A 119,327-nucleotide genomic window follows, 5' to 3' on the forward strand; every position below is an offset into this window, starting at 1 on the left:
GACATCAGTTTGCCTTTGTGTCTCTGTGCCTTCTGGCAATAAAAGAATTGCTGAGGCTGATAACTGTCACAGTAATAATAATATTTCTAATTTCTAACTCAGCACTACCACATAACAAATTATGTTGGTTTCATGGCAAGGAAGTTGCAAAACAAAATGTTTCTGAATGTGGTTTTACATTACTCAGAGAATTGATCTGTTGGGGCAGCAGGCTTTATCCTGAGGACAAATTCGTTTGTAATCCCCTGAAGTATTCTACCATGTGACTTCCAGAGATAAAAGAGCCTCCTTTAGAGTATATTTCCACAATCCACACTGAGTGATGCTAAGTACGGTGGTATCTCTACCAGTAGATTAACTTTTAATTATTGCAATTTCTCTCATGAAAGAGACTGCAAGGTATCACACATTCTCTACAGCTCTCTACATGCTCATTCTACAGGCAGAGGGCATTTTATGTTAATTTACTGATTTCTTTAAGACGGGAGTTCCAGTAGCGAGTGACAGTAAATAGAAAAATAAAGCAAAAATCAATATATTATCATCTGAGAAAATCTGACAGCAGCTTCTTTAATATAGCCCTCTTCCCAACACTGTAATAATTCACTTCTTTCAATAAGAAAATTCTTTCATGCTGTTCAAACCCCATTTTAGCCTAGTTATTATGATATTTCTTTGGATATTGACATTAACATTGTTGTTACACATACTGGACTGTTTGCTTGAAGCTTCACTAGCACACAGTATGAATTCCAGAAACCTTCCAGTGTAAATGAGCACAAAACTCAAGAGCAAAGTGGAGCAGAAAGATAACTTGCATCTGATGGATTTCTACCATCTGCTACACTGCGCTATCTTGCTAAACACCTGTGGATGATATTAGCAAAACCTGTCTAGTTACACAGCACTAAAATGTTTTTGTCTCTGTGCAATTTGCATGTGTCCAAAGCACATCAAGAGAACATAAATCCAAAATACACCATTAGCAGTGATCATTAGTAGAGCTGCATATACAGGAACTTCTGAAAACTATTTCTGTAGATGAGACCTCTCAAATTCTTGTCTACGATATACACTTGTAAAACAAAATAACTTCTTTTGCTGTTTTTCATAATGCAATAATATTTTGTAAGGATGTCCACCAGGAAAGGTCAGAAAAAGGACAAGAAGTGATAAAATTAAACTATTCATTGCAAATGTGAAATACTATTTTACACACTTTGCAAACCCATCCTTTTTTTGTTAACCTTTCAGGAACATAGTGGATATGAACATAATTTCTTTGTGCTATTTGCAATATGACGCCTATTAAAGATAATTGCATGTGATAGCAAAGGTGTGAATGTCTTAACAAAGTATTACGTATCATGGCTTGAAGATATTTTCATTTGGATTAGAAGTCCCTAATAAGACTTCATATAGATTTTTAATGGTCTCCAAGATCAGCAAAATCATTTCTTAAATATGAAGGTGAAAAAATTAGTGGTTTATAGTGTAAATTCTAGCAACGGTTTGCAAGTCTTTGCTCATTACTATCATATTTTAAGAATTTGCTATAAAACTTAATGTTCTGCAGTGGACTTGGTTCTGTTTAAAAATCTAATAAGTGGTTGCAATTATCTATACGTCTTATGGTAGAAACAGTCACATAGCAGAGGGAAAGCAATACAAAGACAAACCTTTATGGAACTTTGTCTTCTTTATTCCTTCAAAAATATGTATTTATTTATTTTCTCTATTATGTTGCACACATCAGCTGCCCATTAGCCAGTTAATCAGTTGGCATCCTTTTTGAATGTGCCTCTTCATTAAGTAGTGCATTAAAGTGTTTCACACTCAGATTGCCCAGGTGACTCTTTGTAGCACAGATTGGCTCATTCAACAAATTCAGCGGAAAGAGGGTTATGAGGAAGTGTGAGAGAGGAGTTCCAGTGCTTAGTACCATGTCACATACTGCAGGTCGCTCTGTTCTTCAGTCTGTTGCGAGTTCAGTGTTTGATGGAGAAATCTTCACTGTGACAGCTTGGAATAAATCATCAGAATTATTTTTAAAGATTGTTGAATCTCTGGGAATTAGTCCAGGCTTGTTCCTGGATAACTCTAGGCAGATAATGCTGCAGAGAACCCATGTCCCCTTTCCTGTCAAATTGCCCAAGGGTGCCTTGCCCAGCTAATGCCTGCTATCCCAACGCAATCTATCTATCCCAATTTTTGAAAGCTCATCAGTGGTGAGCAGCATGCAGCAACGGGGGTTCACTGTCAGGCGATTTGGAGGGAGGCTGCATGAAAGAGCCTGCGGGGGGGTGGGGGTGGTGATTTTTGCCATAAGGAAGCAACCCCACCCAAGCTTGACTGCTGCTACTTGAAGGAGGCCAGGAAATCAAGTGTCCATGAAACCACTGTACAACAGGTCAATCTTTTCTGCACAAAGCACCCACTGGGCACCCTGTTCCTCCTGACACTGCTGCCAGGCTGCCTCTTGACACATGCATGTAGTGGACAACAGTGGGGGGGGAGGAAGAAGACATGGGACAGTTGTACCTGGTGTGTCTCCATCCCCAGTGCTGTAACACCCCTATGAGACCGCTGCCCAGCGGTAAAGGCAGAGGAACAGATGCCACAGGAATCTCTTTGCCCTGATGACTCCGTACAGCTCTTAGCTGTGTGCTTGCTGCAGCAATGTTCTGCACATGGCTTCCTTGCCAGCAGCCCTCTTAAAGCTCCAGCAGGCATTTCTTATACAGCAGGACTGTCACAGCCATGTCAGCATCAACCAGAAGCAAAGGAGTGTGACTGTCATTAACCAGTATTTTCTCAGGCCTTAGCCTTAGCTTACACTTTTGTCAGAGATTGGGAACACCATTTACTGCTATTTCCTTCCTTCCAAGTCCTCATCCTTATCCTCTGTCTCTAAAGAAGAAGGAAGCTTCTAATGTCTTGAAAAAAAAAGGATTTTTGCAGAGCTGTATAGGTAGTCTTTGCTGGACCTTGAAATTGGTGTGGTGGCTTTCACAGCCCTTCTGTAATAATTAAGATTTTGGAGCCAAGAACCAATCTGTTGTTAATGTTGTGGATTCAAAATATCAATATAAAGATAAACTGAAGAGCTGAATTCAAAGGCAAGACAGCCTTAAAATTTACAATAAATATCTCCGCTCACTCATGCTAACACAGATACAAGCATCAGCTAGAAACTGTAGTAAGTTCATTAACTGGGAACTCTGCAGTAGGAGTTACAAATTGTCACTCCCTCCTCCCTTCCTCCCAAATCCAGGTAGACGCAAGCAACCTATGGGGACTGCACCCTCAAATGTCCCTAAAATGAGAGCACCATTACCTGGGAAAGGATATGCCCAGCCAAGTCAGAGGATGCTGTAAAACCACACTACAGCCACTGTTAGCAAAGGTTCTACACAAATCAAGTATGCTTCTCTTGGGGAGGAAGGAAATGAAGGAGAGATAAAAACATTGCCTGTCTTTGGGTAACATTCAGCAAGGACTTAGGGGCACCTTAGCGATAAAAAGAGGAGCGTTTCCTACAGAACCACTCACAATGGAGCTACACAGCTGGAAACCTGTATTTCTTTCTGCCTCTGAACACACAGGAGCTCTAAATCTCATGTCTTCTGCAAAACAGCTCAGAGCCAGAGGAGCAATCTCAGCTGCTCCAATCTGCAGGAAGAATGAAAAGCTGCCAGGAAAACCACCTGATACCCACTGACACACAGAGGTGCTATTATTTACTGCTCAGTGAGACCAGCAAATGATTATACTCAGCAAAGAAAAATGTTTTAGGTCTAAGTAATTATTTTACCCATGACCTTAAAATATCCCTGTTGGTAGGAGTTTTCCTTGCAGAGGGCAGTCACTGTAATAGGATCAGGCAGTATGTTTCTTCATGCCAAGTCACTGAATGTTAAAATAATTTGTCTTTTGCCGCAGGCCACTGCTTGACACACACATGCCACAGTCTAATGTCTTGTCTGTTTTGACATCAAAGTGTCTTCCTTCTGCCATTGCCAACAAGAAGAAAGGCAAACAATGGCAGCAACTACTTTTCTTTCCGAGGGATTTCTAATTAAATAAGTGTCCTCAAATAGCTTTATGGGACTAATGTGGGGGTGGGGAAACCTTTAATAATAAAATGTATTAAATCCATAAACCTTGTTTTCTCTACCCCCCCCCTACAATTTTTTTATTTACTTCAGAGTTGCATTATTTTAGTCTCCATAGAGATTTATGGCAACATTATATGACATTTCCTGGGCTTTTACAGTCTAACACCTTTTACAGCTCCCTCTTAATGCCATGGGTCATAAAAGACAGAGTTCATTTCATTTTACAAAGGGGAAGGGGGAAGATGTTCTGTGCAGATCCACCAGTTGCAGAAAGACTTTTACATGCTGAGATGTACCATCATTAATAGAATTATTGAGTCTTTTAGCAGCAGCAACTCTGCCTGTTTTGAGGGATGGGTGATGTTTACAGCACACCCCAGAGTCCTGATTTCCCAGTTCAAACCAGCAATGCAGCAAAGGTGTGCTCCATGGTGGAACTGAGGTGTAGCTGGAGCACACTTCCAAGTTTCGTGGGGTTGTCTTCGGTTTTCCCATTTAGATGTAGTCAGTGCTATTCACTGATGTGTCCTCACAGAGAGATCAGGCTTTTCAAAAGAAGTCTCAGATAAAAATGCTCCCTTCTTGTCCATCCCATTTTGGGGATGGGAAATCAGCGGTAGAAAACTGGAGGTGCCAGCCAAACCATCACAAGATTCTTCCTTCAAATGAAAGGGGTCCTTCCGATGGCAAGTGGCGTTATAATTATAGACTAGAAAAGAGCAAGATCAGCAGCTGCTGCTGCTGCTGCTGCTTGCGTTTGTTCCCTCTGTAACTGACAGGACAGGGTACTTGGCAAAAACAGACTTCCAGAAGTGGAAAGACATTTAACCCCTGTTCTTGTCAGTCCATTCCTCCTGGGGCTCGGCAGCAGCAACCCCTTGCTTCAGGTTAAAAGAAGAACAAGGTGACTACTGCAGACCTGAAGGGGACTTTGGGGTGCCTGAGGAAGAGGAAGGGTCCAGGATTTGCCTTCAGGCTTGGACTGCCAAATCAAAATAGCAGGTTAGTGGGATACAATGTTAGCTTAATATGCTTTTATAGTTAGCTTAACTTGAATCTCTCTCACTCACTTTCTCTACTACCTCATGAACTAAGAAAAAAAGTGACACAATAACAAGGGGTAGGTCTGAGCAGAGCCACTATTTAGACATTCTCTAATGTGTCTTTCATGGTCAGTTAGGACACTGATAGCTGTTATTTTTTCCTGTGGTTTCTCTCTGAATCCCAATGCATCCTGAAATTCTCAGCCAGGCAAAAATCCCATTTACAGGTGGGCTCAGTATTAGTAGGGGCTGGGGGAAATGTTTTATTTTTAGGTGTTTATGCCTAATGGCTTCTGCTGATCTTAGCAAAAGTGGTGTAATATATAACTCACATTTCAGCCTGTGCTTGAGAAAGTTTCGGACAGGGAACAAACACCAAACAAAAGGAAAAGCAGCATCATAGATATGAGCCAAAGTCCGCAAATCCAGCAGAAAGCCTTGCTCTGTACCTGCTAATGAAGTTAAGAGCAACACAATTAATATAAAAATCTTTCATGACACCAGTGCCTGTGGTATCTAATCTAACACTCTGTCCTTCTGTGGCCTGGCCAAAATAGTGCCCAGGCAGGAATGTGCTGGGGGGGCATTGTCATGCTTTGCTCTTCCTATCTGTCTCAGTTTTAGCTTTTTCATTTCCTGTGCCCATGACTAATGTTGGAAAGCCTCTCAGTCAACATGCTGCTCACGAAGCAAGGTCTTGGGACCACTGTGCAAGAACCAGACTCGGGGCAAGGCTTTATGCCAAAAGTTCCCGGGAAGCAGGGGGGGAGCTGCACTCAAGTTGTTCCCAGAGGAAAAAAGCACAAGTGCAGATTTAAGTCTGTTTGCTATGTTGTGAAATCTAGTCAGACAGACACATGGCTGTCTCTCATAGCTTCATATAGTCATATAGTCTAAATCACCTAATCTGACCTAATGTATATTTTAGGACATTGAATTATATTACCCTGAAGTCCCTATATGAACCCAATCATGTATATTCAATTAAGCATTTGCTTAGCAGGAAGCAAAACCACGGTGCATCACAGGCAAAGCAGGGCAAGGAAACCAAGGTACTGAATGCTGAAACTGCTGTAGCAGTCCCACTTTTCTTTGCCCCATTTCAGAGGTGGAAAGAAAAAGCTGCAGATGACCAGTGCTTCTCAAGCTAATGTGAAGAGTTTCTATTCAGAGCCAAGGACATCGAGTAAACTGCTAAGAGAGATGGCTGGAATCTGATTAAGTGAAATATAGTTGTTTGAATCAAGCAGGCAAATAGTACTTCATGAAGAAAACTCTCCCAGTCTAATGGGATGGGGAAATATTCTTAATTCTGAATCCTATTGTCATTACAGATCTGCAGTTGTGGCCAAAACCCATCCACTAGGCCTTGCAAGACAGGATTTGCTGCAGGTCTGTAGAGGAGGTGGACCCATTTTGTTCAGTTCAGCTCCTGACCAGTTTCTGGCACCATCCAGTCATGGATGCCTGGGAGGATGACTCCTTTCTGAACCCCATGTCCAGAAACTGATCCATGACCTGATCTAGTGCTAGGTGCATCTGTCCATGGCAAGGGGCTGGAACTAGATTATCTTTAAGATCCCTTCCTACCCAGAGTGTTCTATGATTCTATGGTTTTGACACCAATCACTGCCTTCCTGCAGAGCTGCAGAGGCTATGAAGGTGCTGCAAAGCAATTTTTTTCCCTCCATGGCCCACAACAAAAGGGACTGGACAGAAAGTTTCACAGGTGCCCAGATACCAGGGGAGACCAGCAGAGCCACTCAACCTCAACCCTGTATGTCCCAGCTATGTGAATTCTTCCTGAAGGTCATCTTTTGTCCAACTACCTGCTCTCATCTTAAAGATCCTAAACCACAGCATGTCTATCTAGTCCCATGTTTCAACAGTTTGTTGCCCGCACAGTTAGCAATTTGTGTTTTACTTCAGACTGCATTTGTCTAACTTTATCTTCTAATCATTGCACTGTGTTACCCTGGGGGTCTGGATTCCTGCCAGGCTATAAGCCCTCACATTATCAGATATCATTTTTAGATCTAAGCCCCTACACGTGGGTAGTCCCACCGGAGGTTTCCATTACAGATTAGGTATTAGTGGGGAGGTAGAGACACATTTCTTGATGTTTTGGGTTGAATACGTGTACTCCCCAGCATTAATGGGCAAAGGGCAACGACTAAAGCCTCCTATACTTTTAAGAGAGCTCAGTGTATCATTAAGAGTATTTTTTTACCCCATTCCTCCACTATAGCCCAGTCACAGATTTCTCTCATTGTTTATAAAGCCCCATTTCTGCTGGGAAATGGAAATCTCTGCTTCCATTTTCTTAAGTGTTTCATCCTGACCACTGCTTTTTAGCAGACAGAACTGCATTTCTGCATGCCAGTCAGCTTGACTCCTGAATTGAACTTTATGGAGTTCAACAACAAGAACAAAAATTTCAAAGGCCTCTTCCGAGTCTCAGAAAAAAGGAAAACTATCATTTGGATGCTAAAGAATAAAACCCATGCATCTTAAAAAAACCCAGTAACACCAAAAAAATCTCCAAGCCCATGCTGGCAAACCTTGAGCAGCCATCCTGCAGAGGAGAAGAGGCAGTCTGTCAGCAGTAGAAGGCTTATGTGTCTTTTTCCTGCTAATTCCCTTGGTGACTAAAAGAAAAAGTGGCACTTTTACAGCTGAATTTTAATGGCTTACTTCATGCTCTGCATCAAAGACACAGCCATGTTGCATGGAATTCCACCAAGCCACCTGTTAACTAGGTGTTCAGATTATTTTTTCTGAGAGTAAATGACCTACAGTGGAATCAAGAGAATATAGACAAGAGTCTTATTTATGATACACAACTAACTTGAGGTTTTGTCTTGTCTTAGTTACTCCCTACCTTGAGGCTTTGTCTTGTCTTAGTTACTCCCTTTCTTCCATGCTGTACAAAATTGGTTTCATCCACATTTGGACTTTGTTGGGGGCATTTTTGTAAGCGCATGAAAGTTCCTGTAGTACCTCCCTGCACCGGGTAAGTAAGTAACAAACCCAGCATAAAATATTTACTTGTATACTTTTAGTGCTTTAATTACACTGTGTCACATGCTTCCTACCAGGACAAACCTACGGCTTTTTTTGCATGATATTTTGAGTATGTGAGTACTGAGGAGTACATCTAGCTGTCAGGCTGAGAAATAACAGGGTTCCCCACCTGATCTCAGCTGCTGTCGCAACCACTAATGAAGGAGGCAGTCTCCAAATCTCATTTAGTTTTAGATGAGCATAATTACCAAAGCTAGCTAAAAATACTGGCTGGGGAGGAAGGTGTATTTGTGGAATTCAGCTTTCCTTCTCTGTTGAGAAGCCAAGAAGTTTGGAAAAGAATTTCAAGCAAATTTATTTCCTTTTCTTTCCTCACACCAGACTGGAGAAAACTGAGAGTAAGCAGATACTTCAGAGGTGTAACATGTCCCTGCCACTGCTCCCCAGGCAGATGGCCACATTCAGTGCTAGCTGTTGCTTTTGAGTGGTCTTTGAGGTAAAACCCAAAACCAGCCTTGCATCAGTCAATCTGCAGGTCTCAAAGGGGCTTGTAACTGCACGACTATAATTTTTCTCTGTCTATCTATATATATAAATACATACAGCATGTATTTATGTATACCTATGCCATTATATGCATATATGTGTGTATATCTATGTGTCTACCTATACAAGGGTGCATTCAGGTTAGAATATGATGTCTAAAATATTGTTGGTTTCCTGCTTTTCTTCTACTGTTTCTAGGCTCAGCCTGCCAAGACGATGACAGTCACTTATTCCAGCAAAGTAGCAAATGCCACTTTCTTTGGATTTCACAGATTACTCCTAAAGTGGAAAGGCAGCATCTACAAATTGCTGTACAGAGAATTTATTGTTTTTGCTACTCTTTACACAGCGATAAGTGTATTATACAGGTACACTCTTTCCAATTCACATCTCATTAAATGTTATACTGAAGTTTCATACTTCATAGTGTTAGGCTGATGAATGATGGGGGGAGGTTATAACATAGTTATTGTCTTTTCCTTGGACCTTTTCTAATGCGCTCTCCTTTCCATGTTTACTTTAATGTTCCAGAGAAAGCATGTAGGATATAAATAAAATACTTTCTATCATATTCAGCTGATTCTACTTTCAGCCCACTGTTGAGCAAGCATCCTACTGAAGTTAGGCTAAATAAACATCCATGGCTAGCCTATGTTATACAGCTTTTATCATTCTGACTTGGAGCTGGCAGCAGTGAGCGTGCCTCTCTGCTTTGGATGATAAGTATAGACTTTTTACTCCAATTGCAGAACTGTGTCTTCAGTTGCTCAGTGGTAATTTCTTTAACAAACCTGAAAGGTAATAATCTGAGAGCCAGGTTATGTAGTCAGGAGAAGAGAAGTTTTGCTTAACGCTAGGGTGACATGCAAACTTTATTTCTAAGCTTGCAGAAGGCCAAGCAAGACTTCATGGAAACCAGAGGTGGCTGTTAGCTCTGTGTCACCCAGCACCTGGAAGAGTCACATTAGGAGAGCTGCTTCTTCCACCAAGGTGTGAATTAAACACCTGTATGACAGATGCAGTTGCATCAGTTAGTGAAGTGAAACTTCAATTGATGAAGTACACCACACAGAAGTATAAAAATAATGATTCAGCTCTTACCTTGATCTCTAATTAGACCTCAGTGTTTGCTCAAGCGAAGTGAAGCAAGGAGAAAATGAGCTTCAGTTTCTCTGTGATTAATCACTAATTTTGCAAAATGTTCTATACCTGTAAACTCAGCATTAATACATAAAGAAACACAGGAGTCTCAAATGCATTAAAATTAAAATTGGCAATTAAAGACCATGGTAAATACACCATCAAAAGCTTCTATATGTGCTCCAGGTTCTATTGCACAATTATAAGCAAAACCTAACAAATATTTGTCATGTGTTCCTTTTATATAAAATCGAAGAATAAGTGTAATACTAATCTATACAAATTAAAACAAATGCTCTATTTAGGCTTGTTGTATTTCATTAGATATCCTTTTTCCCATGGGCAGAAGCGACCATACTCCACTCATTATCTATCATTTGGTGAATATTGTCCTCACTGAAAAATAAATACAGTAGTTGTGTTTTTAATCTTGTGGAAGAGAAATATTTAGTAGGAGTAAGAATAAAAAAAATACTGCAAAAACATAACATTTCCAAATAAGAGCAGTTGGGGATTAGTAACCTTTTGCAATTCAACCAGACCTGACCATTTTTAGTAAGTAGCCCTCTGGAAAAGGAGGGTAAGCTCTACTTACAGACTTACAGATTTGCTATCATCGTTGGTCCCTTTGAGACAGCAAACTAATTCTCCAGGTGTAGTGATCCTAATTAGTACTGCCAGTCAAATTAGCCATGAGAAAGCTGCAAAAAAAAACAGGGAATAATACTGTCTTCTTCTTCAGCTTCTGTATTACATGCCAAAAGTGTTAAGGACTTTACCTTTAAGAATTCACTTGAAGACATTAGCCAAGGTTGCTCCTGATTGCACATACCTGATTATTTATACCTATTTGCACTTTGTAGCTAGTGCCAGAATATTATGAAAGGACAGATACATTTTATTCTTGCTGCAGATTTTTTCTTACAGGTAGCCAAAAACGGTTCTTTGAAAAGTTATCAATTTACTGTGACAAATATGCTGAACAAATCCCGGTAACTTTTGTGCTTGGTAAGTACCGGTTACATGTGAAATCAATCTCCAGCACTGTCCCTGTTCAGGCATTTTGTGAATGTCTGTGCATGGAAGCACTTCAGAGCTGAGGGGCCTATGGGAGGTTAGAGGTTCACAATGAAATCATCAGCTTCAAGCAGATCTCCTTAAATTCAAGTCGCTTGTGTCAAATCAACATTTATACTCATGTTCAAATTATACCAACAAAAGAGTAAAGTTATTTATTTATTATATATATTATTATATATTTTTATATATATATTTATTTATTATACCAACAAAAGAGTAAAGTTACTATATTTAGTGCCCACTAACACTGATACATTGTGCTCCATCTTTCAAATCACTAAATCCACTTAAGGTTTACTCAGAAGAGGAAATTTGGAAGTTAATGAGTATGAGAATCTCAGCTGGAATGGGCCATTAAGTTGCAGTGTCTATTAAATAATGAGAGTTGATTGCATCATGGGTTTTGACGTGATATACTGCATTTATTCTGGGAAATGTAGCAGCTTAGTGATATGAATAACACTCTGTAAACCAAATCAAAGTGACCTAAACAGAAATCCTGACAGGCACTGCACTTTTTTTCCCCTTCTAACTCCCAGGTTTCTACGTTACTTTGGTGGTGAATCGCTGGTGGAACCAGTTTGTGAACTTGCCATGGCCAGATCGTCTGATGTTCCTCATCTCTAGCTGTGTCCAGGGCAGAGATGAATATGGGCGCTTGTTAAGGAGGACTCTCATGCGCTATGTGAATTTAACATCTCTGCTGATATTTCGCTCTGTGAGCACAGCTGTGTACAAAAGGTTCCCTACCGTGGACCACGTGGTTGGAGCAGGTATTGGTGTCCTTCTCCCCTGGATTTCTTTCCTTTAGTTCAGAGGTGGGGGCACAAGGAGGGAAGGAGGCAGACTCATTTTTTCTTTCCTCTTTGGCCCCATGTGTGCCTCATACTAACTCATGTCTTTCATAGTTGGACTAATGGATCCATAGAATCACAGAATGGTTTGAGCTGGTTCCAACCCCCTGCCATGGGCAGGGACACCTTCCACTAGACCAGCTTGCTCAAAGCCCCATCCAACTTTGCCTTGAATACTTCAAGGTCTTAAAGGTCTTTAAGATCTAGTGTTCTTAAAGGTCTTTTCCAACCTATGGTTCTATGTCAAAGCGACTACATTTTTGTCAGTGGATTAAATGATGTGCCCTTAAGTGTGTGTCTTTAATGCTCTTGAAGTCTTCATCTAGTGACACTATAGAAATCAAATGAGTTGGAGACTTTCGTGTGGATCTGTTTTCTGACATCATGGAGGCAATAGGCCTGCCCCAAACACACAGGTATATGGAACATGTACAACCTTCTCCAAAACATGCAAAATAATGTAGCTGCAATGCATTATGGTGCAGTAGGAAAGGTGACTTTACACATGGCATTGCCTCGATGCACAGGATACAACTTGTCTCGTGTATCAGAGACTGATCTCTATAGGTGCTTCACAAGTACAGCTTTATCTCTATTTATTTTAAGTAGATTGCACTTTGAGTAGATTTCCCATTTTAAGTATTACTTAGAAGAAAAAAAAAAAAAAAACAGAAAATCCAAAATAACCCTGAGGGCTTTTTCTTTACATTTAAAATCTCACTTTAAATACAATTTTTCAGGGGTAAATATAATAGGTATTAATAAGTATGTCTTTATTTTTGATTTGTTTTGATAACATGGAGGTGTGATGCTGGGAAAGAGAGCTCAGTCGTGTAAGACTGCTTGCCTGTGAAGGTCTGACTGCTGAGTATTTAAAGGCAAGGTGTGATGCCATGCCTTCTGATTCACATGGTCAGGGATAGAATGCCACTGCAGAGATATTGGGATATATTCTAAATAGGAGAAGTCATACCTTTTTTGCTGTCTTGCATTTCTCACTTAAAATTATTCATTTGGCAGAGATTAGTAAGCAAAGTTGTAGCAAGTTAAAATATGCAGTGTGTACATACATATCCACATTTGACATATGTGCGAGAAGCTTTGGATATTAACAAAAATGCAGGCAGAATGCGCTGATCTTACTGGAAAAAAAAATAAGAGTCTTTTACTATCCAAAATTTATGTTGGATTCAGTTGGATTTTGAAGTTCTCTTCCTTGTGCTCTTCAACAAAACTGTTTACCTGGGCCTGTGAAAGGTCAGGGAAGCTTCTGTCACTCTCCCCAGCAATCTGCTTCTAGTACACACTGGAAAATTACAACATTTCCAGCAGGCTAATCCAGCTCTGCCTCCCTATTGCTAAAGACAATCTGTTCCACAAGAGACAAAATGTCGCAGTGTTGTACAAGAATTGTAGATTGGAAAGCAAGTTTTTGTTGTTGGGGTTTCTTATGAACAATGAAGAATATTCTATAAATGGTATAAATAAGTACTGACAGTGTAGTCAGCTCCTTGGATTTCAGTGCTTGTTCTATAGTTTTTAATACATATTGTGCCACATAATTTTTGCAGTACTGAGCACTTAAGGGTATATTTTGCTTCGTTAACATCCAGTGATTAAGACAGTACTCTGCAATTATCCACTCCCTAGCTCCCTGTGGCATTACATGTGAGACTGCATGGGAGTGCAGCATTTAGTATGAACATGACCAGCAGAATCTGTCATCATTGCAACAACCTGCGCAGGTTTTGCATTTCGCTATGAAACAGAACTGCCACAGTGTAACTATTGCTACACATTCCTCTCTTCAGTAAGTGAACTGCTTAAATGCATAGATTTTAAATCTGAGAACAATACCATGATAATGGAGTCTGACTCATCCATAACACAAGGCATAAACGCTTACTAGCAACATCCTTTGTCATGTTGCAGTTTCTGATTGAGCTATAATACCTTCTAGGAATATGACCAGCCCTGATCTAAAATTCAGCCGGGTATACTGGAGACTACACTGCATCCTGGGTGAACTGACACTCACAGTGGTGAACTCCCTGCTGAAAAGTGGGATTTTATTCCAGTCTGAACTTGCACAGGGTCATCTTCTAATCACCAGATTCTGGAACGGGTTTGAGTTGTTATTTTTTTAACTAGGTTAAAACATCATTTTTCTCTCAATTGCTACCTGTTAACAGAGTGCATAAAGGATTGAATAAACTTAGGAACTTCACCATCTATAGTCTCTTCTTACAAGACACTGAAGACAGTGTCTTGTAGGGAGAATCTTCTAAGTCTTTTCTGAACTTTTTTTCATTTGTTAGCATTCTTCATGGAGCTGTAAGCAGTAGATGCATGTGGATTCATGACATTATGATGCTGAGTGCACGTATGCCATAAGCGTCAAATGCCTAGCAGCAGTTCTAAGCATACCAATACTGTTGGCTGCAAAGTACGAGAGGGAAGTTGGATGCCCAAGAACACAAGTCTTAAAAAACATGAGTAATGAGTCAGGAGATGAGCAGAGCAGCCTAAAACAGCTGCTAGGAAATGCCTAAGAGAAACATGAGGTGTGAGCTCAGTGACATGAATACCTACAAAAGGCTGAAGTATGGAGTTCCAAACCCTCTGGTGGAAGGAAGTACCTAAATTAACTCTTTCTCACGTAACACAGAAGCAGGTAGTTAAACTTCTATCTACCTGTTGCAGTAACAGCACATGGTTCTGAACTGCATATTGTTTGTATTGCCATAACTTACTCTGCTTTCATGAGGCCCCACCTGGAAGTACTGTGCAGTTCTGGTGTTTTCAACATGAGAAGCTGTGGAACCAAGTCCAGAGGAGGGCCACAAGGATGATCAGGGACTGGAGCACCTCCCGTATGAAGATAGGCTGAGAAAGTTGGGGCTGTTCAGCCTGGAGAAGAGAAGGCTGCATGGAGACCTCATAGCACCTTCCAGTATCTGAAGGGGCCCTATAAGGATGCTGAGGAGGGACTCTTCATTAGGGACTGTAGTGATAGGACAAGGGGTAACGGGTTAAAACTTAAACAGGGGAAGTTTAGCTTGGATATAAGGAAGAAATTCTTTACTGTTAGGGTGATGAGGCACTGGAATGGGTTGCCCAGGAAGGTTGTGAATGCTCCATCCCTGGCAACGTTCAAGGCCAGGTTGCACAGAGCCTTGGGTAGCATGGTTTAGTGTGAGGTGTCCCTGCCCATGGCTGGGGGGCCAGAACTTGATGATCTTAAGGTCCTTTCCAACCCTAACTATTCTATGATTCTAAGAACAAGGCTTTGTTGAACTTTTCTGACCAAAAAGATGCCCAGGTAACAGTGGAGAGCTGAACTGATCCTTGTACCTTCGCTGTTCTTCAGGCTGTGTTCTTCCAAATGATGACTTCCCAGAGCCTCTGAAGTGACTTGCATCCAGTGTTTACTCCAGACTGTCAATTTTCCGATATTTTGTCTGTCTCTTTCAGTCTGATAGAAATATCTTTTCCTGTCCCATAATGAGCAGGCTGACCAGCCAAAAATCAAAGGCAGTCTGAAAAACTGTCTTTAGGAGTCATGACTAGCAGGTCTGTTTGTCTGGTTGCCTGATTATTTCTGTGCACTTGATTATGAGAGCTGGCTGTAAACTTACCAAATTCTGTGATACTGCAGGAGTACTGTGTCTTGTTGCTGAACTTTTATTCTTCCATGGAATTTTCTGTCCCGTCCTTGTGTTCCTTCTCAGTAGCAATATTTCACACCTCCTGTGCTGACTTGTCGCAAATGTACAACAGTGGCATTTTTCTCAACAGCAGAATATCTATGAAGATTGCTGTGTTTCATAAATCTCCTTTTACCTTGTTCACATTTTTATACAAAACAACTGGGTTTCTGTATTTTTTCTCTGCTTCATGCATCTTTAGCAATGTCAGCAACAATGAGCCAGTTTAGCAATTGTTAGCAACAATTCTTAGTTACGAGTAGGAGACAAGAAAAAAATCCTGTCTACTCTCAACTCCCCTATTGAATTTTCAGCACTCGGGCTTCTAATTGATTGGCTGAGCCACTTTTTTTGAGGCTGTTATGTACTAACTTTGTCTGCTTTTGGAGCTGATGTCAACAAAACAGAAGAAGCCTTATACGCACCCAGGGAGGTGTCACACACCTGAGCAAAAAGCTAAGATTCTCCAAACCTGAAGATTACTCCAATCACAGAAAATACAGGATTTGGACATAAGAAAATGTGAATGCACCCTTACGTATTTTCTGAGGTGGTTTTTCTCACAGGCTGGCTGGAAGGAGAGCAGCAGTGCAGTGCTTTCTTACCCAAGAGGGTAGAGGTAGAGCTGCTCCCCTGCCAGTCCCAGGCAGCGACCTGCTCTGATGCAGGTGCTGTCCCTCACAGCCCTGGCTCCCCTGCGCTCTGACCTTGGGCTTGCTTGCAGCAGGGGGAAGCAGGACTTCACAAGGCCAAGGGAACTCTTCAGGAAACATAATACCTTTCCAGCACCCCAGCGAGGCAAACTGCCAGGCAGAGAGCAGCTTCAGCCAGCAGCCTCACAGCATGTCATCTGGCCCGGTGTCCCACTAGCAGCAGGATTCCTGTGCATGGTTCCCTTTCCCTCTCTTTGCACGCCTTCATAACCCCAAAGAAAACATGAAACACAATCTGGCAGGGAAGTGTTTTGCCGGCAGAAGGCGCAGTCTCTGTGGAGCTCTGTTTCATGCATGTGCTTGTATCCTTTGTTGCTTGCTCGCTGCTTTGCAGATTTACCAAAAAATCATCAGTATCAGAAGGTCACCTAAGTGCCCTTACAGCATATGTGGAGGTGTGTCTAATGCCCTCATTGCTGAAAAGTAACAGGTAATTATTGCAAAAGCAGTTGTTTCAGGCAAGATCTATCCTAGCAAAAACCTCAAATAAAGAAAAAAGGAAGAGACCACTTAGTCAGAATTATAAATAGCATTTAGGATAGTTCTGTGCAAATATCACATAAACAGACTCAAACACATTAAAAATTTAGACAATCAGTAGGACTGAAAGCACAGAATAAATGAAGTCTTTGGATTTGTTTTTTGTTGGCTAAACAGGTTTTATGACAAGATATGAACGAAAAATCTTTGATGACCTGAAGTCTCCCCACCTGAAATACTGGGTTCCATTTGTCTGGTTTGGGAATTTGGCTTCAAAGGCACGAAAAGAGGGGAGAATTCGAGACAGTGTAGATCTGCAGACACTGTTGAACGTAAGTAGAAAAAGTAAATCTACAGAAAACTGATCTGAAATTGCTATGCGGTAGCTTTTCACTTCCATAATTTGATTTACTGTGCACAGCTCTCCAGTGTCGTCTAAGCGATCTTACTCAGGATTTATACTGCTTGTCTCTGTGTACCTCTGTACTCTCAAGTACACACAGCAGCAGTTTGCTGGGATTGTATTTATATGACTAAGAAGGTATTAACTAAAGCACCAAATTGATGAGTAAAAATTGATTGTAACATCACTGTGAATTCATACTTGTTCCATTGCTGCAGGGTAAAAAAAAAAAAAAAAAAAGAAAAAGAGAGTAATGTGACATTTGGAAGATTTTAATATCAATTGCAGGAAGACAATCTCCCTGAATATTTCATTAAGTGGTCAGACATCCTTTTTATGATATAATATATTCTCTTTCATGTATCACTTGACTGTAGATAAGATAAAAATGAAAGATAATTTGTGAAGAAATCCGTAATATACTAAGCATTCCAACTCCATAAGCCAAATGAATATTCAAATGTGACAGTGGGGTGCTGGATGTAATTATGATAACAATTTCTGTATACCAAACTTTTGTATCTCCTTGTCCTTTCATATGTGCAAAAATGACTTGTAACAAGGTATCTATAATTTAGAATTGAACCCCATGCTATTTTAGTTTTTTGGGGGCTACTTTTTCTTTTATTCTTTGTTTCTTTTTTTTCTTTTTAGGAGATGAATAAGTACCGGTCTTGGTGTAGTCTTTTGTTTGGTTATGACTGGGTTGGAATTCCACTGGTCTATACCCAGGTACTGAGCTCTAACCCTTTACAAAATTCCAAACACCATCTCTATAAAAGGGGAGTTTGGTGAAAAATATCCATAGACTCAACCAGATTCTCCGAGCTGTTGAACACTCCTTGACTCCCACAGGATCACAAAGGCCTGGCTGACTTTTAAGTCATATTTAACAGTCACATTTAATGCAGAGATGTTTTGAAGACCTTTCAGAACCTGGGGGAGAGGAGGGAAGCACTGAAAGGTTTTTATGTTTCCTGGGTCTTCTCCCTGGCCATAATTGTGACCCCTCTATTCATAATACCTTCCTACAGATTTGTAAATTATATGCAAAAGGCAGTCAGAAGCCTTTGCATATGTGTTGCTTTATGCATCATTACATGATTTCAATGAAGTTTTCTTCTTTGCAGGTTGTTACTCTCGCAGTCTATACTTTTTTCTTTGCCTGCCTGATAGGGCGCCAATTTTTGGATACTGACCAAGGGTATCAGGGACATGACTTAGATCTTTACATTCCGATCTTCACACTGTTACAGTTCTTCTTCTACGCAGGATGGCTCAAGGTAAACTAGCTTTATGGAAAAGTCATGGGCTGAAAGGGACTGAATCATGCTTTCTTTTGATCAAAGCCAGCCTTTAGTATCTGCTGTTAACCTAATCAGATGCAAGCAATTAAAGGTCTCCAGTTCCAGAGGGCTATCAAACAGTAGCAGCTGATATTGGCTACAACCCTACCTCATAAAAATGTTCACTATAAAGAAGAGTTATATATAGAATTGGATGCTACCCATTGACGTCTGCTCAGTTAACATATCACCATCAATCTCATAGTTGAGTAATTAAGGCATACCTCATGGCAGTTCTTGCTTCTGCAGTGGCTATCAAGGTAGAAAGGAGAAAAGTTTCAAATAAAAAGCAAATTGGTACATTAGGGTCTATGTGCATTAAGATTTCCTTTTGGGATTATTAATCATGGCTGGAAACTTAGAGCTAACTTTTCTGTTAGAATATAAATTGAGCAAAATTGGCTAATTTTATAGCCCCCTTTCCAACTCCAAAATGCAGAGTAGAGAAAGCAGCACACCAAGCTGTTAATTGCAGGGAAAAGTAAAGTGTCTGCAGAGCAAGCTCCTCTAGTCCTGTGTCTTAGGAACTCATGGGGAAAGGGGTGTGCCACACAGGGACCAGCCTTGAGGGGAGCATGAGAGAGAGCAAGGGAAGCTGCTGTGGTGGGGAAAGCACATTGCTCTAGGCAGTGTTGTCCAGAGATTTGCTGATTACAAAACTCTTAAGCTGTTCCTCTTGACCATCCTGCTGGTGCTTTTGAAGGATGAATGGTTTCCCCTTCATCAGCACCCAAGGCTGTTAGTAGCATCTCTTCCAGGTTGGCTCAGGGCTACCAGCCAAATCCTGGCTATAGCAGGTATGAGATGCCATTGTAACTGAAGAACCTTCTGCCTAAGGAAATGAAAGGGAGGAGAAGCAGTTTTTAAAAGCAGATTTAATACCGGCAGTGCTCCCTTGGTCCAGAGGTTTGCTGAAACCTGCAGAGGCCCTGAGTCAGGATATTTCTGTCTTGAAGGTTACAGCCAGTTTCCTGCTGAGTGTGTTGAGCTTTGGCTGCCAGGCTGCAGAAAGAGCCTCAAGCTATTGACTTCCAGTAACTTTGCTATTTCTCAGAAGTTATGGCTAAAATGAGCTCTTGCCTTGGCCTCAGGCCTGGTTTGTTATACCTACAATACAGGGGTAAAGTTTCCCAGACACTCCATTATCATTACAGGTGTAGACAGACTGTCCAAATACAGGGCTTAGTTGTCCAGCACCGCACTCCTTTCCAGCAAGTAAAGTCGTGTCTCACATACCGGGACCAGCTCAGCCAAACAAAAGGCCATCAATGCTGTTCCCTCTGTCCCAGCCCTGCTTAATTCTTTTAGCTCATGTGACAGGTTTTGCAGTGGATTTTTGGTTGGTGATTCCCTGCAAAAGCAGCATGTGTTCTAGGTCATTCTTATTGCATTACTTCCATAGCTATACCCAAAATTTAATGCCATGGGGCAGGCCAATAGTGTGACCAGAGGTGTCCCCTGTCTTGTTTTCATTCCTCCTGATTTTGGGGTGTTTCTGTTGTGTTAGTCTGCTTGGCACTTCATTTGATGTCTTCCACTGCTGGCCTGGGAAGTCGTGACCTAGGAGAGTCAGCAGGTGCTTACCCACTGGTACAACATAGAAGCACATGGGAATAAATAGGCAGGGAGTGACTCCCTTACTATTATCAGTTATTTAGATCATAGTCATCCATCGTGAGGCTCATGAGCAGGGCTGTTTAATCATACAGTTTATTTACCTGTACCCAAGTTAAACTGAGGACTTGGCCTGGCCCTGGTGGCCATCAAGAAGGCTTGAGAGGGTCAGCAAGAATGTGATTGGCTTCAAAACTGAGGCTTAAAAAGACAAACAGAAGGAGAAGAGCATGAAGGGGAGATGATATTTAACCTCAGTGTACCAAGGAACTGAGAAATAGAGAAGCAGTCTGAATTTCCTAAATCTTTTTCAGTTTTTCTTACATCATCTTTTTTTTTCTCCCCCAGCAGCTAGAAGTTTTCTCCCCACAATCTACTTTGATGAGCATAGAGTGGGGGCAGTGTCTGTTGTTTTTCCATATATTTAATCCTTGTGGAGTGAGGGGAACAGGACAGGATAAGGCTATGGGCAGCCAGAGAGGTTTCCTTTCCCATCCTAGTTCCCAGACTAGGGCACATCACTACAAAGGTGCTGGAGCTCACTGTTTGGTAGTGCCTTCCACAGGATGGGCTTCTCCCTTGCAGTTTTAAACACTTCAAGTGCAGAAACACAAAACAGCAAGTTGAATGACAGAACAAGCTCAGATTCTCTCTTGCCTTTAGCTAGCATGATGCACAGCATTCACTTGAGTCAAGTCTTCCGGTGGGCTGCTTTTCCTGGAATGCTTCAGAGGTATGCCATCAGCATCACCCACGATAAAGAAGCAGGGGCTGCGGACTGAGCTCAAGAGACAAGCTGTGGTCCTTCCAGCAGACTGCAGCTGCAGGGCTCAGGAATACTGACCGAATGGGCTGGTGGAGCATTGTATAGCATAATGCAGTAACAGAGCCTCTAGCTGCCAAGACATTCATTTAAATCAGCCAAAGTCAACAGTAAGGAGAGGTAATGACTATCTTATGTGACAATTGCGTGGCCCAGACATGTCTCAATTCCCAGCAGGCCGGCACTGACAGTTATGATTGACAGCACCAATGAGACACAGAGGTATGAATCTATAGGGAAAGCAAGCTGTTCCTTCGCTAGGCTAGCAAAACCATCATACGGGAGCTCAAGATATGATTGGAAGTGACAGGCAGGGAGAGAGAAAAATCCAATCTTATTTTCTCTGTGGCAGCAGTCCTGACATGGCATGCCAACCTCTATTCACTGTCTCATTTTCCTTTCAGGTTGCTGAACAACTTATTAATCCATTTGGAGAAGACGATGATGATTTTGAAACTAACTGGTGCATCGATAGGAATTTACAGGTTGCTGTTGTTATTTCTACTTCCAGCTTTACTGTACTATAGGTTATCGTTACATTTAATCCTATTCCTTATACTGAGGCACAAACTAAGGACAACAAGTGTCAGCATAACAAATTCTTTCCCTGAAGGAGTACCTATGGCTGTGATCCACAGATTTTGTTTTGACAAGTTAATGCATCTTGATTTTAGTATTTGGCATTTATGATGCCTGACTAGACAAGTAAACAGCTGACCTCAAACTATAAGCTCACTTTATGCCTGGAAAAACATGTAATGTAGGTCAATCCTGCAAATCCAAAAGCCATCTCCTCCCACATAGATAAGGACACGTTTTGCTAATCTGAATGTCTAGAGATTACAGTATTGTATATGAACCTGCCTTTAAAAAAATGGCAGTGAAGATCCCAAAAAGACCAAGCAGGGCCATGAACTAATAAGCAGGGCTTATACCATGATTTATGTTGTGACAGCAGCATCTGTGGTGGGCACAGAAGCCAGCATCTTCAGTGGCAGGAGGTGTGAGATTGCCAGGGTACAGACTTACTGCAGCTACCCCTGATTTCCAAACGGCTCCTGTCGTCAGCCTCTGTATGTCTGAATGAGCCCAAAGACATGAAGAGTGTCACATGCTGCTCCCCTTGCAGGTAGAGTCAAGCATAGGTTTGAGCTGCTGTTGGACCCCACATCTGCTGGGGACCATTAAGACTGCAGAGCAGAGCCCAGATGTTAGGGGAAGCAAGGGCAGGGCAACTAAATCAGCATATTAAGCAAAACAAGCAATGCAGGTACGGAGAGGAGTGGGAAAAGCCTTCACGCTGCCAGAGATGATCTCCAGCTTAACACTGCTTCAGGCTACTTATTCTATGGTGCCTCAGAGCCCTTTGTATAAAATGTATTGGAATGTCCTAGAACAGGATGGCCACGTGCTTGGTTCTGAACATCTTAAATGTGGGCAAAGCCTATCAGAAAGCCTCTCTACTTCTGGGCATTTTAGGGAGCACAGATTTCCTATAGCATGCGGAGGATCACATGTCCATTTATCTACATCATGCATGAGGACTTCAATCTGACACAAATAACTTTGCAGCACAGAAGACTCAAGTTACAACAACACTTATGCTTTCAGGAGTATAGGAGGATATAGGGGGCATATTTTTTACTACCGAGTCTCTTCCCAGTATGCAGGCCAGTACACAGAGATTACTTTCAGGTGTTTCTGAAAGAAATGTTGACCTGGGGAGTCCAGAGCAGATTATGTCTTATACTGTACTGTGCTGAAACTGACATGATTTATACCAAAAAAATCTAAGGTCTCACTTCTAGCAGTGGATGAGATGCACATGAACTTACCAAGGATGGAGAAAGATATTTACTGGAACGACTCCTCTGCCCGGCCACCTTACACAAAAGCAGCTGCTGATTACTGTATTCCTTCATTTCTTGGATCGACTATTGAAATGGGGTGAGTGGCAATAAGGGTTCTTAATGGCATCAGAAATATCACCACCCCTACAGCCCATGTTGATTGATGGACAGCAGGGCTGCGGGCTGTGACAATACCTTGAGCGAGGAAGGTGGAAATGATGTTAGGAGGGAGTGGACAGGCTGGTGTTCAGGTGGTGATGTCTCCATGTGCTCGTAGGTCCATATGCTCATAGGAATTTGGCACCCATAGCTTAAATTGTGTAATTACTAAATAGAATATGTTTGCAGGGAAAGTGTTGATAGTCGCTGAGCACAGGATGGCACCTGAAGACAGTAACTGACTTTTCTTAATAATTATTTACTACAGCTTCTCCATACATCCCCCAGTTAACAAAATAGCTATTCCTGTGCTTGTTAAGGTAGCTGATGATGGCTGAAATCAGTTCAGATTTTTGTGAAGATAAACAAGAAATTATTGTGAATGCACAACTTTTCATTGACTAATAATCTAGGCATGGAAGTTGGAGCAGCCAGATTTTGTGAAGGAATGGAGTTATTTGTAGAAACTGACACAAGAACCATTGTTATAAAGAAACATACAGACAAGAGAGGACTGCCTGGTGCTGTCAGAATCTGTATGAGAAATCAGTGATAGGCTAGTTAGCTTAGAAGCTGTTGAGTTTAAACATTGTGACATACTTTAATATAGAACAGGTCAGTAGGTGTAAATACCACCATGCCTGAACAAATACAAGGGCAAGTAGATGTTTTAATCTGAAAATTTTTTAAAAACTTTATAGTAGCCATTTGTTAACTTTAAAACTTATTTCAAGAAGTTTTCCATTTCTTCAAAATTTTCCAGCCTTTCTCAAAATTAAATCTGCTTGATTTTTGCTTTGAAAAGGTAAAGAAGAAAAACTCATAGAATATATTTTACTGCAATTGCAAGGGGAGAAAAGGTGGCAGAGCAGAAACATTATTAAGTCTGCAAGCACTTTTTTAATAAGAAGCACTTTGGACAAAAAATGAAACGGGGTGAATGAAAAATGGCTCCATGTTAGCCCCTGTGAAATGCAAACAGCTCTGATGTGTTGAATTTCTTACCAATTATTTTCGCCTCTAAACTGTTTCTCTGTTCATCTCTCTAAAAAAGTTGGTAGTTCTTGTGCACAGTTCAAAGAACAGGTCTAAAGATTCATCCAAGTTCAAAGGACATAAATAAAACTTGAGCCAAAGTCTTTCCCAGCCCCCTCAAGCCAACATCTGGCACAGGTTGCCCAGAGAAGCTGTGGCTGCCCCATCCCTGGCAGTGTTCAAGGCCAGGTTGGATGGGGCTTTAAGCAACCTGCTCTAGTGTAAAGTGTCCCTGCCTTTGGCAGAGGGGTTGGAACTGGATGACCTTTATAGGTCCCTTCCAACCCAAACACTTCCATGACTCTAAGAGCTTCATAAATGCTGGATGAAGTTCCTCTGTCCCTCTGGGTTGGTGTTGCCTCCCTGTTCTCCTTGCCTCAGGTCTGGCCTGAGCCCCTTTGCCATCTGCACACAGAACAGGTAACTGTGAGAGTTTGACTTGTCCTCTGGGGCACACTGGGTCAGTAATGTGTACTGAATTGCCTGGCAGATGCAGCAATAGTTGTTCTCAAGAACCACGAAGGCTGGGCAGGAGAAGAGTACCAGGTACAGGCGGGACTTTCAGACACACTGTCGTGCCCCAGAAGTAAGTGGGATTTGGCCGTCTGAGTAATTCCAGCATCTTTTGAAACCATCACATTGTTGCTTCCAGGAGCAGCCTTTTCACTCTTGTTATTTTTGCCTGAAGAATTCTCCTGAAAATTATCTACAGCACCAAGCAGGGTTTCTTTTTCCCCTCTCCCTCATGTTATTCATAAGCCTAACCACGCGGAGCTGCCACAGAGGGCTGCAGCTCAAATATGAAGTAGTGCCAGATGCCCAGCTGGATGCCCTCCCAGCCTCATCCTCAGGAGAACAGACACTTGGATGTGGAGAGCTTTCCATGTGATCTGGCTCGTCTAAAGGCAGGGCACTATTTCCTGACACCCTCACCCCTTTCATGCCCTTCCTTGGGACACACTAGGGCCTTGGTTCCTACGTCTTCCTGCTGAGACAGAGGGATATGTGTGCATGCAGACCACATACACTTTCTATATATAAGCGACACCTACTAACAGGATTTATTTGGCAGGCTGGCTGACACTGAATTCCTCTACGGGGAAGAGTGGCCCTGGGAAGAGGAGAAACACCGAAGGCAACGTTCAGTGCTGAGAAGAGTCAAGAGATTCCTCAGTGTCCACGAGGGCCCTTCACCTCCAGCTCAGAGGCGCTACAGTCGGCAGACAAGCGAGAACTCGGTGTTCTTCCCAGCAGATGAAAAGGGGCACATCAGGCGCCTGCAGGAAATGCACACAAGGGGGAGATACTCCACCTCGAGCTTCAAGAAGAAACACGAAGGACTTGACAGAAATAACAGACTTCACAGTAGCCGAGACCTAGGACCCATAACTGAAACCTCAAGGAACGAGACACCATTTGGCGACAGCGACACTTCATCTGAGACAAACAAACCAGTTCCTGAGGTCATCATCTCTGAAGCTGAGGAGGAAGCGCTTGATGTGCTGGGCAAACCAGATCCGCAAACACAGGGCAACGCAAGCATGCCAGAAGAGAAGCTCCAAAGGAGCCTAACTGAGACAAATGTGAGTCTTCTGGACGACCCTTTTTTCCCCCCAGAAGTCACTACATACCTTCCAGGCTCTGAGGTGCATCAGTCACTTCCTACTGTGATAGGGAAGCCCAAACATGAACCCTACGTTAGTAATTTAGCCGGTTTCATAACAGATCAGGAGAGAAACATTCAGCGATGGAGTTTACCGAGCTTCCATAGTCAAAATACAACGTCAAATGCTGACACTTTAACAGATTCTGAGACATCTTCACAACAAAGGACCCCCAGTGATGGAAAAAAGCTTACTTCTGCTGCTGCTCCAGAGACATTTGAGATGCAGCACTTGTGGGAAAACCTGGATAGTAAAGAAACAGCTATAGTGGAATTTTCTAATGAGAAAAGTGAAAGAAAACTTTGACCGTGCTTGCTCTGGGTTTGACTGAACTTCTTGTCCTCTCGCGCAAGTGGTTCTCACATGGGTTTGCTGAAAGTGTGAAGGGCAGAACACAACACTCAGACAAATCCTGAACACGAGGAATTGGGCACCTAAAGAGAATGCACTATGGTGACATGCTTTAAGCCACTTGGTTGAAATCTGTGATCCTGTAGGTAAAACTGTAGGGAGCCTCAGGAGTGAACGCAAGCTAGCTAGCGCACATGGCAGCGAGCTGTGCAGGCTCACCCACTGAGTTTATCAGGAAAGCAGAGGTGGCTCTTCTGTCCACTTTGGATCCACACTGAACGATGCGACCTTTGGCCGCTCCTTCAGATTAAGGTCCGTGACATCTCTGTAAGACCTACCAATAGTTTCGGTTTCCACTCAAATGGCTAGGAGGGGAGGTGTGGGCTCAATTCCTTACCCAGCCTGGAGAGATTCAGCTCACCATCTCTGTCTGCAGGAATGCTTGAAAAATCAGTCTCACCACATGTGTAGGGCAAAAGCCCCCCTCTCCTACTGAAGCTGTGCCACTGCAGAGTGGGAAATAAAAGGATTAAATGTTTAACTTCATTAAGAAAAATGGAAGAGGCAAAGCTGCTGATGAACTGGGCATGGGGGTCTGAGCCTTGACCTCTGCTCCTTGGAGCATGTATATGTTGTACCTGGTGGCTGTTTATTGTAAAATGCTGCTCCCAGGTGGCCTCCCTGGTGATGCCAGGACTGTGGCTCTCTCTCAAGAGGTGATGGAGCTGCAGGAGCAACTGAGCTTAGGGCTCCACTCTTGCAGAGATCCTCAGCTGGAAGGCTTCAGATATCCCAGGTAGACAAGTAAATGGCCCAGGACCACTAGCAAAAATTGGTCTCTGCTTCCTTCCCCTCCTTGTCTGCTCCCACACTTGTCCAGATGTGTCACACACATCCTCCATTAACTCAGACCGGAGCCAGCATTAGGTGGCTCCTGCTGCTCCAGGGGCGGCTAAGCTGCCTCCCTGAACCTCCTGGTAGCAACCTGGCCTTTCAGCTGCCACTTCTACAAGAAGTCTCAAAGCAGGCCCTGAAAGCAGCGGCAGCTCTTTGGTTTCAGCTCTCATTCACATCTACACAGACTCAGTCTGGAGCGTGAGTCCAGCATTCCCCCATGAGCGAGCATCCAAGTAGATGGTCTCATTAGACAAGGGAGAGTCCAGGTAGCTCAGTGACTGGGAGGAACAGAGGGAGGGGAGACAAGGGAATGATGGGGCTGCAGCAGCCAACAAGTGGCATGGGCTGTGTGGATAGCCTGTCCACCCAGCAGTCTTGCTCAGAAAGTTGCACTTCAGCCAACAAACTATGGTTTCTATCAGGGTAACTGGTAGCACCAGTGGCTCCTGAGAGTCTTCAGGACCCCCTGAAGCTGGGAAAGGAATGAACAGATTTGCTTGCTCCTGCTCCTATGTCCAGCTGCTTAAGTGAGGAGCCCTTCCAGTAAGGCTGTCACATAGCACACGACTCTGCTATTCCATCTGGGTAGGTTTGGGAGGGGAAAAAATCAACCACTCTCCTCACTTCTACTTCTTCCAGCTTTGTTTCAGTCTGGGAACTGTTGGTGTGCATTAGACATGCTCTGAGCAGTGTCTCCCTTTCAAATCCTTCAAAGACACTAGACAAAAGCACATGTATCAGTTTAGGAAGCAGAGGACACTACTTAGCCCCAGGAAGATGTGTTTAAACTCAGATTATGGGAATTTCAGGTGTGCAGAAAAGCCAAGCACAGATTTCACAGGCACTTACGGAGGCACTTCTCCATGCTATTGGATGAGGTGGTGCCAGTGTCTGACAGCAGCTGAGTACTGAGAATCAGTCACAGTTTTGCAGTAAGGCATTCTGGTGCAACCTCACCCTTGCCACCCGCAACAAGTCCTCAGGCAAATCGAATTGTTATGGTCAGTTTTGACCAACAGAATGAGAGCCTTGACAAAGTGAAATGATACTGAAATAAACAGCACCTTAACCTAGCAGTCTGATTCTTTGGGTGGCTGTTACTAGGTAATGGTAGCTTCTGGCAGCATCCTTTAGCTTTTCAGCCATCAGAGCCCCGGTCTGCTGACTCTCCCGAGGGAAGAGGACTCTATCAGCCTGTGGCAGTGGTGGAAACACATAGCTTTCCCTTCCCTACATTAGCAGAGAAAAAAAAGGCATTGTTCCCACATTCACTCTTTCTTCCCTATTCTCTATTTTTTTCTTTGAACCAAAGCAACACTTTTCAATTCAACATTTTCTTAGTTTAATTGCATCTGCAACTGTCATGGAACTTCACTTACCAATCAGCTTAACTTTAAGAAACAGTAAAGTTTAGGTATAAATGATACATTTTACACGTGTCACACAGCTAGACACAAAGTTAAAGCAAATGCTGCTCTCCTTGAAACACTCCTCTATAGAGCTTTGTTAAATTCAGGAGAGCAATACAGGTTTCGGAGGAGTTTGGCCATTCTCCTCCCAGCTGTGCAGGTACAGGAAGGGTTTTCAGTCATTATGGAGGAAGTCTGCCCTGTTGTCTAGCTGTGTCCTCACAGTACGTAAGCTTGAGGAGCTGTGCTTCTCTCTGTAAGGGGATTTCAGCCAGAAAACAGATAACTGTAAACTGCCCAGTACAAACCTGCACTGAGGGTCCACTCCCACTACATCTCCTTACTCTCTTCTCACCTCAGCTTCCACCAGGGCTTAAGATGTTGGAGCAAAGTGCTTATCCTCCCCAGCCCAGACATCAGCGTATTTCATGAGGCAGTGCTAAACCTGAAGATGCCGTCTCAGCTTCACATCATCCAGCTCTGCTTATCTTCCATCACCTTCTTCTCAGCCTAGCCGCTACCTAGGACACACACTGCTGCTTTCCACCAAGGCCATTATGCATCTTATAAGGAACGATTTTGCTACCTCTGCCGGCACTCCCTGGCCCATCAACTATGTTTGTTCTTCAGTGGAGGGTAAGGGTAGCCACACCGTAGCTATTAGGAAGATAAAAGCTTCAGTTAAGTCCCATAGAGATGCCTGTTAGACATGTAGACACATTAAATTAGGAATGACTGCTCTGTGAAGTCCCACAAATGTAATCTGCACTACACAAATAGCACTGTGCACGTAATGGGCCAGCTCCAGATTAGCTGCAATATTCTGTTTGTTGCTTGCAAAGAAGCTAGTGTTGGGATGACTTCCCAGAAGAAATTTTGTCTCCTCATTTAGTCTGCTATCCCACTTTTGCAAACATCCGCAGGCTCTGATTTTGGGGTTCTGTGCTCTGTTACTCACATCTCCCAGTACGCTATTCTCCTCAGCATGGTAAATGGACTATTTTAGCAATTTACAGTTCATGTTTGCTTATATAAAATATGTCAAATTATTGCATGAATAAAAGCATGTTGAGAAACACAATTGTCTTGGCTGTATTGAACTGTCAAGAAGCACTTCTTGCAAAGGTGTGACTTATCATGCAAGTCAGCTTGATGCCTACCAGGAATAGTGAGGCAAACCTACAGAATCTGGCAAGGCTGGAGAAGACTGAGGATAGAACAGGGCCAGGATAGACAAGTCAGAGCAGCAGCTTGCTCCCATCAGATAGTGTTAATCTTGAGCAGGATAAGATATATCAGGGCAAAGAGAGGGCTGGTCCCTGCACACACTGCCGAATTTTGCACCTATGGCTTGGATGTGTGAATGCTCTGTTCTGGGATCTGTAGAGCTGAGTTGTTGGTGTAGGGGCCGACTGGCTGCAGGGGCATGTCCCATCATCTTTAAATTCCGCCATCATAAATAACAGATCTCTGACTGCAAGCTCATGTTTGAGGAATATATACCTATTTTAGAGAAACTGAAAGGTACCAATGTGTTAAGTCTGCTGCATAGTAGGGGAAACAAAAATAACCCCCTGCTGTTAATTGACTGAGAAGGCTTTATGGATGTTTGTTGCGGTTTACAACTATACAAACAACATTTTCTAGACCAGTAAGTTATCTCATGGTCACTCTACTCTTTAAGAGTGACATGGACAAAGGCGAAACAAGGCAAGGCTGGCCTGAAATACATGGTAACTTCATACAGCTCCATCTTGCCTGCAGAGAGACAAGTGGCAGCAGGTCCCCACTGCTACAGGTTGACAGCCTGGATGCCAAATGCGTAACACAATGTGGCTGCAAAAAGGGTCGTGAAAACATGCACCAGAGAGAGGGAGTATTTCATCCTGGAAGGCAGGATCAGTATTTCAGAGATACCTACAAGCAAGCCATCTTGCTTTAATAATACTTACTGAGTCTTACAGCTAAAGCCTTCAAATCTAAGGGGCTGTGACCCCAAAGCTGCCAAGGCCAGTAATGGATGTTGTGTTGGGTCTGCGCTAAGCACATCCAGACAGGCAGCAGCAACAAGTCCCCTGGGGCCACCAGCCCCTGCCCCAGCTATGCCACAGTGCGGCCAGTCTCCAGCTCCCCACAGCCCTGCATATGGGAGGTGCCTGCTGCATAGGGCTGGAGCTGCAGGCGTTTATCAGCTTTAGTGAGACACAAGCAGCCCCAATGACCCAACACATCAAATCTCTCCCCTCCAGGCTGCAGAGCAACCTGTATTTTCAATTTCTGTTGCATGCCTTCTTCCCCCTTGCCCTGTAAGACAACACAAAATGAAACTGAAACAGCACTAAGACCAAAGCAGATTTTGTTTGGTTAAGTTTTATTCACATGTACAGGGGCAGTATCTCTTCTAACAATCCACATACTCCTACGGGTGTAATTTTGGTAAATCTTCTTTTGCCAAATGAGCACAGCTACCTATGGCTGTTTCACACCTCTGCCAGTGCTGAAGCAGCTGCCACTGGTGACAAGAAGTGGCTGAGCAAGAGACAGTAAATGTCAAGTGCTGGTGCATTGATCCTGTAACTCATCTGAGGTGGGGAGGATGCATCGGTACCCCTTTGTACCTCCCATTGCAAGGGTTGTGGTCTGGGTTTAGTAACGCATATAGATGCTGCTCCCAGCTGCCCACACCGCCAAGGGACAGAGGTGTCAGCTACTAAAAGCAGCATCTGACCTAAGAAATAGGCATTGAATGCTGAGACCCAAAAGAGGAATAGGAAAGTGACAAGTGAGAATGAACCCAAGGGAAAAAGCAAATTTGAGAGATGGCGTAAGGAGGAGGAAATGGTGTGCAAGTAACAGTAGTGGACATTAGTGGTCATACAGACATCAGTCAAATTCCCCTTTATATAAACTGGTTGGAACAAGCCAGTATAAAAAGAATTTCCATGGTACTAAGGAAACAAGGATGGACAAAGGACTAGCCATGGAAAATAATGAGGAAAAGGAAAGCAGTGAGAAACTAGCACACAAGAATAAAAAAGAACACCCAGAGCAGCCCAGACTGGGGTTAGTTTCCCCTGCTCATAACTGCTATCTTGTCAGCCTGGCACTGTTCAGCCTATTTTATCCTTCCTGCTCTTTTGCAGACCTGAGTGCTGAGCTGTTTGCACTTCACCCTGAGAGCTGTGATGTCCGTCAGTTGTTTAGGAAAAATAGTTTCTGAGATGTAAACACACGGAGATTGAACCAAGCTGTGTAATTTGGGACAAGTATCACATCAAAGCCCTTAAAACCTGGTGGGGGACAGCACAACCGCATTTAGGTCCAGAGTTTCAGTTAAAGCCCTTCTTCACGCTTGTGTTGAAGATCATTACATTAACATTTAGGTTAAGGCAGAATAAACGCTATAAGGACTCAGTCGTAATCCTTCCTATGAGCAGCTTTTGCAAATCCCACTCTGTCATTCCCACGGTCAAAAATGCAGTAAAACGCAGACATAAAGACGTCTCCTAAAATCCAGAGCAGACCATTGCGAGTCGGGATGTCAAGAGACTGAAAGCCGCTCATGCAGAAGGTTTGGTCTTCAATAGACTCCTGGAAGAGAAAGCACAAAGTGTCCTTGGGGTAGCCTGCTCCAGGCCCATCTAAAGAAGCAGGAAATACGGAACAGGGAGGCTGCAGATGCGCACCTTTATGATGTACTGCTCTGCTGTCAGCTTGTACTCATGGTGTCCAATCGTGAAGCTTATGTGAGGCAAACTGGACAGTCTTCTGCAGTCTACAAGAAACTGTGTGATGCACGGATTGAGGCGGGATAGGTTTGCCTTTTTTTTTAAGTATTGCCCTTTGAATACAAGACTTTAGCAGCAGGTAATAGCGAATTTGCTACAAGCAGCATCAGGATGACTTATGGCCCAACACTGCCCTCCAGCTTTCTAGCTCCTGCACTGGGTCAAACCAGCCTAGCAGCTCAGACTGCTGCACCAAAGCCCCAAGGAACCCAGTACTGATGAAAATCCTCGTGAGCCTCAGAAGAAATTAGGTGAAGGGAGACTGATGTGCCCCAGGTAGAACTCAGAAGCAAAATTGAGTGTGTGAGCCCCAGTGAATCCATTTCAGCAAGCAAAAGACTTGGACTGGATGGAGGGAACTGCCTCCAGCCTACGTAGGGAGCATTCACCCCACTCCCTCCCCTCACATCGTCATTTTAGGGGAAAAAAGCCAGTGAGGAATACAGTGCTTTGTGCTTACACACTGCTCTGAAGTGGGATTTAAAGATCAGAACTAAACTCTGGCATGGTCATTAATTCCCATAAGTAATACATCCACTTACAGTAATACAGAAGATAATTTCCTGGCCTTTCTTGTTATTTCATGAAACAACGGGTATGTTAAATGGCACTGCAGAATGCTCCAAGCCCCAGAGGGATCTTTGTGGAAACTGTAGTGTTTAAAGTCATTGTTTTAGAGACTTCCTAGAAGGAAGAATCTATTTTTGTTGCTGTTAAATCTGCTTTATGAAAACATACCTCTAAATCTTGTGTATATTTATCAGGTGTCATACCATTAGAACAAATAAATGATGGGATACAGAGGATAAGACTGAAAAAGCCAGTGTGATAGTTTGTAGGAGACAAGAAGCAAGACATTTTCATTTACATTTATTCATTCACATAGCTAGTATGTCCAGAATAAATTAATCCTTGCTGGTAAGAGATATAAGTTCTGGTAAAATCATTGATGGATGCACCCACTTATAGTGGGATAAATTTGAGCCTATATATTTAGCCTATCTGTGCTTGCTGCAAAAAGAGTCATAGAAAGTCTTGCTTTCAGGATGCTTTTTTGCAGAATCTGAGATGCTGGCTGAGTGTTCTTGTGTCAGCACTGGAGTATATAGACTTATACTGCCATGACCTGTTCCTGGTTTATATTATGCTAATATAAGTACATTGGAAATACACAAGTGCCACTCCAGGTCTTCCATTTACAAAAGGAGACAGATTAAAAGTCCACTTATGTCTTTGATCTTTGCAGAGCAACCATAACACTCAATGCTCTTCCAAGAGCAGTCGTGGGTCAGGATCAAGACAGCTAGCTGCAAAGTTGACAGAAGTCATACAGGGCAGCTTTACTTGGTGCACTGGAGCTGTGGTGATGTGGCGATTACCCATGGGAATCAGCCAAGGGCCAGCAATAAGGCATTTGAGTAAAAATAAGCTGCTCTTTCCCTGGCAGCAGGTGGATTTAGCCATCTCAGGCTTGCTAACTGAGTGCTTAGATGTTACAAGGGTTCAGTTACACCATGTGAAAACTGCCAGCAGGGAGATGCAAAGGGCAGCAGAGCGACATCCCAGCCTGGGATGGCAAGGCCATGGGAAAGCCTAAGCTACCTCAAGCAACTTCGGCTCATGCAAGCCCCCCCAAGACTGGTGCAGGGAGTCAGGGTTTGTAGGAGCAGGGTCACAGAGGCCATCAAATGGTACAACAAAGATGTTCTGTCCCACTGGAGGAGGAGGAGGTTCTCCTCAGAGGGCAGGCATGGTTGGGAGAGGGCAGGACTTGTGGCAGAGATGCAAGGGGGATGCAGGAGAGAGCAGAAGGGAAGAGAGGAAAACCAGTGAGGAGACAGAGGAAGAAGAGACAGAGAGGTCTGTCCAAGCACGTGGCCCATCTGCCAGGAGCCAGCGTGGTGAGTGACTCCCAAGAGCCCTGGCACGACACTGCTTGCTCCACTGCAAGCTGACAGTGAGAGGTCTTGTCAGTGAAGCCATTGTATGATGCAATTAAAATATCTTTCCCTTTTCATTTGATGCTGATGGGGCTGGCCATGGCAGCATCACTGGGGAGCCAATGTCTACAGCTGAGGACAGTGAAAATCCTCTGATTTTATGAAAGAGAATGATCTCTGATGTAGACTACAGATGGAGTCCTCAAACAGATTCCCCCATTACTTTCTTACGCGCTGGTACAGATGAGTATGGGAAAGGAAGTGGACATTTGTGAGGAGGGCTGAGGCAGCAAGGCAGATGGGTCAAAACCAGCTTGGTTGTGAGTTCAGTGCTGTCCTGGAAGCAAAGCTTTTGCTGGGACATTTCTGAGCTATTATTTTGGTTATTTTCCCACCCTATAATCTTTTTGCACCAAATACCAGTTTCTCTTCCTGTTTTCTGACTGGTTTCTGGCTCTATAGTTTTTACCTCTCCAGTACGTGATGGACTTGCCCCAATATACTCCTGTAATCGCCTGATTTGTGAAGAGGGGCCCGTGATAAGAGAAGTGCCTGAGTCAACGATGGCTTCACAGCCGTGGGAGCAAAATGCCACCCGGCCCTGGATCTTTATACTGCAAGCGAAAAACAAAGCATCTTTAAGCAAATGGCATGTACACTCTGACTGAAGCAGCACATTATTGCTAGCTAAAGTGCCAGAGTACGGACTAAGGTTAAAACTAGCTGCCAAGCTTTGCCAGTCTTTAAAGACAAGAATGTCTTTAGAAGCCAAGAAGGTAATAAAAGGAAACTGCATGAGGAAGATGTCCTGTCTGTGGACTCACTCTCTCAAGATTCCTACTGCCCTAATCATTTGCTGCCTGCAGATGAATTTGTTCTCACCCACAGGTATGTGTTGTCCTTGATTTACACAGCATGATGGAGGAGGAGCAAAGAGACACTGACTTTTTTGACCAAGGTTAACAGGAAAGATGAGAGCAAGACCCAGAGCTGGATTCTGTTCCTGTGTGCCTTGACCTCTTAACTGAATAGTCTACCAAGAGTCAACTTGACCACTGGTGTATCATACTAAAACATTTTAACATGCTCTGCCAGAAAACAGCCACCCGTATCTCAGCCGATTCAAAGAGCTAATATACCCCTGCCTCATTCTGGTGAAACCCCTCTTCTAAAGGCACAAGGGTAAAACACTGCAGCTGAGTCCTCCTGTATAACCAGGTGTTTCTGCCTGCAGGTTTTACCTGGGGAGGTGAATTCCACCAGATATTTCATACATACTTGTTCACGTGTATTTGCCAATAGCTTTTCTCGGTGACTGGAACCCAGTGGATTGAACCTTTGTAGAGAGAATGGTCTATCCCCCCCAGAATCAACTCACCACCATTCTCAGTGTCGTCTCCTCTGAAAGCAGAAGACAGGTTAACACAGACATGGGAGCGTGCCAGCAGACACTTAAAAAAGCAAAAGACAAACCACAGCCGTTCCTAAATTCAGGTATGGGAACTGAAAGGGATTATTTCTAACCTATAACTGCATATGTCCCATCTCAGAGCCTCCAAACAACCTCTGAGAAGATGTTCTGTAGGCTGCCAAGGACTGAGATAGGCAGCAGGAGCAGGCTGAGCCAGTTGCTGCTTTTGCCTCAGAATAAACAAAACAACAAAAAAAAAACCAATCAAAACCCAAGAAATGGGGAAAATTCCTTTCTTCAGTTGAAGCTTTATAAAGATGCATGGCTGTCAACAGTTAAAACAGATGTATTTCTCTTTTGGCAGTGTCGCTTTAAAGACTGACCTTTTCAGATAGAAAGAGAAGACCGGCTCCTCTACCAGCTGCTGGTTCATGATGCTGTCAAACACAGGCAGAGCATTGCCTACTATCAAGGAGGGGTATCCCAAGCCCAGCACACCATCAAAATGGGCAAGGGCGAAGGTTGTTCCTGGCTCAAACACTGACTCGCCAAAGTCCTGGCCCTTGATGGAGATGTTACTGATCTGTTTGGTACCAAAAAAAGAAAAACAACAATCCCAAAACAGTTGAAAGCAAAGACACCATCAATTAGAATACATTATCCACATTTCAGATCCATATGAATGGATTCATTCCTTTTATAAAGCCTGCACAATATCCTTAGGTGACTTGCATCAATAGAACAGGTGCTCATTTGGCAGGTAGGCTACATCAACTCCTTGTAATGCCTGGATTCTATGGCTGTTTGTTTATAAATCCAAGACAGGACCCAAGGAGACAAGCAGAAATGAAAAACAGAATCTTATGGGTTTGTCCTGGTAGCACAAAGCTGGAACAGCACCTTCACCTCTCAGCACCCAGCTTGCTGGGGCCTCCACCCTGCCCTTGCCTAAACCAGGTAAGGCTTTCCAGGGCAAAGCCAGAATGTGAACTGCCTTAAAACAGCTGACCTGGAGGCTGACACCCATTTGAGGTGGACACTTACCTGCAGCGTGTCTTTGCCAGCAATGCCCAGAAGCTGTCCCGTGCCATACTGCAAGGAGAAGGCTTCCCCACCGTGCTCGTACGAATCTGACAGAAAGGACTTAAATTTCTGGTGCACCCCTACACAAAACAAATGACATTTGTGCACCGAGGGGAGGTAATGGTGATGCACCTGCTCCCCAGTGCAGAACCAGATGAGATGCAAGAGGAAGGTGTTGATGGAGGTGGATGTGCCCTCCAGACAGCCCTATTTTTCTGTACCTTGGAGGTTACTTGGGGTTGTAAAGACAAATTAAAACAAAAATGGGCATTTTCACCAGTATTGGTAGCTCTCAGGTTTATTTTCATGCCCTTTACATTAGGTACCTCATGGTGCAGAAGGACCCATGGCAGTGCAGCCAGTGCCTGCCCTGGCTGTGGGGTGATGTGGAGGGACAGAGGAGCAAGCCAGGGAGGGGACAGTGACCCTCAGGGGTGCTCCAAATCTTCTCTTCCCAAATCCCTGCTGCAGGCAAGCTCCTTGGGAAAGGAGAAGTGTCCAAGGAACCCAAGACACAAAGCAAAAGGGAGAGTAACATTTCTTACTGCATGCTTCGCTGATACAATAAGCAGAAGGGACCCAAAAGTTGGAGGAGCCGGTGTCAAACACGACGGTGAACTTCTGGGGCGGTGTGCCGACACTCACAACTCCATAGTACTGTGCCTGGGGGGCAAACAACACAACCTGCTCTGGGCTGCACTGCTATTCCCGAGAAACAGGCAGACGTGGGAGCATCACACAATGCTTTCTCAGGGGGTTGGGTGCAATTTGAACATGAAGGCATGCACAGGGCACTGCGTGTGGCTCCAGGAGTGGCTGTGTGCAGCAGGTTTCACTCCAGCTGCATGCATAACAGTGCAGGATTTTTAAAGCCTGTTAAGCAAACACTCAGTTGGGTTCCCCCATGAAGTCAACAAGCCCCCTTGCACCAACTTCAGCAGTCAACTCCAAGACAAAACTCTCGCACAACCACACAGGCAGCTCCTTACTGATGTCAGTAAGAAACCAGTGGTGCAGAGACAGCATGACCGGCCTCTGTCAGCGTCAGAGGGCTCCAACCGATGGCACACTGTCACATGTGGCTGAGCTTTTTCCTTTGTAATTATCAGCTATTAGAAAGTCAAAAAATTGCTCTGTTGCACTGACTGTGTCTGATGAACTGAACAAATTCATCCAGTGGAAATGAGTGACCATTCCTGCATACCAGCTGAGGATAATCTGTGAATACGTGAGTGCTGAAGCGAAGAGCTTATCCACATCCCGAATACAAGTGTCTAAGTGCCCCTATCTGGCCCTGGAAGAGCATTTCAGCATTAAGAGGCCTATTTTTAGGAAGAGGCATTTCTGGAATTCAAGCGCAGATAGAAAAGCAATAGCCAGTGCCAAGCCTTTTGTAGCAATGCAAATATTTGAATGTGTATCTTCAAGAGCATACTTGTTAATACACTGAATATAGTTTCTGACCCCAGAGTTTAGGGTCTGGATGAGATAGTCATGAAAAGGCAAGCAAGTGCACCATTTAAGAGAACATACAGTAGGATTTTATTCCTTCCTGTATTAAACAAACCTTTATCAATTAATCTGCAAAGTGAGGCAGTTCTAAGACATGTACATCAAAAAGAAAAAACACAAACACCTTGCGCTGAAACCTCCACTAAAGTGTTCCTGGTGTTAGTTGGATATGCTGGGGAAGGGGGTGTGTTTTGTCCTTCTGAGATTTATCCCCTCTTTGATAAGCTTTAAAGCAGGCTGATATGTTTCAGTCTCCTTTATTCTCCTTTTACAGAAGAATACATCTTACACACATCTCTAGCTCACCTTGACATATTTCATTACAGCTCTCAAGTGTCAGGAAGTTCTTGCTGAATTAATTCAGCCTTCCCTTCCCTGCTCACATGCAGCCTCCACAATGTCTCTGCAACTTAGCTTTTCTTTACATAAGCATAACAGAAGGATCAAATAAAACAGAGAACAGAGACCATCCAAGAGGACAACACGCTAAACCCAGGAAAGACAATCTACAGAATGGCTGACCTGCTGACTTGCCTGTCTGAGATCCAATGGAACTCCTTTTTTACCTTTTTCAATTTAGGTAGTCAGTTCAGTCAGGTTAGTGTGAGAGCCAGGTCAGTCTCCAATATTTAATACACATTAAGCTCAGGAGATAAAAACAGACAAATAAAAACCCTACTTGGGTCTTTGCTATCACTGATTTATGACACCACATGGTCAAATAAATGAGATTTGGGGGATTTTTTTTATACCATGCAAACATCCAAGTTTCTGATAAATAGAATACAGCTAAATGAAGCAATCAAGTTCTGCCACAAAAAAAAAAAAAAGCAGTCCTGAACACAGATTGATACAGGCAAACCTACATTAGTCCGGATTCTCAATCAAGTCCAATCCAGATCTACACAAAAATGAAACTTGTCAGAGAACTACCACTGCTAGACTACATCAGCTTTCTACACAGGTCCCATGCTAACCTGGATCTAGACATGTGATATTTTGCAGACTAGCAGACTATTTTGTATGATCGAATACCTAGTGATATTATGATCTAATAGTGTAGAGCAGCAAGCCACCTCAAGCCCTATATATTCATTGAGAGACTAGATTTGAAATGTGCTGGAAAAAAATAAAGCATCTTCGAGAGAACAACAAATCCTTACGATTGTATTACCAAAACTGTACTTACATTCATGTAATCATACAGCCTTTCTGAAGCAGTTCCAACTGATAAAGCAATATCTGCAGGGAAGCAATGCAGGTACCTCCGGGCAAAAATGTCAGGGTGGTGATTCCTCCAAAACTCCTCTAATTCTCCCTTTTCTTTCAGCTGTTTCTTGATAGATTTGAATCGAATGAGGGGGATTCTACAGAAACAACATAAATGCACAAAAATTCACTGGGTCTCCTTTCTAGAGCTCTCATACACTCTTTTATTGTTAAATTTGCTTATTTTTTGAGACCTCAAGTAGCAACCCTGGAAAGCATCTCAAACGTGCCAGTGATGCTAGATGCATTTTCTTACCGTTCCAGGGCCAGGGTTAACGGGACATAAAGCACAGCCAACAGCATCACCCGCATGGCTCCAAGCAGGTCAGAGTCTAACAACACTCATTTACTCAGAAGTCCCTTTTTTATAGCCCGTTGTCAGCAGAGGGCTGTTCGCCAGGTCAATCAATCACAGGAGGTCAGTGCTTTGGCAGAAAAGTGATTCATTTGCTCTCAGAGTAACCGCTGGATTGTGCAAATAGCAGTGTCCAGGGGAGCTACTAAGACAGATGACCAGGGCACAGTGTAGACCAAATAGACATTTTATTTGTAGACCAAATAAACATTTTATTAACAATCCTTAGTGTCATTTACATAAATACATGGTATGAGCTTGGCTACTGTTAGGATGGGAAAGAGGAGGTGGTCCAGGAACTTGCCTGGTTCCCTCCAAGTAAGCTTCTTTTCAAGGTTATTTTAGTGACAAGCAGCCCAGATGTGTCCAATGCAGAGAAAGAGGACATAACATGTAACCATTTCCCTTTTACATGGAGGTATTTCAGCAGGGCATGTGATAGGGTTATGACAAGTCATCCCTTAACAACTGAAGCTTAATTCCCTATTTATGGGAGAGCTCCAGGCTAAACATAAATATGACTGCCACATGAAAAAATGGGGATCGAAAGTAAAAACCATGACAGGCTGCAACACACAGTAATAAACAGCCAGTGGCTTTGTGCGGGTTTCAGCAAGACACTTGGAAGCGCTTGCTCGGGTTTATTTTCCTGCGAGTTTCCTGAGGTTAGCGGTTCCCACCCCTGCCTGACACTTGGATCCAACTCCAACTGGCGGAAAAGTCACGGTGTCGAAGAGGCTGATCTGACAGAGAGCAACCCCAAACCCATTAACTGCCTGCGAGGAAGCTCAGCGTTGAGACTGTGAGTTACTAGTGAGACATTCTGTATCTTTCCTCTGCATGAGGAAGCGCAGTGAGCAATCACATGCTGCAGCCTGGCATGCAACAAAGCTAAATGTGAATAATCAGCCTGTTTTGTTCAAAGGCCTATGCTAGGATGCCGGGAAAAGAGCAATGACAACTTTTTCCCTGGAATACATCACTTATTTCAGATGAACTGCTCACCACATGAGGGTGAACTGGAATTCAGTACCTTCCCAAAAAAGAGAGCAGATGTTTCGCACAGTGAAGAGTGAATGTCAAGAACATGGAGGAGGCAGGAGTCATCATCTGCTCTAGCAGCAATGCTCCAGTCAAGAAAAAACAGGAAAAAAAACCAAACACACAGTGTTTTGCCTTAAAATAAACTAATTCAGAGCTCTAGTCTTTAGTCCCCTGGATTTTGAGACACACATTCTACTTTTTCAAACTTACCTGCAAAAGCATGAGGGCTACAGAAACTCAGCAAAGGCTGTTGTCCAGAGCTGTGTGCAGAGCTTTGGATCTGAAAAAGCACCAGCAGCTCTAGTCTTAATTTACATAAAAAATACTAAAATCTAAAAATCACAGCTTTTACATTGGTTTCCATTTTACTGCGATTGGTCTTTAATTCCTTAGCCCTGAGCAGCATTCCCTGTTTCTTGCAAACTCAGAGGTTTTACACAAGTTCTCAGCAAGCAATTATATTTTCTGCCCCACAGCTGTCCCAGCCACCGAGCTGCAGGAGTTGGGTGCTGGCAGTGAGGACAGTGAGCAATAGCTGTGGTCATCTGTGAACTTCCAGGGAGCAAAGGCATTTCTCAAGGAGCCTACATGCGCCACCTGATGCGCAGCAGAGCAGATGTCATGCCCCCTGGTAGAGCAGTGTCACTTTGACAAGAGCAAGACAACGTCTGTGCTGAGTACCTTTATCACTTGAACTTTTCCTCAAATGCCACAAATGCTTCTGGGAAGTCATTAATGTTCATATTGGAGGGCATCAGGATAACTGAAGACACGAAATGGCTTTCAAAACACCGCCCTGGGTCTGGTGAGGGGACTGCCTTTGCCTTAGAGCCTCCATTGAGTCGCTGGTTCTCAGAAAGCTCAAGATTATTCATTTATTGCAAATGTAGCCCTTTGTTGTCTCACCACACAAAGGTTATAGTTTCCCCAAATACTCTGATCTCACCGTGTGTTCCAAGCAGACATTCATTTCGCCAACAGAGGTACAAAATGCGGCAACAGAAGGTCATCGTGACTTATTTTGATAAGCTGGAATAATGATTAAACTACAATGCAAAGGATCCCCAAGTTGTTTGCAGCTTAAAAGTTCCAGTAGAAATAATTCAAGTAGAAAAAAAAATGTAAGTACGTGTGCCTATAAACATAAGGTGTACTGCAAAGTTGTTTCTCTCCATATGGATTATTAAGGAAAATATGACTAAACAAAGCAGCTGATACACTTTTACCTAGGCTTTTTTGTTGTCCTGATCGGCAGGGTATCTGATGAGATTTGTCTAAGGGACATGTCTTTGCTATGAATGTTAATTCATTATTATTTATGCCAAATGCATTTGATTTTCAACCCCTCTAGCCTACAGTACCTTACAGGGCAGGGAGCTTTGCATTTAGAAGGTGCCACAGCTCCTCGGAAATGGAAACATATACAAAAACCATGAGGGCCATGGGTCTATTTTCTTATCAGTCAGATGACATTCCAGGGTACCTGCTTGGGAAAGGATGCCCTGTGAACTCTGGGAATGAATGACAGGACCCCCACAGCAGTCCTCTGCCAGGGTGTGTAGTGCTCAAGCAGTAAGGTGGCTTCTCTGAGGTGCTCATTCAGTGTGAAGCAGCTGGTGCTGTTGGGACGCTATGCCCAGCATGTCCCGCCTTCTGTCATGACAGCAAGTATTTTCAGCGCCTCTCTTCCACAGCACAGCCACAGATGACTGCGGCATATCTTTGTTCTCCAGGCTTGATACTCTGCCCAGCTTCTCCATCCAAAACCTACTTCATGGCGTTCACGTTACAGCACTCACTGTTCTCTGTCTTGCAGCAACACTAGTTCCCAGATGTTCTCTCTGTTGTCCTCCCCCAGGAAACCCTCCTTACATTTCATAGCATCATTGCTGCATGGCACAGACACATCTTGCACAGAAAAGACTAGTAAACATCCTACAGCATACATTTGATTGATAGCTAAGAGCTGCTTTACTCTGGAAAACAAGTGCCAGTAGAGAGCTCTCTATTCCCAGATGTGACCAGAGATCAGAGGCCACCTCAACTGTGTGATATTGCCTTTTTCTCAATCTTTTGTTTACTCTGCCTTTTGTTTTTCCAAGAATATGTGACTCTCAGCAATCATGTATTTTGGTTGTGTAGAATGTAACACCCAGAAACCTACTGCAGGTTCTTGGAAGAAAGTATCTTCCCTAAATTACGGTAAGCGTGGAAAATGACAGCAACAAGCTGTAGGTATATCAAAGTAGAGAGCCAGCTGCTGGAAAGGCCATTTCACTTTAAAACAGGAGAAGGCTCACTTGGTGGAGACCTTAGAGCAGCCTTCCAGTACCTGAGGGGGTCCTACAACAAATCTGGAGAGGAACTTTTTACAAGGGCATGTAGTGATAGGACAAGGAGGAATGGCTTTAAACTGAAAGAGCGTGGTTTTAGATTAGACATGAGGAAGAAATTCTTTACTGTGAGGGTGGTGAGATGGTGGAAGAGGTTGCCCACAGAAGCTGTGGTTCTGAGCAACCTGGTCTAGAGGAAGGTGCCCCTGCCCATGGCAGGGGGATTGGAACTGGATGATCTTTAAGGTCCCTTCCAACCCAAACCAGTCTATGATTCTATGAAAACATTCTGTCAGTTTTCATACCCAAAGGTCATAGTAAAGCTATGTCCAACACACAGGTAGGATAATCCCCAGGAAAACTTAAAACAGAAGCAGTTCAAAAAGTCAAAGTATACAGAGGTGCCTGCACATGGGAATTCAAGATTTCCTCCTAGAAATCAGAGGTGCTCCTGACCTGAACAGCAATGAGTCTTGCTGAGAGAAGGAGGGGAACAGTTTACACTGTCACATCTAAATAGTCATAATTCTTAACATTGTATGTATCTCACTCATACCAAGTGAGAATCTGGATGGAATTAAATTCATGGGAGTTTCTTTTCAGGTTTTGGTAGGAACACAGGGACTGCAGTAGCACAGTTGGAAGGTGGCCGGAGGACAGCGTTGGCAGGTTGTGATAGTGAGCATATTAAACAGGGGTTCAGATAAGATGTAAAACATAATGTAATGAGAAAGGCCCTACAAAGTCAAGAGTGCCAGGAGCTATAGTAAACACCATTAAATTAGGAACATAAATAGTAGAACAGCTCAAGATAGCAGTTTGCCAAGTATTTGTGTTAAAGCTTTAAGATAAGCACTGGGTGGCAAGTTACACTCTGAAATTATGCATTTGGCACCTTGCAAAGTAAATCCCTAGAAGTGCCACCCGTCTGGAAAGTCAGTCGAGCCCTGACAGGTATTTTAAACACCAATTCGATTACGTCCGATGTTTCCGCTGAAGGTCTCATGAAAGCTAAACATCTGAGTTTAGAAATCTGGTCTTCTGCGCTGTTTACTCTTCCAAGCTAATCCCTGCAGAGAGCACTGGCTGCACAGACAGCACAGCCAGAGCAAGAAGTTAGGGGCTGGGGCACTGGGGAGATGGGCTGGGGCAAAATCAGTGAGCATTTACAGTGTGCATTGCAGGAAGAGGCAAGAAGGAATGTTGTTGGGGAGGGGCGAGCAGGAGCGTGTGTGAGAGAGGGAGACCCGCACTCTGCATCGTCCTGTCTGTAATCCCCATCACCAAACACTCATTTGGTTATCAGAAATGTTTCAGAGCCCTTGAGATTAACGGCTGGTGCCATGTAAACAGAGCCTTATATTGGGAAGACAGAGTTACTGGCAGGCCAGTGCACAGGCGGGCTCCTGTCCCGTACATACACTCCCAGCCATCCCCAAAGAAAAGTCACAGGATGGGCAACAGTCTGAAAGCCGTAGTTGCTTTTGTGCCCTCCAACGAGTGCCAGAAGTACCTCGTGGAAGACCTAGAAGAGATGCCAGTGGATAAAATGGTGGATCTGAGCGGCAGCCAGCTGAGGCGGCTGCCTCTGCACATTTGCTCTTTTAGGGAACTGGTTAAGCTGTACCTGAGTGACAACAACCTGAACCATCTGCCTCCGGAACTGGAGCAGCTGCAAAACCTGCAGATCCTGGCCCTGGACTTCAACAACTTCAAAGCACTGCCCCTGGTCGTGTGCACGCTGAAGCAGCTGTGCATCCTCTACCTGGGCAACAACAAGCTCTGCAGCCTGCCCCTTGAGCTCCGTCTACTGCAGAATCTCAAGACCCTCTGGATCGAGTCCAACTGCCTGCAGTACCTGCCCGAGGTGGTGTGCGAGTTGACTCTGCTCAAGACCCTGCATGCTGGCTCTAATGCGCTGCGCACGCTCCCCACGCAGCTGCAGTACCTGCAGGAGCTGCGCACCATCTGGCTGTCGGGCAATCTGCTGTCTGAGTTCCCCGCTGTGCTCCTGGACATGCCTTTCCTGGAGGTGATCGACGTGGATCGCAACTCTATCCGGTTCTTCCCCAGCCTGGCTCACCTCCCCGGTCTGAAGTTAGTGATCTATGACCATAACCCCTGCAGGAACGCACCCAAAGTGGCCAAAGGAGTTCGCAGGGTGGGGAGGTGGTCAGAGGAGACTCCTGAACCCCGAAAGCGGTCCGGGGCAGTGGTAGAAATTCCACTCGATGAGAGACCATCGCCACCTCCTGCCATCAAGCCTGAGCTGGAAGTCGAGCCCTGTTGATGCTTCACTCTGGCAAAGGTGGCAGTGCACTCACACCACCACCCAGCCTCTACTTCTTTCTCCCTTGCTTGCTGGCATCCAGGGAGCCCCACACTGCCTTGCTAGTCTTCGGGAGTAGGTGCACCAGCTTGAAGCTAGATGAGAGCAAAACCCTCTTGTACAGTCACCTGTTTTGCACAGCACCCAGCACTCTCTAGAGCAAAGGCTTCATCATCTTCCCCCTCCACCCATGTGGGGACCACTCAGAGGTGGCAGCAAAGATGAGACAGTTCAGATGTCTTCCATGGGTGGACTGTGCAGAGCACGAATGGACTTGCTACTCTTCATCCATGGGCTCACCCTTCTCCCCTCCACCTTGCTGAGGTGTCTGAGCTCAGCTGGATGCCACTGTTCAAGGTGATTGCTTCTGAGTCACTGCAGTAAAGTAAGCACAGCATTTGTCTCAAATGCCTTATCTGAAACACAGGAACAGCTTGAAGGTTTCCCTCCCTGCCGTGTGGGAAGCTGTAGCAGAGCCCTGGCTGTGCTATCAAGGAAACAGTGCGTATGTACCAGCAAGCTCTCCTCTTACCAGTGCAGCCTTCTTCCTGGAAAATTTGCAACCACCCTTGTTTTGTTATTGCCAAGCAGCATTCTAAATGATGGTGAGGAAAGCAACAGGCTTTGCTGCTAGTTTCTGTTACCAACAACATTGCCATTAAGGGTAGCTTTACACACCAAGTTCTCATGCAGTAGCAAAGAAGAAAATCAAAGCCTGACTAAAACAGAAACACCACAAGAGCTGTAAAGGTAAACTTGCATGAATAAAGCCCTGGGCTGGGAGCCTGCTGTTACACACTTGCACCTAACTTGAAGCTGGGGCAAACTTCACTCCGTTGATTTCAGCTGGGTATTTCTGCAGCTGTAACTCAGACAAGTTCAGATCCCCTTCAAAACGCACTGAACTCTTTTTTCATTGTATGTTTTGCTTTCATTGTTTAACACAGAACTCTGGCTCAAAATGACATGTTTAGCTTTTGATTCCACAGCACAGATCACTGAGTTTGGTAGAAGACAGCTTCTAAAGATGGTGGGGAGCCTGTGGCGGCACGTAACAGCCACTTCCCTCTCTGCCTCACTCGAGTGGAACTGTCTCACCAGCGCAGCCTGCAGCAGCGGCAGTTGACTTCCCAGAACAGAATTGAGCCAGTGCCAGTTCGTGACTGCTTAATGTCATTTACATGCTTGAAAAATGATCTGGAAACACATAGCCTCTGCTAGCACTTGCTGTCTTGTTAAATGAAGTCTGAATTTAGATCTGGCTGGCACCCATGTAGCATGTAGTCAAATTAAACAAAGTACACTAACAAACACCTCAGTGAGTTAAAACAGCCTTCTTTGGAATTAATCAAATTCTCTTTCCAAATTCTTTATCTAACCTGTTTCTTCCCAGAGGATTACTCAGCAGGACAAATGTTTTGGGCTTTTTTAACATCCAAGTTCAATGGCTTACTCCCTATGGAACTAATCTGGTATTTTACTTGTCTGAGCAGGTGGGCAAGAAGGTGCTTTCACTTGCTGGTCAGCGGTTGTATTTCAATGTAGCATTCCTAACACATATTGTCGCTTTTGGAGATCTGAAGATGTAAGTTTAAGTTTGGAGGAGTGTTCTGTAAACAGACTCGCTTTTGTTTCAGGAAACCTAATGAGAAAAATGTTTGCATAGATAATTTGAAATCAAGAAAGTACTCTTGCTGCTTTGGCAGCCTTGCCCTGGTGTCTGCCAAGGTACTGCATTATCCTTGCAGGGCCAGAAGGGTCACAGCTGGCTCAGCTCTTGGGGCTCCCACATAGACAGTGAGAGCCTCTACTTTTCCCTGCTTCCAGCTGTTGAGAATGTGCTGCAGGCATGATGGACTTCTTTATGAGTTGAGCATGAAGAAACTAGTCCAATTAAAAAACTTTGCCTTTGCAGGAACCACTGGAATAGGAAAGGGAATATAAAGACAGGCTACAGCAGACATGACAAGGGAAGGGGGGGCAAGGAGCACAATGCAGCCTGCTACACTCGCCACCAACCACCCTCTAATGCAAGGTTTTGTAAAGTTGGCTCGAGTTCAGTATTTCACGGCATGTTTGGTCATCTCTTCCAGACTGCACCTTCCCCTCTGCAGAACTCCCACCTACATAAAATTTCTAGGGTAAAAAGCTGTAAAATCCCTTCAGTTGTAGTTCTGGGCACTAAATTCCTCTTCAGCTTTTTCTCTTCCTTTTATCAGCAAAAAATGAGTAATCCCCCAGTATCACCAGAAAAACACAGCATTTAACTTCAGAACCTATTTCTAGGATCCCAACTCAAGGCCCCTACAGACAGGACTGGTTACCCTTTGTGCTGATGCCTGAAGCATCTGAGGACTGAGGGTGTGGGCTGCAGCTGCCTGAATGGAACTGCCCTTCTTGCTTCTACACAAAGACAACTTTGATGAATATGAATTTTTATTTATTTCCATGTATTTTAAGTGGAACGTGGAGAGGAACAGAAGAAAAGAGGGTTGTATAAAGCCCCTGATTTACTTGAAAGTGAATTCTTCCCCACAACATACAGAAACCGAAATAAGTTAAAGCCAACTGAAGTCAGTTATTTCATGTTATTGATGGAGATTTGCTCTTTTCAAGCTTCTGTTCCACAACCTCACAAGAAACAGATCATTAAAAAAAAGCTACTAGGTGAGATCTGGTCCACACATCCTCACTGTGCTCATCCGGTACTGAAGAAAATTTAACATGGGCGATTGTCCGGTACGCGTTTTCTGGGGAGAAAAAAAAAAAAATCAGAAAATTCCTCACACACAACGATGTCCACCAGTCTCCCAACCTACCCTTATTTTTAAGTTGGTGTTTTGTGTTTAGTGCTTATCTCACAGCACAAAAGGCAGCATCATCTCAAAGCTAATACACCACCTCTGACCACAATAAAAAACCCTGCAATTCACAAAGCAGTGCAGACCACCTGGAAGCAGGCATGCTCAGGATAATCTGCCTAGAAGAGGCATTTCTTCCTGAACTTTTTAACAAATGTGGTTTTGTTTTAGCCACAGATTCCACTTTAGAAGCAGCTAGGCATTTCACCGCAATTCTTGCCAAAAGAAAAAAGCAAAGCAGCATGATCCCTCACATTTTAGTCAGCCACTTCTGCAAATGTTTTACTGCTATCTATGGCATATGAGTAGCTGGTGACCCAAGATAAATTAGCATGCCTGAGCAGTGCCTAGTTAAAGTGCACTGATCGCTCAAAAGGCCTGTTTATACTGCTAACACAAAAAAATCCCCCTCATGTAACATGGACGTTAGCATGTCAGATGTCATTCTTCACTACAAATGGAAGTATTTCTAGAACTGCAGTTTACTCTTCCACAGAAGGTTGCTCTATACCACAACTGACCATGCAGACACTCAGCTCATACCTTGGTGCTGCTTTAATAATGTCATCTACACGAAGAATCATTTCTGCTGCTTCCGCTGCGCTCAGCAAAACTTGTCTCTTAACTTGGAAACTTTCTGTTACTCCCAAGGCTGCCATGTCTCCAATGGTACCCTCTCTCATATCTGGAAGGAGAGACAAATTAAGAGCTTGTTTGTTTGAACTTGTGTTTTTTTTTTTAAGGAAATTACAAGGAAGCTGGCAGTATGGTAACTCACCTGCTCAAATGAATGACATTAATAGTAAGGAAAGTATTAAAGTCTTTTACTTCAAGGGTCCCAATTTAAGCCTAACATGCTGCAATTATATATATAAAAAAAATGGTTTTAAATCAATACCTTTCTTTTTAAGCTTCATGTAACTAGACTCAATGTGAGTGAGCAAAGTCGTCTCTGCAGGTGGAACCCATCCCCTTGAAAAACAAAGCATTTCACTCTATTGTGGAAAGTTTGGTAGAATGATAAACGACTAAGTGCAGCCCATGCTCTGTGCAAAGCAAACAAAAATCAGCATACTTCCAACTGAATGTATCAAAGACAAGTGAGCGAGTTTAATAAGCCTCACTGCCCTACCAAACAGGAGTCCAGTAATAGAAGTAACATGAAGCCCCTTACCAAGTCCGTAAGTAGTCTTCCCTTCACTGTGAGCAGCTCTGAGCTGAGCAACCAAATCTGCACTGTCATAGCCAGCATTGTCAGCTATTATTGTTGGGATCTATGGGGAGAAACACAGGTTGGTTTTAATTCATGCAGGGCCTGATCCCTAGTAAACAGGAAACATACTTTGATATTACTATTTACTGTTCAGTTTCAACAACAGGAAGTTTCAAAAGTATGGCAGATGTGTTACAGTGATCAGAAGATAGAGAAAACAAAAAAAAAAAAAATCAAAATACTTCTCTAAGGATTTTGCTTAAAACCTTGTTATAAGAGAGTATCTGAGAGGGCAGGATCATGTTAGCAGTTTTTTCAGTTCTTTTTACATGGGCAGAATGAAATCTATCTATTTCAGACTACAACTGGAGAAACATGAAATAAAGTTTCATTTTAAGAATATGAGCCTGCTGGTAAGCATTAACCACCTGATCATTCTGTTCACTGTGGAAGTGAAAGGAGTGCGAATTGCAGGCGCTGGCTCAAGAAGTAACACCAAGTCTTACGATGCTTTTTTATTTTCTTGCAGAAATGTTTTCCTATGGTCTTTGGTTTTCCCTAGATTAAATAACAGGAAGGCATTTTTCCTCCCCTCAAATGGATAGCCTGTTAGCACAATAATATTCTATAAACGTTACTTGCAATGCATCTTCTAGGAAGTAAGAGTAGACTCCAATGCAAGTTAGAAACTTCTAGACAGTACTAGAGCATGAATACAATCAATAGTATCAATAGAATGCTCTTTCATAAATCAGCACAAAAAAATCTCAGCTTATTCAGCTGACATTTCTGCTGCACTTTTAACCTTGCAGGTTAAGAGGAGGAAGAACCACTTAAAAGAGGGCTAGCATTAAACATTCAGAATTCTGTAACATGCTGCATTATTAACACACCAATACTTATTTCCTAAGAGAGAAAACAGCAAGTTTTCCCATTTGTTCATCCAAGTTGTGTTGCTAAATTTCACTGTTTTACTTTTAGACAACCAAAACTTTGAAAGAGAAACAACTATCTGATGCCAGAAGTTAGCAAATTTGGTGAAATTTTATGTCTATTAATCCAAGCAATCTGACTGAACAAACTTACCATCCTTAAGGCTTTAGCGAAGGACTCCATTGCAACAGACTCTTTGCCAGGTGTTCTGATGGCAAGTTCTGCAACAGCATTAGCCATCAGCATCTCTGAACAACCTAGTCATTAAAGACACAGATGTTGATGTCTGACTTGAACAGTTATTACAAAATTAATATCAGAGATGAAGAATCTAACATTCACCTCCACCATACACAGTTCTAGTGTCTTTCACGGTCTGGGCAAGAACACAGAGAGCATCATGCAAAGACCTCTCGGCTTCATCTAGAATCTGCTGTGTTGCTCCACGCAAAACTATGGTGCAAGCTTCACCTAAAAAGCACAAATGTAAAAAGATTAAAAAAAAAACAAAACAAAACCAACACACAAAAAAAGAAGCTACTGCAAAGCATTTTTAACAGTTTTGCTATCACTGCAGTCAAGTTCCACCCAGATCAGTTTCGGGGGAAAAAGGAAGCATGATGACATTTCACAGATAGAATGAAATTATGTACACTATGCTATCACATCAGTGGTAAAACACTTACCCATTGCCACTCCAGAGAAATGAATGAGCTTATCTTCTCCAATCATGACTTCCTCAATAAGCTTGCAGCTTCCTAGTTTTACTAGCTCAGGGTGATCAAAGGTTGATGCAATTTCACCACCTACAAATGTAAGATCATGCTAAAGTTAGAACTCATGTTGAAGACGTCTGTTCAGGCAAGATTTAACCCAGGGGGGATGAGGGGTCTGAAAACAAACAACAAACAAAACAGTATTCATAATTGCCCAGGTTTAAATTAGTAATACTGATAAGCCAAATTTTTCCAGTGTCAGCATATGGTACCAGAAATCTTCTACTTCCTTAACAAATTGGTATTTTGTTTCACATCTGAAAAATTACAATAGCTGCAATGCTTTTGAGTTCTGTCTGGGTAAGAGACTAAGCATTAATCTTTGCCAGTATTAAAATGTCAATCTGTTTAAAGTTTTAACAGCATTTATTGATACAGTATTTATAAAATACTAGGTCAAGTTTTTTTATGTTTTTAAACTTGAGCTTGTGCCACTACTCATCTTGCCTGCCTGATGATGGCTGAGAACCACTAGCCACCACTCTCGTGAATTACAAGTGTCATGCAGCGTTGTAGCAGCAATACTGTGCACTATTTGTAAACTTCCATATTGTAAACAAAACTGATATTACAAAGACCAAAATGCCTCTGAATATTGTTCTAGTACTTTTCTCTTCCTATTAAAAAAAACATTTACATGTATTTACTCCCAATCTATGCTCAATTGTTCCACATTGGCTTGCAGCACTGCTGTAGCTGTAGTGTTACAAGGGAAGACAAGATTTGTAGTAGAGAGCTTATGCTTACTAAAAGCCTGTCTATTGTTTTCAGCTGTATTATCTGATCCAGTGTGGTCTAGATATGGTCCGTTTGCTCTGCCTACAAAATTTGCTTTGTACTTGCTCTGGAACATAAGCAACATTCCTCTCAATCAAGCATTTGCCTGTGTCAATGAGTCCTCAAACAGTTACACACAACCGCAACTTCAGCTGTGCTAAACTAAAAAAGCCAGCGTATTTTCCTTTCTCCCTGCAAAGCCAGTTCTTTGTTCTCATGAAGATTTTCACAATAAGCTTTTTAATAACATTCCAGCTAACTATCTCTAACTTCAGCAACAAGAATCAACTGTAGCATTCCAGATGTTTTGTTTTCATTGGTTATTAGAATCACATTTACACTGACCACTACTAAAAATATCCACATTGTTAGTGTTATTTGAGGTCCACCTCAAGATGATAACTCAGGCCCACATTTTTAACAAGGGATGACCATTATTACAATCAAACAATAGATATTTATAACCAGATGGCATTCATTAACTAGTGGATTCATCTTCTTATTCTTTCTATCGCTAAGTTTCACCTTTTCTCTAGAAAACAAGTATTTCAGAAGCTTATCAAGCAGAGACTTAACTGAAAGTATTTTTAAAATATGAAAGAAAATAACTAACTGGCACTACTATCTGGATAAATGAAATTCCACAGTTCACATTATGATCCTTTACTCACAGTTACTATGGAAAAAAAAAGTATGTTTAAATTATTATGCAGGAAGGATTCAGAATCAAAAGACAGTTTATGGGTAAAGTATAACATACTAAATATAGAAACTGAGTTACCTGCTTCTAAAAAAAATACTGACAGTTACATAGGAGTTGATAAATCAACAGAGTAATTTCAAAGTTACTTATGGCCAATTTTGTATTGTATTTAAAGATCTATAAAATAAAGCTTATTTGGAGTACTTTTCATATTCACAAATCTGCTTAATAATAAAAACTACAATTAAGTGATCACAAGTTAACATTTACTAAACAAATAATGCACCCTTTCAAGTTTCATGCAAGATACTCCACAAACCTGTAACAAGAGCCAGACGTTCAACACCAGCAAAGTCCGCATGTTCAATAGCCATGACGCCAGCAGCTCCAAAGAGCTGTTCAGGGTAGTTGTAGATCAACTGCCTACAATTAGAACACAGACACATCCTCCAGTTACCCATGCGACAAAACCAGTGTAACAAAAGGACACCTGATACTCAGTAGCATGGTCATGCAACAGGTTTCTGAAAACTACAAAAGCAGTCAACATTTGAGACACCTACCACACATGGAATGTTACACCACACAAAAGCAAATGCACTGACGGAAAAACACACAAAGCTAAGAAAAAAAAAAAAGGGAAAAAATCAAACCTCAAAGCTTTTTGAAATACCCTTCCCTGAAGACACTGTCACACTAAGCACAAGGACCCATACACTTTAAATACTAAGTCCTTTGATCCAAAGTGCCTGCTGAGCACTTGACTCCCTATTCTAGCAGGGTGCACTAGAACATGTGAAGTAATGTCTTTAATTCCTTCACCAATACAAAAACCAAACAGTTTACAAATCTGGGAACAACAAATGGCCAATCTTGTAACGTACACAAACAGCAGACCACAGAGAAGAGTACATGTTCCCTTATTAATACATATCCGCATCTTAACAAAGCAGCCACCTAAAGTTCAATGGCCAATGCCCACTGAGGAGAGCTACGCCAGATTATTTTTCCATTCCTAATTAAAGGCTGAGTGTTGCAGAAATTCAGCAGGAGCTGTGAGATGTCATCTCCAGCAAGAAAGGTGTTTCTGATCTACCTTCAAAGTGACAAATGACACTGCTGATTACACGCGGAGAAAACACCTTCTACCCCAGAACCATATGGCCTTGGCCTTTATCACACATATCCTCAGGGGTAATTAACTGGCTAACATTTACAGTATCTGATGTGATGCTGATCTATAGTATAAGAAGTCAATTTTATCAGGGAATAAATCTGAAAGTCAAGTCAATCTAACTGCAGCACCACTAGCCTGGTTATAGTGACTGATGCTACCTGAGCTTCCTTAGAGCAACCACCCATGTTCCAAGCATACTGGATAGCATCAGTGGAGCTAAGGATTTTCTGAATACTTCAAAGGATTCTTCCATCAATTTACCAACAGGACTCCTGACTCTAGGACTCTGTATCTCTACCATGTTCAATGGAAAGAGTATTCATTTTGCCTGAAGAAAAATGCAGTGTGTGAAACATGACATAGATGGAGGGGCTGTAAGATTCATCAGTCTGTCAATGGCTCTTACAGATGTTTGACACAGATTTATAAAGTGAGTTATAAGAGGCACCATGTCTTGAAAGAGTAAGTTTTTGCTTCTGTGGAAAACAGTGCCACTTGTACAACTTTGTGACTCTCCCCTTTTTCCAAGAAGGGGCATACCTGTTAATAAAGCAGTTTATGCCATGCTTCAGAATACTCTCAACCTTCTCCTTCATTTTTTCTTTTTCTGCTTGTTCTATTTCTGCCACTTTTGCTGCAGAGTCCACTCTAACACGAGAGCCAAAAATCTAAATAAAAGAAACCAAAGAATTCAGTCTAAAAATAAAGTCAATTTACAAAAACATTGTTTCACAACAGTAGCTGAGTCCCATACCTTAATTTTGTCTGTATCCATACCAGTATTTGCAATTAGAATCTTTGCATTTTCTATTCTTTTTGGCTGATTTACACCAATCTTCTTGTCGAGTAAAAAGCCTGTAGTAACAGAGAGGCCTTGTAAGACTTAAAAAGGAGAGCAATTAATCTAAATTATTATAAATCCCCCTCATATTTAGTATTCAATTTAACAATAACATAGCAATGTTTCCTAGAACAAATTTGACAGCTTAATTTCTCAAGCATGCTTTCAGCCAACACACAGACTTACCCTCATCCAAGTAGGAATCAGCCAAACTTCCACCAAGTTTCTTAATGACGTGGATAGCCTCCAAATTACCAGAACCTTTCAACCTAAGGACAGCTTCTACAGCTAACTTGACAAAGTGATCTTTATGATGAGTAAGTAATTTGGATGAAAGGGTTGTTCCTGCAATGTTCATCAAATCTTCACGGAACTTCACTTCATCACCACTAAAATAAAGGCAGTACAGTTAAAGTGGAAAGTCTGAAAGCTTTAACTATCATTAACCTATCACCATAAGTCTCTCCCCGCTTCCTGTTGCCTGTGTCTACGTGCACCATGTTCCATTTTGAGAAATGATACTCAGAATCCTGCCAGCGTCCCAGAATACAACCTTGCACTTGAAATTTCAATTAGGAAAAACTTTGCATTCAGCTTTAGCAAATCTGTGCTCTCAAAGTGCTGGGTAAAGAAAACAGTCACATTTAAAATCACAGCAGGAAATCTGAAGTAACAGCTCACATTTTTGTTCTAAGGAGCAACTTACTCCTTGTATTTAGTTTCTGCACATCATAACTAATTTTAAATCATTTCATAAAGCAGCTTATAAAAAAAAAAGCAAAAAGCCTTTCTTAACTGTTACAACTTACAAATTCAGCCTTCACACTACTTAAAAGAAAGCAAAGAACTTCGCAGTGGTATATAATTCTTAGTGATGTTTTAGTCTTGACTGGTTTATAAAGACCTACAGCAAATGTACATTACTAACCCATGATCCACAGCTGCTTTCAAAAGTGCCTCTCTTGAAGCTTTTGTGGCTGCTCTCCAGCCTGCAATAATGGTCTGAGGATGAATCTTCTTTGAAATCAGTAATTCTGCCTCCTATTTAAATGAAATAAATAATCATTTTTTTTCCCCCCAAGGTACACTTAGTGTCACTAACTATGAAAGACACTTCCAAGTAATAAGAAAATTCTGAATGGCAGTGAAAACCAGAGAGCTGTAACAATGAAATGAAAGTGACCCTATTGGCAGCTTTATTTCCAATCTAGGCAAATACAATCTGCCCTTGGAATACTGAAGTTTGATTAATGAAAAAAAACCAACCAGACACAGACTTCAGAATAGCTATCTTTGGCTTCATGTTTTAGATCAGTTTCCTGTTCACTTAAAGCTGCAATTTAAAGTGTAGTTGGAAAAACAAACATCTTCTAACTCCCTTTTTGAGAGGAACTTGGCAAGCTGACGGATCATTTCTCTGATGTTTTTGATCACAGCTTCTGGATCTGAGATGATTAGATTTACTGGCACATCTCTGCTAACAATAATTCCTCACTTCTGAAGTCTCTTTCATAGTAATTTCGAATTTAGAGTTTAGCAGTATAAGATTTTATGTAAATATGAAAACCATACAGAATTTAAAGGAACATTATTTAATAATAATTTAAGGAAATGTAATAATTATTTAAATAATAATTTGAAGAAATTAAAAGATAAATTCAAGTCCTGTGCACACAAGAACAGAATTTAACATGCCTTTTTTTTTTTTCCTCTCTCAATGATGCTATGGAAAAGGATTTCAGAGGAGTGAATGTCACAACTAAGCAGTGCTGCACGCTGCTCAGTGCGACATCCAAGAAGTGACCTGTGAGAGATACTTCACTGTTTCACTTATATACTAAAGGAAGAGAAAATAATTTTCTAAAATGTACCAAATTAAAATACTAGTGAATTTGTCAACAGTAATATAAGGAATATAGTTTAAAATATTTTTTATATATATTTGATGACACAATACCTAAATTGGTTTTTTCCCCCTATCAATTTCAATGGCAATGGAGCAAGGTATTCCTATACTTAGGGAGCCCTCTTCATAAACATCAAACACCACACCTCGCACTGACACCACAGGAGCACATTGCCAAATAGAAACACGTATGAAAAACTGTAATACATCACCCTCAGTAATTCAGCTGCCAACACCGTGACAGACGTAGTCCCATCGCCAACTTCATCATCTTGAACCTTTGACATGTCTGAAGGAAGAAATCTCTGCGGTAATTTTTTGATTCAAAATACCACGCTCACCAGTACCAGATTCAGATACAATTACTCTCACTTCACATTTGTTTGAAGAAAAAAGAATCTTATTTTTTGATAGTTTAAAAAGGTCACTCTGTAAGTCACAGAAAAACCTGTGCATATCAAATTCAGCATCCTCCAAATTCCTGCTCTTTATTTGCAACCTAGACACCAGTTCCAGCATGGTGATGGTCAAGAGCTATCCCACTCTCTCCCTATTCCTAAACATAGTCATTAAAAGGAAGCAAGGCCGGACAGAAGTTCTAAGGTATCCATACTGGATCAGAGAATATAATAGCCATGTAGGCTGCATGAACAACTGATACAGAAGGACCCAGCAAACATGAAACCATTAAGAAACTCGACACTGAATTAGTTGTTCAGTGTCCTGCTTGAAACTAAAAGTGGACCACTGGCATGCCAAGACAGTCCTTTACGAAGGTAAACTGTCCAGAGTACAACGTCGATTAAGTGATAAAAAGAGATTTACATCAGGGAGAACCTGAGAGATCCTCTGTACTCCAGTAGATTTCTGTTTCAAACTTTCCCAGTGAAAAAGAAGGACAGTTTTCTTTTGTCTCTCTGACTCCTGGAACAAACCAGGGCTGAGGGAAAATGAGACACCAGAACAGTTTTGCAAGAGCAGCATATACCTCAATTTTACTTCTGCGGAGTTCCACAATTCTTGCCACACCCTGGCCTCCTTACTTCAGGAATTCTGCCTCCCTCCCCTGCCCCTGCTTCAATTTTTCATATTATTTAAGAAAAGTTAATTCTAAGCACAAAAAAACCCTGCAATAACAAAGTTACAAATGAAAAAAATGCCAAGTATTGCAATTACAAGCTGTTAAAAACTCACCAACCAAGACCTTGGCAGCTGGGTTGTCAACTCCAATAGCTTTCAGGATGGTTGCACCATCATTGGTAACTGTTACTGTGCTAGCTCTCCCAGTACTTAGAAGAATCTTGTCCTACAAGACGCAAGATTTAGAATACCACTTCAAAATGTACTGCAACTATTAAAACTAAATTAATAGGTACGACTACTGAGAATTTGCAGCTGACTTACCATGCCTTTAGGCCCCAGAGTGCTCTTGATCAGGTCACCAATAGCAATGGCACCAACAAAGGACGACTGAAATGAAAGCAAATATATCTTAGAGAATGACTTACTTCTACTTTAACGCAAGAATTATATGCTAGCCCATAATTTGCAAGGTGACATCTTAACCCAACCCTTCCACAGCACACTTTCTTTCAGCAGAGCCTGGGGTGAAGTTTCTTGAACTGATACATTTTTGTAACCAGATCAAATATACTGAATTCCCACAGAAACCATAAAAGCCTGTCTCATAGGCAAGAGAAATGCCTCTCAATGAACACCAACCTCCCGAGCTAAAGTTATTTAGTTTCTGAACTATGAGGAGTTTCATGTTAGCATGAACAACACTCCTCTTCTGTTCACAGAAATACAACAAGAAAGAAACAGTAAGAGAAAGATTAAGTTCCACATCACCAAAAACTGAAAGCACATTTAACAGTAGAAAAGACATGGTTTAACTACCCCAGTTTCTTAGAGGCTTAAACTTACAAGCCGAGCCGTTTCTGCCTTTTCTTCATCTGCACCTGCCTTGAAAATGTTCACAGGAGCAAGGGAAAGGGATGCCTAAAGCAGAGTTAACATAAGAATATTCCTTTAGCTTTAATAACACTATGCATTTTAGAAACAAATTCCTGGCACTAACAACCTAAACAATTACTGCAATTATTTATTTCCATACCCCATTTGGTTTTGATAAAGGTATATTCAGGACAAATTCACTTTGACTCTTTCTTTAAATCTACCTTGCAATCTCAATCACATGAAGATTACAAGATCGACTGCAATCTGCTCTTAGAGACTGTACCCCATATTCCTTTGGAAGGCTGTTACCAGAACCTTACTTCATGGTCCTGTTCTGCATGGCTGTCAGACTCAAACCATCCAAAGACAGGCACCACGAGCAGAACTTAAAAGAATCTCGTTAACTAACCATGTCGGGTCTTCAATATTTGTGTTGAGCCCTATCACTTTATTGCATTCCCACGCAAACTAATTACAGCAATAATGAACAGACTCCTTTATAGACCAATGCTTTCAAAGAACTCAGGGCATTAACTGGAGTAGGACCAAATCCGAAAACAAGGGAGTTCGGCGACATTTTACTTTGCTGTGTAGCAAGCTCACCCCTTTTGCTACGCAAAGTGCCCGTTACATCACTGCTTTTGACAACAAAAATGAAAACGCTGCTGCGGTAGGAGGCCCCACACAACGGGAGGGCAGCCCTCGGCCGGCGATCGACAGCGGCCGCTCACGCTCGGGGCCTCTGTGCTGCCTCTCCGGGCTTTCTGAGAGATGCGAGGAAGAAGCAGAGGCTTCCATGGCGGCAGCCGCGCCGCGGGCGCAGGGCACGAGCAGACCCGGAGCCCCTCTCCTGCGGGGTGATGGGAACGGCCGACAGCAGACCGGGACTCGACCCGTATCCCGCCCCCTCCGGCCCGGCCCGGCCGCGCCCTCACGGACCCTCCTCGCCCGCGCTCTAGAACCTTCCATGCCCAACACGCCGCCGCCTCCTCCTCCTCTCACCTCCCTCCCCGCCAGCCGCGCGCGGGGCAGGGCGCGAGGCCGCCCCCACGCGAGCGCCTCAGCCTCCGGGCCGGACAAAGCGCGGGAGAGGGGCGCGGCCGCCGGGCCCTTGCACGCGGGTCTGCGGGGAGTGTGCGCCCGCCGCTCCGCCCCGCTCAGCCCCGCCGCGCAACACCGGGCGGGCCGAACCGCCGCCCCGCCGCGAGCTCACCATGGTGCCGGTGCTGCCGCCGACCGGGACCCCGCCAACAGCCGCTGCCAACAGAGAACCAGCGCGCGGACCCACAACCCCCACGATCTCCTGCCGGAACTGGCGTCAGAGAAGCCACCGCTTCCGGCGGCGCGCGGCAGGCTGGGAGCCGCAGTCGTTCCCCCCCTCAGGAGGAGGAGGCTGGGGCTCGGCCCCCAGTGGCTGTGCAAGGCAAAGCACGGCGCGGGTGTGGCGGGGGGTGGTTCCGGGTGTTTTAAGGACTTACGCGACTTAAAGCCATGCTGCTGCCCTCCCGCGCTAAGGCCGCGTCTTGCGCGGCAGCACCTGTTACGGGCTCGCCTGGCAGTGCCCCGCAGCACCCTTTCTCCGAAGAGCTGCCATCTGGGCACTGTATTTCTGCGCAGAGTTATTTCTGCCCTTCCGAAGGAGGTAGAAGCTTCCCTATTTTAATTTCATCATACTCCCAGTTCTCAAACTGGTCAGAAGTATTTCAAATTAGCAGCTCCTGTCTTCCAGTGAACTTGCCAGACTGTCCGGGATACCTGCTGTTGTATCATGCAGATCACCGATTAAAAGTAGTGAATGGGAGACAACCCCAGCACAGTCCCACTCAATACATTATTTTTATAAGGGTATGTAGTGACAGGACAAGGGGCTTTAAACTGAAAGGCGCAGATTCAGATTCAATATTACAAAGAAGTTCTTCCCTGTGAGGGTGCTGAGGCTCTGGCACAGGCTGCCCAGATAAGCTGTGGATGCCCCATCCCTGGCAGTGTCCAAGGTGAGGCTGGACGCGACTTTGAGCAACCCGGTTGCTGGAACAGCAACCGCTCTCTGGTTTCTCTGGGACCAGTAACTGAGGCGTTGATCACAGCATCTAGTTTCAGGTTTAACTTCACGTCAGGCCAGTCAGTTAAGCCTCTGAGCAGATAGGATTTTGAGGGTGGGAGGAAGGAAGACAGAGACTCTCCACAAAATCCAACTCTTCAGGTGCTCCCAACAGAGAATAAACAGATATATTACTGTTGATTTATGTATAGGAATTTTAACAAGGCCATTTTATAGCATTACTGGAAATCCTAGCCCTAGGCATCTACAGCTGGAAGGTCAGCTCTTTGATGTTTGGCTGCTCAATGCCACCTTATCTTGAGCTGGCTTCAAAATTTTATTTCAGAACAAAGCATCATTAGCTCAAGGACGTGAGACATATGCATATTTTAATTGGAATCACATCAGCTGCATTATGGTTTAGTCATAATATTGCTAGAAATTAAGTTGTCTAACTGCATATATTTTACCTGCTATCACATCAGGAAAGGTGCACAAACATCTCTGGGAAGCTTTTTTCCTCTTCAAAATGAAGATAAAAACAACCAGAGTTTCTGCTGAACTCTGTATCACCTTATTATGAAATGTTAAGTGTCATGAACTGCTAAGCAGCCATTCCCATTAGGAAAGCTGCAAAACTATGAAGATCTTCTTGAGAACTGAGTTTTCAGCTAAGTTTCCTAACCAACATGTTGTTGCTTAAGAGGTTCTGAAAACAAAACATCACTTGATGTTTCTAGGGTTTTGGTCATTTGTTGACTAGAAACCATTAACAATATGCCTTGAAACAGTGACTGGGGAGAAAAGAGGAAATACTGAACTTTGAAAAAAAGTGACAAGGCCTTCTGGACAGGACTTCAACTTTGTATGTTCTCATTACTTTGTTTCTGAATTTAGCAGTACTATCCCAGCGAAGCCCATAGGGGTTTTGTGGTCTCTCAGGCACTTCGTAGCTGAGACAGGAGCACATCTGAATTGCTAGCACATGATTCACCAGCCAGTAGTCAACAGCAACAGTACTACCATAACAACAACAACAACAAAGATATCTAAGTCTACATACATGAGAAAGATGTGACAGAACAGCAGTAGAAGTGAAACAAATGTCGGAGAAAAATTCACAGACTCCACGTTAGCATATTCTAGTTTCTTTTTCAACCACTGAGCAATGAGTGGTATGCAAGTGGAACAAGTTAAACTGAAGTGGAACTGAAGCAATGAGTTAAGGAAAAGCAACAAAAGTGATCCTAACGAAATACAATAAGCAACACTGACACTGGGAAATCCTAAAGTAATCCACAGGCCATTTTCCATAAAAATCAATAGTTTATTGCCATGCTACCTTTTTTCTTTTTTTTCCAAATGAAGTTGGCACTGGTAAAGGGGAAAATGTTGTCATAATACAGATACATGTAAAAATGTGCATTTGGTAAGCTTCCTCAGTAATGACAGCTTCAGACAAGTGAAATTAATTTCTTTTTAAGATAAATGTGGAATGGCATAAAAATACACTCTTTTCTGCATAGTATAATATTACTTTTTTCATAAAAGAAATACGGAATGTTTGTAAAAGCAAATTCACTGAACAGGGCAAGTTAATTGAAATTTTATAAACAATTTGGCAATGGTACTCCCACTGTTTAGACTTTTTTATATAAAAGAAATAAAAATCTAGAAAGCTACCTTTATACAAAGTTGCTATATTTATGCCTTTAAGTAGGAAAAAACATTTTATAATGCAAATTAGGACATACAATAATCTTACAATATCATACAATGTAATGACAAGAAAAGAACATACAACATAAGATTTTGGCCTTTGTAGAAGTGTCTATTTCTGCATTTAATAAATGCATTTGTGGCACGCTGGTGACTATTGTATTCTCACTACTACCAGTCAGCTTTTGTGCGAGCGCAGTATCCAACTGTAATGGCAGGTCTGCAGTTGAGTTTAAAACACAGCCTGTTTGTCAGGAGGTGAAAGGTGATGACATTGCAGCAAAGCGAGATGCGAAAAAGGCAACAGGCCTGCTGGTTCAGACATCTGTATTGCGGGACACCAGACAACACTCTTTCCTTTCATACCAGAGCATTTCTTATACATTCAGTTATTAAGTACCAAAGTGTTACAAGTGAGAACACCTGTGTTTGAGATTTGGCAAAATTTCAGGAAAAATACAAAGTTAGTACCAAACATATAACATATTATATATAAAATGTGGGTGTATGACATACACATTCTAATGCAAAAAAACTGCATTAATATGGAGTTAGATGTGCTGACATCCATTCCTAACTAATACAACCATTACAAAACAGGTGTAATCCTGATCTTTCACGCACTTCAGAATCACTTCCTCTTTCATACATAATAGTTAAAGCAATATATATGCAAGTATGACTAAGAAATCAACATTCACATAATAATCTGAACTCTGACCACAACAAATAGGATTTTTTTTTCAGTACTTGTTATTAAATATATTTATATTTTTACAGTATTTTTAGACCTTTCCTGAAGAACTTGACCAACCAGGTCTTCAGGTGTAACAGAGCTGTTACGTCAGCACAACTTGATCTTGCAGGAGCACGTCCAGTGGCCCTTGAAGTCAATGCAAATCACGTGTTTGGCTTCAAAGGACACTGCATGAGGCCTGACCAAGCTCCAGAAGGATTACCCTGCAAACAAGGAAGATTCCCTGATGACATCAAAGCTCCTACCTCAGACTTCCTTTCCTACTGCCAAAGGGAAGGACTGAAGCAGAGACATGGACTCTGGGCATTCTGGTTGGCAGGTGGTGTTGGGCATGACCACGTACAGCACAGCCCCAGTGTGCGGCAAGGTGAGTTTCACGGCACCTTTTGTACCAAGGCTTCTCGTGGAAGGCAGAAGAGCCGCTCCTCCACACTCACTGCTTGGCAATTAGGTCACCAGGGGTCTCAGATGTGAGCTGTGGCTGTGACACCAAGGCATGAAGTACTTTGCAGACACAGAGGAAGACAGTCCCTGTTCTGAAGGGCTTGAGCCTATTTCTTAATCATCTTTTTTACATAAACTCCTTTGTATATACACATATTCGCTACATAAAGTAGAATTACACCAAAGTAATGGATATAGCAGAAAACATTGTCACAATATATGTATGTAACCACACTAAATAATTATTAAAACTGCAAGAAAATTTTCAAAATGCCCGTTGTAGTATCTAAAAATATAGAAATGTCCAACACTTGTTTCATCAACTTTGAAGGTAACTTCATCTCTCATATTCTATCTGTACACCTACATATTTCAAAACAAAACACCGCGTTAATCTGGAGTAAACACCATGTTTTAATGGCTAATATCCTAATAAGACATCTGAAAGACTTAGTCACATACCTTACAGCATGGTATCACAAGACATAATGTATACATGGTCAGAGTTACAGCTGCTAAGCTGAGGGGTTTTTTCCTCCTTATTCACTTATCTTGTCCTGAAGAGGAAGTAATTCCTAAAGATTGCGAAAAGAACCTTAACTGGTGACTTAACTGGTGACTTTCCCATCTTTTTTGTATATGCTCTACAAGAAGGACATCAGGAACCTTGACTCCATCTTAACGCAGTTTTTTGTGGTGGAATTTCTTCTGACTTTTTTTGGAGTGTATATGAATTTAAAATAAAGACATCATAAATGAACTTACGTTTATATTAAGTAAATACTGTCAAATATAAATGCCTGAATTGCTACCTCAGGGAAAAGATGGGAAAGATCGTACTAAATTCCAAAAATACCTAATTCTATCTATCACTGAAGAACCGAACTTCTTCAGGGGAAATGGGAGAAATTCAGATTTAAGTCCACAATTAGTTCCTACTAAATCAGCTTCATCTTATTTGTAGCCATTAAATAAATTAGTACAGTGTAGAAATGGAATTTCACCACTGATCCCACCTTACATGTAAAATACTGTTTAGAAATAGAGGTCCAAATCAGATACATCATTACACGCTTAAAGAAGTAACTGACATTAATCAGAACTCGCATTTTTGCATCACCAACAGTGAGTAAAGACAATCTGCTCTCTCCTGATCCTGTCTCAATGAGAAGTGGTTAAGTATAAAACAAAAGCAAGGACAGCCAGATTTTGAGTCAATACACACAGTTATAAAACCAGCAAAATCAACTGCTGGTCTGTCACCTACAGAAGAGCAGCCCTTTTTTGACACTGGCTCAGACTCCATACAGTTTGCACCTTTTTGTGGCCCTTTTTACACCCAAATCCTGGTCAGAGGGGTAAAACACACAAATATCCAAACATCTCAGGGAGAAGGGAAATTAAGCAGTTTATGATATGAAAGGTATTTTTGAACACTTAACATTTCTATAAGATTTCTGTAGACTTTTAGTAGGAACGGGATTAGTGCTTTCCCTTGGAAACTTACTTATCCAAGGAAACAAAACCTGTTCTAATGAGAATTAAGGTTTTCAGAATGGTCTGGTTTATATTTTTTTATGGAATCACCAAGAAACACCACAAAATTTTTAAAAACTGGTCCTTCTCTTGACATCAATTTGGGAAAAAAATACTTTCCTGACATAATCAATGGATTAAATTCTCACTAACTGTATTTCTAATACAATCTTTATTATGTACTTTTGGTCACTGTTTCATCTTTGTCAACTCAGTTTTTTCTTTGTTTAAGAGATACTCTAATGTATGTCTTTCCCAAATCACTGCATTAAAGGAATACCTACAGTTAAAGGCTTTCCCTTGTCCAATGTGCTTAAAGGGTAGCGGCCAACTGCATGTTATGGATGGAAATTATAACTGATGGAGATGTTGCCGTTTTTGCAGGATCTAGTTTATGTAAACTTAACATGGCTTGGTTACTACAGAAAATGGTTACATATTTGTAGTTTCTCAGTCTACACACCTGTGGGCCCAAAATAAATATGACCTAAATACTGTGGAGAGATTTCAGCTGAAAACTGAATCCTAGATTACAGACACTAAACCTAACATCACAGCCTTGAAGAGACTGAATTGAAAAACTATTTACTAAGTCTCAAAGGGTAAAGTGCATTGCAACTATATCTACTTCAAGGGGAAGAAAATAAGGACTGCTATAAATGAGCAGCATGGGTAATGGGGACTACCCAGTATGTCTGCAGTGCACACAAAACAAGAAAGCATTATCCCACCTGAAAAATTTAAGAGGGTAAAAAAAATAGTCCTGGCAAATATGTCAGACTTGTTAATATAGTTAAGGTTACAGAAAGTTGAAATTTCTCAATTCTGGGGACCAGAGCTAAGAAAACAACCCCTATAAAGTACTGTGAAACTTGCAACATTAAAAAAAAATACTCTGAGCATCCCTTGTATCTGAGACCAGAATAGACATAGGCCAGCACACGAGAACTAAGGAGGGACGTGGTTGGTGGCTGTAATTGCAACAGGTCACTCAGGATCTACCTGAAGTCTCTGTTCCCCTATTTGTCAACTAAGAATACTGTCTCCCTGCCTCAAGGGTGTGTTTATTCACAGGTCCAATTAATTAGTATTTCTGAAACACCCACACCATACAGATGAGAACCAAGTATTTCTAGGCAGCTGGTTAGATCAAACACACTTGCCTCTAAACACATGCTGAAGCATTAGTTCAGTTCACAAATTAAAGTGAGCTCCAAGCTAAGAGCCAGAATTACACCAGTATCATTAACCTACTACTTATTTTGCAATATCTGGTAATTTCTCTTCCGTATAGACCAAGACTGGTCCATAGCATAGGGTGAGGCAATGGCAAAGATGAGAAGGAGCACTAGCACTGCAGACCTGTAAAATGTTTCACTCCAGACCTTCTTGAGTACCAAGGTCTCCCCACAAGTCAACACGTCTATCACAAGAGCATGCATGGGTTGACCATGAAATTATTAACAAAGTGGTTTTTTTTAAATCTTATTTAAGTTCCTCACAATGATCTCAATGACTCCCATATTTTACTTCTGCAAATTATTTTCTTTGTGCATCTGGTATTTCAGTACCATACAGTCTGTAAAAAACAATGACAGTCAGAGTGTAAAGGTTGCCTGGTATCCGTTAATGGTGTGACAAGACACGTGTTTCAGGTGCTATTAGTGCTGCCACTAGTAAAGTGAGAGAAGACCAAAGAAAAAGTTAACAAAGGAACAGGGAACACACTCCAATTTAAAAGACAGAAAATAATCGTAGTTTGTTTGTTACAAAACTTGAATTCAAATATTGCATGAAGAACCTTAATTATTTTACATATCTCCAAATGGCTTTTCTTGCATGTTTTTCTCACTCACAGTTTAAGGGTTATTTTATATCACACCAGTTCACAGAAGTGTCATTTCCTTTGCAATCACAGGCTCAAGATTAATCTCCTCTGCTGCTAGTACCAAGGTGCACCTGCAATACTGCCAGAATTCTAACATTATTCAGAGTATTAGAAAAACAACAAAACAAAGAACTTCTGCTAAGGGTGCATCTGGCATATTCAACAAACAACATTCTACCTGGATGTACCTGTTACACTAAGCAGCCATCACTGAAACCAAGTTCACCAACTGCAAAAGGAAAAGAAGTATGCTCGTAGATAATACTACCCTCAGATAATTCACTACATATCTTTCTAAATTATACTATCAACTATGGATGCACACTGCTAGGATGTACAATTTTCTATAAAGAACTATCAAGTCCAGTACCCTGCCTCCCGTGTAACCTGTGACTGATGCGTTAGAGGAAGACAATAACTGCATAATAAACCTTTCCAGTTGTGCAATCATGCATGTTGCTGGAGAACTGGGATATCTCTGTCAGGCATAAAAACGTAGAACACTGGACAAAGACAACCATCTGACCTTCAAGAGTCTTTCTTTGTCAAATGCAGAGAGTAAGACAAACACATAATGACCCTGAACAATAATTAAAGCTATGTACAAAATGTTGACCTTCAAAAACAAGACATTACGGAACAGGTAAAAAAGAAACACACAAATGCAAAGGAAGGAAGGCACACTGAACTAAGAAATGACAAGAGAGCCTTAATTCATATAGCAAATATGTTCACAAAGAACCCCAAACAAACTCTAATGAGATTAAAGTTGTCAGGTTTCACAGGGAACTTGATATACCACTGTGAATTCTCTTCTAGCAGAAGGAGCTTAAGGCTGGGTTTAGATGTGTTCATAGCTCTGATCAACTAACTTTGATGTAACCTCTCAAATATCACACAAGTTAAGAAAACTTCAGAATTAGAGGCCTTCTTGTCTATGTGGTCTAATAAAAAAAAAAAACTAACAAAAAAAAACAAACACAAAACAAACAAACAAACAAAAAAGACAAAAAAAGGTGTGGTGTTTATACCCTTTGAGATGAACCAATATATCTTGTGAACGTCAAACTGAGTGAGTTAATGCATTAACATACATTTCATTCTGGAGGAGCCACTTCAATGAGGAATGAACACAAGATATGTATTTTGAAAGATTAGGTTTACCTGCTAGTAATGCACATATCAAAGAGGCTTTAAAAAGTGTTATAAATGTCATTAACGAGTATAGGCACCAGACCAGAATATTTATAAATTCAAAACTGGCATGTCACTCGGAGTCTAATCAATTTAAAGAGGCACTGTGAAAGGTGGTGATGCTGCTATGCAGTAATTACTACTACTGTAGAATGAAATAGTGTTACCTAAATGAATACTTGCTCTACATTAATTCCCTTTAGTTAAACAAGTACATGAAGTAGGCAGAAAAAGTTCTATTAGTCTATAAAAGGCGTTAGTGTTAAGAAATGCAAAATACTTGCATCTTCAATTCTATAAACTTCACAAAAGGTGCAAATGATTTAATGCTTCCCAGGCTCACATAGGCAGGTCAGTACTGTTATGTCTAGTTTTCCTAGAAGTACCATCATCTCGGGGCAGTGCTTTTTGCAAGCTTGACATAGCAGCAGTTCTTTCAATGTCTATCACAGCATACAGCTCTGTGCGCCTGGTTGGAGTTTGCGGAAGTGGAGTGGTGGGGGTTTTTGGAGTCTGAGGGTTGTCGGAGTCACTACCACCTTCCAAGTCAACCTGTATGTAGTTGAGCTGCCTGTGTTCTAAACTTGGACGCCTAATGTCAAAGTTAAAGACTGTTGGGGTACAGTCCCGACGTCGTGTAAATTCTACTTTATGAGCACTTGCTGGTACTGTTACATTCTCTGTATTGACATAATTATGCATTGGATCTAGGTTATTGTGGTAGCCATTTAGAGATGGGGTCTTTGGTCCTAAACTGTCATCTTCATCTCTACTCAGCTTGCGGGCTTCCCAAACAGGAGGCAAGGATGGCAAGTTCTCATAGTTCAACAGCGCAGTTCTCCTCTGAGCAGAGTTGTTAACATTCTGGGTGTCTGAGGTACTGGTTGATGTCAAACGACCTCTCCTGACCCCTGAGGCACTAGGGATTGATAACCTATTTATGTTTTCATACACCAATTTACTACCAGATGGCGTTTCTCTGCGTTCATCACTGTCATACCCAGTGTCCCATTCAGTATTGTTTGTGCTGCTGCCACTAACTTGGTCTCTCCCAAGTTGCTCCAGTTTCTCTCTTTCCATTAATTGTCTTTGAACAGGTGTTGGTCCTAAAACAAACTTGACTCCTTCAGGCTCCAGGAGAACCTGAGCATCTCTGTCATCAGTACACATCTGATCCTCTTTTGCTTTTGCTGTTTCAGTGTTTGAAAGCTTTGATTCCAATGGCGCATGCACACTTGATCGACTTTTTCTTTCCTCTTGTACCCCAGTAGTGTTGACGTAAGTGTGCACCTACAAGGGGAAGAAAAAACAAGTAACTTCAAATGCTATTCATGCCTTTTCTCCCCCTCCAAATTTCTTTCTAAGTCCCTGCTTTTCTAATCAAAATACCAGAAAAGCAAATCTCATGATAGCAGCTGTTTAACAGCAGATGTCATATCTTTCACATGTTGCTGAACTGTGCTGTTTTAGGGTTTTTTTTCCTTGTTGGTTTTGTTGATGTTACTCTAACAAAAGAATAGAACTTACACCTAACACTAATGATTATTTTGATTTCGTATTTTACCTCAATTTTGCTCTAGTTAAAGCTTTTAATGTTCTATTCCAGCTCTGCTCTGGTCAGGGCAAGCTTGAGCTGCTCCAACTTAGCTCATTAGTTCAAACGAACAAATCAGTGAGCTCTGCTGTCCCTCACTATGGCAGTGACCAACAGTTCAACAGTTGCTTTAGATAAATTTATCTTTGTAATTTCAACACTGCAAAGGAAATGTAACTAACACACCCACCCACGCCATCACCCCTAGGATCAAGCCATGCGTACTACTCAAGCAATGAGAAAAGAGGCTGGCTCTACTGGAAAAACAGTCCATTCTTTCTTCAAGAGCCAACAGTCTCCTAAAACCAGAAACTAATGGAGAAAAATACACAATTCCATATGAACCGTGGCACTCAATTAGAAACAAGAAGGAGTTGGCACTGAATGCCACTAAGAAAGGCAGGAATATACCAAGTTCCCACAGTGGATCAACACAAGGCTGAACGGGAATGACTGAAGTAATGGATTCCTTCTCTAAATTTTAATTCTGTGTCTGGATACCCAAACAGCAAAAGCAGTATTTGACAGCAGCAGTCATCTAGCCGTCCCTACTTCTCTGTTAAGCTCTACAAGTTGAAGTGTTATTTACAGCTCACTTGACTCCTACACTCACTGCTTTCTCTTAAACTCATTTCTCTTCAACAGCTCCAACAGCAACACTTGGACTCTTCTGTGGGGGCTCTTAACAAATCCTTCCCACAAGATGTTTCATTGCACTTGGTTCCAGTTACCTTCTCTGATTTCCAGCATTGGTTCTTGTGATACATATATTCCTAAATCCCACCACAAATTTTATTAAACTTGACTAATATTTTCAGCAACAATCTGAATGAGGAGACAGAACACACCCTTCTGGAAGTTTTCAGTCTATCCCAGAATGGTAGAGAGGGATCTCAGCAGAACTGACCTCATAGAAACCTCATGAAGTTCAGCAACAGCAAATGGGAAGTCCAGTGCCTGGCAGGGAACAACAACTATACCACAAGCTTGGCACCAACTTGAAAACAGCCTTGCAGGAGAGCACTGGCAGTCCAGGTGAATGGTAAGTTGAATGTGAATCAGCAGTGTGCCCTTGCAGCAATGAAAACCAAATGTGCATTGCTTTGTGTTAGCAAAAGAACAGCCCAGTAGGTTAAGGAAAGTGATTTTTACTGTCAATCCAGCACTCGTGAGACTGAATCTGGGCTCCCCGGTACAAGACAGACATCACCACACTGGAAAAAGTCCAGTAGAAAGCCATGTTTAGAAAGGCACATGACATACAAGGAGAATTGCAGAGCACCATCCTTGTTCAGTCTTAAGGCCAGAAAACCACCTAACAGCTGTTTTCAACTTCCTAAGAGGTAAAGAAAAAGACAGAGCCAGACCCTTTTTGAAGCTGTTCAGCAAAAGGCTAAGGGGCAATGAGTTACCAGGTGTAACAAGAAAAAAATCCATTGACATATTAGTGAGAAATGCTTTCATAACAAAGGTGGTGAAACACTGGCTCAGAGTGTTGTAGAATCCCCTTGGAGTATTCAAAGCATGACAGGACAAGGCTCTGTGCAGCTGCCTCTAACTTTAAGATTTGATCTAGAGGACTCTAGCGGTCCCTTCTAACCTAAATTATTCCACAATTTCTATTCAGCAAATAGAAAACTTAAATGTAAAGCAGCTTCTTGACCAAGATCTCTCATTAGAAAGTACAACTCAGGTGGTGTAAAAAATATTTACTGAAATTTTTGAGTATATGCCAATACATACTTTCTGTATCTTTATTAATATATAAGATGAGCAACTTAAAGCAGTTACTTTCCTCCACAAGCTATCCTACAAAGTGTCATTTTAAAAAGGCAAAGCAAACACTTTTTTGAGGCAGTTAATATATGGTAGGAATACATTACACCCTATACTGAAAAACACAAATGAAAGCCTAAAGAGCAAGCATTAGAAAAATCTGAACTAATGCAGAACCTAACTTACATAAAAGGAAAAAATACCCACTTGCTCCTCTGCTACAAGTAAAGGATGCGTTGATTCTTCACCAACAGAGGGGAGGCGTGCACTTCCGACAGAAGGATGTCTGCTGGAAGGATGTGATGAAGCATCTCCAAAAGATGGATATCTGGGATAGCCATTAGGTAAACTTTGTGCATTGAACCCAGGAGCTGATTCAATTAGAAAACAAGTAAAGCCATATTAAAATAGAACATTTTACTGTATATGAGTAAGATGCTTTGTATCTTCATTTTCGATTTTCAAAGGAGAAATTAAAATATGTAAACCAATGTTAAACAGTCACAAGGGGAATTGCTGGGGGAGAGGAAAGGAAAAGCAAATTGGAGAGTACAGCATCCCAGTATTTACTGAGAAAAATCTCTGAAGCAACCACTGAAATCCAGGTGTATTACACATCACAGTTCCCCCAGTAAACTCCCTATCCAACTTCTCATTTTACATTAACATGTCTCCTTAACAAACAGTACACATAATAATAAGCTTCTATTTCCCTGAAATCATCAATAACCTGGAATTCCTAGTTTCAAATATCAAGCCATCTGTCTGAGATTACTTAAAATCCTCTGGTATTTTTGAAAGGACTCCACCCATCTATCTACTCACAGCAAAATAAGTATTACAAACCCACTGTAGATGTGATATTACCATTACTTTTTCCCCCCTAATAAAAAGGTTGGAACATTACCCAACATTAACATTTCTCAGAAATGCTGCAAGTAAAATATGGTGACGTATTATAAAGCAACACTGCTTCAGTGTTCATACCCATACACCTATTGAATTGCTTTGTAATGCAACACTGCTTCAGTGAAGCAGTGTTCTTATGAAACAACCAAGTTCCCAAAACTTGTTTCTTAAAGCTGAAGAACTTGAGCATGGCAGTTTTGTTACCAAGACTTAGGATTCCCTAAAAAAATCCTCAGCAAGTACCTCAAGAGAATGCATTACTGGTACTTAGCCTCTTAGCTTTAAATTGGTTTTCTTTTTAATTACTTAAAGATTTAATGAAAATTAAATGCTATTTTCAGCTAAGCACCACATTACATTCAGGTACGTCATCTGATAGTATAACCATACTTACTGGTAGGTGTTCGAGGGGTTCTTGGAGCTTCCAACTCAGTTTGATGATTATTCCTTTCTACTACTGGTTCTTCTACCACATTTATGCTATTATTCTGCATTATCTCTTGCAACATATTAAATAGCTCTTCTGCACGGGCACATTTAAAGGCAAAGATTCCTATAAATACACAAGGAAAAAATCAAAATCCTTTAACTTAAAGAAACATGTCTTACAATGTATGTAACTTTCAAAAAAAACAGAACTGGAATCCATGGAATGAATACCTGCCAAAGAAACAAAATGTTAAGAAACTTTTATTGCACCAAAATACACAAATTACTGTAAAAACCTTAAAAGTGTTTATCTAATAGAAGAGTAAGATTCCCATGCACCAAAAGTTCAGTTAGAACAGAAAACTGGTTCAGATAAGAGCAAACTAAGTTTTGAGTGCTAAATGAGGGGTTTAAACAAAACAAAACACACAAAGCAGGGCAAGGTTTTTTCTTTTTTTTTTTTTTAAGCTGAGAAAAAGGATACCTGTTTGATAAATTAATTAAAAAACCCAAAACACAACTACTAAATGAAACTACTGTGGTGTTACACAGTCATATTTTTTAAATCAGGTTTCTATTAAATTACCATAAAAATAAGATCCCTGTACAACAGCAAAGAAGAATTTAAACATTGGATAAAAGTTTGGTTTCTTTGAAAGGATTAAAATGAAAAGCTAGTAAGACAAACTGTGTGAAACGGACAGTAACAAACCAATTGCTTTAGGCTAAAGGATAGACACAGAAAACAAAGTTAGCAGCAATACCATGTCTTTTGCGTGTGTATTGTGCCACTTTGCCTTTAAACAGCAGGGAGCGCCCCAACTTACCATCACCAGCAAAGTCGCAGCTTTGGATTATTCTTCCATTGAAAGCATGAAGTTAAAGTTGACATGCTTGTTAAACGTGGGTGGGTTGCTCATTTTTTAAAGTGAGTATTACAATCTTAAAACACTCTACTAAAACTACCTACCTAAATAGCTAGTTCTGTAAGTACAGTTATGGTAATACACTGGCAATTACTATCAAAATATATTTATTTAAGGACAGAGAACTGTGACATCAGAACTACCAGAAAGGCTCCACATGGCAGAAGTTCACAAAACCCCAGCTGGGAATATATCAAATGGACTTAGAGGAATGACACTCCACAATTAATATTCAGCTGCTGTGGTGAATAAGCTTCATGCTTGCAACACAGCAGCTGCAGAGCTGCTTCTCTACGCCATTTCTCCAACCCACGATCCAGTTCAAGTATAAACCATGTTTAATTTTTTACATATTTATGAAAATTCACACAAGATACTTAAATCTTAAGGGACAAAAAGTAAAATAAAATTGAAAAAAAAGAAAAAAATCTAGGTTCACAAACTTTAAAAAGCTCCCAGTATGTTTCTGAGAAATTCAGCTGTCTTTACCTATTTGTTTTAAAAAGTGCTTCCAAACTGCTGATTCCTTAAAGTAGGAGGTGAACCAAATTGGCACTGAAACTGCAAGCAAAACCAACCTGATGAAACCTTGATTTTTATTAAATATGTCCACATTAATACAATGTGATCTGTCATTTACGGAACACGGTGACACACAATCTCCCCCAAGTTTTCTACCCTTAATTATCTATTTAGGTGCACTCCCAAAACTTATCAATTAATATAATTTGAGATTAAATGGAAAACACAAACGAGAATATCAAGTAATGCAATCAGTAAAAGTTGCTGGGCAATATTCAGGGTATACTCAAATGAAATTCTTGGTCATCTCACCAAGTGAAGTTTTGCAACTGTGCCCAGTGTAGGTCTCAGGAACAATGCTCCACTGCAAAAAAGGCAGCAGAGAGAACATTTTCTGGCAGATTTCTTTTTTCTCAATACTCACAGACTTTTAATATTACATAAGGAAGGCAAGAAACAAAAGAGGGAGGAAAGGGCTGCTGCTTACACAGGCTGCTTAATCTTCTCTATTAAAAATTAATATAGGAAGCTAGCAGAAAAGTCATTTAGACTTTGGTGGAAAATTGTGCACATTTGCTAACAGGCCATGGGAAAGAACCTTTAAAATAATATTTTCAGTTTAATTTTATCTATTTTACGTATTTAGAAGCAGCAGTAAATTAAATCTGAAAAACTAATTAAAGTGATTTCCTTCAAGACAAAGTTTATCACTTGCTTCAAGGAGCCTGAGAATTTAGGTCAGTATGGAGTGTGCTGTAACATTTGAAAACATCTCCGTTTCTCATTAGGAAATAATCTGAGAATACCCCAACTGTCTGCTCTTACCTCTGCTTGGACAAGGAAGACTGAATGGTAAACTTTGTTTATGATCAAGTTCTTTCATCTTACTGATTTTTTACAGTCAAATTTTAAGAAGGTGCAATTGCTAAATATCATTATTGATAAAAGCACTACTAAATGCTAAAAATCTGTAAGAAAATGAAAACGCAACTTAATTTCACAAGATACGAATACGTAAGAATTCCAACTACACACAGCTACATTCCAGTGGAAAGATGCAAAACGAGGCCAAAACCACTATACCCTTGGGGACTGCTGCAGTGAAGAGAGAAAAGCCTAAATCTTCTCACTGGGAGCCAACCTTGGCAAAGGCAGGCATGATCTGGGAACTGCAAAGGTAACCATCTTTTCCAATTAAAGCCACATAGAAAATAACTAACTGAGCATAACTGGAGATTACACTTCATACAAATAATATGAATTTGAAAATGGCATCACTGATATAAATGGAAGTGGCATTTGTTTTAGGAAGAGGATGAAAGAAACACAAGTGTGTTACTGAAGACAATAACAGAGTCAGGATATCCAGTTCATATCAGTGCTCCAATCTTTTAAAAATCTAAAAATTGAGAATTCTTTGAATTCCAAGGAGATTCCTCCACAGTTCGTTTCACTGCCCTTCTCTGAAGGTCAAGTCAGCCTCTGAGATAGAAGGATTTCCTTGCCAAAAACACCTCCTAAGTTGATGAGAGCTATCCAGACCTACAATGCCAAAAACTGTGTAACTGAAATCCTCATTTTACCGTAAGACCATTCCTCATAAGGTAACACACTTTCTTACCCCAGAAACCACCTTCCCATATAAAACTATAGCCTTTAGAACTCTTGCCAAAGGACAGGCAGATATACTTTTTGTTTGGGGGATGGGGGGAGAAGGAAGGGAAGTGTCATCCAACATCAAATAATTTCCAAAAAGCTTTTAATACCAAAAGATCACATACCTTGTCCAGTTTGACACCTTCGGCCACTTTCAAAAGAGAAAAGATTTGAGTCATAGCCATAGCGACGGAGACAGAGGTAGTGCCATTTTACAGAGTCCCTTTTACGGGTGTACAAAATTAGTTCTGTATCTGTAAGTTCCATTATGCCAGAACCCAGTTCATTACCATCATCATCGACATTAATAACCTATAAAAAAAGAAGTTAAATAGCATTAGGTCAGTACTGTCTGAACACCAATACTACTACTACTAATGTTTCCCTGATAATGCTCCACCTGCTCTGTCATACTGGTTATGATCCTTGAGGTAAAAGTTAAAAACACAAAACACCTCATCAAACCAGTTCCTTTGCTTCCCCCACCCAGAATTAAAAGTAATACATATTTAAAAGCAGTTTGAGTAAGACTACATGACATTACTGTAAAATCCAAGGAGAAATTTAAAACACAAGAGATTTGTAAGTTTAATTTTTTTAAACTGGCTTTATGTACATGTTCTAGTGTTTTCATCCAGATAAGGCATACCTCAGATAATGAAATATTTTTAGAGACCCATTTCTGAAAAAACATTTGATTTGTCATATAACCCCACTTAAAGTTGGGTAAAGGAATGAAAAAGATAAGCAGCTCCAAGATAAAGCTTCCTTCACATACGTGTGTAGCCTTGCACTGTGCTGAATCACCAGACTGGTTTAGACTTTTTTATGCCTTTTCAAAAAAAAACCCCAAATAATTCAAATATCCTATGATTACCTTGTGTGAAAATGTGTACAAAGATTAAAACCCTTTTTTTCTGCTTTTAAACCGGTTTGAGGTCATCTGCATCCTTTAGGCAATCTGGACAATGTCTATTTTCACAGACTCATAGAAATGGTTTGGGTTGGAAGGGAGCTTCAAAGGTCATCTAGTCCAACACCCCTGTATGGACATCTTCAATTAGAAGATTCCTCTGCATTTATTTTATCTCACAATACTGCTTCTAATGGGATTGCGTCTTACTCAATAAAAAGGCTACCAAAAAAATCTTCCCTATGATATTGATGAATGTTACTCCTTAAAGAGAGATTTTCAAGTTGGAATCTAGTCAACTGAAAAGAATTAGGAATAGTTAAATCTGCCACTGAGGCTTATGCCAACTTTCTTCATTTTACAAATTACATGCTTGCATCTCCTCCCCCTGCTGCTAAATCAGTGACCCACACAAACAATAGACAAATTCTATGAGGAGAAAAATAGGAACTAGTAACACAAAGTGATTGATGTCAAATGCATAAAAAGCAAGAAAACAGAAAAATATTTTATCCTTCAGCTTTTTCTACTGATAATATGAAACATTTCCAGAAATCCCATGGCTTTAAAGCTCATTTTGGTGTTGCCCTAAGGCAACTCATGAATAGTTTTTCCACTATGGAAGCATTACATTCCTTTGCCAACTCACAGAGACAGTCTGGAGCACAGAAGCAAATCTGACTTGTGTGACTATGCAAAGGTATGTTTACTTAAAGTCACTGACTTCAGCAGCTTCATATTAAGCATGTTAAACATATGAACAAGTGTGACATAAGCTTATAAATTCCAGGGATACGAGGGACAGAAGCACATTTATAAATAAAATTTCTTAAACGACAAAATAAAAACTTTTTATTATCCTGACAAAAATACTGCCATTAGTAGTGGGCTTCAAAAATTTTCCATTGCTGACTCCACATACAGGTTCACAATCACACTTCTCCAACAGATCTTCCCTTACGCTCACAACTCCCCTCCTAACTTCCATAACCTCACAGAAGCAAAAACATTTACTAGGGCCCTACCAACAAAAGCACAGGACTGCTGCTCTTTCCTGAAGATCAAAACTGTCACAAAAAAGCCTACCCATCTAGAGAATTCCTGTCACTGCTGGTAAGAGAGGATTTCTCAAAGGGGCAGTAGAAACCTGTAGCTATGGACACTTTCAACTCTGCAATGTTTTAACTGTTCAGTAATTCTCACCCTTTTTTTACTTAATTTTTTTAAGAAAAAAATAATTACCTGCTCTGCAAGAAAGCAACAAAATAATTAAGAACGTATCACATCATTTGCTTACCTTAAACTTATTTCGATGGTTATCTGGGACAGTTTCTTTATCTGGACAGCTACAACAGCTACCCATGACTTCTTTAGAAGACCATGTGATCTCTAAAGGCGAAAAAAGACCCAACCAAACATGAGAAGTATCATTTAGTTGAAGAATAATTAGAGTATTATCAATAAAAACCCCAAACAAATTGCTCTTTGAAATGACAATTCTTCATGATGAGTTTTACAGTCATAAGCAATAAAAAAAAAACAAAAACAACATAAATATTAGACATATTTTTAAATAGTTAAATTAGATTTGGCATTTAGGAGTGGCAACACCGAGCGGTTAAAGTCCTACCAATAATTCAACTCTAGGTTACTACAAAACAGACCCATTTGATTTGTCACCTTAATTCCCATGGCAGCAGCTTGGGGAAAACAAAACCCAACAACTTACTGTGTGCAATTCTCATCTCCTGAACCAGGGCCTTTACACAGGGCAACTCTCTGGATTCCAGTTCTAAATGAGCACTCCCCAGCCGAGACTGCTGAGCACAGCCCTAGTGATGCCCATACAAGCCCTGGGCTGTGGGAAGTTACCAGGCAGAGGCAACACAAAGAGCCTGCATGGCAGTCCTGAAAGGCTGCCCTGGCTTCAGCAGCTCCAGGGCTGGCTTGCAAGAGAGAATGGAGGCATTCTAAGCCTGGAGGCAGCCCTGTGCTGGCAGCAGTGCAGCGAGCCTCTGTGCTTCACATTTAAATACTTCCCATATAGCAATGTACATAAAACTATGCAACCAAAGTCAAGGGAAGGAAAAAAACCCACATTCAACACAAATATTTCAAAACTTGAAGGTTTTTTTATTTCAGTTCTATTTGGATTGTGTTACAGAGTCTACTTCATTTGCTATAAAACTCTAAAATATTCAACCAACCTAAAATAAGGAAATAAAAATATTTGGCATTTAAATGTTTTCATTTAAATATTTTTCTATGTGTGGTAGAACTTTCATAAAACAATGATAAAATGTTCATAGAACCAAGTCTCACAACAACCTTCTCCTCCCTCTACCACCTTGCAGAATGGGTGGTAGAGGGTATTAAATGGGTATTTAAGAATGAGAGTCAGACAAAAGAAACCTTGACTATTTACCTCATCTTTATACTGGGTAAGAACTAGAATTTCCACTACAAAAATGAAAAGTGGGGCAAAATCCTGGAAGAGTAAGTCAACACAAGATATGCCATTAGGAATCAAGAAAGAGGAACTGGTTGGTAACTTTGCCTGATTAAAGGGGAAAAAAATCTGATGTCACCTTAATAAGACTGAGACATGCTTTCTAGACAGGCATTTGTATTAGCATGCAGAAGTAGTACCCCAAGTAGCACTTTAGTCTGCTGAGAAGTAAGGTGCAAGAAACACAATGAAGAGCGGATAACTCTTCCACTCTTCTTGACCAGAAAACCCACTCAAAAGAGATACTGCTATCCTAGAGACTGTATAAATCTGCCACTAAAGCCCTGAAGAGGTGAAATGGAGAATTTAACATAAAAGGTAACAATATGGCTTGGATTAATCCCAATAAGAGGCAAAGTGCCAGACACACAGTCAAAATCATGGATTCTCTACTGTCATTTCTGGCTGTAACACCAAAACATGCATTAATTTGATGGAGCTTTTTTCCCTCCGCTCAATATGAAACTGGGGAGTTGATTGCTTGCTTGTACTGTTAGAGAATGAAGCTATGCTACACACAACTGATTTTTGCATAGCAAAGTCCTAAATCTTTTTCATCAGTCAAATCACTCAATTACAGACTATTTTTAACAGTCTTCACACATACATGCCATAGTTAGTTCAGCAAAATTTTTACTTCTGAATTCTGCCTGATTTGTTTAGAGAGGGAGATACAGGTAATAAAACCTACTACTAATTTCCTACCCTGCACTCCACAATGCCTCACTACAGTAATGTTCACGTTGTTGGTCTTGCTAGCCTATTGATGGTACCCTACTCATGCTGAGAATTCACTGCTAAAAAGAGCAACAAGTGACAACAGCTGCAATGCAGATTCACAATGAATATATAAATTTGCAGCAAAAGTTTTCAAGCTCTGGTCCATACAGCAGTCATAGCTGTAGATGCTTCTAGCAGCTTTCAGGCACAGATAACTTGCACTTAATAAAGCTCAGTGTTAGACCTCCCCAAACATTTTGACAAAGTGGAAACAGAACTAGACAGTAGCATGCTGTTTTAGTATCATGACTTTCTCGGCATTCAGCATAAAACAGCTGATAAAATCTGTTGTAGGCAGGTGCTTGCAAACTTAAAACAATTTAAAAAATCCTTAACTGCAAAATAGTTTGGAATAAATCACTAGAGTTGCAAGCAGAAAGCTTGCAATAAACTATATGAAATTGTATGAAGTATGGCCACTGTATCTCAAGAAAGACAAAAAGAAAGGGTAGGGTCTTGATAATTATGTAAGCTTGTTACTTTGTCTCCAATATATTCTGATATTAATACTTCAGAAAATCAAGAACTGCAATGTTGGTTCAAAGAAGAGATGTAAACTAAGGCTACGAGGAATAAATGAAACAGTTAGGGAACCAGCAGAATTAAAAATCACTCACCTAGATTTGGCCATTAATATTCCCAGCCTCTCCTGCAGCATCAGGGCTTCTGTCATACTCAAAGTGTCATGCTGCCTTGTCACAGAACTAATCATTTGACCTAGAACTAGAAGAGTACAGAGAAATGTAATTTTTCTGGGTTTTAAGATACAAGTTAGTAAATAGCAAAAATACGTACTTTAAAATTATTTTGGCAGTATTATGTCAAGTGAGGTATTGCTGGCCAGGATGCATCTTAAGTGGAATTTTAAACAAGAGACTGATCTCTCAGAGCTTCCCCAGCATTTCAGTGCCTAGCTGGGTCTTGGAAGAAAATCACCTGGTGTCCCTTTCTGCATTGTCACCTATAACACTGGGGACTCCACTCATTCCCACTCACTGCTTACCCAATTCAGTGTGTGGAAGTGACAGATATGAAGCTCCCATTATCCTTAGCACATACTGACCCAAACCACAGGACACAAACAGAAGGAACACATACAGCTTCCTCTGCCTAACTCCCTCTTGCTTATCCTACTGAACACACACAAATGCTGACTTGTATGGCTAACACTGCAGCACTGGTAAATGCAAAATAACGCAACTAGCATAGGAGCTCTATCTGGTAGGAAAACCAGTCATGTAGTCACACAGTTCAACAAAACACTAGCTCAGTAGCTATCATAAAGCAAATGAAACAATTGTTTGAAAAGAACTCGAAGAGCCAAACCAAAAATACAATTCTACTGTATGCATCCCCAGTGCACCCACAGATGCAGTAAGGTATGCAATCATGCCTTCCCCTGTCAAGAAAAGCAGAGTAAAACCAGAAACATAGTGCTTGGACTGCTCAGCCTGGAAAAAGGAGCCACAGAGGTTAGAAAAGATGAGTACCGAATCATAGGTGACATGGAGGAGATAAATAAAGCACAAGTACTTTCCAAGTGCAAGCATTAGGAAGCAGCAGTGGACACTATTAAGAGGCAGGGTCAAAAAAAACACAGTAGTTTTGCACATGGTATGTAATTAAACTTTGTGATCCACAACATATTGTGGGAATGAGTTCCAGAAATTTAAAGACTCAGAAAGTAACTGGGGAAACACAAGCTCCATGAAGAGCTTGTAAACTCAAGGATGTCACATCTGGCTCAAAAAGCCTATAAGCTGCAGATATTTAGAAGGGTCTTAGAACACAGACATGCTCCTTCTTACTGTTCCCTTATATTTAATATTGGCTGTCAGAATTCACTATTTACTGTCAGAAACAGGATACCGGAGACACTTGTATTTCACGTTTGATCCAATAAAGCTATCCTAGTTAACACTAAAGGATGACATGGACTCAAGGTAAGTTTGATTGTACTGCAGTAAGACATTAAAAAAAAAGAAATAACCAACTTGTATTTAACTTGAAACTAAACCCTAGATTTCACAACGGTAGAGGGCTAAACTTACTGAACTGCTTGACAGGTATGTTATTTTGCATACACATACTACACATACAGATTCTCTGCTGTGCATAAGTAGTATTTAGTACCAGGAACTTGGAGCAAGTCACATATGCTTCCTATAATTTATTTGCCCTTTAGCCATAAGCCTTCTTGATCTTGGACAAAATCATACACAGTTGTATTGAAGATCTGTCCCTCTGCAACATGCAGAGGGCTCTGGTTCTATGATGGCCTGACCCATCTAGCTGGTATTATTTAACTGTTTTTTGGTCAGGTTACATTTTTGTTGGCTCAACATACCAGACCAGCTCAGCAGAGAGCCTAGCAAGTGCCAGAGCCAGCTGGGGACAGAATCACAGCATTAGCCATCTCTGCCCAGTTTTCAGAAAACTTAGCTGCTGCACTAATGACTGGGATTTACTTAGTTTACCGAATTCCCTGCTAAAAATCTTTAGGATGGGAGAAAGGAAAGAGGGAGCAGAAAGCTTTGCACACACATGCACCTCACTCCAGTGGAATCTTACAGGTAGTCATTAGAAAAATAGTAAAATTAAAACTTTTCACAGGCAAGCTACACTCATGCAGGTGTGTTTGCACAGGTATTTACCCTGATATTTTTCTAGCAGAGTTATAAAGCCTTCACATGGTTTGGCTACCCAAAGCAGAGGAGCCTATTTTCAGTTACCCAAGAATGATACTTCAAGTGATCTAAACAGAGATTTTAATGGATAAAAGAAAGCACACAAATTTACAGCACCTAACTTCTTTTAAACGTAAAGGAATAGCAAAATTCTCCAACCAGTTGTTTCCAATTACAAGTTGGCCATTTACTGTTTGTGATTTTCTTAAATCTTCCCAGATTGCAAAATATTTACCCAAACTTAAACATACAAGGAGTAGACATTTTCACAGCCACAACCCTAAAAGTTAATCTTTTCAGTTATGTCTAAAATGTCAAATTTAGGAGCTGTAATTTCCCGTTCACAAAATATCAGTGGTGGTTGGGTGCAGTCATGCAAGGAGGGGGAAGGGGTGAGTATTTTCTGATTCTCCCCAACACATTCATTACTGCTCTACAAGGTAAAATCCCAGGCAAGACAAACGAGGACCAGCGCTTATCTACACCTTGTTAACAGAGTTAAAGTTAGGAACTGCCATAACTTCAGGAAGATTTATTACTTGGCTCTGTAAAGTGAACCATGTCCTTTTCCCTCAAAGAACTACGCATCGGCAACAAGTTATGCTAATCTGAAAAGTCAAAGAAGACAAAGTATCAATGTAAATACAGTAGATATTTTTTTAAAGTTGTATGCCAAAGCTTGGGGAAATTCGGACACTTGCAATTGTGCAATGTCCCCAGCTTGGGAATCGTCAGAACATACGTGTTTCCTTCATGTAAGAAAAGCCACATGGGCAAGCTGCAGTCATATTCCTCCTTTTGCTCATGATAACTGGCTGACCCATTAAACTCTGCTCACTGTTGCAATGCCAAGGTAAAACCTGGCGTTAAATTAGCTCTGCATGCTCTGGTTGCAGAATCAAAGATTAACTTTGGGGGATATTTCAATTCCCAGCACACAGCTTTTAGAACTCAGGGAAGGAAAACTCCCAAACCATAGCATGGCCCAGAAGAAGTATGGAGAAGCAAAGATGCCTTGTCTGTAAATCCATTTTTTTTGCATGAATTCTTTTCAAATGAAAATGTGATCTTTCAAATCACTAACTACCACAGTGCTAGATCCTCTGTATGTCTTGCTCTTACACATACAGGGAGAGTGCAGAAAACATAACCATAGCACATTAACATAAAGTGTTTTGTACCACAAAAGTGTAGTTTAAAAAAATTTGGGCTTTTTTAAATTGGGGCTTCAGAAATTTTAGTATCTAGAAAGGCCAATGAGTACAATGGAGTAACTGGAGAAAGATGCCTGTGTACAGGTTGTTAGCACTCAGGCTGACAAGCACTTGAGTGTATTCATTCACATATTATCAAGCATCAAAATATCATTTTGATCACAGCTAAGCAACAGAAATACACATTTAGAACATCATTTTTGTCTATAATATTCCAACTTTCCAATTTAGAAGACTACATACACTTTTAAATTTAAAGTGTCATCATCGACCATTTTCGAAGACTGTTTCTCATTTGGCCTAAGCTATGTAGAAAAAAAATAAATAAATCAAATGTACATACATGTATGTAAAAGGACATAATCCCAACTACTAGAACACCAAACTCCTCTGCACTTTTATTTCCTACTCATTTAAAGTATTTACTGAAAAGGTAGAGTAAAAGGAAGTATTACCAAACACTCTACATTTAACATCAATTTCTGTGGAAATAAGTCATTTGGAAACACGAGATACACGTATGAAAAGGCAACTATTATTATTTTAAAAAATAATTATTCTGCTAAACCAGTATTTGAGGGAGTAAGGCAGTTGAAAAATGGCTAGCATCTTTTCTTCCTAATTTCTTAAAACTTAAGACCTTAAAACATCTCATTCCTGCTGAGAATTTCTGACTGGTCACATAGAATCATAGAATAGTTAGGGTTGGAAAGGACCTTAAGATCATCAAGTTCCAGCCCCCCTACCAAGGGCAGGGACACCTCACACTCAACCATATCACCCAAGGCCTCATCCAACCTGGCCTTGAACACTGCCAGGGATGAAGCATTCACAACCTCCCTGGGCAACCTATTCCAGTGCCTCACCACCCTTACAGGAAAGAATTTCCTCCTTATATCCAATCTAAACTTCCCCTGTTTAAGTTTTAACCCATTACCCCTTGTCCTGTCACTACAGTCCCTAATGAAGAGTCCCTCCCCAGCATCCCTATAGGCCCCCTTCAGATACTGGAAGGCTGCTATGAGGTCTCCATGCAGCCTTCTCTTCTCCAGGCTGAACAGCCCCAACTTTCTCAGCCTATCTTCACACAGGAGGTGCTCCAGTCCCCTGTCCCCACATCCTCGTGGCCCTCCTCTGGACTTGTTCCAACAGTTCCATGTCCTTTTTATGTTGAGGACACCAGAACTGCACACAATACTCCAGGTGAGGTCTCACAAGAGCAGAATAGAGGATCACCTCCTTTGACCTGCTGGTCACACTCCTTTTGATGCAGCCCAGGATACAGTTGGCTTTCTGGGCTGCCAGCGCACACTGCCAACTCATTCATTTTCTCATCGACCAGCACCCCCAAGTCCTTCTCCACAGGGCTGCTCTGAATCTCTTCTCTGCCCAACCTGTAGCTGTGCCTGGGATTGCTCCGACCCAGGTGTAGGACCTTGCACTTGGCATGGTTAAACTTCATGAGGTTGGCATCAGCCCACCTCACAAGCGTGTCAAGGTCCCTCTGGATGGCATTCCTTCCCTCCAGCGTATCAACCGAACCACACAGCTTGGTGTCATCGGCAAACTTGCTGAGGGCGCACTCAATCCCACTGTCCGTGTCAGCAACAAAGATGTTAAATAAGACCGGTCCCAACACTGATCCCTGAAGGACACCACTCGTTACTGGTCTCCAGCCGGGCATTGACCCATTGACCACAACTCTTTGTGTGCGGCCATCCAGCCAGTTCTTTATCCACCAAGTGGTCCATCCATCAAATTGATGTCTCTCCAATTTAGAGACAAGGATGTCGTGTGGGACAGTGTCGAACGCTTTGCACAAGTCCAGGTAGATGACATCAACTGCTCTACCCCTGTCCATCAGTTCTGTAGCCCCATCATAGAAGGCCACCAAATTGGACAGGCAGGATTTCCCCTTAGTGAAGCCATGCTGGCTGTCACCAAGCACCTTGTTGTTTTTCATGTGCCGTAGCATGCCTTCCAGGAGAATCTGCTCCAAGATTTTGCCAGTCACAGAGATGAGACTGACTGGTCTGTAATTCCCAGGGTGATCCATTTTCCCCTTCTTGAAAATGGGGGTTATATTTCCCTTTTTCCAGTCATCGGGAACTTCACCTGACTGCCGTGATTTCTCAGATATGATGGCCCAGCGGCTTAGCAACTTCATTCACCAGCTCCTTCAGGAACCGTGGATGGATTTCATCAGGACCCATGGACTTCTGCACATTCAGATTTTTAAGATGGTCTCGAACCAGTTCCTCTCCTACAGTGGGCCCAAGGTCTTCATTCTCACAGTAGACACCAGATTCATCCTGCATTTTAGGTTACTTCAATGCCTTCACTCCACAGACACTGACCTCCTTCCATTTTGCGTATGAGAAACCAAGTCCAAATTTTGGCTGTCTACATTGCATCTGACTTAGACACTAGCAGTAGACATCACAGACAAACTGCTAGACAACTGAACACATTGAAATAGGAAAAATTATCTTTGATACTTTTCTCTCAAAGTTCAACATTCGTGGCCTCCAAGTGTTTGGATGTTTACATTTATATAGGTATTCAGACATGAAGCATCCGCAACAGTATTACTGCAACCATCAGCTGCCAGCACATGCTGCAAGACTAATCACAGACAAAAGACTTGGTGACAGAGGTGACCTATGCAAAACAAGAAATCTAATTTCATTAGAGTTGGATGAATGGCTTCTTATAGGAATGTTACTGATGTCTCAAAACTGATTTCTTTTAAAGCAGAAGTTGTATTTAATCTTTTTTATGGCTTTGATTATATGGAAACAAAACTGCTGTCAAACAGATAAAAACCACTCCACAACTTACTTTTGATCTCTCTTCCTGTCCCTCGTTTTTCCCTTAAGGACCTATTTTTCCTTATAAACTCTTTACAGAATAATACTAAACATAAAATTATTTCAGATGTTATACTTTTCAAGTTTCATCATTCCCACCCTTACATAGCATGGTAAGTATTGCTCGATATTTTATTACAACTGGTGTATTTAAGTTTGTTTAACAGCCAACCTTCACCCTGCAAAAGAACAAGCAGCAACGATGGGATGCAATTTATGAAGCAGCCTCTTCTTCTAGATCCTTCATGAAGAATATTGAGGAAATAATAAGTCAAAGGAAAAACATACTTTAAGCAATACTGCATGAACTGTGGATTAAGTCCTTATTTAAAAATTTACCCCAAACAATGGCAAAGTTTACATTACCTTTACCGGTCTGAAATCTTCTTATGACAGAACCTGAAGCTTACATACTCAGTTCCTTCAAAGACTAGCAACTCCACTCAACTTCTGTTTTGTTTTTCTGTTTGCCCTATGATGAGCCACACAGCATAGAACTGTCCCTCCCTGAAGCTCATTCCAGTACATCTTTCTCCTCTTTTAAACCCTCACAATCGAAAATACTTGAAGAAAGCACAGCCAAATCCCTACAGATGCATTATGGTAAGTCATTTTCTCACCTGAAGGGTTTTTGAGCACTATTGGTGCTAATGGTTATTCTACAGCATGGAATTTCACCTGGATACTGTCACCTTAGATATTAAGTACAAACTGAGAGTGTAAATCTGAGCATTTCAGGTTACACATATTCAATTTCTAAGTAACACATTACACATCCTCTGCTCCTTAACCACAGCTGTCAGTAAAGCAAAGCAGTTTGATTTTTTCGCACATAACAAATTTAGGATGCAAGTGGAAATCCTACAGGCATTTGAGACAGCAAACAGACTAATAAACAGAGAAACCAACTTACCACATAAGAAAAAATGTTACTGAGTAAAATAATGATTGGTTTATTGCCATGTTATTCCTTCCAGAAAATAGGTGAAGAAAGCTGAAATGGTACTGCAGTCAGCCCTTTGAGCTTTTCTGGTAGCCAAATACTGCCTGCTTCATAACTGGCTAATACGACGGATAAAATGGATAACCTATCTATCTGATGTGGCAAATCCTGTGTCTTCAGAGTCATGATGTAATCCATGGTGGCAAATTCTACATGATTTAAGAATCCTGGTATCCTACTTAGGACTTAAAATAGCCCATACTTCGACCTTCTATTTATTTTGGCTAGCTATCTTCACTACCACAAAGCCAAGTTCTTTCAATTGGAAAACAAAACTTAGGTTTCTGGAACACGGGACTCCCACGTACCAGAGCTCACATGCACATAAGAGATGTAGCACCGAAATAAGACATTGCCCTGAACTAGCAATTACTGAGCGTGGTCAGCTCCAAGAACCTCATTCCCCCAACGGTCACAAAAAGGACCTCTTCACTTTATAATTACTTGGGAAAAAAGTAAGAGATTTCTGTACATCAGCAAAGGCTGACTAATTTACTAATGTTTGGAGACTGAACACATGTAAGAAGTGCCAGAGCTGGAATGTTCTCCTGTGGAAACACAGGGCATTAAAGGGATACAAGTGTTCAGCAGAACAGGAAGAAACCCTGAGAAATAGAGCAAAAGGGGCACAAAATGTTCTCCTTGCCTGCCCAAACATGCCACCATCCTTCAAATCAACTCCTCTTCTTCCAGGTATCCTGGAAGGCCCTTGTCTTGCACAGTCTGAGAAATGGTGATGTAGCAATTCCAATTCACCCCCAAACAGCAAATGTATGTTGGGGTGATGGTGTTTTAACAGTAAAACAAGCTGAACTAAGGTCAGACATAATCCTTACCCTTCATCCACTTGGCAATGATTACTAAGAAAATTAATATTGAAGGTACCTAAGTACTACAAGGATGAAAAAGCAGCAGTACTAACAAACCATAACAGAGTTAAAAACAGTGAAGGAGATCCAAGGAGAAACTAAACATGCTGAGAAAGAGTTTGGTGCCGCTGGCTGCAATTATGGAAAACAAACTATGAATGGTAGAGGTGAAGTTGCAGAATCCAGTTTATAACTTTGCTTATGCTAACAGGTGGAGTTTTACCTCAAGATTTTTATTAAATGAGCATGTTGTCAGACTTATGTTTAAAATAAAGTAATAAATGTATGCTCCTTTTCTCTCTTCAGCCCTTTCCAAAGGGGAAAAAACACCCCAAACAACAACAAAAAACAAACCTGGCAAGACTCAAGCTAAACTGAAAAGCCTTCTGGCTCCTGCGAAAACAAAATTACAGCAACCACACACAAGCTCCAGCACACAAGCTTGCCACTTCGGCACACCGCCCTCAGAGCCCGCTTTGAACGCTCGGCGAGGAGGCTGATGCAGGATCACACCAGGAACTCGCCCTCTCAGCAACATTCCTCTGCCGGCACCTCGTGCCGCTGCCAACTGCCTGCTTCTCAGACTCACAGGAGGTTTTCTTTTCTCACTCGTCCCTTTGAACACCCAGATCCTCACAACTCGATCTGTTTTGCTGTATATGTAACAGTACATTTCGATTCAAAGTGAACACCAACTTCCCCCTCCACACCTCACTCTGCCTTAGTGCAATATAATACCCAATACCATTTTAAAAAGCAGAGGAAAAAAAAAAACAAAACATAAAGAAAAGCAAATGAGGAGCCTTGTTGATTTGTTTAAATTGAGGATTGGCAACTGATCTTCAAGAGTCATTATGTAAAATTTCAAAATGGCATGTTAGCATTAATTTAATTCTCTACAGTCTTCCTTAAAAGTGATCATTTTAGCAAAATGCTCAAATTTAGGTAAGCTAGTTAAACATTTGTTGGAACACTTCATCCGTAATTCCTTAAAAACACATGCTCATTCTAACTGAAAGGCTTTTATTTGCCACAATTACAGTAGAACTGAAGATTAAAGACCAACTCAAACAGCTGAGTTAGACAAGCAGAGAAAACTGCAGCAGGCAGTGATGTTGTGCCAACTCTTAAATACTTCATGGCATATAAGACTGATTTATGTGAATCTGATCCTAGACCTCTCCACTTCCCATTAGCATTTAATTCTAAGACTCACAATCCCTTATCCTGAAGTGAAGCAGCCCCATATTTTGGCCTATCTTAATGTGATACAGAAGGTAATCACACATTTCATCCAGGTACTAGGTTGAATAGAACAGTTTATCAATATGTGTGCACATATACATATATATATATACACACACAGCATTAAATGGAAGTTTGAAATCATCACCTCAGCACACTTCAAAACCTCTAGGTCTTTAATGAATATGCATCTTGAACAGAAGCACACACTCTGCTCCACTATCCCCATTAATCCTTCTGAGGATGTGGGACAATGTTCCTTGTTTCTACTCTTTAATCACTCTCCAAAACCCAAGCCTCTTGCTCTAAACTTCCAGAGAAACAAGACTTATATTTTACTTGGTATTATTTTTAAAACAACTTACACATATGCAAATATTTTTCAATTTCTTACTAAAACAACTTCTCCAGATCCACACCACCATATTGTTTTCTGTGAATGACTGCCAGATTAACTACATCCTTTTAAAAGAAACAGCCAGAACATCAAACTCCAAACCATGACATTAGGTTAAACACGCAAGCACTTCTAAATTATTTTATTCTTGGAAATTCCAGATTTCTTTTAAAATGTCCTCTCAAGAACAACATACACGAAAAGCATTATTTTTACACATTAAACAGCAAAAACAGGATTGAAGTTTTAAACATGGGTGTTATGGAAAGGCTTTTTGAATACAGGATCAAGGAGAAAGGCAAGGAGATGGGAAAATAAAGCAGAAGGCTACAAGAAGTAAGTCAAGTAATGGGGCCTAAGAGGAAGAGAGAATGTAGTTTAATTCTCAAAAAGGATGCCTGGCTTGAGTCAGTTTAACTAGTGAGTCAGCTCCCCAATGTTTAACCACAAATGCCTTCTAAACCTTGAAGCCCACAGCTTTTGCCAAGTCTTCAAAGCCAGCAAAGTGCCAAAATTTGTAATTGAGTAAAAGGCATTGAGTTTATATTCTGTAGTATTTTATTCTCTGAAAGACTGTTTATTCAAACATTTCAGGAAAAGTTTTGCGTTATGTTTTTGATATGTCTAATACCCAGTCTTCTAACAGATGAACAGAAACAACACTGAAAAAATCCTGCAAGGTCCTTCTTACCAAAATGTTAAACAGATTCAGGAAGATGTTATCAAAACCAAGACCACGCCAGCATGTTTTACAAAAATAAATAAGAAGATAAATACAGTTTCAGTATCTATTTTCAAGAAGTGCCTTTCTTCCATCTGTCATTTGGTTCCTCTTTCACTATCAGCAAGTTCTTAGCACTTGGATACAAGGAACCTGGCCTTACCTGAACACCTAGCTTTTATTCATGGTTTTTGCTTCTTAGAAAACTGACAATCCCATCCTCCCAAGATATCATTAAATCTGTGTTCTTTTAAAAATTGCTTCCTGTGTTTACCATTTCTCCCTGTTCTGCAAAGAACTCTCTAAGGCACATTTGAAAGACTCCTGAATTTCCTAGTTCTGTTGCCTCCGCAAATGCTTCTTGTCCATTTTTAGTTCCTACTTTAAGGAGAAATTCTAACAATTATTTAACTCTACGTCCCCTGTGACTCCAATTCATTGTATGAAAGGTAAAGATTAACAATGTCTAGTTACTCCTCTAAATCAAGACTATGTAGACTCTTCACCAGCAGCTAATGAGACATCAGATCCACAACCCTAGGGTACCTTTTGTCACCACTGAACTGCATCTGCCAAAAAGCAGATTTAGGTTTGCTTTTTTTTCTCCTTTGCATTTGCAATACAAAAGAGCATAAGCACATTCAGTTAACATGTCTGATTTGTTAAACCATGGTAACCTGACTGTGTAGACACCTGTCTATGCTTTGGGCTACACCAACAGATTAAAATTCTGATTATTAAGATCTGCCCAGCAGATTTAAGTAAAACCCAAGTATAATCATGTTTGTACATCCACTTTCTTTTCACTGCTGAATCTCTTACAGTCAACTTCTATATAATTAAATAACTAAAACATTCTCTTTAGTTTTGAGTACTCTTTTGTTAGTGATTTAACATGCTCCCTGTTAGTCTAGCTGATCCATGACCTGAAAAGTATTTTCCTGTTTGAAATGGAAGTTCCCAAAAACTGTAGTTTGATCTACCTGTACACTGGAGAGCAAAGCTCCATTAAACAACAAATCTTTATTCTTAGTGCTTTACAACTAACACAGCTAAAAGCTTCATTTCCTTCTACTGTATTTCAGTCTTTTTTAAAAGCTCCTTTTTGCGGCTTATAAAATGCTTCTTTCTTGAATACTGCTGAAACACTACAGAAATTTCTGTAGCAACCTGGAGCTCTCAATATAGAGTCCTACAGAGCTTTATTCTGCTGGATGACTATTATACTTCATTAGACAACTGCTGCCCAATGTTATCACCACAGAGCCTTTTCATTTAGCAAAGAATAAACATACCTTTCTGCAGGATCCATAATTAATTGTCCGATTTGTATAGATCTCTTCCTAAATAAAGACCTGTAAAAGTAGCATTAGAAGGCTAGAATAGAATCATAGAATAGTTAGGGTTGGAAAGGACCTTAAGATCATCTAGTTCCAACCCCCCTGCCATGGGCAGGGACACCTCACACTAAAACATGTCACCCAAGGCTCTGTCCAACCCAGCCTTGAACACCACCAGTGATGGAGCATTCACAACTTCCCTGGGCAACCCATTCCAGTGCCTCACCACCTTCACAGTAAAATACTTCCTCCTTATATCCAATCTAAACTTCCCCTGTTTAAGTTTTACCCCTTATTCAACATGAATGGAAACACTGTATTTGTCCATGTATGTGTCAGTGTCTACACACCAGAATAAGCAGTAGAACAAAGATTAAAGCTCAGCTTGTCCTATTAAGGAAGAGCATCTTTGCCACAGCAGTGCTTCCAGTGGCAAGGCTCCTCCTCTGATCAGACCACAGCATGGACCACTTGCCAGTGGAACAGCCTCCAGCCTAACAAAAGGAGAATAGTACTGAGGCTGCATCACACTGCATATACAGTTCTTCTCCCTGTTAGTGCATCCTCAAAAGAGGGTATTGACACATATAAAGAAAAATAAAAATGTAAGAAAAGGAAAAACAATGAATGAACAGCTGTCCCTCCTGAGATTTATGGAAGCTGAAGATTGAGAAAACCACACCACAACACCTGATGACAGTTAAAAGATATTAAAGAAAATAGTTTGGCATCACCAGTCAGTAAGGACCCCAGAGGTTTTTTTTCTTGTCCTGTGCCACTCACAAAAGATCCTGGCTAAACCACTTGGCCACAAGTCTTGCTGCTTGTCAAACAATTAGACACAAGTGCACAACCAAATAAAATGTCACAGAATGTGTCAAGCATTGTAAGAGATCAGAGAAACATATACCACCTTGCCCTTCTATAGGATCTTGCACTGAACTTTGAACCACCCTTCCTAAAAAGATAAACTAATTCTATTTGTAAGTAGTATTGTAAAATAATTGTCCCAGAACCATGGGTTTCATTATAAAATTAGCTTGAGTAACCATTTGCTCTTACTTTTCAAAATAATGGACTGTAACATAAGAATGCAAATATGGCTTGCAAGCCCAGCCACATTTAAAAATTCCTCAATACCGTGAGTTGTGGACCACATGATTTGCTACTACTTACATAATTTCTTTTTTTTCCTTTTTTTCCCTTGGGACACCTTTCTAAATCACTATTACCAACTGTATCTTTACTAACTGTAAGAGTATGGCCGGGGTGAAATGGAGAGAAAAGAATCCAAAAGCCTGATTATTTTTTTTTGTAAGACTGAACTCTTCCAAGACATTAGTGAAGCTTCTTCTTCAAGCATTTTACTGTCCCAAATTTGTAGTTTGAAAGACTGTACGTACAGTGAAGGTGCCCTTTTGAAGAACAGAAGTTTACAATAAAATGAAGCTTCTCTCACCAAAAAAGTCACATTTACTTTTATTTAAACAAGTCCTTCCATAAGATTCCTTCTATTACATATTCCTTCTATTACATATATATTCCTTCTATTAATAAAGTTTGACCAGGTGTCATTTAGAAAATAGTTTCTGTCAAAAGGTTTTCAGGATTAAACTGTTGACTTTGTGTGTCACATGATATTTGTAAGCACTGGTACCTTCAACTACACAGAAAAATCGTATTAACCTTATTGTACTGAAATTATCACTTGTTATTTTAAGTAGCAGATAATCTTTATGGATAAAAAACTGTTCTGAATTCTTGTGTTGATAATACACACATATTCTCTAATCAATAAATATGATGCCTGAGTATGTGCAGCACATGATCTCACACAGCAGTCACATCCAAGACTGGGATTTGTAAGGAAGTATGAAGACTCGGCTCTAATTCCCCATGAATGAGCAAAACAGTGATACAATTCAGTTTAAAAGAAAAAAATTAAATCCTAAATCAAAAGCCTAAGAAGCATGTTGAACTTTCCTGGTGCTGGGATGGTAACATTTCAGCCTCAGACAAACCCCACACACCTCCACCTCTGCTTGGCTATGGGGAATTCTGAGCACTGTACAGTGTCAAATATCACCTGAAATACTGAGCCCTCAAAGACTTCATACAGATTTTTTGTTTCTCTACCAACTGCATTCAGCAGTAATCTCTACATGCGGGTTCACACTGGCTTAATGTTTCTGTTTTATTGTATGAGCCAATCTTTTGTGCTTCAAATTTCTGCAGCTTCTAGATATTATGAATGAGACTGATGTAGTTTAAAATACCATACTAGAACTTCAAACACTCCTGTATACAGAAAACAAGCTGATTTGGTTTATAGCTAGCACGGACAAGCTTGTCCATGCCCATCGATTTTGCTAGCATCTGATGGCTATATTGAAAGCCCATTTTCTCTCATAAAGGATTAATTCTAGAGACTGCTGAAGATGCCAAGACTTTATTACCATTACTAGCCATGACTATGTCAAAGCAGAAACCATAGCACCCTTTGAAAATGGTATCAATTCCACAACAGGGTCTTATCTTTACCTGGGACTAAAGCTTCCAAATTTACCCTTCAGAGCTACACAATTATTTTTTTTGTGATGAACCTCCACAGTGAAAACACATACATTGCGGGGGAAGGCACACACACCAGCCAACATGTATGCTCCTGGGGTATGCTACATTAATTCTCAATATTACATTATATTCTTTCATCAACAACAGATCACACTCTCATTCTGTGCCAGCTATGCTATTTAATGGATATTGAAGTAGTACCACTTGGTAGAATACATTAGCTTAAAAGGTATACAGAGTAGCTCTTCTGTGACATTTTTCATTATTAAACTTGCCTTGCAAACGAGAAACCAAAATAAATGTACTACTGATGCTCTGAAAGTCCTGCAGAACTTCATGAGATGAATTGTAGATTCTGAAGTATTCTTGACATTAAATGCTTTACTGGCTAGAGAAGACAAATTGTCTCTTATGAAAAGTCCCTATCCATATGCCAGCCACCACATCTAAACCAGCATTCCTCAAATCAAAGTCCTCAAGCTCAAGGCATGTTTCCCCACCCCTGCTACTTTTCCCTCCAGTCTGGCAGCACTTTGCAGAAGGCGATGGAGAACTGCAAAGGTGCCAGGGGAGCAGAGGGTAGAGGCGATTGCTGAAACCAGGCAGGGGTAATGCAGTGACAATGTGGAGGGTCTGGCAGGAAGCACAGAGAGCAGGAAGACAACACAGCTGCTTAGAAATGGATGCAGCCACCTTTCAGCATGCCACACTCCTGGTGTATGGAGGCTACACAAGTCAGAGGTACAGCAATGGGCCCTCCTGCTGCTCCTGGCCACAGGTGAAATCTGGCCCTAACCAGTCTCCATGGAGAGCTGCCTCATGGGGCAAGAGCAGCAGAAAATATATTTTTGAAAAGCTACATTTCAGCCAGTTTAGCTTCCTGAGCTGCTTTCCTGCTGGCTTAGTGATGGAGCTGGCACAACTGAGAGAAAGCCTGAATGTGCAGGGGGAGCAAGGCTATAAACAGCTATGTGCTTTGCTCAGCTGGGACTTCAAGCCGCATCCAGATCACACACCTCCATTAGCAGAGCTTGACCAGAGATCATTTTAGTTATGCTCCTGCTCCAGCCAGAATATATATCTCTACTTAAATGTATGCAAAATATCCTTTACTGCTATGGAGAAATAAAATACAAACAAAAATACTAGTAAGAAAACCCTATAATTGAAATGCAGGTATCTCAGCTTCCTACAAACATTTTTTTCAGTTACCCATCACTTCCAAACATCAGGATGTCACCCATAACTTATGTGGACTAAAAATAATCATTATTTCCCTTGCTCAGCTATTTTTCAATCTGGACCAGCTTCCTGATCAGGTTCACCGCATGAACATCCAAGCACATATAAGGGGGGTGGCACTGTCTATACGAACAGCACCACAGAGAAAAATGCTTTTTGAAACTACACCCCCAAATACACCTTTGTAGTTACTCTATTCTGTGCTGCAGTTAAATAATCAATCACACCTTACTGTCAGTGAAAAGTCACAGAAAGCCTCAAAGAAAGGACAGAACACAGAAGAACTCAGATTCAGGCATTTTAACAGAAACATTAAAAAAGTTATGATTCAGGCCCACCTATGGGTCTTGCAGGTTAATTTTAAAGTAGGTGCAATAAGAGAAATTAATACCACCCCAATCCAACAATTTGCTAGGAGAGGACAGACAACTTACATTACAGAGTTTCAACAGCCAGTTTGCTGCTTCAGGGTATTATAAAACTGGCCAAAGATGATACAAAAAAACAATCATTCACAGATTCTACAGCTAGAGCATTTTATGGGTGAAAACTCTGTGGTCTCTAGCAAAACAGCACAATTTCTTTAAAAACATGGCACGTAAAATGTTTTGGCATAAAACCCATTTAAATAACAAGCCCATAAAGCTTGCTGGCACCTACTTAGACAAGAATGGAAAGAAAACAATCCATTCTAATTCACTCAATTCTAAGAACTAGATTTGTGTTTTAAATTTAGTGTTAATTTACATGATTCCACGTTTTAAACTAGACTTCAGGTACACATGACTGCAAGTTAAAAATTAAGTTCAACAATTACTTAAGTTGACTTACTACGACCTTTCTCAATGCTCTATATGAAAATATCTATAGAATTTGTGCTGGAAACAGTGCTGGTAACACAGGGATGTTTTCCCTATTGCTGAGCAGTGCTCACACAAAGTCAAGGCCTTTTCTGCTTCTCATCCTACCCCACCAGAGAGCAAGCTGGGAGTGCACAAGAAGCTGGGAGGGGACACAGCCAGTACAGCTGACCCCAACTGACCCAAGGGACATTCCACACCATATGGCATCATGCTCAGCATATAAAGTTGGGGGAAGAAGCAAGTGACATTTGGAGTGACAGTGATCATCTTCCCAAGTAACCACTAGGTGCGATGGAGCCTGACTCTCCTGAAGATGGCCAAACATGTGCCTGCCCATGGGAAGTGGTGAATGAATTCCTTGGTTTGCTTTGCTTGCACAAAAAGCTTTTGCTTCATCTACTGAACTGCCTTATCTCAACCCAGGAGTTTTCTCACTTTTACTCTCCCGATTCTCTCCCCCACCCTGACATGGGAGCAGTAAGCAAGTGGCTGTGTGGTGTTTGATTTCCCGTGGTTTGATAAACCATGACAGCTAAATATTTTAACAAATATTTTTAAGTAAGGGAAACTGCTTGTTACCATTGTTAATAATCAAATGCCTGTAAAGTAGATAACAGATCTTCTCACTCCCTACAACACATTTCAGCTGCTCAGGAAAGGCCAGGGAATGATACACAAAAAGTGTAAACCAGCTAAACTGAACCACCACTGTCCACAGAGGATTTGTTTTTACTAGTTATCATAACAAAATATAGTAATTTAAAAGAAGTTTCTGAGAGCTATGTCATATATATTTTATTAGCTGAACACTCTGGCACCCAAGACCCCAGCATAATGTTTTATTCTGTGAAGAAATGCAGTACTGACTTTTGAGGTGCTCTTTAGTATTTGAGAGATGTGGGATACTGCCAGCGTGGGTAAAGCCCTTCCCAAATCTTCATTCACAAAGTCAAGCCATCATCATCATCATAGTTTGATAAGTACTTATATAAAAAAAAAAAATTCTCAAATGGACACAAACAAAAAGGTTTACACTTCAACATGAGATAACTCAATAGAACCTTTGAGAATTAAAAAAGTGGGTTTTTTTTTTAAATCATTAAGTACAAACCCCCCCAAATAATTAAGCATATAATAAATACATAGCAATTAATGTCTGTAATAAACTGACAAGAAAACTGGTGGAGCTTTGATGTCTTGAGTAGCTCCAAAAATCAAGGCCAGTAAACATTGTGGAATAAATTATTTAGGTAGAAGTTAACTGCTTTCAGTTTAAGAGTAAATGGGTGAGCTGTAGTTTCTTATCAGAACACAAAGGACTAAGACTAGGTTCCTCCACTCTAGCCTTAAGCAACCTATGACTAAGAATAAATGTTGGCATTAAAAAACCCAAACAAACAAAACCCAGCCATTTTCTCCAACATGTAAAGCTTTTCAAAAGCAGTATTAGAATAAAAACTACATTTGAACTTGGTGTTAAAATATATTCCTGCCGTGGACTACGTTTTAGCGTATCACTGCATTACATACAAGACTGACATAACAGGATTACTGAGTACCTTAAAGCACGGAACAGTGCAAATTAACATGCAATAACCTGTGAACACACAGGTTTGAAAGTAGGTGCATCTTTGGATAGAAAAATCAAAATGTTTGCTATGTAACAACGCTATGAAGTCTTAAGTGTAAACTTTCAGGTTTCATTAATGTTACTTTTGATCTAGAATCTTTGAAAACGAGTTTCACCTATTCCATAAAGGAAAAAAACAACCCTCGCTGTACTGTATAAGAGGAGGTTTTCCAGAAGCAGTCAGTTCAGGTAACAGTTTTATCTGACGATTTATAAAGCATGAGTGCTGGACATGGTGTTCCTCCCTTTTCTGTCTACCTCAAATTTTTTCCCCCATCTTTCCTATAGCATTCCACCTCCTGCCACAGGAACTTCAGCTGGGAAATACCATGAAAATACCAACTGGCCCTTTTGTACCAACTCTGGAGTTTAGTGAATCAGTAGGGTGATGAGTTCCAACCACCATACTACAAATTATCCTTGCCAGGGGACAAGGCCAGTCAGATGAAGCCCAAAAAGCAACCCACGTGACAGGACCAGAAGCAGCTAAGGCGAGGACCTTTGGTTTCCAGAATGTTTGAAAGATTCTCTGAACATCTCCCCGACTGTCTTTCCTATGTTGGCTTGACCTTTTCTGTCCGTTACAATCTTCATCTCACTTCCTTGCTCCTCCTCCTCTCACCACATCTCATCTATCTCCCTCATTCCATTTTCCTTGTTCAGCTCATCCCTAGTTCATATAAAGGAGCCTGCTACCATGATTGCTGCCAATATACAATCAAATAATCCATTTTTTTTGTTATTTTGTATGCCTGTTTCATCCATTTAGACTATAAATCCTAAACAACAGTTGGTAATTCCCACCCTAATATTTATACTGCAGCTACCACAAGAGAGATGTAATTTCAGCTGACCATTACACACACTGTAACAGACATGAAAACTGTAAGTCCAGCCACAGTTCCTTGGAAGGAACACCTCTACCAGTCTAAACTGGCATCCCCATTTTATTGCACAGTTATCTTGTTGCTTTTGTCTGTTCCCATGCAATGAAAATATTCTCTGTCCAAGAACCAGCAATGAGCAGACTCATTTCAACTACATTAAAAGAGTCTTATGCTTATCATACATTTTAAGTGCCTTGCACTTTCTCCCTTAATCTGAGAATATGTTACGAGTTTTTACATGCCATTTATACTTACAGAGGTATTGTTTGATATTGTACTGCTTAATAACCCTTCAAACCCATAGCTGTAGAGACATCAAACACACAGCTGATGAGCACAGGCTTGGAAGGGGGAAAGTGTACAACTGGTCAGTAAATTCCACTTGGAAAAACCTTCTTATGGGCCTTCAGCTATATCTTACTTAGTCATCACACAATGCTAATAGATCCATTTTTATTTTTATGTTTAAAATCTTTGTCTGCAATAGTACAAGGGACAAGGGAAGAAAAAGCAAGGTGAAAGACCTTGAAGTTAAGACATTTTTCAAGACAGGCTGTGCCAAAAGTAGTTTACTTTTACTACAGGAACTGTATTCTTGGAGATAATACAACTAGTGAGCCCAAAGGTACATGCATAGGAGGCTCAATCATGTGAAATTACAATCTTTTCTACAACCATGTCCAGAGCTTTGCTCATATAAATTCAAAGGCAAAAAGGGCACCTGGTCAAAAAGTCTCCCACCATTCCCTTACAATCTAACGGCTATACAAGGGTGCCTATGTGGCAAGGGGAAAAGATGGCTCAGAAGACCATGTACCCATCAAACATTTCAAAAAACTGTTACTACATGTTAAATGCAGTTGAGCATCTATCTGTATGGACTGCACCATAAACAACCAGTGAGAACTTGAATAAACAGTTAAGATGGTGCAACTTATTTCTACCAAATGCACAAATATCTCATGAATCTGCTCAACAAGCTTATAATTTTGGATACTGACATGCTTTGGAAACAGATCTGCAAGTGTGCTTGACTGGTTCAAAGAGCTTTGGCTATTAGTTGGATTAAAACATCCATTAATTACCTAGTTTCAAATACACAGCATTATCCAAGTTAAGTCTCTTAACGCAATAAGTTCCATCTTTACCAAAGCTACACAATAAACAGGCAGAAGGACATGATCATGCGTTACCTACTGGCATGGTAATATAGACACAGACAGGTCCTGAGCATGCTGTTTCTCCTTTCTGAAGCTTTACTACACACAAGAACACACACCCCACACCCCCCCCCCCCCCCCCAGTTACCCAATGTGACTGGTTTTAAGCAGGATGGATTTTACTTGTGGTCTCATAAATAGCAGTTTTTGCACCACCAACTCTGAAAGAGGTGGCAGGTCTTAATTTTATAAAAAGGACTAGTCTCTTTGAGCCTATGCCTCCATCTCCATTGCTATTGCTGCCTGTGCTAGCTAGGTAATGCATGCTACTTGTAAAAATAAAGATGGATCCTCAAAAAGTTGCAATTTATCTATGATGACTAACACAAAGATTATCATTTCACCTTGAGTTAACAGACAAACACTGGCCTCAAAGCACCACCGAAAACAGTCACACAAGTTGACAGAGCAGCATGTGTGCACGTTTTTGCATAGAAATGTACCTATATAACCAATATAATAATATTTTAAATAACATTTTAAACAATATCAAGATAAATAGAAGCTATTAAAGGATGCCATTAATATTTATATGTATTTTCCAAGTCATTCCTTTAAAATCACATCTTCAATTACCAAAAGCTGATTCTTTCAAATTCAAAAATATTTTGGTGTTCTTGCTTATTTAGTTTATCCAGAAAAAGACAGCAGTACGAATAGCAAAACCAGATGTTATTAATAATATCTAATTAACTTCACAACTTTCCTACTGATTCAGTGCAACCCGAGAAACATAGAGTGTTGTCTTCAAACAACCAGGACAGATAGGAAGTCTCTGGGAAGAACAGATTTAAAAATTCCTGTTAACAACGGTGTCTTAAAACTACCCCTCACAGTCAGTAAAGCTACAAGTTAACCTTAAGAACTTAAGTTTCATGTAATAATCTTTCCATCATGCTGAATTTAATAGTGAGGACAAATTGCAAGTCATTTCGCACCTTAAATTTGTTCCACACAGAGAACAGCACTAATCTAGGCAGAATATAACAAAAAGCACAATGATTTTATAAGCAGTAACAAGTATTTATACTGAAAAGAAAATATTAAGGTAAAGGTTAAATAGAATGGATGCTTTTTCTACTTGTATAAGCAGATGCTTATATTAATAAGAGTCACGTTTTATGTCAAAGATTTTAACATTACAGGCAGACCGTTTTCTAAACAGCTAAGGATTGTGAATGCTGTTTTAACCACATACTCAAGATTAAAGCTAAACATCTAAAAGTTTTGACTTTCTCTTAAATATTCTCTTTCACAATTTAAAAAACCACACTACATTAATTGTGTCCCAGCAGCCATATTTATATGTGGTACAGGAATGACTGGGATGTAGGGAGAAAGATATAAAAAGTCCCATTTACAGAAGAAACTCAGTTGTATTCTATTCATATATCATTCCCATTATACATAATATCGATGTACTTTAATTAGAGCATTTTATATTAGTTATGTAAAGGGAATAACTATGATGCCCACACACCTTTTAAAAAGTAAAAAAAAAAAAGCGCCAAACCAGTTAATATTGATACACAATACAGCTGTGTAACACTCACTAAAGGCCCCTCTATATATTGCAGATTAAATACTGGGCTACTCCATAAACTCTTATCCTGCCAAGCCCTGCTTGCTTCCTTGAAAAGTAAATAAATAAATAATTTCTTACTGCTGTTGTGAAATCACGGAGAAATCCAAATGACTCAATACTAATATTTACATATCTGTGTTCCACTCAATTTTTTCTTTTTTTTTATGTGTTGTCACAGAAAAATGCCCAATATAAGTAGTTCTTTTATAAAAATTGTAATTCTCTACTAGAATTATGTCCACTAGCACTGACAGGAGGTAACAAAAACACCTCTTTCAAAACCAAGCCTATGTTTCTGAGATAATACAAATTCAATCTATAACAAAGACATATTTTTTCCTCCTGTGTATAGGAAACATGCCTGGCTATCAGGTAGTGTGACGTTTTATTTTTGTGAATTAAGCAGTCATATTAGATATTTTTAATTAACTGCAGTGCTCTTCTTTCTCAGAATGCTATTATCTGTTACCTTCAGGTGATCTAAAGGTGACTGCATCTGAAAGACATGGTCTTTTCCTGCTCTGGCTATCTTATAATTAGCCAGACAAGCTTCAGTTCAAATCACTGCACTCATCTTCTTGTGCCAACAACAGGAAGGCTGGACCATGAAGCCTAAGGAGAAATCATACTCTTCTATTTTGGAAGCAGGTCATACTTGGACCATTTTAAAGTGGTCACGAAAATACAGCTTCATTGTGATGTAAAGAGATATTACAGTATTCTGCTAAAATAGATCAACTTGTGTATCAGTTGTACAAAAACCTACAGAACACCTAGTCTCTGAAACTGCTTTCTCTGAATGTATTTTATGCAAAGGTAAGTTCATATAAAGCTACATTTAGTTACGTGTGCAAAGTATAATTTCAAGCAAATACTGACATCTGTTTAAAAGCTGGGAAAAAATTTTTATCAAAAGCATAGTACTCCAGTTGCAACATCAAGAATGAGATTAATAAGGCTCATTAAATCTAGATTTACAGAAGCAGCATGTTGGCATTCTACAATTTCTAACTGTGCTATTTCTAACTGCCATTTTTAATGCAGTAAAAGTGTCAACAATTCTGCATAGATACAGCTTCAAAATTTCCTAAACGTTTAGGAGCAGGATTACTGATAATTTAGCCAGTACAGATTTTGTTAAAAAAGTCCACTTACTTTTGAGTTTTCTTTAAAAACAAAAACGTAAAACTTCACCAAAGTGTACAAACAAATACTAAACTCCTGACACTTAAGCTGTTTCACTTGACTGATGGAAATCATTCCCATCGTTTTTCAAAAAGTCAACTATGGATGTCAAGCATCCTTACAAACTCCAGCTCAAGCATTATCCAACTCAGTATTAAATTACAGTTTACATAAACACACAGCATGAAACCTTTGGAAGCTTGTGATTTGCTAAACCTCATTGTTAAAGTGTTCAGCAACAACAGCTACGAACAGCAAGACTTCTGTGCATATGTCCCCCCAGCATAAGAAAATCAACAGCATAAATATTGATTTAGAGCAAGAACATAAACTTTAAGACTTCATATGAAGTAGCACATTCACATCTGATTTCTAATGTGAGATAAATGGCTTGCTTTTACCTTAAAAATAGCATTTAGTAAACTAGAAGGACAGCAGTATGTTTTAAAAACTTATTGCACTATTTAGTATTTCAAGTTAAAAGGATATCTTTGAAATGATAACTATGTATTGTTTGAAAATATTTTGGCACTGGCACATTCTGGAAAGAATAGCCCAAGCTTTAAGTTAATTATCCTTTTACAAGAATTGTGGTTTGAGAAAATACAACAACTTCATAAACATAATAATCTCTCAGCATAATAGCCTTTGGCAACAATGTTCCACAGCAAGTTTGGATAATCCAAGATAAACCACGACTCCCATTCTTTCTCTCTGTACTTTTGCAGTTCATATAAAAAATTCAAAAGCAAACATAAATGGTGTGTCTCAGACTGTACAAGCAAACAAAACACATTCTTCTATGAAAGCAACCCATTACATCCACCAATAATTTAATCAGTCAACAAGAGTATGTTACAGAAACTGCGATTCAATAACAAAATCTGCAAAAAACTACTTTATGTTCTAAAATACAGAAAGGGACCAAAGAAAACTTAGTCACAGGTTCAGAAGCTGTGTGAAATAATCATGATGCTACTTACGGTGCACTCTAATCCCAGATGCTCTGTCCTTTTATCTCAACCCCTTTGTCTACACTGGATGACACCCAAGAAAAAAAAAGAAAAGAAACTTCAAAGCCACTTATCCCTGCCTAATAATACAGTAGATATTTTGAAAGTAATTTAGAATTAAGAAACATGACAATTAGCTACTGCTAAGACAAACACTGTAATTCAAATTCTGTATTTAATGATACTAGAATAAACCAAGTCAAGCACCCAAAATTCAAAATATTCCAAAAACCAAGCTTCTTCCTAACCAATTCCTAGTCCCCTTTCTTTATCAGCTCCCATTAAATTCCCTATGCTCACCCACTGCATTATCTTGCCCAGGTCCCACAACTTCTGTTTGACTCCCTCAGCCTTTAAGGCTGCTCCTCCATATGAAGCACAGGTCCAGTTCTACATCTCAACTGGATGCATCACCTAGAATAGCCTATCATTACACTAGTAATTTGCTTATTCTAAACATGGTATCTAGTCTGATACTGTTGTATGACTTCAAGTAAATTATTTCACACTGAATATTTGAAAGATTATCAACCTAACATCCCTACGCTCCTTCATAAATTCCAACCCATATATGCTGAGAATCTGAATATGCAGATCAATCTCTATGTTATCCCCTAAATTACAGAAGGAGAAAACTGTTGGATTTCATTTAGAAGCCAATACAGCATGCTTAGTAAGTGGCCTGGAAAACAATAAGAGAAGCAAGAGATTATGCAAAGCATATGTATTGATGTTACTTTCCTTGGGAAGGAGAGAAGACCTTTAATTCGCATTATTTCAGTCAGCCTATTTTTTAACATTACAATTGAGAGGACAGCAAACTGTAGTGCAGAAGGGAAAACAAACAGTTGAAAAACTTTTAAATAATACATGATGCAACCACAGCCAGATTATACTCACGTCTCACTGCTGTGGGATCACTCCCCTATTCTGCTGTGCCAGCAACCAAAAAGCCTGTACTATGCTGCAAGGAGGGCTGCTGAAAAATTCTGAAACCTGCCTAACATTATAGACTGATGCAAATTCTTCTACTGCAGCAGTCAGTGACTTTTGCAAGCAGTCCTATTGACCTAGCCTACTTCAGACAGGATCCGGAGCATGTCAACATTCCCTACCCTAACAGCCCTATACAGCAGCAACATGGATCAGTTAGCCCCAGTAGTGTAATTTGTACATTATTCTATCTAAAATGCATTAATTCTTGGCTGATGAGGTGATACCTTTTGTCTGTTATATTCACTGAACTAGGGCCAAACTGGATAGAACAAATTTGTAGAGGTATATTAACCGTAGCCACTTTTGTAACTCTCTGTATGCTGAAGCAATAGCCAAGTTCTTTAATCACATCTAGACTTCCTTGCTAGCCATCAGATAAGCCTAGGGAATAAGGTCCTCAGAACTCAGTCTTCTACTTATGTGATACTGTACATGACTCACTTGAGAATTTCCCTAGAAAACCATCTATAGTTGACACTTTTGAGAAGTTTAATTACATTTGCAAGTGTTTAAAATCTCTGCCAAGTCACTACTATAGTATAGCCTTAGACGCAGCACATACAGTAGCTTATTTAAGAAAAAAGGCACTAAAATGGATGGGTAAATAATGGATAAAATCTGTATGAAAAATTGCAGGGCACCACATAACCCACTGGTACAATTCATTACATTACGCATAGGCATAAGGTGTGCCTGTGAATGCACATAAGGGAACATCTGCAGTTTTCTTAGAAATAAAATGAAGTTCTGGGAAGTAGCAACCACCATCACCAAGGAGCCAGCAGCTAAATTCACTACCCTCACAAGGTGCCAGCCCCCCAACAAAATCCCTACCTTATTCAGAAGACAAACACTGTACCACTCGGGAATCAGCTGCTATATTGCTGCAGTTCACATCATGGCCTCTTAAAGCAAACAAACAAAAAAATACTGTAAGGCATACTGTAAACTGATTTACAAGTAGATTATCATGCATGCATAGATGATTTTGCAAAGCAAACTGTAGAAAAGGTGCCCTGCCTACCCCAAGCTATGCTGTCACTATCTTTGAGTTCAAATAAAAACCTCAAAACCTACTGACATCCATTTTAACTGTTCACCCAAGTGTAAAACAGCTGGGCAAAACTGTGCCATTCAAACAACTTAATAATATGTTTCAAGGAAGTGGGAATGATCTACTCACTGTGCATATGCATCAGCATAAAAAATTCAGGTCTCAGTAATAAGAAGCTTCTATAAAAATATTTATGAACAGCCAAAACACAGTGGAATTTGCTTCTTCTCTGTATCTCAGTTTGGAAAGAAAGTGGTGACGGTATTTTAGCACAAAGCAAGTGAAACTCAAATTCTAGGTTTCTGAGATTTTCACCAAATTTCTGTTGGAACAATAGGTTTACTCCCACCAGTAGCATAAAAGATATATTCACAAATACAGATCTGAAACCCAAAGAAAGTTTAATGGGTTTTATTAGGGTTAGCCTATGACTAACTGGGCAAGTAGCTTTTAACATTAAAAAAAAAAAATTAACATCAAACGTTCTGGTGACAGTTTTAATTACATTTCATTCATGAGGGTTGCATTCTGAAGACAAGATCCCCTTATTCTGTCTAGTTTTTATGTTCATTTTACACAGCCATATGTAACTACAAAATTTTCTACAACTACCCACCTCAAAATAGTCCATTCATAATGAAAGGTAATCAACAATGTGACTTCACTGAGTAGTGTTTGGTATTGGAATTAATTCCTGGAAAGCCTTTACAATGAATGTAAAACAAGATCTCTCTCAGATTCCTAACAGCCCACAACATTTACTATTTGATGTAATATGTAGAATACTTTTACTGTTCACCATACACTGCTAGCCTGTATTATTCTATCATCTCAAGCATTCTCTGTGACATTTCCTTGCTTGTTCTGAAGTAAAAAATATAGAAGGCATTCTGAAGCTACATTTCCTTTATACAGCACACTTGAGAAATAGCATTTCATACAGAACAAATCTAAAATCTAACTACTTAAAAACCGCACTAATACACTATTTCACTTATTCCTCCTTGGCTGACAAGAAAGTTTTATATATTTCATTATACAAGAGTTTACATTCTTTTCAGCTCCTCGGTTATGTCCAATTCTTGACAAGCTGAATGCCAGCATTTCTATAAACTAATGACAGAGCAGAACATAAAGCTGAAAGCACCCAAGTGATGGAAGAGAGCTTAAGATTTTCTTTCTCTAAAAGAATGCACACTAGTAGTCCCTTCCCCATCCTACCCCCACCCAATAATTTTAGCTATTAATCAACAATAAAAGCTATGTTAACTTGCATAACTCCATTAAAAGAAAAAACAAAACCCACACACATTCAGGCCACACACTTTTTTGTGAGGCACTGCATTGGAAAGCAAGATGAAGAAATACAATCTGCTTATTCTAGGCATTTTTACATCTGACAGCAGGATTAGAAAACAGGTCTTATTTCAAATATGTTTATTTTCTTTAAAAAAAATCTAGACCTGTGTGTAATGAGCACTTTAAAATATGCTGAGCACAGCAGCTCATAAAAAACTGTTAGAATTTCAAAATAATTAGCTACTTAATGTGTAACATTGAAACAAATACTTAACTTTCTTTGTTCAACAGCCTAAAACTACATATTTCACGTACAACTTGAAAACTTACACTTATGATAGAACACTTCGTAATAATCCAGTGCACCTTAATGCAGTGCTCACTTTTTAAGTCAGCAATACAGCCAATCAATCTAATAGTACCACTGCAATCAGTCATCTCATCATGAATGCCAGAGCAGTTTGGCATATCACATAACAACTGGTTAACATCACTCTACTTATTAGCATAAAATATCTCATGGTAGTCAACATTTAATCATGCTACTAAGAGCTTTCCCTAGAGTAAATTACTCATCATTAAGTATTTCAGCCTGTCCCCAACACCTCAGCTGAACAGGTTTCCTCCTCTTCAGACATCTTCCTGATGACTACAGAGAAGTCACCCACCTTAAGGAGAGCTTAAACTCCAAACTGAACAGCATATGCTTAAATTAATCCCTACTTTTCCTACATATCTCACTAAGTTCAATGAGAAGTTAAAACACCATGCAAACTCTTACATGAATCAGGACATCAATAAAGAGCCGCTCAAAACTGTACTCCAACTTACTTAGCCATAGGTAAGAGTATAGGAAGCTATCAGAGGTGAGGCGTGAACATAAAATTTCATTTAACTGCTTACTAATTAATTTTTTTTATACACTTGTACCTGTGAGCCTTAACACTTCACAAGTATTTAAACCTGGACACAAATCTTCACAGCTTGCCTTAGGCTGAGCCCCAGAGTAAAATGGAGGTGTTTATGTCCTTGGAGGAAGGAGACAGGGTAGGGGACAGGCTTAAGTATTAGTAAGTGTAATTGATTTCTTTTGACATGAGCAGTGAAAAATTCACAGAAACTAATAACTGATATGGTATTGGCACAAGCAAACCTTCAGAGAGGTAGTTTACTTTTTAATTTCACACTACTGACAATGTTAAACAGCTTTTTACTTTGATATAAAACTATTTAAAAAAACATACAATTTAAAATTATTGACATCCATTTAACAAATACAATCCTGTATTACAGCTGACATAAGAAATACAAACTCTTTAAGAGACATAATTTTAGCAGACATACATGATGTCCCCCACAACTGTGGGACCAGTTTAGAGGGCCTTAACAGAACAAGGAACCCCGAAGCAGAAAGAAATAAATATTTATTAAGCAAACTTAGTGAGACATACAAACTAAAGTCATAGTAAAAGAAAACAGATTTGTGAAGGTCAGATGATCCACATTCACTGTAAGCACAGAAAATCGAAGACAAATAACTTGAACTTTAGATTTTGAAGGGCACTTTGCTGCCCTTTACGAGTAGAAATATTTCAAGATCCAAAGTGGCTATAAGTATCTTAAAATAATAGTCATAATATACACTTAAATCCAAAGAGTCTTACAGAAACTAGAAGCTTATCTAAGTTTCTGTGTATGTTGTACCTCCGAGACAAAACACTCGCTGCTCTAGATCTAAAGAGCCAGAGGACAAGCTGGAGATGCTCTTCCCACCTCTGTTACAATAAAAACTTCTGGACCTTGAGGAGACAGGATGTAAGCACTGGGTAAGGAAGGTTCACCCATCTACCTGTCTACAAAAATAAGGAGGAGGAGGAAGAAAAAAATAAAAAAAAAACAAAAACAACAACAAAAAAACCAACAGTTTGTCTGAAGCCTACATAGTACATTCCCTTTTTCCCTTCCTGTATACTTTCTTTTCTAGTCCAACAATTTTTAGGAATGAAGCACTCTCTGGGGTTGCAGGACTGATCGACTGGCATGTATTACTCAGAATTTCTCTAAATATAGCCACAACAATGTTATAATATTACTAAAAGAATACCACAAAGTTCAAGTTTGGAGAACAATTTATTGGTTAATACTGTATTTAATATTAGCTTGTTCATTACTTTTTAAGATCCAAAATGTCTTAAACAAATGCCTTCTAATAGCAAAGATTAACATAATATTCTTCCTAGCAAAACTGCAAGTGCAGAGGAAGCTCTCAGGAACTGAATACCACCATTCAGAACGTAAACAGTAAATTAAGAAAGAGACACCTATTAGAAAGTAAGTAGGCATTCACATTCACACAGAGCATCCAAGCATTGCTAATTTAATGCTTTTAGGAACCTTAAAGTAAGGGCCAATTATTTAAGAATTTAAGACTACTTCCAGTCTAGCTGCACAAACATGGTACAGACCTATATGAAACATCCAGCTTACGTTAGTATTAACATCTGTACACCTAAGAGAATCAACACCAAAACTACTTTTGCTCTTGTCCTTTAACATTTATGGCAATACAAATTCCTGAGTTACACACACAGTGCACTCTCAAATTCAAGGCATGAAAGTAGATTTTGAGAGACTGAAACACAAGGGCAAGCTGCCAGGACCCAGAAGAGGTTCAGGATGATTTAACTGTGCTATCCTAAAACATTTCTAATGACAGGCACAGCAAGCTATATGTTAATTATTTTAGCTATTATAATTGTTTTACTTTTTCATTGTACTACCAGCCAAAAGCATTCAAAACACAGGCCACAAAAACCTTGTGACCTAAAGTTTCATGAGACATGAAAAAAATATTTAAGAGCCACTTGGCTTTCCTTATTTAAAGGGAAAAAAAAAAAAGTATTACCTCTGTTAATATTAGCTTTCATTCTGCAATAAGTCAAGTACAGGACATGGCACTTAGTACTACTTTTAGTGCCAGTTTACTCAAATTTGTATAGCGTTTAAATAAAAGCTGCAGATTACATCTGATTTGCCTCAGTAAAGAAACCTGCCAAGTGCAGAAAAAAATATTTACTAACTGAAATCACATACGATAATAAAAGTCCACAAAATCTGACACTGTACTCTCACAACAGAGTTTAAAGCATACCACCAGTGCTCTTTGCTTACTCCAGAGTAAGAAGTATAGTCATCGGACAAGTGAACCAGTTTGGAAGATTTACAGCAACATACATTTCACAGGTCTCTGTAAGGAAAGATCCAAAGGTAACAGCATCCCTGTAGTTTTGGTACATCAAAAAGTACTTCATCTGTATAAGCAGAGACAGAACAGGACACTGTAATACCCATGAAGAAAAGCCAGAGGTGCAGTCATTTTCTCTTGTAGTAGCATTAACATATATAACATACAATTATACTCAAGTTTCCTAAATCAAAGTGAAGAATATGACATGAAATGTAAGTAAAGATACGGGGGGAGGAGAAAGGGATCAAATACAGATCTGAATGCCTAAAGTAGCAGGGGGAAAGAATATGATGCAGAAATGAAAGATGATGAGATGCAGGCCTTTGAATTCAAAGACAATGAGCTTTAGATAGCAGTCAGACTACTGAAACATGGTACCAGCTGTATTTTAAACAGATTGCAGAGACAAGAATATCAGCAGAAGAGGGAGGAGGCACTTGAAGTACTCCAGATACGGGCCTCAGCTTCACTTGTAAAGACAGAAAAAGAAAACGTGGTCTTGAAAATGTTGTTTGGACAAGGAAGAAGAAGGATATGAATAAAACATGACTGTGGATTCAAGGGAAAAAAGAGGGCTACTCCCAAACAACTGCCCTGGGCAAGAGAGGATTATATCACTGTCAGCAGCATTGCAAATGGCAAGCAAATGATTTAAGTTTGAGAGAGATGATAATGAGCTCCCAGACATGCTTATGATAATAAAAAACATTGCAAGGACTGAATGAAGGCACATAGAGCCACGAAACTCAATAAAGAAATGCACTAACCTAAATAAAGGAGATAGCATGCCAGATTTCTATGAAAGCTGAACAGCTCAAGATTAGTGGGAAGAAGTTACAAAAGAAGAAAGATTCTTGCAGAAAGCAGTACCACAGATGCCAAAGAGGGACAGGCTGTGACAGACAGGCAAGCTTCCCTATGTCCTACCTCTTACTCTCACAAAGCTAAAGCAACTTAGTGATATGCTTTGTAAAAAGCACAACTAGACTTTAAAAATGTAAATAAATTTTTTACTGCATTATGACATCACCTGACAAATGCATAACAACCACTTTCAATTACAATTATTTTGGTGATTAAGTAGCAAGAGCGTATTTCATTTAAACTACAATGACATATTTTAATCAGTGCCTGAGTTACTGAAAAATACAGAGAGCTACAAAGAAAGGAGTATTGCACCCTCTACTTCTAATGGCTGGCTGAAAAGGCTAAACTTGCTGAGTGACATCAAGAGGAAAAAAACAAAACAGTCACCTTGTGTTCCAGGAAGATTTTTTTAAAAGAAAAATAACAACGATTTTGCTTTAAAGGAGTAATTCAAAGAGATTAAAAAAAAAAAAAAAAATCAGTACAACAAACTAAGATGTCAGAAGAATCTTAACACACTTCTCTGAAGAAGTAGCCCTCCCTGTATTTGCTTGGTATCTTAATTTGCCTTTGGCTTCAAAACTCTAGGCTTGCCAAGAGCTATTCCTTTCAAAACCTCAGGAATTCCATTACTAGTTTTAAGCTAAATTAAAGGAAAATAGAAGCATTCAACGCATGGCAAAAGTATGCACAAAGTGTTTGTTGATACTCATAAATAGACTGAAAAATTTAGACATGTCTGAAGGATAACTGCTGCACAGCCAGCTCTGTTTTGCTCTACTGTGCAGCTAAGCAAAAAGCTACTGCTGTCATTTCAGTAAAGCTCAGCAAGAGATAGATACATTGCTATCCAGATTGAACATAGCACTAGATCCTTCGTTTTTTACTTTAAGTTTATATATACCAATGTTTGCATTTCTGCAGGGGAAAAAATAAATAGCTTCAGTTTCCCTGTTAAAGCTACTGTTTCAACATCTCCATTTGGGAAAAAGACATCACTGTCCTAAGGCATGGCAAAACCTGTCAAGTCTCCAACCTGTCAAGCATCTTGCAAGTCATGAAATAAAGACATTCCATCTCAGAAATGCATCTAATATTGTGCTGATATCTTTCCAGTGTTCTCTTAATGGGTCCCTTCCAACTCGCTATGTTCTATGATTCTAAACAAGCAGTATTACTATTATTTTTACTAAGTTATGGTAAGAATGAAATGCCCCCACCTGCATATTGTGCCACTGTCACACTAACACACGAGAAGATAATACCCCCCTGCAAAGCATTTCAGAAAGTTTGTTTGAAAGACAAATATTTATTTGTGTCAAGGTGAGTAATCCCAGCAGGCAAGAGCTACTATGCAGTTTAACTTCTTTGGCAGCAGTCACAGGAAAACAGTGGAAATATCAGCACATCAGTTTAAACTGCAGTTCCGGTGAGACAGAGAGATCAAGGTTCTGTATCTTCCATTAGAAACACAGGAATCCAGGTACCAGCATATGCCAATGTCTATTTTACCCTTTAAAAGGGAGGCAATTAAAGCAACTTTTCACCATTGAGTCAGTAACGGATCAGTGGTTTACAGTAACCATTACCACTATATGAATGGCAGCAGGAGCATCTCAACCCTGCCAGGACCAAAATCACTATGACAAAAAGCCAAAGGAACAAGGGTGCTCTTCAGACTAATAAAACAGTGCCCCAGTCTCTCCTGAGTTTGGAGTACAGTTCAGGAAAGCTACCACTATCTCAGATATACCCTACAGTTCTCAGCTTTTACTGCAAGCTGAGATAATTCATACAGTATTTCTGAATCGGATTTTCCTCAACAGAAAACGTAACACACAAAATCACAGAATGGTTTGGGTTGGAAGGGACCTTAAAGATCATCTAGTTCCAACCTCCTGCCATGGGCAGGGACACCTTCCACTAGAGCAGGCTGCTCAAAGCCCAGTCCAACCTGGCCTTGAACACTGCCAGGGATGGGGCATTCACAGCTTCTCTGGGCAACCTGTGCCAGTGTCTCACCACCCTCACAGTGAATAACTTCTTCACAATGTCTAACCTAAATCTCTCCTCTGTCAGTTTAAAGCTATTCCCCATTGTCCTGTCACTACAAGCCCTTGTAAAAAGTCCCTCTCCAGATTTCTTATAGGCCCTTTTAAGTACTGGGAGGCTGCTCTTAGGTCTCCCTGGAGCCTTCTCTTCTCAAGAGAACAACCCCAGCTCTCTCAGTCTGTCTTCACAGCAGAGGTGCTCCAGCCCTCTGAGGATCTCTGTGGACTCCTCTGGACATCCTCCAACAGCTCCATATCCCTCTTGTTTGGGGACCCCAGACCCGAACGCCATACTCTAGATGGAGTCTCATGCACAAGAAAAGCTGAATAGCAAGATATACTTGAGTACATTTGCTAAAACCTACATTTGGGAGCTTTTTTTTAATCCTGAGTCAAAAATGTACCAATACAGAGGTGTTTCTACCAACAGCCCATTCTGAATCTTTACATAATAAAAAAATCCATGTGAAGTGGCAGGTCTAGCAACTGTGGCTGGTTCCAAAACTGAAGTAAATAAAGGTGGCCATCCAGCACAGGCAGCTACAATAGCAATGACACACAACACAACGATTTTACACTTAAAGTAATTCAGAGCAACACACTGCTTAACACTGATATTAGTATTACACTGTCAACTGAGAATCAAGCAAAAAGTTTAGGGATTATCCTGGACCACCTGAGAAGTCAGTGACAGATTAAGTGTGGCTCATTGTGACAAGAAGCTTCTTATATCACTATCCCACATATGGATGTGGAAGCATGTAAAAAGAAGAACAAATAACATATAAAATTAAAGTACTGTAAGACAAGACAAGGAAATAGTCAGTAATCACAACACCATTTCCACTAATTAGAAAAGAATGCATACAGTCAGTCCCAAACATGCAATAAGCATGACATTTTATTGTATAAACATCAGAAATAATTTATTAGTTCTTTTTGTTACAGCCAAGGGATAATTATTTCTGTTGTCATTTCAAGCTTGAGGGAAAGACTGAAATTCTGGAGAATCACACGGCTGCAGGAAGATGGGCCTCAATAAAGAGTGAATTAAATTGGTTGTCATGACTATTGCCACCCTGTCAGAAGCAGTGAAGAGGAAATTCTGAAGACTACACTATACTTGAAGAATACATGACATATATACACACATATATGCATACATACTTACATTAGAAAACACCACACATCAGTTTTATCACCAGTTCAAAAAGAATGTTCACATCTACCACTGATTACACAGAAAGGCCACCAGAAAAGATGATGCTTAAGAGCCAAAAATTCTAAGTCTGCTACATTAGGGCTGTTGTTCTACAGCTTGCATCAACTAAAATATCATCTGCATATGCTGTGTGAAATTGCACATCTCTGGACAGTTTTCAGCCAACTGCTCCTCATCTTTGATGAAAACCGATGTTATTCAGTAGCAGACAAAAATAAAACCCATTATGTTTGCTTCAGAAAGCGTCACTGAAAAGCTGCAGATAGGTCATCTCTTCCAAGAGCGGCTACTGCCCAGTTACTCATCACCACCCAGCAAAGAGGTTACCACCCATACAGACTTGCAGCAGAGTGAATCGTGTAAGAGCACAGTAATACTCTGCAGGAAAATTAATCAAGGTAATTGACCGGTGAAGGCAGACTGAGCTAATACGATGCATTTAACTGCTGATTATGCCTAAAGCATGTAACACTGCATACAAATTCTTTTGTGGAAAGGATCATTAAGCATGGTAATAATCTATGGCAGAGGAATAGAGACAAAAGGCAGGGGGCAGAGTGTCTACAATTTTCACAGCTGTTTGGGAACAGGAGGAATAAAAATCAATGCCTGTCCATATCCTGAAACATTTACAACTTCTGTGATAGCCTGAAAGCCTTAAGATAGATTTTGAAAACCACTAGCCATTAAATAGTTACTTAAGAAGTCACGCACTGCCTCCTAGGAAACTGTCTAAAGTGATATGTCTTAAGTCAGCCTCATAATTTTCATAGGTTTATTCATCTGGGGTTTTTAATCTACTTATTACTGCAAAATACCTTGAAGGTTTCTTATTTTAGTCTTTAAAAACAGAATACATATGCTGAATAAATTCCCCATTTCAAGAACTGGATGAACAGCAGTTACAAACAGGCATGTTTGTCCATTAAGTGCCACTAAATTAAGCAACAGGTACCAAATAAAAATGTTAAAAAAAATTAGTTACTATACAAAAGGCCATATTCTTCACCCAAAATCCCTTCAAAGTACCTAATGAAATCAGAGACACCCTGCCATGGATTAAGGGGTCTTAGATGTAAAATATGCCCATGAACCATAGCTGAACAATGTCTTCAAATCCTCCACGCTGCACAAGCTTAACCTCAGCGAAGGAGGACAGCACTGAATATACTTTAAACTGGCATAATGTGTCACTGTCACCAAAAGAAACGGACACACCCTGCTCCCCTTACTGCTTGCTTCCACCCCCATCTTTGCGCCAGCACAAATGTTTGTGCAGCAAACTGATCCAGCTTAAACCTAACCCTCCCCTCCCTACCCCTCCCCCAAGTTCGTTCAAACCTCAACCCAGTTCACCACATAACCATACAAGTATTTGCCTGCACAAAGAAGGAAGCAGCAGAGCGAGGTGGAAACAAACAGGACCATGTTTTTCAATGGTGGAGCTGGTCTATACCAGCGGATCGCCTATGCAAAGTGGTAGGTTGCAGGCTGGAGCCCCCTAGTATCAGTCTCACACTTTCAGGCCTATGCAGTATCACTCTTCCCTCCATCTCTGGGATGCCACCTCTGCTCACACAGCCCCTGACAGGTATGCAACTGCACGGTCATTCAGGTCAGGGTGCCGAGTCAATCAAAAACTGGCTACCAAATTGAAAAGCGTTGCTAGCTTTCAGCTAGTTCAGGTTCCTCAACCAGCTTCCAGTGCAACCCTTACCGGCACAAGGAAGGAAGAGGGGGAAGAAGGCTAGGAAAGCATAAGATCCAATTTTAACCAGCTTGTGATGCTGTGGTAACGCACTTGTACACAGCCACATTTTACATTGAAACTTGTCAAAGGAGCTGACATTGTTATTTTAATTAATTTGTTCCTAAGATTAAACCTTGTCCCATTCTTTTTTCCAGAAACCTAAGCAGCCATAGTGTACTTGGGCACAAGCAGCAGAAAGTGACATCAATTCACTACATTAAACCAGTTTTGCTCTTCATGTTTAATAAAATGAAGATAGAGCATTAGCTACTCTAACTTGATATACTTCCACCAGATATTCTTTTAAATATCACTGATTAAATCACCCCAAATATTTGCATTGAAGAACACAGACATAATTAAACCAATGAAGTCATGTTAAGTCATCTTAACTGTAGTTTAGTATTTACAAGGAATTTAAACGATGGTTCCGGTGATTAAAGTGGTCTTACAAACCTCTTTGCTCAGGAGTGAATTTCATCCACTATTCAAAAAGTTGTTTTGCTTAAACTACAAGACACAATGGTTGCAGAAGTGAACAAAATTAATTTCTATGTGTTCAGAATCAGACCCCTAATAAACATGGATACAGCTACTTTCAAGCTAATTTTTGAACAGTAAAGTGTCATAAGTAAGAGTACAGACAGTTAGCAATCATCTTGCTAACATCCAGACAATAGAAATTCATTACTAGAGCATTAGATTTGGCAGGGAATTATTTCCTATGCAAATAAATACATTTATGTTGAGCCAGTTAACAAGTAAAAGAAACAATCTTATCAATTCAAAAGACAAAACATACCAACATCACAGTTCAAGAACTGGAGAACTGACATGCAGAATCAGATTCATGTATCCAGTCTTCCCAAGTGCCTTGTATATTTTTCCAGTTCATGAAACTCTCCCTTTCTTACAAATATAGATTCTTCCACAAACTACCATCTGCCCATTGCAACAGTAAGACAACCTTTCCTCTCTTTAACAGATTTCTTGTATCATGAGAAAGCGTTCCAAACTACTGTGCCTGTAAGAATTATGCAGAAATGAGAACAGTTTATTTTGACTACAACTCAGCACCAACACTTAAGACAAAGACACTTGAACTGGAAAGTGAGCAAAACCCGGGAAAGCCATTTAACCAGATTAACATGTGACTGCTAGCACACTGTTTCAACAAATGTTTTCAAAGTATTCTTGACACAGAAGCAAATAAACTCAGGGAATCTCGGTCAACAAATAACGTTCTTAATCCCTTTCCATTTGGAACGGAGTTAACAGGGTTTGGACTTGAACTGTTGATTTATACTGATACAGGTTTCTTCTTACGCAGGCACAGACAGGTGTGCTTTTCAAATGCACTTACTAACTGTGGAAGACACACAATGAACTTCACTGGCAGTTCTGCTGACTTTAACTAGAAAACAGGATGCTTATTGGATCTGGAGCCATGTATCTTAATACCAAATTACTTTTAACACAGCAATAAGTCTTAAAAATATTAGTTTTTCAGTCCCCTAATATTGTAGGACTAGCAGAGCAGATTTAATGGTAAATTCATAATACAGAATTACTACTAACATTAATGCCATTAAAGAGATACTTATTCAGAAAACATTTTTGCTCATTAACACTAAATGTAACTTTGTCACTAGCACTTTAAATAGGAAAAAAAAAATAAATCAAAGGCTATTCAAAAAAGTCACAAATAAAATACTGTTAAAAACATTATTAATATGAAATGACAGTTCAATGCTGACTAAAATCAACTCTGATTTCTACAGTATGTATTCACTGCAGTAACAGGATTATTTTCAACTCACAGTCCAACAACATTCCAAGCGATTTCTGGTCATGATTATTACCTCTAGCACCTAGCACATTAACAGCGAACAAGATGCAGTGACCAGGGAGATGAGGAAACATGCTTTCATTTCCCACATGAAAATGGAAAAAAAAAAAAAAAAAGGCACAAAAAGACCCAAAACCTAAACTGCAAGATCAAGGTGAAGAACCGAGGCAAATGAATACGGAGACACCTTTTGACCTTTGCAACTTCATATCTGCCCTCACTACATTCACACATAGGGTTATGTCAGAGGAAGAAGAGTTTAAAACAGGAACAAGTAAGCTAGGTATCACTTTCAGTGATACAGACAGCATCACTTTGAAAGGCCCGGAAGACGCCCTTCCCCTCGAAAGAGGCTCTGTCTGTTGATCCTAACTAACCCACTGACCCG

General features: G+C 40.6%; 5 protein-coding genes across 10 annotated transcripts; 2 read left to right on the plus strand and 3 right to left on the minus strand.

Moving 5' to 3' along the window:
* Positions 1–4,947: 4,947 nt before the first annotated feature.
* Positions 4,948–26,816, plus strand: LOC133276406 (bestrophin-3-like). Of its 5 annotated transcripts, XM_061467127.1 has the most exons (10): positions 4,948–5,120; positions 8,930–9,099; positions 10,785–10,879; positions 11,491–11,724; positions 16,883–17,037; positions 17,763–17,840; positions 18,239–18,391; positions 21,296–21,376; positions 22,687–22,838; positions 25,008–26,816. In XM_061467127.1, exons 2-10 carry the CDS (start codon positions 8,948–8,950, stop codon positions 25,903–25,905), a joined length of 1,998 nt encoding a protein of 665 aa, XP_061323111.1. In that variant the 5' UTR covers positions 4,948–5,120; positions 8,930–8,947; the 3' UTR covers positions 25,906–26,816. The 5 variants fall into 5 exon arrangements, with proteins under 5 accessions (XP_061323111.1, XP_061323112.1, XP_061323113.1 ...); XM_061467129.1 differs by lacking the exon at positions 8,930–9,099 and having other exon boundaries at positions 4,949–5,120; XM_061467130.1 differs by lacking the exon at positions 4,948–5,120 and having other exon boundaries at positions 8,974–9,099; positions 10,799–10,879.
* A 3,794-nt stretch (positions 26,817–30,610) lies between these two features.
* On the minus strand, positions 30,611–40,340 carry LOC133276410 (cathepsin E-A-like). The gene is made up of 9 exons (XM_061467139.1): positions 39,516–40,340; positions 39,180–39,357; positions 37,024–37,141; positions 36,440–36,558; positions 35,779–35,978; positions 35,263–35,385; positions 34,454–34,598; positions 31,943–32,041; positions 30,611–31,847 (listed from the first exon to the last, which is right to left on the minus strand). Exons 1-9 carry the CDS (start codon positions 39,569–39,571, stop codon positions 31,668–31,670), a joined length of 1,218 nt encoding a protein of 405 aa, XP_061323123.1. The 5' UTR covers positions 39,572–40,340; the 3' UTR covers positions 30,611–31,667.
* Positions 40,341–44,444: 4,104 nt separating this feature from the next.
* On the plus strand, positions 44,445–45,281 carry LRRC10 (leucine rich repeat containing 10). Its single transcript, XM_061467142.1, has one exon. The coding sequence runs from the start codon at positions 44,445–44,447 to the stop codon at positions 45,279–45,281; it is 837 nt and encodes a 278-aa protein (XP_061323126.1).
* Positions 45,282–47,738: 2,457 nt separating this feature from the next.
* Positions 47,739–59,829, minus strand: CCT2 (chaperonin containing TCP1 subunit 2). The gene is made up of 16 exons (XM_061467138.1): positions 59,680–59,829; positions 58,434–58,508; positions 57,912–57,977; positions 57,702–57,813; positions 56,720–56,796; positions 55,530–55,642; positions 54,788–54,990; positions 54,515–54,615; positions 54,301–54,428; positions 52,903–53,006; positions 51,014–51,133; positions 50,670–50,798; positions 50,481–50,584; positions 49,356–49,455; positions 48,725–48,866; positions 47,739–48,070 (listed from the first exon to the last, which is right to left on the minus strand). The coding sequence occupies exons 1-16, from the start codon at positions 59,680–59,682 to the stop codon at positions 48,040–48,042; spliced, it is 1,608 nt and encodes a 535-aa protein (XP_061323122.1). The 5' UTR covers positions 59,683–59,829; the 3' UTR covers positions 47,739–48,039.
* Positions 59,830–61,822: 1,993 nt separating this feature from the next.
* FRS2 (fibroblast growth factor receptor substrate 2) lies at positions 61,823–108,694 on the minus strand. 2 transcript variants are annotated; one of them, XM_061467116.1, is made up of 8 exons: positions 106,435–108,694; positions 80,677–80,782; positions 78,068–78,159; positions 75,983–76,169; positions 72,719–72,877; positions 71,623–71,786; positions 67,847–69,335; positions 61,823–67,812 (listed from the first exon to the last, which is right to left on the minus strand). In XM_061467116.1, the coding sequence occupies exons 3-7, from the start codon at positions 78,131–78,133 to the stop codon at positions 68,385–68,387; spliced, it is 1,527 nt and encodes a 508-aa protein (XP_061323100.1). In that variant the 5' UTR covers positions 78,134–78,159; positions 80,677–80,782; positions 106,435–108,694; the 3' UTR covers positions 61,823–67,812; positions 67,847–68,384. The 2 variants fall into 2 exon arrangements, with proteins under 2 accessions (XP_061323100.1, XP_061323101.1); XM_061467117.1 differs by lacking the exons at positions 78,068–78,159; positions 80,677–80,782; positions 106,435–108,694 and adding an exon at positions 73,581–73,612 and having other exon boundaries at positions 75,983–76,121.
* Positions 108,695–119,327: the final 10,633 nt, after the last annotated feature.

The sequence above is a fragment of the Pezoporus flaviventris genome, unplaced genomic scaffold (genome assembly GCF_033815535.1).
Source record: "Pezoporus flaviventris isolate CSIRO_AGI_PZ_B2104156 unplaced genomic scaffold, CSIRO_AGI_Pfla_v1 ptg000045l, whole genome shotgun sequence".
Taxonomy (NCBI): domain Eukaryota; kingdom Metazoa; phylum Chordata; class Aves; order Psittaciformes; family Psittacidae; genus Pezoporus; species Pezoporus flaviventris.

Excerpts from the sequence above, each read along its gene's own strand:
- LOC133276406 (XM_061467127.1), top strand. The coding sequence starts at position 8,948 with ATGACAGTCACTTATTCCAGCAAAGTAGCAAATGCCACTTTCTTTGGA. Across the intron at positions 9,100-10,784 it reads GCGATAAGTGTATTATACAG|ATTTTTTCTTACAGGTAGCC; the intron begins GTACACTCTTTC and ends TTCTTGCTGCAG. Across the intron at positions 10,880-11,490 it reads CCCGGTAACTTTTGTGCTTG|GTTTCTACGTTACTTTGGTG; the intron begins GTAAGTACCGGT and ends TCTAACTCCCAG.
- LOC133276410 (XM_061467139.1), bottom strand. The coding sequence starts at position 39,571 with ATGCGGGTGATGCTGTTGGCTGTGCTTTATGTCCCGTTAACCCTGGCC. Across the intron at positions 34,599-35,262 it reads TGGCAAATACACGTGAACAA|TATAAAGATCCAGGGCCGGG; the intron begins GTATGTATGAAA and ends TTTCGCTTGCAG. Across the intron at positions 31,848-31,942 it reads CAGAGCAGTACATCATAAAG|GAGTCTATTGAAGACCAAAC; the intron begins GTGCGCATCTGC and ends TTTCTCTTCCAG.
- LRRC10 (XM_061467142.1), top strand. The coding sequence starts at position 44,445 with ATGGGCAACAGTCTGAAAGCCGTAGTTGCTTTTGTGCCCTCCAACGAG.
- CCT2 (XM_061467138.1), bottom strand. Across the intron at positions 53,007-54,300 it reads ATAAACTGCTTTATTAACAG|GCAGTTGATCTACAACTACC; the intron begins GTATGCCCCTTC and ends TTCTAATTGTAG. Across the intron at positions 48,071-48,724 it reads ATTATTAAAGCAGCACCAAG|AAAACGCGTACCGGACAATC; the intron begins GTATGAGCTGAG and ends TTTTCTCCCCAG.
- FRS2 (XM_061467116.1), bottom strand. The coding sequence starts at position 78,133 with ATGGGTAGCTGTTGTAGCTGTCCAGATAAAGAAACTGTCCCAGATAAC. Across the intron at positions 76,170-78,067 it reads ACCATCGAAATAAGTTTAAG|GTTATTAATGTCGATGATGA; the intron begins GTAAGCAAATGA and ends CTTTTTTTATAG. Across the intron at positions 71,787-72,718 it reads AACCCCTCGAACACCTACCA|CTCCTGGGTTCAATGCACAA; the intron begins GTAAGTATGGTT and ends TAATTGAATCAG.